Below are 144,179 nucleotides of genomic sequence, written 5' to 3' on the forward strand. Positions count from 1 at the left end.
TGAAAGACTCATTAATGGCCAGATACTAATGGAAACCTGTAAACAAATACATAACAAATAAAATACAATTAATCTACATATGTTTTCTTTGCATGGTCCCTGGCTCACAAAATAAAACTGCGCCCATCAAGCCAAACAACAACCATCTTCCTTATGTACTCCTGTGCAACAAATTGGGAAAGTGACCTAGCAGTGAGCAACACACATCATTATATGGAGGACATGATAATTGTCAATGTAGGGACAGGATGCACACCTCGTTCTCATGTTTTTCATAACTTATTCAGTTTATTCAAAGAATATCCCTACATTGATGATTCGTAACTGATGCCCTGCATCAGGATTGCACACGCCGGTAAAGAAGGATTAAGAGACAGAGTTTGTAAACAACGCATGAGTCCACACACGAGGAATAACATTGTGGTTCATTATAGACAGTGTTGAAAACGATCAAGAAATGACTTTTAAATAATCATGGAATGGAAGTTAAAACATTTATGTTAAGCACGCGGTTTCACATTGTGATTTATCATCGGATTACAGCAATGTGATTTGCATATGTCGGTTGAGCTCATTTGAATTGAATCATGGGTAATGTAGTTTTTAAACAGGAAATGCACCTCGATTAATTAAGCACAGTACGGGGATGTCGGCAAATTTAAATCAGTGGGCCAATGGGGTGTGTAGAAGCACAGGTTAAATAAGAGAGAGATTGTGGGACGTACAAAGGAGGCACTGGAAGTAGCAGCGAGAACGGAGGGTTTTTATCAGTATACGGCAGGTACGGACTAAATTGCTAGTCATTGTGTTGTGGAAGGGTAAAGATTGAGAGCATAATTTAGGCACGATTTAATGGGGTAAGAGTAAACGTGAAGGCGTTGAGTAGAATAATTAAGAGTGAGACGCATGTAAGAAACATATAACATAGAGGTTAATGTTACACATTTATCGTATCTTGGAAAGGAAGAGAAAAATTTGAGTGCAGATGGTGGGAAGGAGGTGAAAACACAAAGTTAAACATTGGTGGTACACTGTTAAAAAATGGGGAAGGTTGGAGGCTGCTACATAGGGGATATTGAGATTTCAGGTGCAGATGAGGGAACACAGACACTCAATGGGAAGTAGTGGCCCAATGTGAAAATTGTCGTTTTATAAGCATAATGCATTTTTTACAAATGAGATACCCGTTTTGGCACAATATAATGTTGTATTTTTACAATCGGCATAGATATAAGAGATTGCAAACCATAGCGAAGATAACAATTGGTGATTGTGTTTTTCTATAATTACTTACAGTGACCCCTGAAGAAGTGCAATGATGCACGAAATGCATTGTTTTTTTTCGAATGAACGCTGTCTGAAATTAATTATGCTTCAGTCATGTTCTTGCAAGAGGTCTGAACGGACACAGTTAGAACAGTAGAAGTTTGGGAAATGGCATGAACACTCCGTGTGTGGATTTGAACAAAAATTAGAGAAAAGCGATGAGAAATTATGAAATACAAGGAGTATATTGACTATTTTTGAATATCATGAATGAATACATTATTGCCACGATGGCATCATTAGCTGTGCGATAGTTTGGGAGTGAGAGGACGCCCCTCTTCAGTTTTGTCGGACATGATAATTGGCCATTTGAAAAAGACAAATTTATCTTAATTATTATAACAGCGATTGACTTGCATTCACTTTGGGCTTCATTTGTAGCACAATCCTAATAAAAGTAGCTGGAAAGCTAAAAAAAAAACTAGACTTCAGATGTGAAGTTTCAGAATTACTACATGAACAACTCAAAGACACATTTATGATCACATGATTATGTAAACCAATAAATAAACACATAACAAACATAATAGATAAAAAGAAAGAAATTCCAATAAGTCTGATTGTCACTGTGTAGTTATAGTTAGTATACCTAAATATATGACTTCCTTGGACATTAGCTCCATAGTATCTTTCGACCCATTTCATGAATCACCACAAAATGTTTCTGACCAATAGCATTTTCTCCTTTTTAAAATGATGTAGATTTTTGTGATGAATGGTTACGGGGGTGCAAAGATAAAAGGGGATCTTAAAACACGTTATGCCACCAATGCATTTTCAATAGACTATTTCATTTGACGTAGTGCGAAAGCGACTAAATGTATGTACATCAAATTTGGCAGGATTATACATTATGGTGCAGAGATGATGCTTTTTGGGTACAACAGCTAATTAGGGTAAGTTTTTTTAAAGTTATAAAGCATTTACACTTAGTGATGTCTGTCACAGCTGTACTTTCATGGAATTTCACAAATGTTTGTTAAACGACCACAGTACATGGTCAAAAACCTATTTAAAAATATATAAATCAAGTCAAGTCAGTCAAAAGATACTTTATTTCGGCCTAACAAGACCATAAAAGCATATATAAAACATTTTCAAATTCATTGCAATATAGAAATGTTTGTATACACATGAATATAAAAACAGCTGAAAAAAGTTAAAAAGATAAAAGATTAAAAAGTTTGGTAGGCAATAAGTATCTCATCATAAAAAACAAAGTCAAATGAATTAAGAGGTGGAGGTAAATAAAATGAGGTGTCCGGGGTCTTTGGAAAAGTACGGGGAATGGGCAGTTTAAGCTTGTACTTTCTTTAGAACTGCACGCCGAGCACACCACATTGAGGAAATATAACGGGACACAGAGTAAACAGTAAAAATATATAAATAAATGCCCCTACTCAATACTACTTTATTAAAGTGGTAATAGGTAGGAACCTACTGCTTACCTATATCTAAGACCTTAACACTGAACACAGCCAAAGCATAGTAAAAACAGAGAACAGTAAAAACAATATGGCTGCCTTATCATTCTCTAAAAACAGCCAACACCCAATTCTATATTGGCTTGTCATCGCCATGTACCACGGTATACTGCAAAGTTATCACGGTAGACCATGGCCTAAAATATTACTAAGGCCTAGCTGTATTTTTGGATTGTGGTATCCTTGCGTCACGCATCGTGTTGCATGAACAACGCAATACTTAAGTCTAATTTACAAAGAAAAGCAATTCCACATGTGTGGCCCTGCGTTGTTTGATCAATCTGGAGAAATACAAGGCAGCACAATTTGCTGTTTTCCATTACTTTGCACACCATAATCTACATTGCTGCTTAATTTCTTATAAATCCATATGCCGTTCCCTGTAGCCACTCCACTAAACACTATTCCACTCTACGCCATTCCACTCTACTCCCCTCCACTGTACAAGACTCCACTCAACTTCACTTCACTCTACGCTATTACATTGTACAAAATCCCACTGTACGCCACTGCATTCTACGCTCTTACACTGTACGCAACTCTACTCTACGCCACTCCACTGGACGCTACTCCACTATATGTTATTCCACTCTGTGCCATTCTACTGTTCGCTATTCCACTTAATGCTACTTCAGTCTACAACACTCCACTGTATGCCACTGCAGTGTATGCTACTCCACTCTACGCCACTCCAGTGTATGGAACTCCACTCTAGGCCACTTTTGTCTACACTATTTGATTGGAAGCAACTCTGATGTACTCCACTCCACTGTATGCTATTACACTGTACCCAATGCTACTGTTTACTACTACAGTATATACACCTCCATTATACACCACTCCTCTGTACTATACTCCACTATACACTATTACACTCTACACAACTCCACTGTACAAAACTTTCTCCTTGCCACTCCATTTTACGCTATTGCAGAGTATACAGCTCCACTCTACGCCAGTCCACTCTATGCTATTACACTGTATGCAACTCCACTCTAGACCTCTTTAGTGTACGCCACTCCACTTTATGCTACTTAAGGATATGCTATTCCACTCTACACCATTCCACTGTATGCCACTCCTCTCTATGCTATTCCACTGTATGCCACTCCACTGTATGCTACTCCACTCTAGCCCGGAGGAGGAAGGGCTGGGCCACCCCCCTAATCTTCACATCAGGATTCAAAGTAAGCGGAACTACCTTTTGTGACTTTGGACTAAAGGGGCATTATTTTCTCATGACTTTGGGGCTCATTCCTGGATAATTGATACACATAGTACAATCATCTGGTGGTAACCGACATTATATTAGTTATAACCTGGTTTAATTGTTTGAAAGTGCATTTATAACCATTTTGCATCAAGTGGGGTTGTGATACAAAACTATTATAAGCGCAACACCAAGCGGGGGTTATGGCTACTAAACGTAATGTAGTGGGCCACAAGGCAGGGGGAGGAGTGGTAGGAACATTGGATTCCTTTCTGATCAGGGCCAAATCCGTGCTCCAGCACGAGATACAGCTCACAGAAAAAAAGCTTTTGTTAGGAGTGTATGCAGAACAAAAAAGATCATCGATGGGGAACATCCGTCTGACCAAGTCACCTGTGGTCGCGGCACAATCTGCAAGTCTCTTAAACATAGACCCTTTAGAACACTCACAGGGGGACATGGTGGATATAACACAGAGCCAGGCTCCGGAATTGAGAAACAGGCTTAATCCTTGGCCGGGGGAGGGTAGCTCCTCTCCGGCTGTGCCAGCGCACGATGCTACACACGGTCCTACTGTGGTCACCACTAATTTGCACAATTTAGTCTGCCCTCTGTTCCAAACATCACCTGACACTAAATCCCACTCCCCCACTGACAAAGGGGGATTTTGTGACAATCAATCAACCAGGCCAAAGAGACCAACAAGGGATAGTATGGGTGCAGCAGGTGCTTTCGGGGAACCGTTGGCAAAGCGAACAAGGGGTGGTGTAGCTACGCGGGTTCAAAATAAGGACAAAGGGAAAAGTAAGCATCAGAAAGGAAAATCGCCCCGAATATCTGATCCTGGGGTGGTTCAACCTGTAAATTCTGATGCGACTGAGCGATGCGATATAGGGGGGTAGCCAGGCTTTTTGGGAGCATATGGAAACTCTAATATTAACCACCATTGCACCATTTTGGACCAAGCTAGGGGCTATTGAAGATAAAGTTCCCCGTTTGGCAAAAGCCTTTGAATCAAATGATAATACAAATTTATCGAAAGCCCCAGGGGAAGGCAGTGTCCCTATCACTCATTTGGGGAGCAAAGGAGCAGGGGGGATTTTGGACAAGCAAATGACTCATATGGATGCTGACAATCTGAATGGAACAAAACGTATCCCAAATCTATCAACCCAGGCTGGGAGTTTGCATTTAAGAGGGCAAACACCATTATCTGGTAATATTCAGCAAGAGCTGGTTCAGCGAACCTTGCCGCCCTTTATAGGTGTTCCAAACTAGCAAAGCCTAAGTGATGCGCTTGGGTCTTTGAATGTTCCCCCAACCGGCCAAGATAGTGGCCATAGCACAATAACCAATACTACAAACAATATATCGTTGAAACCCACCCAAGATATTATTGATCTACCACCACCAGCCAGCCCCCTTGTTGTAGTCCTGGCGGGCGTCCCTCCATTGAGATCGGACCAACCGGAATCCTGGACTCAGCTAAAAAACAAAACTGTGGACTGGTTGGCTAGACATAAAGGCTTTAGGCCTTCAATAGCGAACAACATTTTGATGGTCCATAGAGTGGCATGGCTTGGTAAATCACAAAAAAAGATAGGGGGGATTGTGTTATTGTTAACTTTCGAAGACCCGTAGTCACACAAACGATCCTTGAAGTCCAACATCACTTTTTCCCTGCCCCCTCTATTGTGGCTCTCCCGCTGGGCTACTTTTATAGGCCTCCTGTGAGGTCACAAAAGGAGTTCACCCCGTTTATTGCAGTCTCAAATAGATTTGAGGTCTTGTCCAATTTAGATGACCAGGGTTGACTGCAGGCAATGGATGTACTTATAGAGAAGCCACCAACAAAGAGGACCCTGGTAGAAAAGGAACCTTTAATCATAATGCCTGACCCCGGAGCGGTGGACTTATCCCAGATCGTATTTCCCAATTCTGTGGCCTCAGCTGACTTGGAAGAAAATCAAATGGGGCAGACTGTAACCGGGTCTGAAGTAAAGATTCTGTCATGGAATATAGCCGGTTTGCGGTCGAAAAGGGGGGACACGAAGTGGGAGGCTTTTCTGTCAGTGCATCACATTATCGCCCTACAGGAAACCTTGGACGTAAATGATTCCTACTATTTGGACGGGTATTGTTCTTTTAGAAAAAACGCAGAGCCATCAACAATGGGGAGACCTAGGGGGGACTTTTGTTATTGATCAGTCTTAAACTATTGTATAAGACTAAGCTGATAGTGACAAGCTCCCCAAATATTTTAGCCGTTAAACTTATAGGCGATAATCTACCAGGTTTACTGGTGGTACATTTTTATAATTCTTTTTCAAGAACAGATGACCTGGAGCACTTAAGATCTTTGACTACCTTCTTGGATAATTATAAGTCCAACGATGACACGCCCTATCATCTTTTAATCCTTGGTGATTTTAATATTCATGTTTGTCAATTGAATTGTATGCAAGGTATTGAAGATGAGTACGGCCCGCTAGGGGTAACACACTTCGAGCACACGAAGTATGGGGCTTATCTAGAGAATCTTTTATCTGCTCGCAATTTATTATGCCCTGCACAATCAGAAACTTTGTCCACGGTTCCAACCTATATTGGGCAAGGATACCAAAGTACCATTGACTATATTCTAGTCTCATGTTCTTTGATGGACCTAATAGGTACATTTTGCGTAACGCAGCATGCTCTGAGTGATCATAACCCCCTTATTTTGGCTATTAATATTCAGGCCCTTGCAAATACGAAACCTTTGGCACTTATCTCTAACTCTAACATAGCTATCAAAGACCAGGGTCGAAGGCTAAGGTGGGAGTCAATATCCCCGGTCAACTTCCTTGATAACTTATATAGAAGCCAATCCGAGGACTTTAGTCTATGTTCAAACTCGGATTTCGACCCAACGACAATTTTAGGTGCCTTTGATCGCATAACAAAACAGGTTGCGGCCAATTTGACACTTCGTTGTAAACCAAGGCCCAAGAAACATAAAAACTGGTTTGACCAAGCATGTACTAGCGCACATACTGCACTCCTGGGGGCGTTGAAAGGGCCCACAAGGGATGTCAATATGGTCACACAGGCTAGAAGAGCTTATAAAATTGCAACTAAAACAAGAAAGATTCAGTTAAAAGAAATAGCTTGGGATGAGCTTAGCCAAGCGAGTGTCCTGTCCAGTAGCACCCGATTCTGGGGAGTGGTCAAAAGCCCATTGTTTAATGAGACAGCCAATTCTGATAAAGACTGTCTTATCCCTCCCGATAGATGGGTCGAACACTTTAGTGGTCTATATACTGATGTTAGCCAGCCGTTGCTTACTTCTCAAGGGGAAACTACCCATGCCCCAAATGTTTTATGTACAGAGAAGGAAGTGACTGAGGTGATTGTGTCTACATCAAAGGGAAAAGCACCAGGCCCAGACCGGGTACCGGCTGATCTCTATAGGGCAGATCCCATTGTATGGGCCAGGATTCTAACTCTTGTTTTTAATGCAGCGTCCATGGTCGGCTTTCCCATGTCTTGGGCTAAAGCAGTAATAATCCCAATATTTAAAAAGGGCTCAAGAGAGGACCCGGCCTGTTATAGGCCAATCTCACTCTTGGACTATGCAGCCAAGATTATGGGGAAAGCGTGCTTGCCCGCTTAACAGACTGGTTGGATAAAAATTGCACCATCTTGGATTTGCAGTATGGGTTTAGGCAGGGAAAGGGCACGACAGGCCAATGCCTTAATTTACATTTAGTCATAGGGAAGTACACGGTCGCTAAGCAGGGGGACATCCATTTCGCTTTTATGGATTTGTCCACTGCTTTCGACCTTGTAAATAGGCAAAAACTTTGGGCTTCCCTTCATAGTATTGGACTGGAACCGGCTTTGATATCCTTCCACGCAGCCATCCAACTGTGGCTGCGGTTCGTTATAATGAGAACGGCAGCCTAACAGAAGCATGGCCAGTTAAGCGAGGGGTGCGACAGGGGAGCATTCTCACTCCCCTGTTGTTGTACGCTCTACATTAACAAACTGGGTGATGCTTTAATCTCCTCCTGTAAGGATGTCCTGCGAGTTGGGCCAAAAATGATCCCTGCATTATTGTACGCAGATGATGCGGTTTTGGTGGCAAGGACGTCACAAGGGTTACAATCTCTTTTAGATTGTTTTATCGATTTTATGGACTCTCTAGATTTAATAACAAATCTTAAAAAGTCCCATTCCATGTCAATCGGTAAGGGAAGGGCCAAAAAGGCTAAATTTTATTGCAAGGGCCTAGAACTTACGAAAGTCCCGGCCTTCCCATACCTAAGTGTCCTTTTTGACGAAAGAAGATCATGGGTTACGCAGCGTGCGAACAAAAAGAACACCCTAGCTCGGGCGAACGGGGCATTACTAGGGTTCGAAAGACGGTTAGGTTCTAAACCACTCCCGGCCCTCATGAAGATTTATAATGCTAAGTGTATCACAATGGTGACATACGAGAGTGATGTATGGGGTTATATAGAGACCAACGACATTCAGATAGCAGAAAATGATTTTTTTCGTACGCTGCTATCGCTTCCAGCTTCTACCCCAACTTTTAATTTTCACCAGGACCTAGGTGCTGGTTTTTTTTCAGATCAGATCGCGGTTGCCCCACTGCTATGTTGGTTAAGAATCTGGGCACAGCCGTCTCCTAATCTGAATCAATTGATTATTCAGGATTGTGTGTCTCTAGAAAAGGCCTTGACATCCCGTGGATCCGTTACATTAAGACGCAAATGGACTCACTGGGTTGTTCTGACTTATTTCTGAATCCTAGAGCTCTCGGCAAGATGGCCATTAGAGCCATGAAGTCCCAGTTCCTGAATAGATCGATGTCAATAAGGGAGGAAGGGGAACTGGCATAACTCTGAGTTAGGATTTTTGTTATGTTGAGTTCAGGCAGAGAGATACAGCCATACCTGACTTACATAAACAAACCCCATCACCTGTTTGTGTTAATAAGGTTTAAGCATAATATGCTCCCATGGCTATTGTCGTTTCCAAAAGGCTTCTCCAAGGAGGGGACTTTGGGCCCCTGTCCCTGCGACAACTTCTCAGAGCAGAACACTCTTCATATGGTATTTTTCTTTGATTTTTATGTACCATTACGCAGGAAATTTATTTTACCATTGTTAAGGGGGTGTAACTTTGAGCAAGTCAGGCCAGCGTTAGCCTATTTGCAAATGCTTGGTTCCACAGTTGTGTGTTTTTGGGTAGCCAGCTATATTTCAGGGGCCATTAGGATAAGGAACAAACTTAACTTTTAGCGCCGTCTCTCTTCTCCTTTTTCAGCATTTTATGTAATATTTAATTTTTAATGAAGGATTTTGCTATGTGACAAACTTTTTTTAACATATTTATTTGAACTCCAGGGGCATTTTTTGATGGTAGGACGTTGATGTAATTGACTTATGAATTGTATCCAATGTTCGTTTTATTTACAATGTGTTACAGGTAGTATGTAACTTGATTTGTGCTTTGATGGTTTTAAATTTTAACCGAATAAAGTAAACTTTGACTTTGAAGTAAGCAATAGGTTTTGCAGTAATTGGAGGAAAAACGAACATTTGGATACTGCTGTTGAATTTGAGGATTGTGTCTCTAATGTCAATTAGTGCCTAACGCAACCAGAAAATTGGGAGAATCGATGAGATCAATTAAATGTTTTCTCAATGCTGTTTTCATTTCCATAGCCAGAGGTTCTCGATATAACTTCTCAGCGGTGGGGGCTGTGATTACGCTCACGTTTTCTTCCCCATCCTTGACTTGAGTTGAGAAGGCGTGTTCTTTTCCATATGGACTATGGTGGAAGCTCTGAGGTGCAAATTAATCAATTAAAGCCAATATGGATAAAGAACATGAAACAGTAGCTATGGTCATGTTAAGAAAATGTGATCAGTTCACTGCAGACTTCAGAATTCACACAATCTGGTTATGCATTCTAAGACTGAGTGGAAATGTTTTCACCAGTTTAGGACATTGATAAATCAAACGGCCTGTTTTGTCAAAAAAACACAGACATTGAGCAGCACATTTGCATTGTTCCTTTAACTCCACACTCAATTATTTTCACAGTCCCCTTGCACTGTGACTATTGCAAATATTTACCTAAGCCTCTATTTTTAGGTTGAGCTTAGTGGCAGCGTGCATGCAGTGCTCGCTCTGCGAGGCATGCTGTAATAGAGTATGCAGTTGAAGCTCCGCCCACTCTGCACCCATGTTTGTCATTGGCTTGTGTCTTTGTCCTTCGGAAATGCTGGCTTCTGATTCATTATGAGGCTTGTTAGTCCCTCCTTGGTACCGCCTTGTCTCCATTTGTTACCGCCCATAAGGATGGGATCTTTTACTTGGCTCGTTACATCGTCTGCTTCATGTAGTGAGTGAGCACTATTTTTAGGTCTCGGCCTGACGTAAGCAGTGCATGCGCTGCTCCTGTCATACAAGGCTTCTTGAAATCGATACGATTCTAGAAGCCGTGTCCCAGCTCCGCCTTCAGTTTTGATTTGTGCGTGTCGTTTGGCGTCACGAATTATGCCAAAGGCAGTGCAATGATTGCACCGCTGCTTGTTGCCACCCTGTCTCCTTTTATCCACGCCCAGCAGGATTGGATCTCTTACTGGCGGCGGGAGACAGTGTCTCCTAATTAGCCGCTATGCACTTTTTTGTTATCATTCACCTTTGGCAAAGGCAGCCGCATGTTTATTTTTGCATTGTGCTTTCACTTAAAGCGAAAGTGCGATGCAATTATAAACAAGCGACTGCATTTGGCAAAGCTGAGAGCTTGTTCTTCTATGCCGCCGGCGGTCTAACACATGACCGGTCGAAGGGACTTTTTGTCCCATTCGCCTTGAGACCAGACCACACTTTCCACTGGCTTGGCTGGTCTTGTGAGGCTCTTTTTGTTTCTTTTTTATGCTGCAGCTGTTGGAACGTTCTTTAATGGCAGACCTTGGGATTTAACTACATTTCCCAGTTGCCCGACTCTTTTTCATGCTGTGGTCGTTGGTACTACATCTCCCACACTATTTGGGATGATACCACATTTCCCAGCGTCCTTGGCGGCCTTCCGGTAATTCAAAAAATGTAAACAACGGCACCTGGTAGCTTCTTTCCATCTACCGGCCCGGACACCTGCCTCGGGAGGCAACGGTCTCCTACTCACGTGAGTACCCACGCTCCAGCTATCAGCTCGGGGCTCTCCTCTGCTTCATGCCACCCCCCAGTCCCAGTGTGTCCATCTCACTTTACTGAGACTTCCAGGGTCCGGCTTCCTGCTCAGGGCTCTCCTTCACCTCATGCCATAATTTCCAGTACTAGCTGCTCCATCTCATTTATTAAAGACGCTTTATTGTAACGTTCTAGTGGTTCACCCTGAGGGGCTGAGCACCGGAAGCACCTCCACACACTGTATCACTGTCTGGCCAAGCATGGCCAGAGAGCTATAAATAAATGGGCCGGGGTCGCTTGGGACTTCCGGTCCAGCAGAGAGCATGGCTGTGTGGTTGTACTTTATTTAATTTCCGAGTCTGCATAGTGCTATATCCCCGCTCCCGAAGCTTGCAGCGCTAGAAGTATCAAACCCTCACACTTATGACCGGCAGCATTCAAGCTCCGGGTCCCCTGGCCCACGCCACACTCAGGCTGGGTCTTTTTATTCATCTTCATTTTCAAGTCAGCACCGTGGCCCCGGGTCTCTTGGCCCTTGTCACCCATATTGGCGGTCAGACGCAGCACTTTAGCATCTCCTGCTGGGTGCATATTTTTTAACTGCTTTTCAGGAAGATTCAACGTGGACTCCCATGTTCTGCATTGAGTGGGCTTGCGGTTATACCCGTTTCTGGGCCCTCTCATTCCCTTTGCCTAAGATATTTACTAGTAATCACAGCCCATGTGGGTTGTTTCCCATTCCCCCTCCCATGGAGGCACGTTCTTCCCTTTAAAAATAAGTCTCGAAGGACACCACTACAGTACTGTTCTATCGGGCCCAGTCCTTCATTTTCTGGCAAATTATTAAACATCCAGTGCGTTACTTTTACGTCTCCGGTGCGTCACTTTTTGTGACGCACCAGTGGCGTAAACAATGTGCCTTGTTGCGCCATATTTACGAAGTGACGCATCTAGGTAGATGCGTCACTTTGTAAACCCCTGCGCCACATTATACCTGCGCCAGGTATAATGTATGCAAGGGGGGCATATTGAAGCAAGGAAGGGTCGTAGAACTGACGCAGTGACATCAATGAGATTTCACTGCGTAACTTTTAGGACGCCGTTGCATCAAAATCTTGCGCCTGCCTCACAGCAGGCGTAAGACTGACGCAGGCCCTTTCACATGGGGCTTGCCCCATGTGAAAGGACGCATTGCTGGAGTTGCGCCACTTTTGTAACACACTCCAGCAATGCGTCACTTTTACGCTTACAGATACGTCAGAAATACTGACGTATCTGTAACTCGTTGAGACATGATGCGTCATACATTAAATATGACGCATCAGGAATGTCGCAAGGAGTGCGCACTGAGAAGTGACGCATCGCTGCTTTCACGCAGCGATGCGTCACTTCTCATAAATGAGGCCCATAGATATGAATCTTCACTAACCCTTCTTGGGTGCTGGCAGGTTACCCCACCTTCTCTCCTTCCTCCCCTCCCCGCCTCCCCGGTTTGTACCACGGGGTCAAACGCTTGTCCATCAGCCCACCTTCCAACTGGCCTGAGATTACTGTTGTCATTACTGGCTGCTCCCTGAAATATTTACATATTTATTTCAAACAAACAACTGTTTTGTTTTTGTTTGCAGAAAGCATTTTGCTTATTCCTTATAAAGAAATAGCTCTTTAATTACTCAAAATGCTACCTTGCTAATGTTCACTTTTGTGAACTTTTACTTGACTTATCTGAAAGGAAAAATCACAAAAAGAAACAGCAGACTTGCCTTTTATTGCTTCTGAGACCGACTTTCATTCTTGAGAGCCAGAGTCTTGGATCTATTGGCGGTTTAACATCATGTAAGTTATGGTCTGGCTTTGTGCCTTAAAACAACACAAATGCAGTATGTAACCATGATAACAATCGAGACTGGCATGCTAATGTAGTGTCTCATATATTTCAAGTACGCCCCAAAATAATAGCAGCAAGTAGTACTCTGTTTTCCCACGCAACGTGTGTACACATCCTGGTGCCCCTTTGATAAAAAAAAGTGTGAGGCAGCCACATTCTTCAAAAGTGCTAAAGGTTGGGCAAAGGATGAAAGGAATCCTCCAGAGATTGTAAAATACCGAAATGAACGTTTTCTCTATATTTCACTTTTATCAGATTGCGGTTTTGAACTGCAGTCAGTATTACGCTTTATTTTTAGGTGTAAAAGGCGGAGTTTTTCTTTTTATATTGTAATTTTAATTGCATCATATAGTGCCTCCTACACCTGACGAGGCGTATCGTATATGTCACAAAGGAAGTGTGTGTAGGTAACATTTCAAAGATACAAATGAAACAATCCAATAAAAATAACATGCTACCTTCAAACACTATAACATTTTGGGTAAAAAACAGTTATACACATACTAATTTAAAGGTGCAAATGTATTAAATTATAATGTTCAACTACGCAGCATTTCACGCAAAATATCAAAATTGGGTGGTATAACCAGACAAGCGCTATCTTTTAGTTACAATCCAAACAGATTCACTGCTTATTAAACATCGTTCCACACAACCTGGAAAAATGATGGGGAGCAGCACCATGTCTTGCTGCTAAAACGTGAATATTAAAATGCCAATATATGAACGATTTCAACATTATTTACCACGTTCTTTGACATTTAGGAACATATATGTTAGCAACAGCAGGCATGGTTTCAAAGCTACTGCTGCAGGCTTTAAATCTGGTGAAGCAGTTTCCTGGCACCATTAACATATGTGAGCAGTTCGAAACCTACAATGCTATGAAAGGTAGTCTACAGGTGTACCTTTGTTTTGCTTGCAATCTCAGTAACACCATCCACATTGCCACCTAGTGCTACACATGCAGTAAAATGTGTAAATGTTAAGCACCCAGATTAATGTGCTGCATGGCAAAACACGTATAAAGTCCCAAAGGCGAGACTTATTGGCTCTGCCAATGCTTGTTGTTATTGAGACTGATGGGGACAATGGCGGCTGCTTTTCTTTTTTTGTATTTGCATGCTGAGCGCGGGCCCGCTTTAGGGACACTGCGCTCAGTGTAAATTTTATTTTTAAATGTTTGATGTTGAGCGAGGCACCCGCTTCAGAGACACCACGCTCATTCATATTTTTTTTTTTACTTTTACAATGCCAATAGGTCAAAAACTTGCAATTACAAGACCTATTGTATTCGTAAATGCATGGTTAATAAAGCGCCCAGGCGCGCAACACCCATTGGCCTCAAAGGGCTTCAGCACCCCCCGCCGTGTGTGGGAGCCCGGGATGAGACACTTACCGGTCCGTTTCACAGCCGCACCCGAGTACTTCACAGGTCGTTTTTTTTATGTTTGAAAGCTTTATTGAACAGTAAAAACGATAAACAACAATAGACATCAGTAAGGAAAGAAAATGTAAAACCAGAATCTAAAGTAATGTCATTGCTAATGTCTTAACTGAGAAACAAAAGCATTTTATGTGATTTTAAGGTAAGAGGAGAGGGGGAAGGAGGGGAAGAGAGAGTAATGTTATAACAGGATAATGTTACAATGAACAACGGCAAATAAAGCTATGAATAGAAATAATCGACAATACAAAGTATACAATATATATAAAAAACAATATAGGACAATTGCATCAACTTAGCAAAAAAATTGCAAAAATGTGTTAAAAGGAGAGAGTATAAGTCCTTCAAGGGGGTTTAAAGTTCTCTGCAGTGGTATGAAAGGGTTTCGTACGGGCTAATTGGTCTAGGTATGTGGTGAGTGGTAACCAATAAAGATCCACATTACGTTTTGGCTTTCAGGAAGAAGCAAAGGCAACCTCAAGCCTGTGAAAATAGCATAAGGAGTTCAACCAATTCTGTATTGAAATGTTTGTGAGTGATTTCCAATTCGAAGAAATGTGTTGGAATGCAAGGGCAAGCATAAGATCATAAAGACCATGTGAGTGTAGAGGAAGATCTAAAGACTCTGAAAGACTGCCCAGAAATAGATGAATCATTGAAAAAGGAATAGAAAGTGTCAAAATGCGAGAAAGATAAGACCAAACCCTTTTTCAAAAGACAGATACAGCAGGACAGAGGAACAATAGATGAAAGAGATCAGCAGTTAAATAGCCACAAGTCCAGCATTTAGAATCGGAGGAGGAAGTAAAATGGGATAGAGAAAGAGGAGAGAAATAAAGTCTGTGATATAGAAAAAATAAAGATTGAGTAAGAGAGGCAGAACAAGATATTTTCAAAGTTCTGGACCAGAGTGTGTCCCAAAGAGTAATAGACCAGGTACACTCCAAATCCTTCTCCGAAGAAAGTTCCACTTTAGTTTTGGTACGGTCCGGGGTGGAAGAGGAAAAGAATTTATAAATTAGAGAAGCTTTAGGAAGGGTAGAAAGAACAACAAGCAGAGGGGATTTGGGAGTTGGTGATGTCAAGGAAGGAAGAGAATAATAACGATCAAGAATTAGCTCCATAAGAATAGTAAATTTGTGTAGAAAAGAATGAGGACATCGAAACTGAAGTTGAAATTGGGGAAAAGATGGAGGTGAGGCACCATCGAAGAGATGATTGACCCATATGATACCTCTTAATCTCCAAGATGTCCAACAAATGGGTCTATTATTAAGAAGTATAAGAGAATTATACCAAATGGGAGTATTTAAAAATGATTCCCACGAGATGTTATGTGAAAAGATCAGAGGCTTGAGAAGAGAAGAAGTATATTTAAACAGAGGAAGCAGAGTATACTGAGATTTGGTAGAGAATCCCAGTATCTCCTCAAAGGAAAAGGGTAGTAATAAGTTCCGTTCAATATTAAGCCAAAGAGGAGAAAAGGGGGAGGGATCCGAAGAAAGCCAACGGGAAGCTTGTCGCAGAGTTAAGGACTTATGGTAGAGGTGAAAATCTGGAAAATTAACACCACCATTCGTTTTGGACTTGCGGAGAGCGACAAGAGTTATTCTAGCTTTTTTATTTTTTCAAAGGAATTTTGAAAGGGAGGCATCAATGTGTTTGAAATAGAGAACAGGAATATGAACAGATAACATGGAAAATATATAAATAAGAATAGGGGCAACCATCATTTTGATAGCATCAAGTCAACCCCACCAGGAAAGGAAAAAAGGATTCCAAGAGAAAAACAATAAGCATGGGTGAAATTTGCGAATTTGCGTTCCGCGAATTAGCGGATTTCCCAGCGAAATCGCATAAAAATCAGCGAATTTTCCTGCGAAATCGTGGATTTGTTTGCGATTTGCCCTGGAGTACTTTCTACTGGCTAATCCAGTAAGTGCTCCCTCATTGGGTAAATGTATAGTCCTTTTACTACACTGCAGCTGCGTAAAGGGCCAGAAGATGTGTCTCCAGTGACCATGTGTGCCTATAACACAGGCACAGGCACACATGGTCACTGGAGACACATCTTCTAGCCCTTTACGGAGCTACAGTGTAGTAAAAGCACTATGGGGCAGATTTAAAAACCGCTTGCGCCTCTTTTGCGCCGCAGTTGCGTCACTTTTGTGACGCAGCGGCAACACAAAAAATGCGCCATGCTGCTGGGTATTAACAACGTGACGCATCTGAGAGATGCGTCACGTTGTAAAGCCCTGCGCCATCAGGAGCCGTTCCGGCGCAGGGGAGGGCATTCCTGCGCAGGAACGCCTCCTAAAAGTGGCTGAGTGAAATCTACAAGATTTCACTCAGTCACTTTTAGGCCAATGCTGCGTCAAAACCCTGCGCGTGCTTGAAGCAGGCGTCAGGCTTGACGCAGCATTGGGGGGATAGGACCCCCCCAGAGCATTGCTGGAGGTGCGTCGCGCTTGCGACGCAGCTCCAGCAATGCGCTGCTTTTACGGCACAGATGTGTGACTCATCTGTGCCGTTTATGCCACATGGCGCGTCGCATTGTAAACGCCGCGGACCATGGGTGGCGGAGTTGCGGCGCACAATAACTGGCGTATCCCTGGGGATGCGCTAGTTATTGTAAATCTGCACCTATACATTTAGCCAACGAGGGAGCACTTACTGATTAGACAGTAGAAAGTACTCCAGTTGAGTAGAGGTATTGCACAAAACGGTGGCATCTTCGTGGACAAACACGCAAGGTGGGATTCATTCTGCCCCCTGTTAGACTCGTTTTTTGTGCCTTTCTGCCATCTGTTAGACTAATTTCTCCCTTGTTTTTCTGCTCTTCTGCCCTTCGTTAGACTCGTTTTTTTGTGCCCTTCTGCCATCTGTTATTCCCTTGTTTTTCTGCCCTTCTGCCCTCTGTTAGACTCCTTTTTTGTGCCCTTCTGCCCTCTGTTAGACTCGTTTTTGTGCCTTTCTGCCCCCTGTTAGACTCGTTTTTTGTGCCCTTCTGCCCTCTATTAGACTCGTTTTTCCCTTGATTTTCTGCCCTTCTGTCCTCTGTTAGACTGGTTTTTTGTGCCCTTCTGCCCTCTGTTAGACTCGTTTTTCCCTTGTTTTTCTGCCTTTCTGCCCTTTGTTAGACTGCTTTTTGTGCCTTTGTGCATCACCACATCATCACTCAGCGCTACCCCAGCATCACTCAGCACCACCACATTATCACTCAGCACCACCAAAGCATCACTCAGCACCACCACAGCATCACTCAGCACCACCACAGCACCACTCAACACCACCACAGCATCACTCAGCACCACCACAACACCACTCAGCACCACCACAGCACCACTCAGCGCCACCACAGCATCACTCAGCGCCACCACAGCATCACTCAGCGCCACCACATTATCACTCAGCACCACCACAGCACCACTCAGCACCACCACAGCATCACTCAGCACCACCTCAGCATCACTCAGCACCACCACAGCACCACTCAGCACCACCACAGCACCACTCAGCGCCACCACAGCATCACTCAGCATCACCACAGCATCACTCAGCACCAAACCAGTATCACTCAGCACCATCACAGCACCACTCAGCATCACCACAGCACCACTCAGCATCACTACAGCACCACTCAGCGCCACCTCAGCATCAATCTGCGCAACCATTCAACAACTGGTTCAAATATGTTCTCTCAATGTTTCAAGCTTTATTACAAACTAGCAGCCTGTCCCGACCTTGTCCGGGAGCATTCAGGCTTCTCCAACCCCCGCCTGCCCCGACATTGCCCAGCAGCCCATGCCCCCGGGCCCCCGCCCGCTCCGTTCTCTGTCTGCCCCGACCTCCGCCTGCCCCGACCCCCGCCTGGCCCGACATTGCCTTTCCTCTTGCTTTCATTTTTCCCGCCTGGCCCGGCCCCCGCCTGGAATGTTCCCGCCTGCCCCGACATTGGCTTTCCTTACCTGAGCCGCCGCTCTGCTCCTCACCACCTGCCCGCGAGCTTTACCTGAGCCGCCGCTCTGCTCCTCACCGCCTGTCTGCCGCCGCTCCTCCCCCGTGCCATGTCCGCCTCTCTGCTGCTCCCACCGCTGCTGGCCTCACGTCACCGCTCTTCCCCCGCATCACGTCCGCCGCTCCTCGGACGCCTCTCCTCCCCATGCTGATGTGAGCACGCACATCGCGGCCGGCGCTACTTTGGGGGGGACTACTTTTTAAGAAAAAATATAAATATTGTCAATACCGGTTAATTTTTACATTTATCTAGCCTATAACCATCTACACACCCTGCCAATTTCAACGGTGTATCGGGTGTGTAGATTGGCGCAGTGGTTCCAGAGTTTACCCGCCTCAAAGCCTGAAAGTTTCTCCTTTATTATAGTAGTATAGATGTCACAAAAAGATGTTAATATTTCACTTCTGTTCTTGGCTTTTCGTCACAATAAAATGCACTGAACATAATCTTCACAAAAGTTATTTACAAAAGTTTAAGCTATTGCCATCATAAATTAAAATCACTTTTATTTAAGTACTAATTATTCAAAAAAATTAAAAGCCATTGTAATTTGTAATATCAATACATCTAAGTCACGTAAATACAAAACATGTTGCATTACAAATGCTATAGGTGTCACATTTGCGAAAGTTATAACTATTGGCATTGTAAATGACAAAGCTATTAATTTAGCTATTTTCAAAACCAACACATAAATAAAAAAAATTGTTATTTACAAGACCAATAGCTCAAACTTTCCTAATGCGAGACCTATTGCATTGCAAATGCTTGTTTTTAAATCTGTCAGTGCTTCCAGTTGAGTTTTAATTTTCGTGACAGGCGCCTCATTGCCTACTTGTAACTATTCTCTGACCCTGCTTCAAGGGTCAGAGCAGGGTCAGAGAATAGTTGCAAGTAGGCAACGAGGCGCCAGGAAGCACTTACAGGCTTACAGCAGCAGGTGCCCAAGTTGAAGTTAATTTCTATGTAACCCTTTTGTAAAGGTTACAAAAAATTAGCTTCAACTTTTGCACCTGCTGCTGTAACCCTGTAAGTGCTTGGCTGAAAATTCGTCCTGCTGATTTGCGGATTTTACCGCGATTTTGCGAGATTCGCGGATCGCAGAAAATCCGCAACTTCCGCAAGCGGAACAAATTTTCAGCCCATGCTTAGAAAACAATTGATCAATTCGGGACAAAACTGCGACATAGTTAGTTTGATGGAAGATGGAATAGAAGTGGAGAACCAAATAACAAGATATTTAATCTTTGTGCTGTTCCATGCGAAGCCAGTTGTGGGAACATATGGGAAAGGCAAGTTTTGGTCAAAGGGAGAATTTCCGTTTTATCGGAGTTAATCTTATAGCCTGAGACACAGGAAAAAGCTTCAAATTCGGAAAGTAAAGGATGGACAGACGATTCTGGAATGGAAATAAATAAAAGAATATCATGCGCATATGCAGAAAGCTTTAATTGATCAGTACCCATAGGGGAAACCAAAAATGGATTTATTATTCCGAATGGAAGACAGAAACGGTTCAAGAGCTAGAATAAAAAGAAGCGGAGAAAGAGGGCAACCTTGACGCACACCTCTCTGAAGTTGAAAAGAAGAAGAAAGTTGACCATTCACAAGAACCGAAGCTCAGGGTGCAGAGTATAAAAGAGAAATGAATTTGGGACCAAAACCATGCCAACATAATGAAGCAAACAAAAAGGACCAGTCCACTCTATCAAAGGCCTTTTCCGTATCAACGGAAATAGCAGCTAAAGGAACTGAGAAAGAAGAGGAAATTATTTAAAACATTAAGAAAAAGCCGGGAATTATCGGAGGTGAGCCTACCTTTAACAAAACTGCACTGCTCTTTACCAATAAGATGAGGCATAAAGGGATCTAAACGTAGGGCAATTAATTTAGCAAATAGTTTAAAATATGCATTAACTAATGAGATTGGGCGGTCGTTTTTACAGAATGTGGGGTCACGGCCTTCTTTAGGAATCAGGCAGATGGTAGCATCTTGAAAGGAACCTTGAGCTTTGCTAGAGGAGGAAAATGATTGAAAAGTGACAGGAGTTGAGGTAGTAAGAGATCAGAAAAGTGCAAATAAAATTCAACAGGAAAACCATCAGGACCAGGTGTTTTACCTTTAGTAAGAGAAGAAAGAGCTGTAGAAAGTTCATGTAATGAAAGATACATTTCAAGATCGGGAAAATTGAGATGGGAAGTAGTAGGCCTGGGTAGTTTTTCAAAGTAGGACTGAATAAGAGAAGCAGTAGGAGGAGATTCTGGAGTGTACAACTGTTGGTAAAACAATTAGAATTGATCTAGTATATCTTTATCTTTATGTTAAAGGATATCGTCTGAAGAATAAATGGATTCTATACAAGTGCCTTCTTTACTAGATTTATGGTAGTTGCCCAAAAGTTTACCAGATTTGTTGCAACCACCATAATAGCGTGCACTACTTCGGAGAAGAATGGAAGATGCATTATCAGTAGTGAGTTTATTAAAATTAATTTTTGCTCGTAGAAGTTCCTGTGACATGCATTTATCGGAGGATGTATAAAATTGATGTTCCAATTGTTTTATATGTGCGAGAGAGAGTTTACGTTTCTGAAGAAACTGTCTCTTTTTTTTGGAAACAAAATCAATGATGAATCCCCTTGCAGTAGCTTTAAAAGAATCCCAGAGTATCTAAGAAGAGATGGTAGGATCAGAGTTAATTTGAAAGAACTCATTAGTAAAGGAACGAAAAGAGGAAGAAAAATTAGGGTCAGCGAGAAGAGAACATTTAAAACGCCAACAAGATGGTTTGGGGTGAGGTGGAAGTAAATCAAGAATCGTTACAATGGGAGCATGGTCAGAAATAACTAGAGGTTCAAGCGAGGAAGATAGTAAATTTTGAGATAAGGATTGAGAAAGATATAGTCTAGTCGAGAGAAAGAGGCGTGAGGAGGGGAAAAGAAAGAATAGTCCAAAGTATCTGGATGTAAGCGTCTCCAAGAATCAATAAGATGTGATTGTAAAATGGTATCTAAAAAATGTTTATGTGATTTGTGAGGAATAAAGCGAAAAGTGGATTTGCGGTCAAGAAATGGGTCCATAATCTGATTACAGTCACCACCTAAGAGGAATAAATCATTTTTATGTTGAATGCATTAAAGGCCAAAGAGAACAATCAGGTTGGGTGGGACCATAAACATTAAAAATGGTTAAAGGTATTGAATTAATTATTTAGCTAGGATCCATTGACCATCAGCATCCTTTTCTTCTGACAAAACTTTACATTTCAATCTTTTATTAAATAAAATGGCAACTCCATTTTTCTTGTTATTAGAAGGGGAAAATAAAACTGCACCAACCCAATTTATTTTTAATTTGCTGGATTCAAGTTCAGTAAGATGAGTTTCTTGTAGGAGGACTATATCAGGGGTGTATGAAGCTAAATGAGAGAGGACTCTCTGCCGTTTAATAGGATTAATAAAACCTTTTACATCCCAAGAAACAACTCTAAATATTAAATAAGGTAAGGTTGATAATATCAAAATATGCAAAACAATATGTATACATCACATAGCCGAGAAAAGGGAAAAATAGGAAAAGAAAAGAAAGGCAAGTAACAGTTTTAAAAAAAGGATAGGGTTGAAAGAGGGGGGAGAGAAAGAAGATTGCAAGGATATAGATGATGAAGAAAAAGAAGAGACAGTACATATCCAAGGGGACGACTGTAAAAAACACACCCGACTTCACAGGTCTTTAAAAGACCTTGTGCAAGTTAATGGGGCTTTGTTGTTGTTTCACCCCTTCTCAGAGCCCCTGCAGCTCGACTCTGCCTATTGCCTAAAGATTCAGCCCCGACATTTTTTCTTAGCCCCCCCCCCCTGAAATTTGACTCTAGTTGCGCCTCTGATAGCGCCCAAGTGCAAACTCTGGATAGCGCTGGATTGTGACGGGGTCAGATGCTTTTGTAATACCTGTCTTGAGTTTTCCTTTCTAATTCCGCTTTGACATGCACAGCGAGTTTCTATTGCCGCTGTAAACCTTGCCCTGGTGTTCACAGAATCGTCCCACGCCCCATTGCAGCTAGGACCCTCACAGTAGTTCTTTATCAAGCCCGCTGGAAATAGGGTAGTGGTCGGCCAAGTCATGCGGCAGGGTTGTCTACTTTATTTTTGAAGCTCTGCATACACAAATGGTTCATTTGTTCCACATCGACTCTGCTAGGCTGCGACAATGTAATGACCCTGCAAAATAGTGTTATAGTTGTAATTGTAATGCATAGCCTACTGTAAACCGAACCAGACCCACAGAATGTGTGCCTCACACTTCCTGAGAAAGGTTAAAAAGACCGGGTTTTGCTGTAAGTACCAGAGACTGCATTATGCAATTTCTTAAAAATATGTATTTCTCTCTCCGAGGAAAAGAATGCTACATTGTTAAGTGTTCTAAGGATGCTAATAGCTGTCCTTAGCCTCGGATCTGCATTAATGTTCACCTGGCAATATTTTCCAGCAATGCTCTCTGTACAGCAAAGAGCGTTCTCTGATCTTTCCGTAAGGAAGAAGAATGAGCTGACCTGGCAGCAAATAACATCGATGTGTTCAGTTCGGTTAAAGAAACACTACATCCGGAACAATATTGTGCGCACAGATGGAATCAAAGTAATCTATTGGGCACCAAAGACTGAAAAGAAAAGAAAAAATGTCATTACCACAGTGCACAGCTGTACGTTTATTTATACATAAAGGGAGCTTAATACTCATATTAAACAAATAAACGGGAGGGCAATTGCAATTTCACATTCTCCTCTTCAAAGCTGTTTGAAATTTCATCAATTAAAAATTGCACTACTTTTTTACGGAAATCATTCTTTCCTGCAAATGAATCGCAAGTATAGGTAAAGCCAATAAGTCTGACCTTGGTAGGAGTGCAGCATTTAGTAAATTTTTTGCACGCATATGCACAAAGCAACTGCAAAACATATACAAAATATTTTAAAAAGGCGTGGCCCAACAGCCCCAAGCACACCAAAGCTCGCACGGAAGTGCAACTCTGTTTCAGACTGCTCTGCACATGCGAAAGGGAACATGTTATCACTCACAGTGCATGAGAGCCAATGTCTGACATGGACTGCCCCACGCAACCTGCTGTGCCGGGCAGAAGCAAAATGTGAATGACAACTGAGCAGGCCAACGGATGAGGACTGACCCAAAGCCCATGTATGTATATTTGCATATATTGCAACTATTATTATTTAGAAAAACAAAAACCAGTAGGCAAGTGAGACAAACGCAATGAACTACAGACCAGACCTTAAAAACATTCAGCTTGAAATACAAAAACACAAAATGCCATTCAAGTTCCAGCTGCAGTTCACTGAAATGGCAAGTTCTTTTTAGGTTGAGCCTGGGCAGCACATGCGCCGCTCTGCGGCATGCTGTATTGGAGTATGGAATAGAAGCGTTGCCCTCTATCCGCCCATACTTGACATTGGCTTGTGTCATTTTCCTTCATAAATGGTGGCTTCTGGTTCGTTAATAGGCTTACTAGTCTCTCCTTAGTACCGCCTTGTCTTAATTTGTAACCTCCCATGAGGACTGGCCCTTTTACTTTGTTGTTAGACTGTACCTCTTTTTTAGTCAGTAAGCACTATATTCTTTAATGATTTTCTCCTACATGCTTTCCTGCAACATTCAGGGCACCATCTTTCACTTTCAGAGCAGCCAAGACAATGGGGGCCGCTTATTTGAATAGTCCTTGCATTTACGCAAGTTTGAGCTATTGGCATTGTAGAAGACAATGCCTTTTATTTATGTGTTAATTATCAAAACAGATACATAATAGGCATTGTCATTTACAATGGCAATAGCTTAAACTCTCGCAAATGCGAGAACTATTGCATTGCAAATGGTTGCTATTCAGATCTTCTCTGGGATGCTACCTGAAGAATTGGATCAATCAAAGCATTAGGAGTAGTAGGAAGATTAGCCACCATTTAAAGTGTGTGTGTGTTGGCTGCTTCATCAGTCCAAGCAGCTAGATGTGAGTTGATTTAAATTAGTAGCATAAGAAATGGATGTCCTTAGAAGATTAATGCAAGGTCAATAGACCTTTTTCAGGCACCTGAAGAGTCCAGCATCTACCAAATACTGCCCGGAATCCTTTAAGAAATGTATCCTAATCCTATGACTAGTAGCTGCGGATCAGTATTTAAAGAGTGACCCGCGTTAACACACCTTTGGATGAATAAGACAGTACAAAAACCTCCTTAGTGGAATAAGTATTATTCTGACCAGAGCAACACAACAAATATAAGGTTAATTAGTTATTAGTTAATGAGTTGAATACATTAGGGTATCCTGAGAAGTTACCATGGGGTACCAGAACTCACCTCAGCAGATAGGCACTCTCAGCTTTAGTCATTGGAGTGTTATAGGAAGAGGCAGGGGTGTTTTTAATCTCCGTGGTAGCCTTTAGCAGTTGATTTAATCAATCCAATTAGTACGCACTTTCATTTTGGTTTTATACTGTTGGATAAGGGGAGAAGAAAGAGAGAGAGAGAGAACATAAACACAAGAACTCTCCAATGCACTCTGGTACTAAAGGTATGTTTGGAGCAGGACAAGCTAACTGAATAACACCATGTATTTGATCCAATTCTTCTATTGAGAGATTTAGGGCCTATTTATATCTTGGCGGTATGTATACTCCGTCACAATGGTGATGGAATATCCATAATGCCAACACTGTGGACTGCCTGGCAGACCTTTGATTTAATCACAGCTGAGACTACTCCATCTCTGCCTTGATGAATCCCCTCCACAGAATCCCCTCCGACGAGCTGACGGAGTTAGGGCCTTTGGAGGATGACCTCTAATTCCACCCACCTAATTTAGATGAGTAGAATTAGAGATCATTTTTCACTCTCCGTCATGCCAGGAAAACCCTGAAGGTAAGGGGCTGTGAAAACTACAAAATGCCCCCTTCGTCATGCAAGAGTACTCCAATAGCGAGAGGAGCATTGTCTTTTTTAATTTCAAAAACAAAATCCTGCTTCAGAATTTTCTTTTTTAAAACAAAGAAAACAGTATGCCTATGATACTACCATGCTTGATGGAGCCATTTGTCAAACTGCAACAAGTTTTGACCAGAACCACTGTGACAGCTGTTCCTGGCAATGCTTTAAGAAATGACCTCCAAGATGACCCCCGGCTTAGCGGTCATTTAATATTTTGGATGATGGAGATGCAGTCAAGTCGACGGCGCTAATTACTCCGTCACCCTGACTGTTGTGCATCCCTTCACCAAATTATAAATTGATACCTGAGTATTAAAAGGTAAGTCTGAATAATGTTAAAAAATGTTTGCAATACAGCAATCTCCTTGTAATCTTACTTATTGGCTTATGTTCGGTAGAGTAGGGTCTCTGAAAGGAAAGTACAGGAAGACGCTTCAAAGATGTAGGTAACTGGTGAAGTTAGGAACTTTAAAGGAATTGGAGGAGACGTTGAGAGCTACCATAACTATCAGAATTTAACCCCATTGAACGGAAGGGAGATAAAGTAAAATGTGAGGGGGCACTAGGTTGGTGAGCAAACTCTGGTGAAAGCAGTCAAGCCACGCAAATCAAGGTGTTGCCAGGCATTGATCGATTTATGCCATTTCTGGCCTTTACTCTTTTTCTGCCTACATTGTCCTGGAAGAGCCAGATGATGCATCACGCGCCGCACTCCATTCCAGCACCCCAGCAGCTGCAAGCTGGTCAGTCAAAGACGATGCCCTGAAAACAAAATCCCAAAAGCAAAATTTGCTTTAGCGAATGAGTGCTGCTTCCTCCTGGAATATTTGACACTAACATTGCGCAACACAGTATTGTCTTTGAGGATATTTACTATGCAACATTTCACACAATCATTTTGCTTTTTCTTAAGTTTAGAAGAATCTGTGATCACACTGACCTTGAGAAATAAGAGATTTGTTTGCTGTGCCTTGGAAGTAGGAGGAGTGAGCTAGGGAGTGCAAAGAAAGGAAGTGGTTCTGCTGCACTGTTTGGGTACAGAGAGTTGGAGTGAACTGAAAGTACGTTTTAAATGAGTATTATTTTTTCTGAGGAACGTTTACAATCGGTATAATGCTAAAGATAATACAGCGTTGCTAATCTTTAGGGATAAGAGCAAATAAAAGGTGACTGTACATCTCTCAGCTTTAACGGTTAAGTTAAGTGAGTCATATGATGAAGTGTTAGAGGTCAGTTCATGTTGAAAAGCAGAATAAGGAAAATACGAGAAATTTGAATGAAAGGCGAAATTCATTTGTAAAATGGGTTGAAAGTGACATTGATTGCATAACTCACATTGAAATGTGCAAGTAAGTAACAAAATAGACAAAACAGGAAGTATATAAGTAGCAATATAGAAGGGCATTAAGGAATTCGGAGGAAATTACAATAAAATAATGGAAAAAAATAGTTCAAGACAACAAAAAAGTTGTTGTCTGTGCAGTATTGAGCCTAAAGTTGTGTTTGTGGAAGAATGTTCGGCGTTCCGAAGCGTGTCATAGGTGTGAAAAAAAGGGCATTTGGAAAGATAGTGTATGAAAAAAGGTAAAGATTATGAACAGATAAAGATCATGTAAGGAATTAGAGAACGATGACGATTACACTCAAGACAATAAACACATGTTGATAATGAGTAGTGAGAAAGCTGGTAAAGCTCTGTTTGAGATGTTGAAAGTAAAGACAGAGGAAGGGATGATAGTGATTGAAGAGAGTGGGCCTTATTTGGAGGTTGGCAGATGGAATATGCTGTCGCTTTGTGGTGGGTAGCCACCACCACGGTACACGAGCCATCAGCTCCAATGCACTTGTGCAGTGGTGGGCGGCCAATCGCATTGCCAAACACTATATAAGCTGTGTTCAAAATTAGTATTCCACGAGCTCCTGGAAACCATTCTTGTATAGGAACATTTAAAATAAGACAATGTGTAAAACCAAGTGTATATTGTGCACAGCCAGTGCTGGTTGTGGGATCATTGACTTAAAAGCTGGAGTTTAAAGGACACACCAAACAAGCAAGGAGAGATGTGATGGAAAACTGAGAAAGATGTTAGGCTGGCAAAAGAAAACTGGGTTAAGAACTCTACTAAACCCCATCAAAGAAGATCTGATACAGCAAGCCAGAGAAGTCTAAGAAGTAGAAGTGGGACAGCTCCTGCAAGAGTTCCTAAAGAGCTACTGTGTTTACTCAGCCATAGTCATAAAACCAAACTAGCGAAAGGAACATGCAAAGTATGCACCATACCAATTGCTTAGAGAAAGAAAGTTTCTAAACAATTAGAAAACAGTGCAAAGATTAATTATAGAACTTACAGTAGCGGCAAAACTATTTTCTCCTTTAGTCGTGGCCAGAAACACTTTGGCCAACAATTGTTGGACAGGTTGGGGCATGACCGCTCTTAAGAAACATTTATTTGTCGATATGTTTCAATGGACACATATAGGGCAACACTAGGAAGGGTCAAATGGTTTGGCATACTTGATTCAACATCTATTTATGAGATGAACTACATCCTTTCTTACTCTCATTTCTCATCACTCTCGCTCTTTATCGCTTTGGTGTTTCTGCTACCAAAGGATGGTGGTTGATCTGTTTTAGACTTCACTGTTTCAAAGAGGAAAGACAATGAATGTCTTTCAAGGGCACAATGGCTACTGTGTTTTTTAAGAGCAAAATATGTATGTGGGAATGGGAGGGAGGAGTACAATGGAATATTACAAAATCTGTCAGAAGTACTGGGTAACATGCAGTGACCTTGAGAACAGATACATGCAAAATAAGAGTTGAGTCATTACATTCCACAGGACAAATATTGATAGTAGAGGGTTCAGTTCCAAACCAACACGTTTAGTAAATGTTATTTGCCAAGTGCCCATACATAACAAGAAGGAGAAGCTAGTTTTATTTTTGGTTCAAATGGAATATCCTCAAAGCGTTCTTAAACGATTTGTAGACAAAACTGCAAGTATGAGGGAGTTGGTATGCAAAGGAGTGGCATCTAAGTCGACAGAATTGTCAAAACATTGTCACTGTATCAAAATGAGACAGCTTTTAAAACAGTTTGAATAGGATTTGATGTGAGGCGGATTGAAATTATAACTACTTGGGGAAGTGATTATCAGTTTAGAAATATGTTTATATAGACCGTGGGTCTTTCAACAACATAAAAACATATTACAATAAATATTTTTAAAACATACAATACAAATTTCAATGACACCTTGAAGGGGCAATTCCTGCCTCACTCCAGCAGCTTACAAATTTTCCATATATAAAAAGCACCTGTAATATTCTCAATGATGCAAATTCTGTCTAAAAATAGATCTTAAAACTAATGCTACAACCTAAAAAGTTTATTTGGAGCAATGCCCGTCTTTACCTCCGGGCTAATTTTTATCCAACTGTTTGTTTCGAGAAAGGAAGTTTTTATCGCCTTCATATATTTTGCCATAGCAATTGATATATCGAGGTTTGGCATGTCAGTAAGAAGTTTAATTGCTAACAGGCGTTCGGTTACACCATATTTTAGAAAGATGGGGCGTAAAAACAATTTCCGCTGAAGAAAGAATTTTTGACAGTGTGTTATGATATGTAAATTGTCACACTTTGTACCCAATCCACAGAAGCATTTGCCATCAGATTGTACCATTACTGCTTTTCTATTTACATGTGATTCACAATGATTGATGCCTATTCTCCATCTGAGCACTTTGGCTCTAAGGCCTGGGTTGGGTAATGTATGCAGGTAGGGGTACCAAATGTCATTCTCCCAGCTATTCATCATTTAATGAACTGATTCTTTCTTTCTCAGGTACATCAGATGTCTAGCCTGAAAACTTCATCCCCTACTGTTCTGAGCTCACTATTCGTAGCTTCTACCAAGAGTGACGACTGGTCGAATTTCACTTTTAGGTTTTTACAAACTGCAAACAATTTCATTCTGACCTCATTGGCCCATTTTAAGTCACTATGCAAGGCCTCGCCCTTGCACCATTGTGATACTTTTTTTTTGTTAATATTTTTATTGGCATTTCACAAAGAAAAACAAAACAACAACCATCACAGGCAATGACAGGTATAAATGACTTCTATAAAGTACTGAATATTATGCACGTTCTTGCGTAGGCAGCTGTTACAGCCACGTGGATTCTTCCGTGTAGCCTAACCGAAGACCCACCCAGAGGAATGTTAAGGCATGGCAACACACCGTGGTCTCAGTATAGCGTAACCGCAGTTATGCTTCTTACTGTGTGTCTTCCTGTGTGCATATCCATCCTCAGTTTGGAGTGTGCGGGGGCTAGCATTACCTATCGAGGCATCTGTCACCCGCCTAGCCTCCTCATTCAATTGAGTGTCAACCCCCTCAGCCTCAGATTCCTCTCATGTCTGTCTGCGCTCTAAAAAACAGGACCAAAAGTTTAGAGAGTTCTGTCTAGGTGCAACAGTAAGTCATCTCCCTGGACCACTGTGACAGTGTGGGGGGAGGACCCTTCATCCATCGTAGTGTTACACATCTCTTCGCTATTAAGAAATCCATATCGGGAGGAGGAGCTGCGCAGCAACCAAGATGGCCGCATAGGCTCCCGGCTCCGCCGACCCCCGCCTGCTGCTTGATGATCCTGCCAGATATCCTGATTTTACACCCAACCCCCGTGTGGATGAACTGTTGCTGAATCTGACGGTGCAGTCCCGAGAACTTTATTGCCCAGATTGACGGAGTTGTGTCGTGTTTAAGATCTCGGCCTAATCCAGCTTCTAAACCGGGGCCTCGAGTACCTGCCCAGCCGGGTTGCAGTTGAATAACATCGGCCGTGGGACTCAGATAGGGTCCGGTCTCTTACAGTGGAGGTTATCCTGTCCTGTTTTTGGTGGCGAGTGTCTGGTCTGTTTTATACTGATGGAGTGGTGATAGGCTTCGTCTGTGGCTGTGTGTGGGGGGGGGAGTCCCCGTCCCTGGCAACCCGGTAGCCACATCCTGGGTATGCTGGGCCGGGGCCCTCGCTCATGGTGGTTTACTGCTGACCGATAATGCACCTTCCGTTGCCGTCCGCTCCGCTCTTGCCTCCTCTCCCGGAGAGACCCGGCTCTCTGAGGAACCCGCCCATGGTTGGAACCGAGCGAATGGAGGCGGAACGGACGATCTGTGAGCCGTCCTTGAAGAACGTAATGGCCGCCATCGGGGCACTTCAATTGCATCTGGAGACCATTGTCCATAAAATGATCGCTGGTGACATCGAAACTGGGCGACGGAGTCAGGGCTCTGTTCTATTGCATGACTCTCAACTTACTGATTCTCCCACGATGCCCGTAGTAAAGGAGGATGGAGACCCCGTGTGCGATAAAGTTTTGACGCCATTGACCTGTTTGCAGAATACTTGCGGAATTGTTTCTCTGGGGGTATCGCTGCATTCACCATCGCAGCCGATTATTGTGGAGCTACCTGGTTCTTCACTCCTTGAGACTATGACCAGCAAAAACCGAAAGTCACTACTGCCCCTTCCCGCCCTCGTGGTTCTTTTACATCTACGGAGGAAAGGATATCTGGACTGCATGTCGGTGAGGGAGATCTTACTGGTGGCGGATGCTTGCAGAGACTCAACGTGTTCGATTGGTCTCATATTAATCTTAATCGAACTTCCTGCGAACTTTGACTCTCCTGGGGCGGTGATGGTGTTACCGGACAGAGCCCGCATGAAAGATCGGAGGGGTCAAGGATGAGACTGTTGGTCTGGGTCTGATTTCGGGGCTTTAGAGGACTAGGGACTCGCTAATGTAATGCGTGCGGGAGGTTGGGCGGTGTTCAACGTATCCCCTGTCTGGCTCTGTCTATAATATTTTTGAGTACTTCATGGTCTTCGGACAGGGGTTGTTCGTTTCAGGCGGGGGGAAAGGTGTCCGGGAGTCTGTATGACATTCTCCTCCTCCATTCTCCTTCTTTTACTTTGTGTAGTTTAGTTAGCCGGGGCGACCGGCACGCTGCTAGTTGGGGTTAGGCGAAAGCCACATGCAGGGGTGCAGGGTGGGGGATGGATCTTTAGTTTTGTTAGTTAGTTTAGTCTTTATGGTTTCTTTATCTCACACTTTCCTTTCGCTCTCTCTTTCATAATGTTGTGGTATTACCCTGATCTCGTATGTATTCCAGTATCTGGTGACCATACTTCTTTTTCTATCCAGGCGTCAATGGGTGGGCGGGGTCCGGGTGCGGGCGACTGCGTTGGGTTATAGATTGCTTTGTCGTACATCCTGTTTTGTGTTTGCTAGCGCAGGCGTCTTGGTTGTTCCCTTTAAATTGATCTGTGATTATTCTATTTTTGTACCTGCTCACTTTATCATAGTGTTTGAATGTATGGCACCAGATACATCTGTTTCTTTTTCCTTGCTCTTTAGATTGGGGGAGTTAAACATAAAATGAAACCTTTGTCTTATCCTGTAACGTGTTGTGAGTTCAATACAATGTTTATCCTGATTCGCTGCCGGACCTCAGGGTTGTCGGCTGAAGAGCTGTGTCATTTGATAATACAGTGGGTCTTATTTTTGTGTTGCGGCCGGCCCCTGCGGTTGTTGGCCCATGTGTGTAATTTTATTGAACTGTACAATAAAGGTTTTTAAAAAAAAAAAAAAATCGTGTTGTAGGTTCTGTTCAGGTATTTAAAGTGTATTAACCTGTGTCTACCGTTTAGAGAAATTCGTTTAGTGCTAGTACAGCAATACTGCCATACCTCCTCAGTCAGGTCATTTTGTAGGTCTGCTTGCCACGCCAGTCTCAGCTTAGCGTATTCTGCCGTTCTCTCTGCTAGAGCTATGGAATACAGTTTGGCTATTAGTCTAGTGGGGGACTTAGCCGTGACCACATAGTTAAAGGCTGTCACTGTCTGTGGCTCTTCCATTTTCACGCCTAAGAATGATCTCAGCGCATGTCTCACTCTGTGATACTGGAAACGCCCCAGTAACTGCCCACCATCCTCACCCGCTTCAACCTGGTCCCATGTGCGTGCAACACCGCCCACGAACATGTCGCCCATCTTATGTATATTCAGCGCTTTCAAAGCCAAAATCACTGATTTTCCTTGCATGGGGTCAGCCAGGAACACCACTCGATCGCAGCTGCTGGAGCATACAGTAGGCTGCACGCCTGCACATCCATCATATGGTGCCAAGCGTGTATGACCGCATTTAGGGAGTCAAGAAAGCCCGTTCGTCGGTCCCTGGGTTGTACCAACCGTGCTGGTAGCGGCGTTGGGTCTGCCACAATTTTCTCGATGCGTACATGGGGTATGTCCTTCGGGCCATGTATCAAGTGATATGCAGGCGCAGCCTGTGCAGCACGATAATATAACTCCAAGTCCGGAGCATTCAGGCCACCTTCGGCATATGGGCGAGTGAGTATAGACCACGCGACCCTCGGTTGCTTCCCGGCCCAAGCCAGTCGGACCATTAACCCATGTAACTATGTGAAGAAGTTAGTGGACAGAACCATGGGTATGTTGCAAAACAAATTAAAAAAACACATTAAAAACCACAAGAACCTCTTCCAAACATAAAATAACTATAGGTAATATATCCATTAATTATCACATACCATCATTGTCCCACACAACAAATGTTATTTAGAAAAACATAAGATTTTATTGTTTAAAGTCAGAACATAATAATTTCATAAAAGAACACTCCATATAAATATATATACAATGCATGTAGATCAAAGGAATCACATCCAGATAGCCCCAACCAAAATCATACATACTTTCAATCATCCACACCATCATACACCAAGAAGAGAAGAAGGGCACAATAAACAAGATAAAGGATTACAAAAAAAGAAACAAGAACAAAAATAACACAAGCAAAAACATGGCGCGGACGTGCGTTTCGGAAAGGACAAATGTCCACAGTTCCTTCATCAGGGCGCAAGGAAATTCATATAAGTTTCTTCACAGTGTAGAATCTTTTGAGTTTTCACAAAAACAATCTTGTAATTGGAGGCGAGATGCAACAATTCACAGGGGCTATATCTTGTGACTGGGAATAGCAAGTATAAATACAATCTGTGGGGACAATGAGAACGGTTATAAGGCAAGGTACTAATGAAAACACAAAATACTGCTGGAGAACCACCACCAATAGCCACGGAAGTCAAGGGTATAACGACCCAGTGTCAAGAAAAAAGTAATGATCAGTGAAAATAAGAAAGAAGAAAAATCGAGAATGGAAACAAAGTTCAAGTATATGACAGAAAAAGATACCCGTATAGATACATATAACCAACAAGAAGGGAAGATACCACGATGCAACAGGAAAAGATATAGAGCTCTACACACAACTCCAAACACGCTCTTAATATTGAAGCCTACCCAAAGAATAGGGGCGAAGGCGTGCCGCTCAGTTCAGTGTAGCCGGTCACTATCTGATTTCCAAAACGTGAAGCCGGTAAACAACAAGCACGAGATATAGATACTCCTTAAGGTACAATCCGGACTCTATCAGGACAAAGGATACCAGGCTATATTACTGTGAGCACGGAAGAAGGAATGATCCGGAAGTAGCTGAAAATACGCGATAACCTCAAGTGTAACTCAAGGCCCTATCCACACCCCACTGAGGAGACCAAATACTTAACCTCACTGGTATGCTCGGAGGCACACCAGGAATATCAATAATCTGAGGTATGAAAAGTAGAGGAGGATGGCGGGGCTGAAAAGTAAAAGGGAGAGGGTCTAAAAATCATTCCCTAGTAGTCAGTACTGTTCCGATAGTCACATCCATAAGGTGCACTCCCCCAGCATACCTACCAGAGAGTAACTGCAGGTATACGAAAAAATAATAAACGAAAATCCACAGAGGCTGGAGTAGCCTTTCAAGCACAGCGAATAATCCTAAAGCAGAAAGGGACACAGGATTCGGGGGCTGAAACGACAAAAGCGGTGGGAACACTTATTGGTGCATAAAAATAGTGAAGTCCATGCTCGAGACAGTGTCCCAACCAACCCAGGGTAGACTGGCCCTCCCCGTCCCCTTCGTGGAAAGAATATTACCTGTAGATGCCACTAGGTATCCCTGAAAGGAAGTCCGTAGAAGGTCCCGGCGCGGCAGCATGTCTCTCGCTGGTACATCGGAACCACATATGTGGGTGGTGTTCTTATAGGAGGCAGGGAGCCGCGAAAATTGCTGATAAAGAACACCTGGGATCCAATTAGGCATAAAAAAACGGACTGAACAAAAGGAGGAGCCCACGGGTACTGGGAAGGAGGTTAGTCCATTACACTCGCTCGCCAAAGGGTAATAAACATAAAGAGCGGACTGGCCGGAATAGTAACACAAGGCTCCAACAGAACGTGGAAAACGGACTAATCAGATGAAGGAACAGACGGGTACCAAAATAGAAGGTAGCCCAGTCCGCTCGTTCCCAATGGGGACTAAAAAAGGAAAATGAAAGGCGGACTAACCCGAATAATGACTTGAATATAATGAGGCAGACAAGGGGGGGACAGATCACTAACTACACATAAGTTCGGCAGAGCCGGACCGGAACAAGAGTATGGGGCAGTCTAGGGGGCAAAACCTCTATACGGGGTGGAAATAGGAAACAGCGAAGCTTATAATGGAAGAAATCAGGGGGAAGCGTCTGAATACGGGGAAGCATTCAAGTAAATGGGGTCCTATGTAAGTGAACGTTGACCAAAATGACCAATAACAAGATCCTACTGAGTCTAGGGAGACAGTTCAGAGACCCAGCCAGAAAAATAGAACATTTCTCAGCTTAAAATAACCCAGGGGGAGAGAGGGCTCACTAACAGAGTAGAAGGGGAACCTGGGCCTAGCCGGCTGGACTACAGTATAGCATTTTGCCAAGGTATAGATTCGTTGAGCCCTGTTACAGATGTCTGGAGGGTAAAAATCCAATATAACTCTCTTTTGGCCCTAAGGCCATTGATATTGTTGTCAGGTGGCTTGTGTACCTTCTCAAGGATTCTCCATTTAAGATCGCTAAGTGAGTTTTTATGTTCATGCCAATGTGTCACTAGTGGAGCTATGTTGCAAAACAAAAACAGAAAGCGTGGCAGCACCACCATCTTCATAAGTGCCACCCTTCCTAATAGTGACAGTGGCAGTCAATATCATCTTCTAATTTGGAGACTGCAGTTCCATAGTTTTCCCTCAATATCACCTCAGGGTCAGTGTGCAGTCGAATCCCCAGGTATCTGACTGCGACCGCGGTTCATTGAATGAGGTATTCCGGATCGAAGTGCTTCGTAGCCGGGGTAAGTGGGAACATGAGCGACTTATTACAGTTGACACGAATACCCAACAGTAATCCGAACAGGACCACTTCTCGTAAGACCGCTGGCAAATGTGTTTCTGGGTCTCTGACATATAATAAAGTGTCATCCGCGTATGTGAAGTCTATCAAGTTATATATGGGGAAACGTATGCCCCTGTGGCTATGGTATTCGCGCATAGCGCAAGCCAAGGGCTCTGCCACCAACGCATATAAAAGAGGCGAGAGGGGATATCCCTGTCTCGTGCCTCTCCCTATCTGTATTGTGTCAGTAACCAGCGCTCCAATGCGTACCCGGGCTATTGGGGAGGTGTACAGTGTAGCCAGGAGTTGTAAGAATAAATGTCCCACCCCCATTCGACGTAGCACATGTTGCAGAAAAGGCCACTCGACGGAGTCGAAGGCCTTCTCCATATCCAGGAATACAGACACAGCAGGAACGTCCGGGCGTGTATGTTGAAAGGCTGCAAAGACTGTTCTAAGATTGTATGTGAGGTTCCTTGCAGGAACGAATCCCGCCTGTTCCGGGGCCACCAACGTGGTTACCATGGAGCTAAGACGGTTGACGATCAATTTGGAGAAAATCTTCGCATCTACATTCAATAACGATAGAGGTCGATAGGATGCGCAATCACTCGGGTCCTTCCCCGGTTTGAAAATGGCGACCAGTATCGCCTCCCGCAGCATAGGTGGCATAGTGCCTGAGTGAGCAATGTCCTCAAATAGTGCAAGCAATCTGGGGAGCAATAGGTCCATGAAAGCCGTATAAAAGGCCACAGTGAGGCCGTCACTCCCAGGCGCTCCTCCAGACTTCATAGTTGACAGGACCAGTAGTATCTCTTCCCGTTCAATGGGGCGCAGTAGGAATCTTCGGTGTGTGTTCGAAAGCCCAGGCATCTCTATATGAGCAAGGTAATCCAGAATTCATTCCTCTGGTGCGGGACCCCGGGAGGCATACAAGGCAGAGTAATACTCCCAGAATCTATCTGCTACTTGTGCGTTTGTGAGCAGTTCCTCCGTGGTGCTGCATCTCATTTCGGGTATCTCTCCTCCGCCCCTACTTCTTTTTGCAAGTCTAGCCAGCACCACACCTGGACGTTCACTTTCGCCATACGATCTAGCGATCGCGTATTTCCCTAAATGTTTGACTTCTAAGTCTGCTTCCTCATTGTACTCATGCATTGTCTCTGACAGTTCACGGGTAAGAGCCTCACTTGAATTATGTAGTTGTCTACTTTTCAACTCCCTGAGTTTAGATTATAGAGTCTGTAGCCTGCCTCTGATTGATCGTAGAACCCCTGAGTGTTTGGACATGGTGACACTCCGGACGTATAGTTTAAATGCTTACCCAGACACTTTGTACCGATGTCACTGATTCCTCGTTGGCGTCAAAAAACGCCTCAATGGCCACCACCAGCTCCTCCTTAAAGGAAGTGTCTAGAAGCGAGTAGGGAGGAAATCGCCAGGCGAATGGTGGTATGCGTCTCGCCGGCGTCACCATTGATATCAAAACTGATGAGTGGTCAGAATATGTGCAAGGAAGTACCTTGCATCTTTGTATTGCTGAGGTTAAATACTGTGTGGCCAGCCAGTAATCTATCCATGTATGTGTATTAAATTGCGGTGAATAATGCGTATAGCCTCCCAGTGTCGGGTATCGATACCTCCAGACATCACGGAGGTCCATGCGTGCCATGTGTACCTCCAGGGCCCTGGCCGAGGCTGAGGGGCGCCTGTCGGGGCAGTCCGACCTGTCTATAGAGGGTGTTTGGTCATGTTAAAGTCTCCACCCCAAAGTATCTCCCCCCCTGAATATGTCGCTACCCTGGCCGTTATTTCTGAGTAAAATTCTGGGTGATCATAATTGGGCCCTTACAGGTTAACTATACAGAATTCTAGGCCTTTACCGCAACATCTAGTGATGGTGTATCGTCCGTCCCCATCAGTCACCAAAGGTGTCATTGTCAGACGTGTTTTCGGATTAACCCATATGAGGACTCCCCGTGCATGTGATGTGAACCCTGAAGCGTGGACATTACCCGAGAGACCCCTATATCGGAGTATGCGGCTGTCCGTGGGTAGGTGCATCTCCTGTAGGAGAGCTATATCCACCTCGTACCTGGCAAAATACTGTAGTACATTTCTAACTTTCCTGTGATTGTTAAGGCCTCTGATGTTCCAAGTTATCAATGTCAGTGTGTCTAAAACATTCTCCTTCCGGATCAGGTTAGGCGTCATAGCTTGTCGATTCGGTCTATTTGTGTAATCTGCACATGCTTTGTCTCGAAGTAATCTGTCACTCTCATGTGTGTAACCTTGCAACCAACAGTCTCAAAAAAAGAACATTCAGTGTTCAATTCCCCCCCAACCACATTCGCTTCTGCTCCACCCCCCCTCTGATGCACCCGCCCCTGCTCATCCCCAACTAGGCCGCAAACCTCCACCTTCCCCAACCAACCCACCCCAGTCTCCCTCCGCAGCACAGAAAAAACCCCAACATATAAGGGATAGCCAAAGACCGTGGAGCACACACGTGGGCAAAGGTAGCAAGCAGTAGTCAAGTTTTATGCAGACCTTATTCATATCGCCACCCCGCCTCCCCCGTCTCCATCTTCCAATATCATGTGTGTGATCTCAGCCCGTATATAACAGCTCTCGGCCCACCATAGTCTGCAGGAGGTCCCCAAGCACCGTGCTAAGTCTTGACATATCTATCCACATCATTTGTACCCTGATCGCAGATTCAAACCTCTGTAAGTCCTCTGGACGTGCGACGCATTAAACCCAGTAAGTTAATTATGTTGTCACTTCTTCCACTGGAGCTCAGCGTCCCGGTCTTATCTGTAAGGCGAAGTGTTATTCCTGCTCGGCCAGCGAGCCCCCTAGCACCTCGGACTCTCTGGTCCGGGAAAGCCTAGCTTCCTTTCGCCATTCCTTCATCGCTCGTCGCAGGGATGCAGGGTCTGTGAAGATTAAAGATTTCCCCTGCCGGTTAATCCTAAACTTCGCGGGGTATAGCATCGCATAGTCAGTTCCCATTTTGCGTAATTGTCTTTTCATTGGAGCAAATTGCCGTCTCGCCTCTTGCACCTTAGCGGTGAAGTCTGGGAACAGTGAAAGGGTTGAGCCCTTGTATTGTAGCTGCAGTTTATCCCTCGCCAACTGGAGCGCCGTGTCGCGGTCCCTATAGTTGAGCAAATTGGCTATTATGGGTCTCGGAGGAGCCCCAGGTTTAGGCCGCGGGCCCAGAGAGCGGTGGGCCCTCTCCACGACAAACATTGCGGAGAAGGCAGAGTCCCCAAGCAGAGTCCTAAGTAGCTTTTCCACGAATACCTCCATATTACCCGTCTGTGTGGTCTCCGGCAGGCCCGTAATGCGTAAATTGCAGCGCCGAGAGTGGGCCTCCAAGTCCTCCGTCTTATCCATAAGGGACTGCATAGCTCTGGACAGCTGTTTGTTATCTGTATCCAGGGTAGTCTGCGCCTCCTCCTCCTCCGTGATACGCCCCTCCGCCATATATATCCACTCAGCCTGCTTATCCATTCTTTCTGCCATGCGATCCATGCGGTAGGAAAGTGCGTTCATCTTGTTGCCCAGCGAAGCTATGCCGCCCTGGAGACCCTTTTCCATGGCAAGCAACAATCCTCGGATATCCTGTGAGGAAGCGTCGTCCACCGTGTCGCGCACATCTGCATCTCTCCCCGCCGTGGTGTCATTAGCTCTGGTGCCTTTCGGGTGAAAGGACAGCTTAGGTTGAGATCTGTCCGTACGCCCCATGGTTGCAGGACCCGGTGTATCACTGCAGTCGGGTAAAGCGAGCACGAGCCATGGTCTCAGCGGTATGGCGTTTTGCGGGCCAAATGTTGTTCTGAGGTCGTATATACTACACAGGGCTTCCGCGGTCAAATTGTAATAGTGCCAGATCTCTGTGTTCTTGGTTTCCCCCACCGCGGTCATGCACTCTTAGTTGCCAGGCAGGACACTAACAGGGCAACTCAGAGTCTCAGGAAAAAGTCTCACCCCAGCCGGCGGGGACCCGACCTCGATCCTTGCAGTCCCTCCCGGCTACTTCGTCAGCTCCTAGTGGCGCTTTCAGACCCGGGGATGCAGGGGGAGGTCAAAACCATCCCCGGGCACCCACACCGTCCATCCAAACCAGGTGCAGAGCGGTCAAGCTGCTGCGCAGAGTCTCCCTTCCGTAGCAGCCCCTCACCCGGCAAGACTCCAAGTATGAATGACGGCTCCCTGTGCTTAAGATGGCGGCCGCATCGTTCGCTCAGCATATGCCCTTCCCAACATCTTTCGCCATATACAGGGATTCAGTTTATGGCTCACGTAGCTCCCGGGAAAGCACTCCCCCGCCGCCAGAATAATCAATGGGCCTCAGCTCTGTGGTGCCAGCCAGGCGAGGGAGCAGTTATTTGTGCACCAGCTGGCCGAGTGTCTCTCTCCCTCCAGACGCACAGAAGGGCCCTCGAGTCACACACACAGGCAGAACGCACAGAGCGTTACACACCACTGGGGGCTCGGGACTGCCACAGGAGCTCTGTCTTAACTTCTATCAGGCGCTCACGTGTACCTCGTCACTCCCGTAGCTCGCGGCACGTTCACCCCCAGGCGTGTGTAGCAGCTCGCAGGGGGGGAGGGCACCCGTCACCGTTCTCCCGACACTGTCCTCATCAATCCCCGCTCACTCCTTCCAAGTCCTTTCTGCTCCGGCTGCTGTTACGGGACGCACAAATCACTTTAGCCAGCTCCGATGCCTTTCCTGATGACCAGGGCCGACCACCGTGCTCTCCGTAATTGAGGGCGCGGCTTGTAATTGCGGCTTCGGGCCTCAGGTCTCAGCTGTCGTTTCGGCTCTTTCTGAGCAAGCCGCCGGATCAGAACCACGCCAGATCGTGACTCAGGGTTCTCCGCACCTGGAATCTGCGGCGTATAAGGGCTTTTGATCAGCACACAGGCAGAATAGATGCAGGATAGGTCTCAAGACGGGGGAGCTCTCGGCTCAGGCAGCCATCTTGGTTGCGAGCTAGCTCCGCCCCCCCCACCATTGTGATACTTTCGTGACTCCTCAGATCCCAATCTCTTCCAAAATCTTAGAAGAGCCACTTGCACCTGTACGTTTCATGATGTCAAACCTAGTTCCAATCTGATTGCCTGGATCATAGATGAGCCTGGTTATGACATCAATGATTTTAGATATTTTCTTTCCTCAATGTCCCAACTTGTCTTCCCACTTAGGCACAAAACTTCAGCTCCGTACTGCACTTGTGGGGGTATCATTGCCTAATAAGGTTTCAATAAAGGTCTGTGGGAAATATCCCCATAAATACGGTTACATTTTCTTAACCCACACCTTGATGTACGGGCTTTCACATTCTGGGCCGCCAAATGCATGTCCCATTTTAGAGACTTTTCAAACCAGATGCCGAGATATATAAACTCGATCACTTTTTCCAATTTGGTAGTGCCCAGATACCAGTTAAAACTCTGGGCTTTTTCCTCAAAGCATAAGATTTTAGTTTTGTCCATATTTACAGTCAGACATTTAGCCACGCAGTATTCATTTATAACAGTTAACGTCCTTTGCAATCCCATCTCCGTCTGGTCAAAAGATTACCAGGTCATCGGCATACAACAGGCAGGAAACTTGTTTCCCATTCATTTTAAGATATTATCATTTAGTTGAGGTTTTGAGTCATGGTGGTGAGGGAGAGGAAACATCGATTTTTCACTTCAGGAATATCTGAGTACATTCCATAACTGAAAAGGAGGTCCTAGCCATTTTTTTATCCATAACAATATATTTTTTTTTTACTTCAAACAACACATTAAAGAACCTATGCTCTTCTGACCCCATAACTCTGCCCCATACAAGGCGGCTCCAATGGCCTGGGCTTAATATACTTGAATTATTGGATCCACCGGTCTATAGATGGAGTTCCTCCGTTTTTTTACTAGTACTGTGCTGACATGTTGGAGTGAGAGCTGGCTTTTTTCAATTTGTGGGACCCATGATTGTACATTGGTCAGCCTAACCCCCAAATAGTCAAATTGCTTCACCTCCTCTAATAGGGTGGAGCCCAGCTTTATGGCCCCTCTATAAGACGTATGTGGGTTAAAAGCCATTAATTTTGTTTTGGTGATACTGATTTCTAATCCAAATTCCTCGCAGGCTAGCCTAAACCAACCCACCAAAATGTGTAGCCCCTTAGTGGTTCTATAAATGAGTAACGTGTCGTCAGATCACCTCTCCATATCTGGTAGTGATTCGATTAATCCATTGATGTAAAGGGTGAACAGGGTAGGCACAATAACACATCCTTGGTGCACTCCTCTGTTCACCCTAATCCGGTCTGTCAACCCGCCCCACTCCCCCACCTAACTCGGTCATAGTTATCCTTATGGAGTCCCATGATTATTTGCAATAGGTTACTCAGAACCCCCATTTCTTTTATGGTTGCCCAAAGTTTTTCTCTGGGAACTAAGTCGAATGTGGCATGGAGGTCCACAAAAACAACATATATGTGTTCCGTTTTAATAGTCACATATTTCTATAGTATCATTAAAAAATTGAACAATTGATCTATGGTACTTGTGTTCTCTTTAAAACCTTCCTGTAGAGGTGATAGTATGTTCCTTTCCCTCATCCAATCAAGAAGTCTCTCCAGCAAATGCCTACAGAATATTTTCTGTGCTATATCAATTAGGCTAATCGGCCTATATTTCGCCGGATTATTTTTTATAAATATAGGCACCACCTCTGCACCTAGCCAAGAATCAGGTAGTTCTGCTCCTTTTAAGATGGCATTGAATCAGTAGTTTAAAATCATGCCCCAGATTTCAGGTTCCGAGAGGTATAAGTCACCCAGAAATCTATCAAGACCTGGTGCTTTGCCCCATTGGAGACTAGCAATTACTCCCTGAGTTTCTTCTCTAGTAAAACAAAAATGATCTACTACCAGTTGTACATCGGGGGAAGGACTGACTAGGGTCTCAATGGTCCCTGGGCTTGTATCTTTTGGCCCTGCATAAAATTGGCCAAAGTAAACTACCCAGGTCTGTGGCTGTATGTGGACCCTTTAGCTAGCAGATACCAGAATTCCTTAGTATTTTTGGCTTGAGCCGCAGCAAGAAGATCTCCCCAGAAACATTTGTGGCAATTCATTTTTGCCTTAGCTTGAGCTTTTTTGTAAGTTTTTCTTTTTGTGACCACTGTACTTCTTAAACTGGTTTAATTGGCCCGCATCAATTCTTGTCTGGCTGCCTTACAGGACTCATCATGCCACTCTCTCTTGTTGTTAACCATTTCCTTGCCCCTACCTTCCTTATAGAAGACATTTTTGATCTTGCCCAGTAAATTCATGAATATGTCCATCGTGTGTTGCACCTCTGAGCTGAGGGCACTCAGGTCTACCAGTGATTTGGCTACACTATAATAAATTTGCATAAGAGTGTCATCACTCCTCTGGATCATTGACCATTTAACTCTCTTTCTGTTGCTGCTTAAAACAATTGGATTTAGTGAGATTCCCTCATTGCGAGGCTGCAAGGACATAACTACGTCATTAATTTCTAAAGTGAGAGCATTGTGGTCACTGTCAAGTCTCTCAGTTACCCACATATCCTCAAGCTTACACCAGAAGAGTACATCAAGGAGAATATAGTCAATCCTTGTTTTACAATTGACTCTTTTGTACGTGTGGCTGGGCTCACGGTCAGAGATGGAATGTCTGTTGACAGCACTTAACCCATATTTGAGAGTAAGAGCTGAAATGCTGTCTTCACATTCTTGCCTGGCTTTACCTGTTTCAGGCATGGAATGCCCAATTCAATGTCCTTTTCTTCTGTGACATCCATAGTTACCTCTAGAGGCTCAAAGGCGACATTTAAGACCCCAGCAAGAACTAAGTAGTGAGCAGCCCCTTCCTTTTCCAAGAACTCCTCTAAGGCTTGTATTGTGGGGGAGTCATGGTACTGGAAGAGGAATTTATTGTTGATATTAACTAGAAGCACCGAACTAGCATTAGTAATACCTTTGATTTTTAGGGCTAGTAAATTACTGGATTTTATGTCATACATTTTAATCTTAACACCCTGATTAGTTTTACTTCAGATGATAAATCCTCCTGCAGGATGACCCTTCATGACAGAACTGCTTCAACCTTGTAGTTTGTAAACCCTACTTTAAATATGTTGTCGGTGGCCCATGTCTCCTGAAAAACGATGATGTCAAAACTATTAACAAACTTCCCCCATTCCTCGCACACAACCTTAGACCTAAGGCCTGCTGTGTTCAATGATAATAACCTTGGTTTCCTGGCTGGCTCTGTATGTAGGGGAGAATGCCTTTCCTCATCGCTAATCATGTTGTCATGCCAATTGAAACTGTTATCATTGGTACTAGGGACTGCCCCTCCACATCGCTATTCGTGCTGGCCCCAGCAGTGTGTGCGAAAGTGATAGCCTTCCTTCATCAAATTCGCCGAGACGCAATGAAGGGGCAGTCCCTGTGCATGTCAAATAAGGTTTGTGGTAGTCCCTGTCTTCCAGTTAAATATGTTATTATGGTTGTTATAAGTGTGTCTCCCAATCTTTGACTCAGTTACCAGGGTCTTGCTTGGTGGGGAGTGTTTAAACTGGATCAGCGATCCGTAAGGTGGTAAAGTGTGCAGGTCCAGATTATTCAGGCCATCCACTATGTCCTCACCGGCCAGATCCAATGTAATGTAATCAAGTTCCTTGTCTGTAGAGTGACATTTTGCAATTAATATATCTGATCTTATAAGTGAACGGCATTGCCTCACCTGTCTTATCCAATGGATTACTTTATTAATTAGTGCGCCATTAGATTCTCCTCATGCACATGCCAGTTTGGGTACATTTATCACAAAGACTCCATTTCTGGTCCCTCCAGGCGGTTCAAATGTGTTACAGTGACCAACCCCTCTGCCAATGCCTTGTGATCTCATCGTCAATGTACGGTCTTTCAACAGGTTGATAAAGACCTAGCACCCCTTTTGGGAATCATCTTGGAGTGGTGAACCATCACAGTTTTATCTCTCCTTTGTATCCCACCTTGATCACGAGGTCTACTCTGGGCCCACTGCCCGATACAGGGATTGGTGGGTGCTATAACCTTTTGGGCAACCTCCCCTGGTATATGGCAGAAAGGCACCTTGTTATTGAGTTGCTGCATGTGGGTATAATGAGTTTGTGGGGCATTCAGGGGAGCTGTGATCGTGGGATATGTAATAGTCCACTGGTAGCTAATCATACCGCCCTTGTCATCCCATTCTTTGCTCTGATGTTGAGAAATGTTACCCATTTCCGTCCCTCTACTAAAGCCTGGGCAATTCTTGCTTAGTTGATCTATAAGATACCCTACAGTCATTCTCAATGAGAGTATCTCTACAGTTAGCTGCCTAACAGTTGTTTTAAGGTTTCTAATTTCTCTGTAGAGACCACAAGTGTCCACATTTGGTTTAAGGTTGCCCTTCTTTCTCTTAGCTCCTGCCATAGAAGTTGTGAGGGCGGGTTTATTATAGCTGGTGCTCCTGCTTGTGGTGGCTTCAGTGTCAATAGAAAGGAGATCAAACCTATTCACGCATTCGATGTAGGTGACCACAATTTCCCCAGCATTAGGTTTAGTGGTGCCGGAGTCAGAAGTTGTAAAAATGGGATTAAGTTCCTGCTTCTTGGATTTATCTCTGGGTTTAGCTTAGCTAACGGCAGTACTATTGGGGGGTCGGGACGCAGGTCCAGGTGCAGGTGGAGTCTTCCACAGTGGTTTTTGTCACAGAAAAATGTTGTCCACTTTCTGGCCTGCTTTGGATTGCTTATTATGGCCGCTAAGTAGGTTTTCTACTTCTTCTATTAAAGTGTCTATCTCATTTACCACACAGTTTGCTTCTGCACTCAGAGCGGGCCTTTTAACTTGCTGAATGGCTCCTTTTTGGGCTGCCCTTGGCCTTTTGTTTGCCCATCCCGTGCTCAAGTGACCAAGTGACTCAATTAACAGCAAGGAGCAGCAAGCAAACCTTACAGAGGCGACTCATATCAGACAAACTAAATTCTTCCTTCTAGTTTTATGGACTGACTGTCCTGCTATAACTCTCCCAAGAAGAAGACAAGAATAGCAGTACCTCCAGTTGTGGTGGCGAAATGTCTTACTCACAGCGCCAATCGGGTTGGTCCACAAAAACAATAATCAAGGGAGGTGGCCCAGCCCAGCTGGGCGTGGAGGGGTCCACCCGTCACCTGAGCCGTGGGGGGTAAAGGCAGGGCTGTAAGCGCGTTCACCACGCCTCCCCCTCAGAAGCTGCAACTGTGGCAGACGGGTGCACCCTGGGACAAGGAGTCCCACCAGGGTGTTGAGGAGCAGAGAATGCTGTCAGAAACAGGATGTCCTACATAACTATTTATTTTTAAAAATACCACTTATTGATCAAATTTTGTCTTCCTCACAGCACCATCTGGTTGGTCCAGGAAAACAAAAACCAAGGAGGGAGACCCAGCCGAGCCTCCTCTGGGCGTGGATGAGCCCGCCCTCGGCCCGGGCTTTGGCCAGGTGCGTCCTGTGCTGCGTGGGCCGAGACAGAGCTATAAGCGCTTTCACCATGCCTCCCCCCTCAGCATCTGCAACTGTGGTGGACTGGTGCAGCCTAGGCAAGGAGTCCCACCTGGGTGTTGAGGAGCACAGGAGCTGTCCCTCACTGCAGGGTAGAGGCTGCTCTTTAAGTGCGTCTACCACACCTCCCTCCTCAGCAGCTGCAACTGTGGTGGACTGGTGCACCCTGGGACAAGGTGTCTCACCAGGGTGTTGAGGAGTAGAGAAAGCGGCCACAAACAGGATATGTCCCACATAACTATTTTAAGAGCGAGTGTGGGTTTGGAGGAACACACCTGTTTTATACCTATTTATTCACTCTATTTTATATCCTTATTGTTAGTGGTGCTACAGCGCTACACTTGCTGTCTAGCTAAGTGTCTAGTCAAAAGGATGCTTTTACAAGTTAAGTAACTTGAGTGTAATGTGCACTGTTCACTGGGTTATTAACAAACTCCAACTTGTTGTGCAAAGTAAACCTGATGAGCGTAATAATAATGATACTCAACACTATGCCATTTGTTCCAGATAAACTATTATTCAATTAATCTTTGACAATGACATAAAACATAACAGAAATGTAAGCTTAATTGAGCAATACACTGTTAACATTCATTATTTCATCAATATTATTGAACAATATACAGCACATAATGATTATTGTACAACAATTTCATGAATGCCCTAAGCATTTCGGGACGTAGCAGTACCTTTCTCAGGGGCCGACCTGAAAGGCGAAAATATAAATGTATATACCCAGTTACCACTTATTGTACAATTTTTGTCTTCCTCACAGCGCCATCTGGTTGGACCAGAAAAATAAAAACCAAGGGGGGTGGCCCCGTCGAGTCTTCACTGGGCTCCGACAGGTGTGGACGGGACCACCCTTGGCCAGGGTTTTGGCTGGCTGGCTGCAGGGGTAGACGCAGTGCTTATAGGGGCAGATTTATGTCGGACATGCGCCACGTTTACGCCGCTGTTGCGTGACGCAACGGCGCGGAAACGTGGCGCATCCCTGCGACCTATTTACAACGTGACACATCTAGGCTGATGCGTCACCTTGTAAAGCCCTGCGCCACATGGAACCTGCGTCAGGTTTCATGTGGGCGTTCTGTCGCAGGGTGGGCGTTCCCTCGTAGGAAAGCCCCGTAAAACTGACGCAGTGAAATCTACAAGATTTCACTGAGTCAGTTTTACGACGCTGCTGCGTCAAATCCTTACGCCCGCTTGAAGCAGACGTAAGGAGTGACGCACCACGTTATGTATGGGTGGCCTTGGTACATTGCAGGAGTTGCGTCGCACTTGCGACGCTACTCCAGCAATGCGCCGCCCGTACACCACAAGATGCGTCACTCATCTGCCCTTCCTTGCACCATGGTGCGCCGCATTGTAAATGCGGCGCATCTGTGGTGCCGCAAGGAGGGAATTGCGTGACGCATCAGTTCTGGCGCATCCCTGCTGATTTGCAGAGATGCGCCAGAACTCATAAATCTGCCCCTAAGTGTTTTTACCACGCCTCGCACCTCAGCAGCTGCAACTGTGGCAGACCGCTGCACTCTGGGACAAGGAATCCCACCAAATGTTGAAGAGCAGAGAATGCGGCAACAAGCAGGAGATGTCCTACATAACTATATATTTAAAAAAATACCACTTACTGTACAATGTTTTAAATATCTATTAAATAATAATACATGTTACGTACAGAATTAATGTTTTCTCTTTACAAAATACATGTATTTTTACATTTTAAAAAGTTTAGTGAAACACATATAACAAAATATATTTTTTAATTGTATATATAGTTTGAAACATTAGAGAACATGTATATATTATTTAAAATCAAAATAAGTTAATTTATTTTTGCATTACTTTCCATGAGGTTTTATTGGGGGTCCCTGCGTCTACTATGTTCTATGGAGAGTTGTTGCAATTCCAGTGGTTGGTCATGTGTGGTGCTCAACTTACTCCACGTGTGAACTGGAGTTCATGTTTGACGGCATTGGAGTCTTAGAAGTTTTAGAAGTGCAGTTTTTGAATAGCAATGGGCTTACTCTTGTGGACGGGTGTCCGACCTTTCCTAAAGCCTTTCATACCTCTCCGTACACCTCTCCTAACTCATTTCTAAACCCCTCCAATTTAGTAGTAAGTATTCTCCGTTTCCCAGCCACTCCCACGTCCCGCCCACATTTATCACTAAAATGTAGACTAAAATATGCTGAGATCTCGACAATCAAGGCAAAGGTCTTCATTGAGAAAGGATAGGAAAGGCGGAGGTGGAGGTCTCTGCATGTAGGGTTGTTAATATAGCATGTTGTAGTTGGATGAGAAGCACTACTGTAGTACTACTAAATGTACGGCAAAGCACAGTTTGTATATGTACGACAAAGCACAGTTTGCGAATAGGCCCCCCGAACATACAGCTAGATTCATCATAGTGCCGTTTTGCGAGTCCTTAATAGCGATTATTAAGGAATCGCTATTAAGGACTTGCAAAACGGGATTCATGTAGGAATCGCTAAATAAATTGCGATTCCTACACATTCCTTATTTGCGATTAGCAAATTGCTAATCGCAAATAAGGAATAACTCCCCATTAATTCCTATGGGCCTAAAGACTCATAGGAATGAATGGGGAGTTATTCCTTACTTGCGATTAGCAATTTGCTAATCGCAAATAAGGATGCAATTTCAAGGGTGCCAGGGGTGTCCAAAGGACACCCTGTAGCACCCTTGAAATGTAATCTACATTGGTGTTGCGCACAAACATGTCCAAAGGACATGTGTGTGTGTTACATGCAACTTAGAAAAATGCATTTAAATGCATTTTTCTAAGTTTTCGCTATTTACCACGAGGTTTGACCTCGCGGTAAATAGCGGCCCAAAATTGCGATTTCGCAATTTTAAAATGGTTCACGAATTTGATTTAAGGAATCTCAAATAGAGATTCCTTAAATGCAATTCCTCGCAAATATGCGAATTCTTTATTAGCGAATTTTTGCATTTGGGATGATGAATCCCAAATGCAAAAATGGCACTCGCAAAGGGCCAGATTCTCAGAATCGGGCCCTTTGCGAGCGCAGTTAAGCTTGATGAATCTGGCCGATAGGGATCCGTTTTGAATGAAATGATAATGTATGAGAGAAAGCTTGGTAGGAAACTCCATGGAAGAAGGACTACCAGTGACTAAGGGGGTAGAAGAGTTAAGTGCACACAGTTGGTGTACACATAGGAAGTGAGGAGGATAAAAGGGAACGTGGAAGGAACTACAGCAAAGGGATGATGAAAATAAGAGTTCAAGAACAAAAAGAGCAGTTGCTGATGTTAGAGTGAGCAACACTTTGCCTTAGCGAGAAACCATGGAAGGTGTGGTGGGTTAGTGAAGGAGAGAACTATGGCAATGACATTGAAGAGATTAAACGTGGTAAGGTGAGTGGGGGGAAAGTAGTAAAGTGCTGTATGCAGTGATAGAAGTAAGTGGCAAAGAGGTAAGAATGCAAAGGGAGTCAGGAAAATGGTTCACTTTAATGTTCAGTGAGGTGCATGAAATCATTTTGGAGGAAAACGTAAAGTTGCACAATAAATGTGTAAAACGAGGTCGATTAGATAGGGTGATCACCCAATAAAATGTGTGGAAGAAAATGCATGGACACTATTTTTCCTTTGAGAGCAGAGGCATAAATATATGTGCCTAAGCATTCTTTGTGGCATTATTGGATTTACTGCTGGACTGAACCCCCATTTTTCAGTATTGAATTAACACTGTGTAAAAACAATTAAATTAACTTTTCTTTATACAGTGTAGACGAGTATTTACTTTATCAGTTGTTTATGCTGCTATTGATTAGTTGCATCAATTTGCTGTGGTTTACACTCTCCTTTCAGTTAAATTAGACCACTTCTCTGACTAACTCAATATGTAATTCCTTTGGAAGCTATTGTTTACGTAGTCTGTTTTTGAAAGAGCATTATTACGTGTACTTTTCATTTTTTTAAAAAAAATATCTTTATTGGGTTTTTAATTTACAAAGCACCCCGCCCCCCCAAGTCAGAGAAGTTCAACAAAGAATACTTCACATATAAACACAGAGAAATTAGGAAATATGGATTCATAACTCATACATTAATGGCTAAATAAGTTAATCAAACAACCAAAACATTTCCCTTCTATTTGGGGAGATACAAGCAACATCTGAGTGATTATAGATTTAAAACAATTTACAACCATAACAAATTAAATTCTAGCAGTTTTTAAATCACGCTGGTTATGGCCTTATGTTACAGGGAATTACCTTGGGATTGGGACCACTCAATTAAGGGATTCCAGATTTTCAATCCCCTGGCCCTCCGTCTTCTACCTTTTCTTTTATATAAAGCCATTTCCAAGTTAAATATAGCTAACAGTCTAGAGAACCACTGTTGAAAAGATGGTGGGTTAGGGCCCAGCCAGGCGGAGGCAATACAGATTCTTAAGACCGCCATGACAATAAATACTAGTTCATGTGCGGGGGATGGTTCTGCGAGATTAGTTGCCCCAAGCAAAACCATTTCAGTAGAGAGGACTATTTCGGTTTTTAGGACATTAGTTAAAAACCGTTCAATGCTCAGTTTTAAGGAGGATAGGTTTGCACAGGAGGAAAATATGTGTACGCTATCCGCATTAGATAATGTACATCTAAAACAGCACGTACCCCTCCCACTCCCCCCCATTTAGCAATTCTATCAGGGGTATAGTACATAAAAAAGCAGGTTTTATAGAACTGTGTTTGCAGTTTGGTTGACATAAGGATGGTTTGGGATAGGGCATAGGGATAATTAAATTCTTCCGTGGTGATTACTAATTTTCCCTGCCACTTCTGTGCTGTTTTCTCAAGATTGTCCGGAAGGAGGGATAACAAGAGAGTATATCTCACCAATTGTGAATTTCTTTTATTTTTAAGGTTTCTGCTGTCAGTAATTACGTGTACTTTTCGAAGAAGACAGACACAGGCACAGTGTTTTTCCAGAATGACATGTTGTGTACAAGGATACAAGGGAGGAGTACGATCAGAGATTACTCAATGTGCTAAGAATATAGAGTGACACCGCACTGACCTTGAGAACAGGTAAATACACAATGTGAGTGATATTAATAAATTACCTAGGACATGTAATAATAGAAAGGGGTGTGAACTCAAGGAATGTTTAGTAAATGCTATTTGCGAAGTTTGCACGCATACCAACAAAGAGACTGTATATTATTCAAGCTTTCTTAACGGATTTGCAGAACGAGTCTGCAGGGATAAGTTAGTTGGTGTGTGAAGGAACTGCATGTAAGAGAACAGAAGACTGTGGCAAACAATTGAACAGTATCTCAGTGGAATAGATGCTGCTCTGGTTCTTAAATCTTGGACGTATGCAGAGTACAATTGAGCCTACAGATGAAAGCAAATAGGATTTAGGTACAGTTCTGAGTCAAGGTAGTGAAGCAGTAGAGATTGTGTGGGGCATATTCTCAAGGACTCATGGACGCGTTAGCGGCACTTTTCTGCTACTAATGCGGCAATATTTTTATCGTGATATTACCAAGCCGTAGATAACAGCCATTAGTGACAGTTTTTTGGCGAAAACGCCCATTAAAAAAATCACGACTTCTGTTGGCGACATTTATCGCTAATGACATGCAAGGGAGGCGTTCACATGCAAAATCTGCCGTTAACCCAACATCTCCATTTTCACAAGGGGATTCCTTAAGTCCAGAGGACCAAAAAAAATGGCTCTAACTGCAACTAGAGGCAGTTTTTTAAGACCAGAAAATATCTGGTCTTAAAGTGGAGATAACCATTGTGGCCTCATTTCAGCAGGTTTTGTTGCTGGACCACGATGCAAGCAATGTTGCTGCACTGCCCGGCTACAAAATTACATGCAGGACTGCACACCATCAATAAGATAGTGCACATTCCTGGGCCTCACTCATGAAAGTGCACTACAACAAGACAGCGTTGCAACACTTTTCACTACCCCCTTCTTGCGACACCACGGATGCGCTGTATTCACTGGACAGTGCGCCATGACGCAAGTAATGATAGATGCGTCTGGAATCCTGATGTATCTGTCTGTGCAAAAGTCACGCCTTGCTGCAGTCATGTCACAACAATGACGCAACTCCAGCAATGCATGGTGCCCACCTATCCCTATGGCACTGCGTCACCCTTACGCCTGGCATCATTAGGCGTAAGGTAGTGACACAGTGCCATCCATGAGGGGTGTCGGCGCAGTTGGATATCCATTGTTTGTGTTTGGGTGCTGCGGTGTCATTGTCTGTAAGTGTAGGGGTAGTGGTGGTGCTGAGGGAGTTGACGAGACATACTTAGGTGGCCTTGATCCATCTGCGATGTGTGTGATGATGGCGGTGGAATACGGTGGGCATGTTGAAGACATGATGTATACAATGATGGTACGTCCAGGAGAGTCCTGTGATGTAGCTGTAGTTGAATGTCCAGCTACCGGAGGAGACGTGCTTGACTGTGTGCCCTGCTGTGTTGCTTACTGTGGTGACTAGCTGCTTGACCCTGATGTTGTTGAGCTTCACCAGGAGGGAAAGCTCAACAACATCACTGGGGTTGTCCAGGTGGAACTTGAGTCCGCCAAGTAGGATGTTGACAGTGGATGGGAGAACCTGGTGAGCAATGAGGTCTACAATGGTATCGGAGAATGGGGGTCCATAGTCCGTGGGGTTTGCAGATGAGTGTGCCGCAGAGGATGGTTTTGGGGTTGGTCCGGATCTGGTATGAGGTGTTCCATGGTCACCCTTGGGTCATTAGAGTGCGTGGTCAGTCAGAGTGTGCTCTGGTAGTTGATGGCAATGCCTCCTGCTTGACAGTCGGGGTTTCCTTGAGGGTGATACTTCATCCGTCAGTGATGGCGATGGCAATGTCCGTTCCGGAGCAGAGTTTGTCCCTGGAAGTTGAAGTGGCATCCAGGGCTGATGGTGAGGAGGCTGCTAGTGTTGTAGCAGTGGAGTGTCCAAGAGGAAGGCTCCTTGGTGCTCAGTGCGGGCCAGGGGCAGACGGACGCAAACGGGCTAGCCTATGGGTTGCCTTTGGCATGGGAGAAGTCCAGTACAATGCAGGCAGTACATCATGAACTACGCAACTTTGACAACGCAGGTGCATTTCCATTGCTTTGAGTACAACCCATTGTGAGGTCTGAAATGGGGTAATTTTAAGTTTTAGGGTGTGTATGGATTTTGGTTGCTGGAGATGAAATTTGGGGTGTATTATGTGGTAAAATATGATAATTGAGGGGTGTTGTGGGGTAAATTATGAAAATTGGGGTGTATTTTGGGGTAAATTATGAAAATTGAGCTGTGTTTTGGGGGTAAATTATGAAAATTGGGGTGTGTTATGGGGCACATTATGAAAATTGGGGTGTGTTTTGGGGGCTCAAAAAAGTATTCCTGGGTTCACGTTTGGGTGTGGGGTGCAAAGGTTAGCTTTGGGTTGCACTCACTAAAGTAGGAATAGTGGTATTTATGTATCCGTTATGCAACACCTACTCTACAGTTGCAATGTGCCTAGTATTAGTATGCATTGGAATAGAATGCAACGTTATGGCATGTGTCGATTATACGTATGTGCCTTTGGCACATGAGTGGTACGCCCGCTGTGGATGGGCGCATGTCTGCAGCCATTTAGAAGTGCTGGGGGGTGGCTGGACAGCTGTGAGGTGGTAAATGCTGGAAAGATCACAGGGTGGGGCGTGGATGCAGGAATGTGTGCGTGAGTCGGTGTTGCAAAAATTTTTATGAGGAAAGTCTTACCTCAAAGCCAGGTTCCATGTCTTCGTAGCTCCTGCTCTCCTGAGTCTGCTTCCAGGAAAAGGAAGTTGGAAGCCCTGCTCATCCCTGCTCACCCTCCTGAGTCAATCACAACTCTGCGATGCAGCAGTGGGATTGGTAATTGCCAATGGGACAAGTCATGCAGCCAAGGGCCGGAGGGGTGGGCATGTTCTCCATGCATTGCAAACAAGGAAGTGCGCATGACTGCTTGGGGCGGCCTGAGTGGGCCGACCAAACAGTCATAGCACAATTGAGTGGGATTGCCAATTCGCCCATTCCCTGCTCCGTGTTTGGAGTAGTCCTACCCACCCTCCCTTCCCCTGAGGATACATAGCATGATTACATCAGTTAGCTATCATCATGTGATTATTGTTCCTCTCCTGCATCGATTGAGTCAGTGGGGAAACGCTCTTCCGCCATTGCTCTGGGGGTGTGTCATCTACTTGTGTTAGACCTGAGCGACTAGCCCCGGCCCTCCTGCGCTACGCATCCCACATTCTCCTTACTTGGACATTGACACTGTGGTGCAATCCACTGCACTCTCTCCAAATCTGTGACTCAGGAAGCAGAAGCCTCAGATATGTGTGATTTCACTGGGATGGGTACAGCAGTCGCCGCCTAGTCTGCGGTGAGACCTCCAGATGCAGTTGAAGCAGCAGGCCCCCCTTAGGCATGACGTTGCAGCACTCATGCCACACAAGTTTAGCGTAGTACAGGGGCCTCACCCACCACAGCGTACGGCCAGCCCACCATCATCCGGTCGTTGGTGCAAGGAGACGGCACACACCGTTGGTAATCTCATCCGTGCGCCCCGGTGTAGTGGTGGATCGTAGAATATGATGCAGACCTTACTACTTTGGTGCACAGGAGCGCCTCTACCATTGTTACACAATAAGTACTCCCCTAGTAGCTAGTCCAGGGGTGGCGGAAAACTACAAAGCTTGAGTTGATACTGGTAGAATGTCCCTATGTGAAGCTGGGATAGTGCATCACCGATGGGTGAGAAAGGAGACAACTCCTTTTGTTTTATATTCCCTCACACACCCTAGTGGTGTCATGCTTCATCATTGGGGCACCCTAACGATTAAAAGTCAGGATGGGCTCAACCATATCTCAAAGAGCTCTTAAAATATTTATGGGGCCGAGGCGGTTAAAAATGTAAAACTCCTCTGTCAGATTCGGGTTTCCCTTTATTCTTGGATCTGGCAGGGATATTAAAAAGTTAAAGGAATAGGGTCATGTGGGATATTATGGTCCTAAGACCCCTCTGCGGTCAGCCAGGGACAAAGGCAGTGTTGACCAGCTGACCACCTGTTGCTCCAACACAGTGCATGCAGTGCCATAGTTTTCCCGTATAACTTTTTCAGGATCCCGGTGGGCCCACACGCCTAAATATTTTACAGGTTCTGCTGAATATATAAGAGGAAACTCCAGAGTATGTGGGGAGGTATTGTCAGTCAGCGGCACACCACAGATTTGGTCCAGTTAATGCTTAGGCCCGAAAACAGTCAGAACTGGATATGTTCTTGTAATACTGGCATCAAGTAGGATTGTGGTTCCCTGATGAAAAGCAGCATATCATCCGCGTATAGTGATATGCTCACAGGACTGTGTACAAAATGCAATGCTGCCACTCTATGCCACTGCCTAATAACGCAAGCAAGAGGTTTCAGCATAAAGGCTAAAGAAGCAGAGAGAGGGGGCATCCCTGCCTGGTTCCTCTGCCTATCTGAATAGGGTCTGATGTGTTACCCTCCATGCGAATCTGTGCCATGGGGTCAGTGTATAGCAGCCGCACCCAATTACTAAATATGGGTGAAAACCCCATCCGCTGTAGTATATGGAATAAATAGCTCCACTCTATAGAATCAAAGGCTTTGGCCGTGTCAAGCATCAAAGCCGCGACCTGTAAGTCAGGATCAAGTACGTGAAACATTGAAAATATTGTTCACAAGTTATATGAGGTTGACCTATCTGGATTAAATCCATATTTGTCGGGAAGGACCAGGTTCGGCATCAACGGTTGCAGTCGAGTGTCCTGGATTTTTGCTAGGATTTTCGCATCGATACTGATAAGCGATATTGGCCAGTATGAGTCGCATCAGGAAGGCGGCTTGTCTTTTTTTAAGAGGGTGCTTAACAAGGCTTCCCTGAGTGTTGGCGGTAGTTTGCCTGACTCATAAGCTTCCTCATACATTTCTAATAAGCAGCGTTTCAATTTGTCAACAAATTCCTCATAGAATTCGCATGTAAGACCATCTGGGCCTGGTGCTTTCTTATTTGGGAGAGATCGAATCTCCTTGCGAATGTCAGTTGCGGTAATTGATTGACTCAGGTATTCTCTTTGTCCATCGGACAGCCATGCTAGGGCAACGTCCTGTAGGTAGTCGTCTAGTGCCTTGATGTCAGACCCTCCTTTTGAATTGTATAGTTCTGCATAGTTATTTCGGAACTGTGTGACAATATGTCGTGGGGTGTAGTGATCCCTTCCGATTTCATCAGTTATCTTAGTGATTGTTTGTCTCTCTTTTTGTGTTTTGATCTTAGTAGCCAAGTTGTGCCCAGGTCTGCCACCTTCTCCATATGCGTGAGCTACATGTCTCTGTGAAAGATATCGAATCTCTTCAGCAGCCAGCTCATTAGATCCAAGGATAGAATCTTTCATTTTTGCTAACGTCTGTGTACATGGTATTGTCTTGTAGTCACACTCAAGCCGAGCTAGGGTGTTTTCAGCTTTGGATAATTGCCCCCATATGCCCTCTAGTATTCAAGCTGATGAACCCATGCATTTACCCCTTATAGTGACCTTAAAGACATCCCAAAGAACTGCAGCACTGTCAACAGAGCCCTTATTTTGGTCAAAATTTTGTACTATGGCCTCCCATATTGTGGTATCGTATAATGGATCTAACAGTGCGTCAGAGCGAAAGTGTCATATGAACTGGTGGTGTGTAGTTTGTGGTATGTGCAACCTAAGCTTTATAGGGCTATGATCTGATAGCGTTTTAGGCAATACCTCAATTGTGGAAACCCAGGCATTCGCGCCCCCACTCATCAACCAGTAGTCCAGTCGTGACCAACTAGCAGGTACCATGGAAGTGTGTGTGCCCTCTAATTTCTCCGCGTAGCGAAGGCATCAAGCGTCTATTAAGCCCAGCTCAGCCAACCTCTCATTAACGAGCTGAGCTGCTTTGGGTGATTGCCCTCCTCGACTGCTCGACTTGTCCTTACTGGGGTCCAAATGTGTATTAAAGACACCTCTCCATAGCATTTCAGCATTAGGCCATTTCCGCAGTATAGATATTATAGTACCAAAAAGGCCTGGGTCGTCTGTGTTGGGACTGTACACATCAACAATGGTCAGTAGTGCACCAGCAAGTTTACCATGAGTGATATGCAACTTTTGATCACAGTGAAAGGAAGAGTTTTCTTTATTAGTGTAAGCACCCCTCTAGCGTATGTAGAATAAGGATGCCAATCTGTAACCAGCCCATTGTGCACAAATTCTGGTCTCGGAGTGTTTCCTCAAGTGTGTTTCCTGAATAAGGGCTATCTTTATATCATGTTGGTCTAAATACACTAACACCAGTCTTATTTCTGTGGGTGAATTCAGCCCACGGACATTCCACTTCAAGCAGGTGATTGTTTCACTATCTAGTAGTTGCATATATTTGAACTAGTCATCACGCATGTTGTAACTGAGGTTTGAGGCAAGTGAACAATAGGCAGTTTGATATATAAGTCGCAATTAGCCACATAAAACAACCCCCCCCTGTACCCACCTTCCCGATGCCACTCCCCACCCACTTAAACAACCCAACTTGCTAAAGCCATCCCAAACCCCCCTAAAGAACTTCCAAATGCAAAAACATGTCTGCAAGTAACTGTGGATATCACCCATGGGGGAACGCTGGAGCACTGTTAACATCCCAGATGCAAAGGGAGGCGGCCGAAACAACAATAATAAGTTTTCCCAACCCCATTACAATACAAATTAGAGAAATGCAATGGTTAATATTGGTTGAAACAGCAATTTGATATATTATCTGTATAGTGAAAGTCCATATCGCTATTCTGATCTGCAGATAACTGTACTATATTGCATCTGTTACGCCCAACTGACCGTTCAGAAGAAAAACAATCAGTTGCCTGGGAGCCAGAGTTGACTCCCCGCACAGCCCTTTTACCCATTTGCCGTGGAACTTTGAGGTCCGCAGTGTTCGTCATCTGCCGTGCTGGGGGACTCCCGATCCCTGGGATTGAGCGTTTTAGCATAATCCATTGCAGATTTTGGACTGGTAAAAAGTTTTGATTTTCCTTCCACTTCAATGCGCCGCCACGCCGGGTAAAGCGTGGCATTGGGAATATTTTCCGCCATGAGGAGTTTCTTAACAGACAGGTACTCTTTCCGTGCTGCTTGGACTATTGCCCGGAAATCCGGATAAAATGCCAGATTGTTTCCTTTATGATTTATGGTGCCTTTTTCCCTTGCCATGCAAAGGATGGTGTCCGAGTCCCTGTAATTTAACAGGCGTGCAAGTATAGGATGTTGAGGAGCACCCAGGGAGGACGAGCAGCCAGAGAACAGTGCACCCGTTCCACGATCGGTACCTGTGATATAATGTTCTGTACCAAAGATCTCATGAAGTAGCGCTTCTATATATGTCTCCAGACGACCGATTCTGGTAGACCAGTTATCCTTAGGTTATTGAGTCTGGATCTGGCCTCTAGGTCCTCCTTTTTTGCCTGTATAACAGCAAGCACTTTTTCCATGTCAAGTGTCTGAGCAGCAGTTTGCTGTAATCCGTCCTCCGCATCCAATATGCGCGACTCCGCTTTACTCAGACATGCAGCATGTTTATCCAGCTTCGTGGACATGTGGTCCATCCTGAGGTTCAACCTAACTATTTTTCCATCGATGGACTGCAGGCTGGTCTGCATGGCTAGGAATGTTTTTTCAATGGAGGTTAAACTTTCACTGGGAGTCTTCAGCTCCAAGTTAGAAGTGGCTCTTTGCTGTGATTTGCTAGATTTACGTGTCTCAAACGTGAGGCACGATTAACTGCATTCAGTTTTCCCCATGCTTGCTCTGCCTAGCACGCCTGCTATATATGATAATCACGCACACAACAGGATAGCGTCGTCTTACCCGGTATCAAAACTTTTCACACTCAGCCTGAAAACTCAGCCTTAGTGTCTCGATGAAGGTCATGTAGGAAGGAGACTATGTCCCTGTCCACCCCTAGAGAAAGAAGGATCTGCCACAGTTTACCTCTGTTCATGTAATCAAATGTGGAAGACAGGTCCATAAAGGCCAAAAAGATGGTACCAGAGCGGACTACCGTGTACTTATTCAGATCATAAAGAGGTTTAGAAATTGGTGAATCGTGGAGCGGCCAGAGCGGAAACCGTATTGGCCATCCAACAGAATGTTACTGTCAAGAGCCTAAGATGATAACCTGCCCAGATGCTCCATCCAACTACTTTGTTGACCATGGAGTCCAGCAGGGATATAGGCCTGTAGCAATAAGTGCTATCCCTGTTACCTTTTTTAAAAACCGGGACGATTATGGAGGTAGCCGAAGAGGCAGGAGGGCCAGACCTCGTGGTTAATTACGGAGGTTAGCAAGGGTACCCAGAACTCCACATCAGACAGATAGAGTTCAGGAGGAAATCCGTCAGGTCCCAGGGCCTTATTGCGTGTCATGCCAGTAATTCCTTGTCTCACTTCTTCCTCCTTTACAGATAGGGTTTTCAGTTCCCCCGTCAGGTAGTGAAAACTGAGCCGAAGCACCCTTGAACATGCCCTCAAAATGGCTGACCCAGTCATTCTCTGTAATGTGTGCGTCTAGGACACTTGCAGCCTCTACTCCCAAAAAAGGACTGTTAATAATGCTCCTAAACTTGGCACTACACTTAATGGTTGTGGCTTCCATGAGCTTAACACATGCTATCTCCACCAGGGCCTCTTTATGTTTACTGAGGACTATCTTATATTTCTTCCTTCAAATTTTAACTAGGGCGCTGTTCCTGGAGGTGGCATGCAATGCTATTCTAGGCCTCCTAGCAGCAAGCGAGCATTCTGGGTTAATCCATCTAGGTACCCTTTTCTGTTAGACTTTGGGTGTAGGAACCATTAATAGCTTAGCGACAGAATGAGAAATAGATTCAAAGGCACGGATGATGATCTCGCCCGGCTTGGCCTTTGCGTCCCAACAAATCTGAATCTTGTTCTGGCACTTCAGCAAAAGGAACTCAAGCAGGGACCTGGAATAATTGACACCTATTTGAGCGTTCTGCCCCAATCAGTGGGCCGAAGTATTCCTCCTCCACTACTCCTCCTTATTAAACTTAATATAGGCAAGTTAGCTTTAATACACAGCAGGTCATGATCGCTGTTATTAGTGGCTGTGAGTGGAAAGTCGGAAATCAAGTAAAAAAGAGGGATGGAAACTAAAATAAAATCGATGAAGGAGGGTTCACGACCTATCCCTTTAAAGGTAGGAATTAAATTCCTACTATCTGGGTCCAATTTGTCCGTAGCCGATAGCAGGCCCAGATCACAAACTAGAGAGTTTAGTTTGTCCCACTGCAGCTATGTTCAGAGTGTGCATCAGCAGTGTGAGGGCAGGGTAGAGCCCCCGGTACCCCTAAAACCCTGCCGCCTTGGGTCCCTACAAGGATGAACTTTAAAATCCCCTAACAGAATGATGTTGCAAGTGTTATGGGGGGAGGCATTAAAATTTGTTAGGAAATTGTATAAACGAGTAACGTTACACACCTCGGGGAGAGCAGATGTAGCATTATAAAAGTTCAAAAGCAGTAATCTTAATGACCCAAGAGAAAGCAGCAAGGCCTGCATGCATGGGTTATCAGTGTTCAAGTCCATAATGTAGCCCCCATCCTGAGTGACACAAAGGCTGCAAGGCCCCTCTTGGGTCGACCAGCCCTCAAAGGGGTTGCAGGTATATTAAACAAATTGTAGCCTTCCAAGAAATTGGAGTTGTCGATGGTCCATCCATGTCCATGCCCTTGAATTTACGAACAGAGACCGGTATTATTCGGTTCCGAAACTTGCTTAAAACCCACCAATTTCCCGCCTAATGGTGTCTTTTCTCAGCCCCATTCCTCTGAGTTATGAACGAGCGCTGGGATGCCCGAGGGTAACCATGCGCTATATAAGATTCCAAATAAAAATATTAATAATAATCCATGTCTCCTGCAGGCAAATAATGTCACACTTTTGGATAAAGCACTGCCATCCCAGATCTGTAAACTTGTTAGCCAGGCCAGCTATAATCCAGGAGAAGAGATTACAAGAATTAGTGTCCTGGTCATGACTGCTAGAAATTTGTTGTGCCAGCTTTTGCATGGAATCATGTTGTAAAGAAGGGGCCTTAGGGGTCATAAATGCTGCCCCATCGAGTCAATCGCAGTTGTCGGGGAGCCCCAGCGGTGCAAAAATTTGTTGAAAAATGGTACCGGCGAAGACACATGAGGACACTCGACAAGAGCTGGACTCACTGGTTATGTTATGTTATGTTATGTTATTTATTCTTTTGTATAGCGCATGGCTACTCAAAAAGAGTGTCCCGGCGCTTTTTGGAAAAGAAAGGCTGCAACACAATAACATAACACCATTAAAAAAGAAGGAGAAAGGCAGAACGAGCAAATACACAAAAGAAACGGGCTACTGGGTAAACAGCCAGGTTTTAAGGCCTTTTCTAAAGGCAAGTAGACTAGTAGCTCCCCGCAAAGTGAGTGGCAGAGAATTCCACAGCTGTGGCGCCAGTAGTCCAAAAGAGCGGCCTCCCAGGCGAGCTCTCTTCACACGTGGGACAGCCGCCAAGAGCAGGGATTCCGACCTCAGAGAGCGCGTCGGATGATAGAAGGCCAGTCTCTTTTGAAGGTACTTTGCTCCCACAGCGTGGAGGGCCTTATAGGCCAGAATCAGAGCCTTAAAGGCAATCCGCTTCCGGATTGGGAGCCAATGCAGGGTTTTCAACAGGCCCGAAGCACTGGCCCGTCTATTTAAACCAAAAATTGCTCTCGCGGCAGCGTTCTGCACCACTTGGAGCCGCTGCAGCAGATACTCTGGCAGGCCCAGGTAAAGAATGTTAGAATAATCTAACCTGGACCCGATGAGAGCTTGCACTGTCAGTTTCCTATGCTCCTCCGATAGCAGGGGCAAGAACCTCCGCAGCATCCTAAGGATGCCGAAACAAGTGCCCGACACCCCAAGGATCTGGGATTTCATCGTTAATCCCTTATCCATCTTGACCCCCAGGTTCTTGGCAATTTGGGAGGAGCAAGACGGAGGAAACATATTAATGGGCCACCAGGTCTGCCAATCTGGCTCTGTGTCACACCCAAAGAAGAGTACCTCGGATTTGTCGGAATTGCACTTGAGGCTGTTCAGTTGGAACCATTGGAAAACAGCCCCAAGGCAATCCCGGATACTCTCCCCGTCAAAGTCTTCTCCTCTCTTACACGAGAAGAGGAGCTGGGTGTCGTCGGCATAGGATACGATCTGGGCCCCATACGACTCCGCCAGCGCCGCCAACGGGGTCATGAAGATGTTAAAAAGTGTCGGGCTCAGAATCGAGCCCTGTGGGACCCTAGAATATGGAGCTGTGGGTAAAGTGTATAGAAGTAGTCCTAGGAGAGGGACTTGATAGAGGTTACCGGACCCTTGCTATAACAACGACTGGCTGCATGACGAATTCTCTTGGCCAGGTGTGGCCAGTTAAAGTTGATGATTACGCAATAGCTGCAGCTGCTCTTCTTCGATACTCCTATCCAGGCCACCCTCCGGACCATAATGATGTGCCTCTCCACTCTGAAGCCCAAGGGTGTGTTGTTGTTAAGCCAGTGAAGGACTTTGTTCTTTAACTGATAAAAATCCTCAGTAACGCCCAGCTTTAACACTGGCACATTACCCAGGACCATGACGTATGCAGTTGCTTCGGGTGGTGGATGGATGATATTTGGTTCCTTGGGCTATCGACCGGCCCGCCGATAGCAAGAATCGAGGCTTTGCCAATTAAGAACCTCATACTGGAGGTCAAGTCACTCCGGTGGCAGGCCTTCAACCTGAGGGGATCCTGGAGTCATGCCTTCGCCTGCGTTCTGTCTGTAGAAGATCGAGGTGAGCCAGTGCGGGGAGGGGAATTGACTGGGGGATGATACTCCCGGGATGCGTAGTGCTGGACTTGTGGGCTTCTCCTATGGCAGTTACTGAGGGGAGAGGACTTGGGCCATATGTGTGTTACTGGGTAGTGCAACTAACTCACTGGTGCTGGCCGTAGAGTTGGAGGTCTTGATAAATTGAGACAAGATGGAGAATTGCCTCTTGATGGAGGACAAACAGTGCTTGATATGTTCTAATTTAGAGTCCAAACCGTCTAGAAGGGAACCCACACAAGCTTCCAGCATGGCTGCCAGTTCGTCTTTCGAGGCAGGAACTACTCCCTGTGTGATGGGGGTTGAAGTCTCCACTCTGAGGCATTTCACCTTGGCCCCTGGAGTAGAACACTTGCGCTTAGCCCCAGATCCAATCCCCCTTTGGGGAGCCCCTCCTGAACGTCTGCTTGAGATACTTGGTTTTGGGCTGGTACCCGACGACCTGACATGGGCACAGAAATTGACTGTGCCCTGCTGGTCCACCCCTCGGCGACAAGAAGTTTGATTCTCCTAATGTCACTTGATCTTCGATCTTGGTGGTCGGGGGAAAGAGGAAGAGGAAGGGACTGCCAACTCCACCAACTCCTGGGTGCACTGTGAACCACTTGCGGGGGCAAAGACGGGGGACACGGTTGTTTTGCTGGTGAGTGTGAGAGCTGACGAGCCACCAGTTCAATTCCCTTTTCGAGGACCCCTGCCTCTTAGTGTAGGAAGCAGTCCATAGTCATAGTGGCTGGGGCTGCGTGGATTACAACAGCTGTCTTGCGTTGACCCATGACTCTGAGCTATATAGGACGTATGGTTGTGAAACAGAACAGTGCCACACGAATTATACAATTCCCTAAGAATAATGTCCTTGGCTTGGCCTTAGTTGAGGGTAAACACCCTCGATGAAAGTTCAATCGAAGAAAAGGTGTTCCAGAAGTAGGAGAATTAAGTCCAGATGCGGAAAATGCGCCCAGAAGTTCCTAGTAAAAAGGGTGAGCATTGGGGACATCTTAGACCTCCTGCCCCTTCCCCCACGGACCCCCATGGCTGCCCAGGAGCCACGCTGGTGAAAGCGATGGTGGTGCCCCCATAGGGTTTACCTTATAGTGGTGCAGTCTGTTAACTCAAGTCCAGATGGAGACAGGTCAGGGCACGTCAGAGACCTTGCTTTCCTGTTCACTGTTCTCCCTGTACAGCAGCCCCAAGGGTGAAGTATGACATGAAGGGGCCCAGAAAGCAGATCCAAGAGGGTGGCCCAGCCCAGCCTCCTCTGGGCTCTGGCGGGTGCGGAAGGGTCCGCACTTGGCCCTGGCATTTCCCTGTGAGCTTCACGCACAGCGGGTTCCTGTGCCGAATTCCAATGCCCCCTGGTGCGAAAAGAAGGGCACTGCCATCAGCGGCCAATTCCCAGTGGAGGCTGGTGGCTGGAGTCCTCACCCGGCTCTGCTGAGAGGAGTCCCGCACAGCGGGGCTCCTGTGCTGATTTTCAACGCCTCCTGCAAGGCTGTGAGTGGCCACATCCTAGTGGAGCCTGGGGGCTAGAGTACTCACCAGGCTCTGCTGAGAGGAGTCCCATGATGCGGGGCTCCAGTGCTAATTTTCAATGCCTCCTGGTGTGAAAAGAAGTGTGCTGCCATGAGCAGCTGATTCCCGGCGGTGCCTGGGGGCTGTAGTCCTCACCCGGCTCTGCTGAGAGGAGTCCCGTGCAGCGGAGCTCCTGTGCTGATTTTTAACACCTCCTGGTGCGAAAAGAATTGCATGGCTATGAGCGCCCAGTTCCCGGAGGAGCATGGGGGCTGGAGTCCTCACCCCACTCTGCTGAGAGGAGTTATTGTCATTTAGTTTTGTCCTGTCCTGTTCGGCTGTGATATTAACTTTTCCTCCCTTATTAAGAAAGTCAAAGGGGCATATTCTCAAGAACGCGTGATAACCATCGCAAAAGTAACTTAACGGAACTGCCAACATCGCAGTCTATCACGGGAAAATTATGCTATGTTAACGAAGCATTCTCAACATGGCGGTACCATGCAATAGCCTCCAGATAACGCGTCAACTGACCGCATTAAATTCAACGCAACGCCGCAAAAAAGAGAAATGCAAATTCTAAAAATCTTGCGATGAGGCCAATCGCGGTACAAAAAGCACCGAAAACCAGCGACCAGCCTGCAAATTCCACGTGTCTGGCGGGAAAATGCACCATAAAAGCAGAGTAAATAAACGGTGAGATGACAACGTGTGAGCACAACCCACAGCTGTGACGCAGAACAAATGACCATTTTCCAAATCAGATAGGCATTTCCCCACAAACAGCCACAATGTACTTTGTGGCGCATTATGTATGTAACCTGCACCAATGCGGAAACAAACATGGAATACACTGTGAAACTGCATCTCTCCCTCACATTGCAGAGGGAGAAACAACTCCCCCTGCACACCGACATGCCATGTCCATGACCAAACAAGAATGAAAGCATGGACTAATGTAGGGGCAGTGACTCCCTCTTACGTACATGTCGCCCATGTCATGGGACCCGAGTCACAGGGTGCATCCCTGCATCATGGTGGCAAAGGAATCCCTGTTGTCACTTGTGGGCCACAAATGACAGCCAAAATGGAATGAATTGGGACACATGTGAAACGCTGAATAGTGGGATACCGTAACAACTGTGAAACACAGAACTGCCAGTTCGAATATGTGACACCATAAACAGCCTCACTGCACAGAGGTGACACACCCACCATCCATTAACAAATTCCTCAATTGACAGCACAGCATGTCGCACCCACACTTGTCTGAGTGAAGTGCCTGTACAGATGAGGGACGTGCATGTAGGGAATGTGTATAGGAATGCTTTTATTAGCACATGCTGTGTCTGTGGTCAGTCAACGTACTGTGCCATTACGGCTAAGGACCCACACAATGTGACATCAACCAGAGACAAAATTGACAATGATGTAGTCCCTACGGGCTATTCCTGCTGTGGCTGCAGTGGGGTGTGGTCCACCTTCCTCATCATCATCCTCTTCCGGTCATGGGGCTTTGCTGCGTACACATATGTTGTGTAACACACAACATACAACGATCATCTTGCACACAAGGTCTGGGCTGTACAGGAGCTTACCACCTGTGACGTCCTGGCACCTGAAATGTGACTTCAACATGCCAAATGTGGGCCAAGTTGTACTGCCACTGGGCCTGTGTGTTCGGGGCTCGGAGGGGTGTCATCATCCAAGCGCAGTGTGCATATCCTTGGTCACCTCTGACAGGGCAGAGACATGAGTCAAGACTACGCACTGCATGATGTGTTGGCAGGCTCACTGGTTCATTGGTATGTGATATGTGTGACTTAGTGATTCCTGTATGACATGTACTGCATGTATCAAATGAGCAGCATCACTGTGTATTACGTAGCCTCACTGCTCCGAGCACATACACTAGTGTGCGTAGCGCGATTTCCTCACATGCACCCCTACGGCACACCATTGACATGCCTGTCTGCGTATGTCCACAAGCCTGACTGCAACACAGTGATGATGCTGCACAGAATGTTGCCGGCCACGTGTGTTTAGGCCCATTGAAAGGACAGGGCTGACACAGATGTAGAGCACCTGCCTGGCTGAACTCAACATGCAGTTGAAGGTACATCTTTAGCTCATGCTGCGCTAATAGCAACACACACAACAGTTGGCATGTGTGATCCCTGACCCCGAGCTTTCCCCTCCCCCATGTACCCCTTCGACCGACCATGCACACCGGGGGCATGCCACATAGCAACATTGGCAATTGCGTGATGAGTGGCGTAGCCACTACAACAGAGACACACACATCAGCACATCCTTGGCAAGGTCCACACTGAACCACACCCAGATCCACGTGTGGAGGAGCCACACCCCTATGCAGTACTTTCATATGCCTGTACACCCCGCTTACGCTCGCATGGAGATACGACACGCTTACATGTCCCAGGTCTACATCACTGCCTGCGGTGACATGGCTGCGCACACTGTACACAGCACAATGTAATGTGGAATGGCCCCTTTTATTGCCAGGGTCACATCTCCAGTGATGCCTGCGCTGGATGGGTGTTGGGTAGTGTAAGCCACCACTCAGGGATTGGTTCGAACTGGCAAAAACCTCAACAGTGAGCAGACAATCAGCAGTACAAGGTACAGACATAATGGGTCCCTGACTTGAGAAGCACAGAGTTTGTGGCCCCGGATGCACAGCGGCCAGCTCAGGCACACCGCCACGGAATGGTGACTTGCGGTGCACTGAGGTAGGGCCACGCGAGCTGAGCGTGTACTCGTGTATTTCCAAGGGGAATGTGGCGGAGGGTTGCGGGGGACAGTGGAAGGTATCCTTCCACGGCATGCTGCAAATGGCAGAAGCAAGCTGGAACAGGCAAATGGGGGAGTTGAATGCTACAGACTCCACTTTTTTCCCTTGTCAGTATCCGCTACATGTAGAGGAAGACAGCTTCCAGCCCATGGGCTCAGACGCCACCGATGTACAGACAGAGATTGCCCATGAATTTCAGGGCACACACTCAAGGGCAACAAAGCTGGAAGGGGATGCAGTCTGCGATGAGGCCTGTACAATGACATGGACTCTGCCATGTGGAGAGCAAGACTCCGTTAAAATTGTGTGACCTACTCCACTGCAGTGTGTGCTGGAGCCAGCGGTCAGTAGGGGCCTACAGCCACGTGTGGTAGGCATGCGCTGCACACAGTCAGTGGCACCAGTTCAGCTGTTGGTAGTGTCCCATCACCTCCGTAAAGGTGAGCCTTTTCTCCTCCAGACTGAAGCAAGTCTTCCTCTTACTCCTCTCCTTGCGTACTGTGACATGTACACTGCCATGAAGAAATCAAGACTCAGTTCCAAAAGTACGACCTAGTTGGCCGCATTGTCGGCCGGAGGCTGCGGTCAGAGGCTTAACCTCTGTCCAGCCATCTCCTCCTGGATCTCTCCCACACGGCGTTGGAATGGCATGTGGATTCGATTTGTGGCTGACGGAGGTAGTAGCACCAGAGCTGAGTGGGTGTGTAGCCTGCGACAATGCCGTGTCCTGCCTGTGACAGACTGCATTGGATTGTTGTGAGGTCTGCAGGACCACAGTGTAGGCCGAAGGCCGCAGTCAGCAAGGGCTCACAGACACGTTTGGTGGGAGTCCTATGCACAGCCTTGGTGGCACCACATTGAAGTTATTTAGTGACATAACCTGAGCCTTAAATATTGTACTCTGCCATGGTGTAATCAACACTCTATTCTAAATGTGTGTCCTACTTGTCCGTTGTGTATGCTGGTGGGGTACGCCAACGAGAATAGAGTTCAGTGAGCCTGTGTCGCGGAGGCCGTGATGGTCTGAGGAGGGTGACAAGGTCGTGGGCCTTGGGCGTGGAGCTTGCACCGGCACGTGGTGTGCCCTCTTAGACACACGCCGGTGTTGGCAGTTGGGCTTTGAAGCCTGGGTACGCAGGGGTGGGCAACACTGGTTCGGAGACCAGCGGACCAGGGTGAGGGTGCAACAGGTCCAAAGGCAATACTGCTCACAGCGACGGCGTCGGCCTCGTGGAGGGGTGAGAGGCACCACCCTGGCAGAGACGTTGGACATTCCGGAAGAGGACCACGCCCAGAGTTACATGCCTTTTATTCACACCCCTATGCTGGCCTGGCGTTCGCCGGGCCAGCCCAGTCCACTCACACTTATTGGGGGGACGTGACAAGCTACATTTCCTTGATCTCCCCCACTGGCTGGGTTGAAATGGTTGCATCCACTGTCCACTACACTCCAAACACCAGCGGTGTATGTCCACATTGATATGTGTGTGGTCTGCATACTGCAGTCTGACCAGCACATCCACCCCACACTTGGCATTGTGTACATGCTTATTCATGGGTCACTTGCCTCCTTCACACACGCCTGGTTCCCAACTCTCCCCACAATCTGCTATTGTGTGGCTCAGGTGCCATGCTGTTGATGGCTTATGTACATGGCTGGCCCAGGTTCTCACAGTAAGTTGTGCTGTCGTGTCTGGTAGGTGGCGGGCCTGGGGTGGTGGAGGTCTGTGTTGGGGCCCTGTTGGGACTTTAAGCTGCATGATCAGTAGCTCCATGGCATCTGTTGTTCTTCAGGTGTGGCTCGGGCTGGGCTCCCTTTTCTGGTGCCGGCTGCTGTCCGACTTGACACCAGGTCAGAGCAGGTGTTAATTTCCTGCTGCTAACGTGCCTTATTGCATGCTTTGTAGTGGTATCGCTGATCTGGCTGGTCGTTGAGAATGTTGCAGAGTGGTGTTGTTGCTTCTTTATTGCTTGGGAATGCATACTCTGCATCTCATTAGCGATAGTTGCAGGGGTCATCTGTGGTGATGTTTTTGGCAGCTACTATCGCAGGTAAACCTGAGATATGGGTTGTTTGCACCAGCTTGTGAATAGGTTATTGATTTTATTGCAACTTTGGCTGTGATAAAGTGCCAAATAATGCACCCATCGTTCCTTGACAATATGCCCCAAAGGGTTCTGCTGAAAGAATCTTTTGTCAGTCCTTCAGTCTCACCCTAGGGCTTGCTCTCTTACTCATCCCTTCTTTTGAAATGTTTAACTGTTGTGACCAATGTTGTCCTTTTCTGCAACCTCCTGTTCTAATGTCGTTTATTTCTTGTACCCTTGTAACTACCTTTCTGTAAAGCACTCTGATAACCCCTGTGGGCTTGTCCGCGCTATATTAAATTCTTTAAATAAATAAAAAAAATGTATAGATCTGGGCATCATCGCATGTACCTGGTAAGAATCCCTGAACAACTGATGACCCTCAAAGTATTTATACAATGAGGGAGTGATAAGGAGGCTGAGGGAGACTTGATGCTGTGCAACCTTGGAGGGGTGAGGGGTCACCCACACAAAGGGAGGTTTGTGTGAAAAGAAGAGTAGAGGGAGGATGAATGTAAGTCTGGAGAGAAAGGGTAGCGTGAGGGAGCAGTCATTGCGGCTGAATATTAAGGTGAGGTTATGTTTGCATACTACCTTGAAACTGCCAATTTAACAAGGCTAATCCAGGCTTAGTCAAATTACTCCTTCATCTCTACTAAACTGGTAATCTTAGTTTGAACGCATGTATTATGCCACCATAAGCATGTTGACTGTGTACACAATAGAAATTTAAGTAGTAAAAGAACAGAGCTGTTTGAAATAAACCATGGTGCTACCAAAATCAATCATCCCACGTCAATTGACCCAGAAACATTGCTCTACAATCTCTATCATAGCATATTACCAGTTTAGGTAATCTAGCTACTGCCAAACTAAGAAAACTCAAGGTAGGCCTCAAAGCCACTAACAAGTTTCTGATGGGCAACTTGGGGACCTGAAACACAACAACCAAAAGCTGGAAGGAAAATGGCATATGAAACACACCAAAGAGGCCTAAATCCCCCGCAATAGACACTGGAAAAGTTACCATAAAGCTTTCAAGAAAGCCATAAAGGCCTACTATAAAACCTTATTCATTTGGCACCCAATCACATGTAGAAAATATCCTGGTCCCAATTACAAGTGTTGAGCTAAATTACAACCTCTGTAAAAATAAGTTTTGCACAGGGATCAAGATTACGAGTTGTGTGATAATTATGACACCCTCGCAATTATCCCCTAATAAATTGCTGGAAGTCAGAACTACAATAATTTAAAGGGGGAAACAGCACATAAAAAGGAAAGCATGTGGAATTTGGTGAGTTAAATAATGATTCTGCATGTTATGCATCATTTGCAAGTTAAAAAGTTGGAAAGCAAGGTATTTACCACACGTGGTAAATACCTCTGGGGTAAATACATTTACCACATGAGGTAAATACCTCACCAATTCAGCTGAACTGGTTGAGGGCCTCAATGTCTACAAGAAACTATCCAACACGGATACTCTAAAACATGAACTCTACTCATCCCAGCAATATTGATAAGACCCCCTTGGGCTCTCTAAGGCTAAAACCAATAAAATATACAAATCTATCATCAACGTCATCCTTAGAGACCACCGCATGGGTCTCTAAAGGACCCATATTCTGCGGCCCTCTGCAAATTATCTTTCCCCTCAATCATGGAAGCCACATCTCAATTGATCAACACATCTTGTCACTCTGGCAGAGTTCCTGACCCTTTGATATCCATCATTATATTTAGATTTTTTTTATAACACTTTGGCTAATTCAGAAATCCAGGTCAGTTACAAACCAATTTTTGAACTCCTGTTCATCAACAAAATTCCTGCAGATGAACCATCGCCTCTATGACTAGGAGTCAGGACGCTGCTGTCGAAGCATACATTTCTAAATGTACAATGGAGACGTACAAAGCCATATCAATTAGATAATTGGCCAGAAGAATCCAATTTAGCAGATACCATCTGTACCACTGGATGATTAAGAACTTTCTCTACAGAATGCCACAAAAACATGTCCCTGTTTATGTTCTTCATTTGCTGTCAGTTTTAGGGACATTATTTGTGATACTGGTGGTCTTGTCAGTGGCATTTATGGTTGTATTGCTGCTATTGACAATGGAACTGGTATTGGTGTAGGTTAAAAAGATGGTGGTATTGATGGTGGCGCTACCAATGGTGGTGAGATTGGTATTACTAGCAGTAGAGGAATTGGTGTTGGTGATATTAGTGGTAATATTGATAAAGGAGGTCTGATATTTCTGGTGGTATTGGTGGAATTAGTGGTGGTATTGATAAAGGAGGTCTAATATTGCTGGTGGTATTGATGGAATTAGTGGCCCTGGTATTAGTGGTGGTATGCTGGAGGTAGTGTGGCATTGGTGGTGCCATTGGTGGTATTGATGTTATGGTTGTGGCGCTGTTGGCGGTATTGCAAATTGTATTGGTACTGGCAGTGGTACTGAAATTGAAATTGAAATTGAAATTGAAATATTTATAAAGCGCACATGCACCACGCGGTTTCTTGGCGCTATTGGTACTGGCAGTGGTACTGGTGTTGGTAATATTTAATTTGCGTGTTTATATAGCGCTAGAATCACTCCCGGGGGAGTATCTCTGCGCTTCGACCGCTGCGAAACCCTTCCTGGCTTCCCTGAGAGATGGTCCTTTAATGGGTATCTCCAGGGTGAGACCAGGCATCCCCGGCGGTCTGGTGGGGCCGTTAGTGAAGATGAGGCAAGCTAATGCCCAGAGTTGCCGAGTGTGATCGCTGATCAGAGTGGGCACCGAGGCGAGAGAATTATCGAGTCCGCTGACCCTGGTCCAGAAACCTGCCGCGCTGGGAATCGAACCCTGGTCCCGGGCCGTCCTCTGCTCTCGGGTCTGCCGCCTCTAACCAGTGAGCCACACTACCTCACATATTGTGATGATATTGGTGTTGTGATATTGATGCTGTGGTGCTGTGATTGTATTGGTGTTAGTATGTTTCTGTTGGTATTGGTAGGGGTATAATAATGGGATGATAGTATTGTGGTGGTGATATAGTTGTTCTCCTCATGGTGGTAATATAGTGGGGGTTGTGGGATCTTTAAAGGGGATGCTAATTGTGATGGTATTCTGGTATTGGTAATGGTGGTATGGGGGTTGGACTATTACTGCTGGTAATATAGTATTAGTGCTGGTAGTATTCATGTTGGGGTGGCGGTGTTGATAGCAGTGGTGATATGGTACTGGTGGACATAGCAGTTGTGGTATTTGCTATTTTCAGCTGTATTGATGGTTTTGGTGGTGCTATTGGTTGTGGTACTGGTGTAGATGCAATTGGTAATGGTACTGGTGATGTTGCTATTGGCAGTGGTGTGATTAGTAGTATTGTTAGTGGCTTTGGTGCTGTTGATGGGGATATTAGTGGTGGTACTGGTGGAACTGATCTGGAAAGTTGCCATTATTGGTGGTAGTATTGAGGTGGAGGTGGTGTGGTAATATATTGGTGTGGTGGTAGCAATGGCTGTGTATTAATGGTAGTTAGAGTTATGGTGAGGCTAGTGGCATTCCCACAGGTGCTTTTAGAGGTATTGGTGGCGGTGGAGGGGTTGGAGGGGTTGGAGGTGGTGGCAGTGGTGGTACTGGTGGGGAAATTGGCAGTGAGATATTAGTTTTAGCACAGTAAATGGATTAGTACATACTGCTGAATGGGTCACTACAACAATGGAAGAGCAGTGATAGAGTGCTTGGTGAAAGTGTAAGGATACAAACTGGGAAATTGAAGGTGTGAAAGACAACTGTGCAGGTAGATACAAGACTGCATGCATACTGAATAGGTGTTTGAAGCAGTCCATACCCTAAGGCCTACTTCGCTGCATGAGTACTTGGGTAAAGACTTGGGGCCAGATGTATAAAGCTCAAATGGGTTCGCAAACACCGAAATTCGCAGAATTTCTGCGTTTGCAAACTCATTTGAGCAAAATGGTATGTATGTAGCAAATTTCAGTGCAAAATAAGGAATCGCAAATTTGCAAATCCTTATTTTGCGATTGCATTTAAGGAATCGCAAAATTTGCGATTCCTTAAATGCAATGTATGATGCAAAAAAATTGCTAATTGTCCCTAAGGAATCGCAAATTACCACCAACTTCAAGTTGGTGGTAATTTGCGAATTTCTTGAAAAATGCCCATTTTTGCATTTTACAAAGGGCCATGTGATGCACATACATGCCCTTAGGGCATGTATGTGCACCACATGTGCACCACATGTGCACCCATGCTTATTTCAGGGGTGCAACAGGGTGTCCTTTGGACACCCCTGCACCCTTGAAATTATTCTCAATTTGTGATTCGCAAATTGCGAATCGCAAATTGAGACTAATTTCACATTCATTCCTATGGGCCTCCTGGCTCATAGAAATGAATGGGAAATTATTCCTTAATTGGGATTAGCAATTTGCTAATAGCAATTAAGGATTTTTAAGAAATCGCTAAAAAATAGCGAATTTCTACATACATACCATTTGCAATTCTCAAATAGCGATTCCTTAAAAATCGCTATTTGAGAATCGCAAAAGTGTATCTTGATACATCTGGCCCTGAATGATTACAGTTCTGCAAGGACAGTGCCTGACTGAATTTTGAAGTGCTTCAGTTTTAGTACAGTGAAAGGTTTAGAACAAACTGCTGAATGGGTCACTACAACAGTGCAACAGCAGTGACAGCCTGCTTGGTGGAAGTGGAAGGATACAGACTAGGGAATTGAAGGTTTAAAAGACAAGTGTGCAGGTAGATAGAAGACTACAAGCATAGTGCATAGGTCTTTAAAGCAGTTCATGCCCTAAGGCCTACTTCGCTGCATGAGTACTTGGCTAAAGACTGAATGATTACAGTTCTGCAAGGACAGTGCCTGACTGAATGTATAAGTGCTTGAGTTTTAGTGCAGTGAATAGATTACAAAAACTGCTGAATAGCTCAATATACCAGTGCAACAGCAGTGACAGACTGCTTGGTGGAAGTGTAAGGATGCAGACTAGGCAATTGAAGGTGTAAAAGACAAGTGTGCAGGTAGATAGAAGACTACAAGCATAGTGCATAGCGCTTTGAAGCAGTTTATGCCCTAAGGTCTACTTCGCTGCATGAGTACTTGGGTAAAGACTGATTGATTACAGTTCTGCAAGGACAGTGCTTGACTGAATTTATAAGCTCTTGAGTTTTAGTGCAATGAATGAATCAGAACAAACTACTGAATGGGTCACTACAACAGTGCAACAGCAGTGACATACTGCTGGTGCAAGTTTTATTATGTCGCACCATGCTTGCTGTCCCAAACGAGTACTTTTTTGTTGGGTCTCCCTTGGAGAGAGTTGTCTCGCAGATCTTGCAGGTTACTTTGGGTGCATTAACCTTCTTTTCACCCTCAGGGAAGGTAACAAATTTCCAAATGAAAGCTTCTTTTCTTTTCTTCTGAGGCTCTTCAGGAATAAATTCTTCTTCAGAAGAGTATTTGGAAGAGGACTCCACAGGTGTAGCCATGGTGAACTTTCCCTCTAAATTGACAAGATCCACAGAAGAGATGCTTCTCCTGAGAAAGTCAAAGTAGAATGATTAAAATGGGAGGGGTCTTTCATCAGTTAGAATAGGAAGTATTATGAACCAATCAAATCTGTTCTTTGAAAGTCACATGTCTTTGCGTACGCTTACGGTGCGATTACGGTGCTCTTACGATGCGAGTACGTACGACGTACCGCAGCGATTTGCGTAATTGCTTTTAAAAGTAATATACGCTTATTAAAAGTTTTAAAAAACTATTTTCATGATTATCCCAGATAATGTCTTCCCTTTAGTATGTAAATAAAATACATATATGTTTTAAACAATTAAAAACTTTCGCGCCGTACACGTACAGGGTGCCATACATGACGTCACACGGAAGCATTGATGTGACGCGTAACGTCAAAGCGTATTCGTAGCGTATGTGCGGGTACGCGCAGAGGACGATTAGCAGTACAAAGTATGGTGCGATCACCGTACACGTACGGTACGATTATCAAAATAAAAAAATGAAAAAGGAATTATATAGAATTTAATTTTGATACATAAAAAAAATTTAATGGAAAAAACATTTTGTTTTGTTATTATTTTACATGAAGAGTATAAAATATAACTTAAAAAATAAAATAAATAAAAATATTTATAATACAAATGTCGGAAATTAGTATAATAAGTAGGAAATATAATAATTAATACATTTAAAAATTATCATTTACAATAACCTTTGAAATTCACTGAAAAAACCATAGGTTTTATACACGATATAGTTGGGAATTAGCATTTTAAAAACCTTACAAATTCACTGAACAAAATATAGGTTTTACACATGTTATAGTTAGCTGGACATTTCACTCATACAAAACCATTGAAATTCTCCCGTTATAGTTAGTTCAGCTAACTATAACTCGCGCACCTGCAATGCACTGCTGATGACGTCACATATTACATCACTCATGACATGGTCAGTGACATTACTCAAGACATCACTGATGACATCTCAAATGACATCACTGATGACATCATCCTTGTGAAAGAGTGGCAGACCTCCTCTCAACGTAATATAACCTTTGATACACACATTCAAAAATTGAAACTAAAATTTTCAAAACGATGGAGATACCAATACCAGTCACAACAACCTATTCAATATTTCCAACATCTACACACATCCACTCATTCACCAACAGTTCTATATAGTCCATCATACATGTACTTACTCATCATATGTACTCATACACCTATACATCCTGTTACACACCGATACTCATCCATAGATTTACTCACACACATACTAACAAATGCAAATAAACTATCCAACATCCATTTACTTGCATATACAGCTATACACACATCACAACACTTACTTCTACAGAAACGTACACATTCTTACTCTCTTAAACAATCACTTATAGAAACACATACTTATTTATACAGGAACTCTTCCAATCTCTCACTCTCACATATACTCACTTATATACATCAATACTCACATATACTAGATTAAAACATATGTAGTTACTTATAAAGATACTATTGAGACAGTCATTCACTCACTAACACACCCATACACACACTCATCCACCCATACAGTCCTGCACACATGCTGTCTTCAAAACACATACAAACAGTGAGTCAGTCATTCATGCATCTGTGCGTAAGTAATACCCCCACCAAACCATACAGACACTCATTCTGATGCTCAAAAAACCAACTAATAACCCATATCGACACTCATGTAGCTACTCACCAACCCATGCAGCCACTTATACACAAAGTGAGACACTGATACAGATGTTAACATATTTAAACATTACTTGCTAATACATGTATTCACTAAGATGCACTTAATAAGTCAGTTATACAATCAATTTTACAAAAAAACATCCATTTAGACAGTTTTTACCCATGTATTCTTTCATCGACATTTAGATATACATATATAAAAAATATTTATTTTTCAAAAAGACACACATTCACTGGATGATGTCATCAGTGATGTCATTTGAGATGTCATCAGTGATGTCATGAGTTATGTCACTGACCAGGTCATGAGTGATGTAATATGTGACGTCATCAGCAGTGCATTGCGGGCACGCGAGTTATAGTTAGCTGAACTAACTATAACGGGGGAATTTCAATGGTTTTGTATGAGTGAAATGTCCAGCTAACTATAACATGTGTGAAACCTATGGTTTTTTCAGTGAATGTCTAAGATTTTTTGAATGCTAATTCCTAACTATAACATGTGTAAAACCTATGTTTTTTTCAGTGAATATATATATGTATATATATTTAAAAATGATACTGACTGCCCTCCCTGCATGGCCAATTACTCCAGGTACAGCGAAGTACCAACTCATATTTGTTTTTTATATGGATTAAGCTATTATGTTGGTGGTTCATTAATTGCCACTTTTTGTAATTGTTAGAACATATTGTAGTTCCTATATTCCCAATAGGCTCTATGCATTGGAATAATATATACTAAAGATTTGACGTAGGACTGAGGTCAACTAGGTCTCTATCGAATATACTAAACTTAATTGTGTGTGTGCCAGCTAACTCAGAGGTCACTAGAAACTTTCTCGAATACACAAGAAGGGATTTGTTTCTGACAACTGCATAAACAGAAAAACTTTGTTTCCCAAGAATAAGAACATATCTCTCAGAGTCGCGGAAATAATAGATAAGTATTTCACTCTGTCAATCGTGCATGCTTTGTTTCTACAGAGTTGCAGAGAAATAGTGAGACTGGCTTTTTCAATAACAAGGGTTTATTGAATAGTCTTCTTTCTCATGCAAGATAAATGAACTCCTACAATCGTTATGCAGACTGCAAAGTATAATGCGTACAGTGTAAACAGTAATATTTAATAATACCGTAGGAGCATTGTATGGTTTCTAAGCCATATAAAAATACATACATAAATAACACTGACTAAAATACTCAACTGGTGCTTCTAAAATACGCCTACCCAATGTATCTAACCTAAGTCTAGTACGAGGGAAGAAGTATTGTGTAGCATAGGTTTAGTTTTACCAAATATCTACCAAAGGTTTCTCTAGGTTCTAATCAGCTCCATACCTTGGTTAGAATGAAGAAGGTCTGGTATCTCTGTCTCTGGACTCTATTTCCCAACACCCCGCAAAGGGAGCAGGAAACACTGGAGCTGGATTCTTGGCAGAAGAAAGGCAGCTTCCTGATCAGTGCGTCAGCTGGAGAGTCAGCTTCCTTCGGCACTTGCTGGAGCGAGCTGCGTCGGGCAAGTAGGTCTTCGAACTGCTCCGAAGTACTGGATCTTGCTAGAGCAAGTGAACGTATATTTATACCTTGAAGGTGTTAAGGAATGCCATAGTTTGACGTAAAGTCGGGCATATGAACGTCAGGAAAGAATCCCCAGGGAATAATTGTTCTTTGTAAAGTAACTGAGTTCTTGGACAAATCAATATTCAAGCAAGGGGAAGTTCCCTAACTGCTTAAGCTGGTTTTCCAAAGAAATCGTTGTGACGTTTTGTATGGGTAGAAATAGCCATGCCTGTTGTTCGGTAGAATGGGCTATGCCTAAATAAGGGATTGATTTCTATGCCTATATAAGGGCAATGTGAATTGTACCTATATAAGGGCATGAATCTGGAAAATTCACTTGGAGCTTAAAACGCCACACAACACCCACCAAGTTCTAAACACATGAAACATATCTGAACATGATGTGTTAAAAACCCACCCAAAATACATAAAAATGCATTGGTATTGGTTGTACACGAAAAGCATTTGTGCTGTACGCATTTAAAGCAATGTTTCATTCAAAGCATATAGTTTAATATTTGAAAATGCTATCCGAATAAATCATGAAAAATACATTTATGAAATGGCTCTTAATTGCAGAAGAAAAAGTTGAGACCATTCTATGGCAGATTATATAAACTGTTTGAGTGTGGACAAGGTCAAATATTGTCTCTTGGAAGTTTTTCAAAGAATTCTAGCTCTCTATGAATAGTTCTACTTTAAGCAGATTACTTTGTGCCAAAAAATGGAAAAACAAAAGTTTGATCGTAGAAAAAATAGAGTTCCAAAGTTAGAAACTTTGTTTTAAAAAAATGAAGGTCGAACTCAGAGGCTCTCAGAACAGTGTGTGCCAAATTAAAAGTCAGTGTCATTGTTTGGAGAAAACATCAAATCTTCTAAGTCTGTAAAGAATTTGTCTACCATTGTAGGTGAAAGTTGGATTACCTCGTTAAGAAGATTATTCGCACATAGATGTGAAGCATCGCCGTCGGCGTTGGTCACATTAGCAATGTTCGAATTAGATGGTACCTGTGTGCTGCTTTCCTCTCGTACCTCACCGTCAGCATTTTGCGTCTGTGAGATCTCAATGAATGCCGTCATCAGAATTGGCAGCCGCTGGGGACAACACAGTGCATGAGCCATCACTGGTCCAAGCAAAGTATCAACATCCATTGGCATGACTGATGGGAATGTCAGACAGATGTCTAGCACACATTCTGCTCCACATAGCAGGCATCATAGAGCAGGTAAGATGCAATCTTGCCAGATTGGTCTGAATGACATAAACCATGTGGTATTCAATTCTCTTAAATGAGTTAATCCCAAAATTTGGTCTATGCGCTCACGACACTTCATCGCCAGTAGAGTATTCTCCACAGTAAACTGGGTATCGCTGGTGACTTGGCTTGCCATATCGAAGCAGTAGGAGCAAAAATAGTATCCTTGCAGCGAGTCCCAAAATGAGAGGCAGTCCGCCAAACACAGAGTGCACGAAGTTTGGAAATATGCCTAGGACTACTTCAAGAGGTGCTAACGGTCCAGAAAAAAATCGTAATAAATGCATGTACAATACCACTCGTATCAGACATGTTTACAATATGACCTAACATTTCTGAGAAATGTACAGGGCAATTTGTAGTTAATAGGGTGTGTATCTCTGCAGAAGTCCTTGCGACTTGCAGATCATAGGTCTCTTTGGCCGAGGTCAATGGCACAGTTTTCTGTAAAAGAATGGCTTTCATTCTGCTTAAAGTATCAATTCGTATAGAAGAGATGTTCAGTGTAGGCCATAAAGGCGACTTCCGGTCTATCTTGGTTTCTGAAAACAATACTTGCATACAGGAAGTGACCCTGGCTGACACAGTTATGAGCTAGGCTAAACCTGGCAACATGCCACAGCAGCTGTGATCATTCAACATAATGTAACTTCCATTAGAAAGTTGCCTAGAAACTGGATCAATCACTGCAGCTGGTGAACCTTGCAGGTGGCAGGATAAATTGTTAGAGGAACCATTGCAGGCCCCATGTAAACTACTACCCTGACAAAGGAGAGAGCCGCTTAGTGCGTTTTCACAATTTCTACCACTAAGAAACACTTCTTTCCCCCCACTCTAACATTTGTGTGTGTATTGTAATTCCCAGGATGTCTTGATGTATTCCTTACCCAACCTTTCATATATGCCTGCTGGTATATGTTTTAAGCAACACTGAAAATGGAAAATTGTAACAGGCAGATTGATTGTACCGTGTATTATCCATTTAATGGCTGTTTTTTCAGCGACTGTAAATGGCAATCTTTCCAGTTTTTCAATACTCCGCACGGTATAGTCTGCTCCCCTCTGTGCCAGTTTGATCTGTTTATCAGTGAGATTGTATTCTGAAAACAGTGACGTAGTGTTGATTAAACGCCAAGGCACATAGCCTGAACGAAGGTTTTGTAACGTCCAGCCTAATAGCATTATAGAACGTAATTGTGACTGACGATGTTACAACATGACCAAGTCCTGTTCCATTATGTCTATGGCAGAGGATACTATGCTGTCCAAAGAATATATCCTGGACGACAGAGTTGTTAACCCATTGTCAACGACAGAGAGAGTTTTCTCTAAATTAATATTATAAATTTCTTGTATTCGCTCTGCAGTCTCTGCTTGTGTAATCTTCCATGCTTCGTTATAATCAACATAGATACCGGCATATATAAAACATTTATGGCGCGGTTTAGTAGGTCCTTGTAAGAAGTCCCTCAGATCAGCGCCATCTTTAAGTAAAGATAAGTGTTGTTTTACTTCCTTTAGTGTAGACCTGTACAGCCATTCAAGGCGCAGTTTCCCTACACTGTATGTTGTTACTATTCCTGAATGCTGTCTCTGAACATATCTTGGATCTGGCCTAGTGAATGTGAACCCTTGTGTATTATTCAGGAATCTATCTTGACAGTTGTTTGTGTCTGTGGGCCAGATTAACCATTCTTTCCAATCTGGATCTCTTCTGTTGTGATGCAAAAATAGTATGTATGTCGACCACCCCCTCTGAAGTGTTATTAATATCAGGTGTAGGTGTAGGTATGAACGGTTTGTTTAACTCCTTGATCTTGGCTAACCCAAGACAAGATGTCTTTGCTCTGGGATGATGCAGGCTCTAAAAAAAGCTTCCAAGCCCTGCACCTGCCAGTATTTTGTGCCACAGACAGTGTTTGTCTCAATGTTGTCTTTCCAAATGTCGAAACCTAATTTGCTTGATATTTGTTAACATACTTTTCATTCCTGTACTATTGACATTTTTAAAGTAAAATGATTCTGGATTTGAAACATTAAAACCTGAAAAGTATGGAAATTTGCCATAAAATGTTTTTGAGCTACCCTTTGGTGGCGTAGGACAATGTTCCCATTGGTTATATTTCAATAAAGTTCTAGGATTCGCAGATTTGTGCAAGAAATTATTACCACAGTGATTATAACAATACATTTGTTCCTAATCTGATGAACCTTCTAAGTATTCATGATTTGTAAATACAGCAGACATTTCTAAGTCTGATATCATAATATTAACAGTCTCGAAGTCCCAACCATCAGAAAAGGTACTAGATGAAACAGTCATTCAAGGAAATCTTGAAGTGGTATGGAATCTTCAACAGCTCTGCCGGACCGAAAATTTCATAATTAGTTCTGTCCCAAGCTATACCACCAGGTATAGGAACGGCTGTGATGTTCACTGATGACAAGCCTCTTTGTTCATGATGAGATGATTTGTGTGGCTTGAGGAGTAAGTTGATGTTCTTATTTGCTGTGTCCTTTTTAACATATCTTCCATTTATCAGCATTCCCAAAGTTATTACAAGAGTCAACCAAAGTGGAAGAAAAAGCACACCCAACACAATCCAAAGTTCAATCCATGGTGAAACCAGATAATTATTTTCCAGGTGATGAAAAAGTTCTGTTGCTTGTTCTTTCAAAGTTCTTTTTACTGGTATTGTCTCAGGTTCGCTGGCATCCTCGGAAAACATTTCAAAGTTAATGAAATAGCCAGAGGCTGTTCTGTCAATTGTAGGGATTGCTTCAGGATTTGTTGAAATCGCTTGAACCACTTGCTCATTTGTATAGTCAGATGCCATTTTATTGTACACAGGCTTTTCTTGATGAACTGTTATTTGAGTCTCAAGAGGTACAAGTTACATGGCTTTGTTGCATAATCCTTCTTTTCGTACTGCAGATTCTTCAAAGGTGATGAGTCTCTCAGTTTGAACCTCTTGGATAGTAGCCCGATTCGGGCATCTGCTACAACTTTGGAGTCCACTTGGCCTACTGCTTATGATCAGCCAAATGACATGGTTTGACCAGGTCGATGGACACAAACCTGTTCTCCTTTTAACCAGCAAGGGGAGGCAGTAATACTGTTCTTGATCCATGGATGGCTAGGACAGGTACGGGTTGTCTGTAAGAAGGCCCAAATTCCTTCTTGTCCGCAATCTTTTCTCTGACAAGATCCCCAATCTTTGGAATCCAGACAGGCCTTGCTGGGACGTATGGTTTTTCTTTAGTGGTCGTTGGCTTCAGGAACATGTTACTTTGGCTTTTTCTTATTTCATTTAAGTCCTGCAAAACAGCCAAAAGGTCTTTGATATCAAAGGGTTTTTGTTCTACCACTGAAGTTTGACAATCGAGATCTGAAATTATCATTCTGGTCCCAAGGAGGATTTCATATGGAGTGATTCCCCCTAGAGAATTTATTGGCAGATTGTTAAGACTACGTTGGACACTTATTAGATGTTTGACCCACCCATAACCCGAGCCTAATACCCTAGTTGTTATAGATCAATCAATCAATCAATCAATCACCAAAATTTGTATAGCGCGCTACTCACCCGTGAGGGTCTCAAGGCGCTGAAGGGGGAGGTCGCTACTGTTAGAACAGCCAGGTCTTGAGTTGTTTCCTGAAGGAGAGGTGGTCCTGGGTCAGCCGTAGGTGAGTGGGGAGGGAGTTCCATGTCTTGGCTGCCAGGTAGGAGAAGGATCTTCCTCCGACGGTGGATTTCCGAACTCGTGGGACGGAGGTGAGGGCGAGGTTGGCAGATCGGAGCTGGCGGGCGGGTGTGTAGAATGTGAGGCGGCTGTTGAGGTACTTTGGGCCCATGTCATGGAGAGCCTTGTGTGCATGGGTGAGGAGTCTGTACGTGATCCTCTTGTCGACAGAGGGGACCCGGTGATGTAGGCAGAGATGTGGCTCGGGCGAGGGACATCCAGGATGAGTCGTGCTGAGGCGTTCTGAATGCGCTGGAGTCTTTTCTGGAGTTTGGCTGTGGTTCCATCGTAGAGGGTGTTCCCGTAGTCCAGACGGCTGGTGACGAAGGCCTGTGTGACCGTCTTCCTGGTTTCGGTGGGGATCCATCGGAAGATCTTTCGGAGCATGCGCAGGGTGTTGAAACAGGATGATGGGACGGCGTTCACTTGCTTGGTCATAATGAGGGAGGAGTACAGGATGAAGCCCAGATTGCGTGCGTGGTCCGTTGGTTTGGGTGTGCTGTCCAGGGCAGGGGGCCACCAGGAGTCGTCCCAGGCGGAGGGAGATGGTCTGAGGATGAGGACTTCCGTCTTGTCTGAGTTCAGTTTCAGACGGCTGATCTTCATCCATTCTGCGACGTCTCTCATTCCTTCCTGGACGTTGGCTTTACCAGTGGCGGGGTCGTTGGTGAGGTAGAGGATCAGCTGGGTGTTGTCGGCGTAGGAGATGATGTTGAGGTTGTGTTGGAGGGCGATGGCTGCGAGAGGGCTCATGTAGATGTTGAAGAGGGTGGGGCTGAGTGAGGATCCTTGCGGGATGCCGCAGATGACTTCGGTGGCCGCGGATCGGAACGGGGGGAGGCGGACTCTCTGGGTTCTTCCGGCGAGGAACGAGATGATCCACTCCAGTGCCGCTCCTTGGATTCCAGTGTTGCTGAGGCGTTGTATCAGGGTGCGGTGGCATACGGTGTGGAAGGCTGCTGAGAGGTCCAGGAGTATGAGGGCAGCCGTTTCCCCGTTGTCGAGCAGGGACCTGATGTCGTCGGTGGCTGCGATGAGGGCGGTCTGGGTGCTGTGGTTTGCTCAGAAGCCGGACTGTGAGGGGTCGAGGGATCCGTTGGTCTCGAGGAAGGCGGAGAGTTGTCTGACGGTCTTCTCAATGACTTTGGCTGGAAAGGGGAGGAGCGAGATGGGGCGGAAGTTCTTGAGGTTCGTGGGGTCCGCAGTGGGTTTCTTCAGGAGGGCGCTCAGCTCAGCATATTTCCAACTCTCCGGGAAGGTGGCGGATTCGAAGGAGCTGTTGATGATGTGCCGGAGCTGGGGTGCGATGACGGAGTCGGCTTTGTTAAAAATGTGGTGTGGGCAGGGGTCGGTTGCTGAAAAGCTCCTTGCTGTTGTGGGTGTTGTTGTTGTCAAGTCCGCTTCCCTCTCCAAGGTATCGGTAGACAGGAGAAGAGGTCGCGGTAGACGGAACCACGAAAGAAACACAGCACTACAATATCGGCCGCCCCGGGGACTACAACTCCCGTGAGCCCGGGCGCCGTGCATGCGCGATCCTTCGTGACGCATAAAAACAATGGCGGCGCAGAGGAACCCCATCGGAAACTGACGAACATCGGAGGAAGAACGCCGTGGAGGTAAGGGGCTCAATCCTTCCTTGTCCCAAGTGTTTGCCGCTTTCGGAATCGTAGGGAGAGTTCCGCGCAGCACGTCAGCACTTGGTTCAGCCTGGGGGATGTTTGGATTCGCGTAAGGCTCAAGCAGGTACCATGTCACTAACGCGCTAATTCACCTGCCGTGATTCACGCTTTGGACACTGCAGAGCGGAGGCTCTATTCCGCGGTGCACCTCAGGACACTACATCCTCGGAGGAGGGTGTGACTTGCTTGCCTATTCAGTACTTGCCCTTTCCACAACAAACAAGCATTGCTAGGAAACGAACTCACACAGACTAAGGGGTTTAACCCTCTATTATCTTGAACATTAGACGGTCTTTGGTGCATTTAACCAAGACTTCCTGTACCTCACGTTGGAGGGTGCTGGGACTAGCATCACTGCTGAGGACGGTTCTTGAGCAAAGAAGCTGTTGTACGAGGGGTCGGGTGGCATTGTCGGCCACCTCTTAGCACAGTGCCCTCCGTTGGGGAGTGTCAGGACGACACTCCTGCGGAGGGCGGTACCGATACAGATACATTGTACATGAGTGGTGTGAACTCAGTAACCAGGTTTACATTGTGTAGCTCTGTGAGAATTGATAAACAGAACTCAATCCATCCTAGACGGTGTCTGTGATCTTTCTGTTAAAGCCATATTAGTAGCACTGCGTCACCATCCAATCCTGAGGGACATAAGGTTTACAGTTGTCCTGTCGTTCTCTGAATGCTGTCTTCTTGGTGGTGCGGATCAGCTGGTGGTGTTTGCGGGTGGCGTTCTTGAGGGTGCTCATGTGTTCTGCTGTTTGGTCGTGGTGCCAGGCTTTCTCCAGGGTGCAGCAGGTTTTCTTGGAGTTTTTGAGGTTGTTGTTAACCACAAGGTTTTCCTGCTGCCGGGTCGGCTGGGAGGGTTCTTCAGTGGTGCGAATTCCTCGGCACAGTCGGTGAGCCACTGTGTGAGGTTGTGGGCTGCTTCGTCGGAATCCGTCGTGTTGGTTGGCGGGTTCTGGCTGAGGGAGTTGGTGAGCTGGTCGGCGGTGATCTTGCTCCAGCTTCTGCGCGGGAAGCTGTTGTGGGTGGTGGTGGGTCGTGGTTCTCCTGAAGTTGAAGTGGACGCAGCTGTGGTCTGTCCAGTGTAGTTCGGTGGCGTGGCTGAAGGAGATGTGCTTGCTGGAGGCTAAGGCGGGTCGAGCGTGTGGCCGGCGTAGTTGGTTGGGGTGTTCACCAGTTGCTTGAGTCCGAGGTTGTCCAGCAGGGCGGCGGTGTTGCAGTCCCTGTTGTTCTCCAGGTGGAAGTTGAGGTCCCCTAGGAGGATGTAGTCTGTGGAGGTGAGGGTGTGTGGGCTGACTAAGTCTGCAATGGCTTCGCTGAATTGTGTGCGCGGTCCCGGGGGTCTGTAGATGAGGGTGCCTCTGATGGTGGTCTTGGGGTCTGTGTGGATCTGGAAGTGAACTTGTTCGGCGGCGGTGAAGGGGTCGACGGACTTGATCATGATGCGGATGGTGTTTCTCTGGATGATGGTGATGCCTCCTCCGGTTTGGTTGACGCGGTCCCTCCGGGGGATCTTGTAGCCCTTCGGGATGGCTATGGCGATGTCGGGGGCTGAGGAGGCGTTCATCCAGGTTTCCGTGAGGAAGGCGACGTCTGGTGATGTTGTGTCCGGGAGGTTCCTAAGTTCCACGGCGTGCCTGTGGACAGAGTGGGTGTTGAGCAGGATGCACTTGAGGTGGTTGTTGCTGGCGCTCGGCTTGGCGGGTACCGGGCCGGTCCTGAGGCAGGTGAATTGGCAGGCTTGGCAGGTGAAGGGTCCGTGAGTGCGCCTCGGGGTGGCTTGGTAGCAGGCGGTGCTTCGGACGGCGTTGAGTGCGTGGAGGGTGGCGGTGTCGTAAGTTCTTCGGGGGCACTCGCTTCGTCGTGGACCAGGGGTCCTGGTGCTGGGCACGGTCCAGACGTGGACAGGCGTAGACGGGCTTGCCTTTGGCACGCCGTCGGCGCACAATCGGTGCACCCGCTGCGCATACGTGCGGGCTCCATTTAAGGCCAAGTGGGAGGGAGGAGCAGCTGGGAGGTGGGAGCGGGGCTGCCAATGGGGACACAGAAAGAAAAGGGGGCGGGCCGCGTGGGAGCAGCGGCGGGAAGCAGGGAGCGGAGGGGGTCACACCAGGGGAACAATAACGGCAAAATCGCAAAGCCTACTGCCAAAAAAGAAACACTACAGTGAAATACAAAACGAAATACAGCACTACAGTGAAATCCAAAACGAAATGCAACACTACAGTGAAATCCAAAACGAAATACAAATGAAAGGCACAGATGAGGGCAACAGCGGGAGGAAGAACGAGCAGCAGCGAGGGGGCACCGAGGTCAGGGACGGACCTGAGGCGCTGGGGCAGAGACGCGCCTACAGCTGGTGGGCCGTGCGGCGTGGGGGTGTCCTGAGGTCAGGTTGCTTTAAGTCCTGTTTTTTTCTTTCCACTACTGAATTTCCCTCAGGATGGAATGGACTAGAGTACCGTAATGCAATGCCCAATTTGGCCATGGCCTCCTTGTAAGCCCGAGAGCTAAACGCAGGACCCTGGCCAGAATGTAGCGTGCCGACTGCGTCAGCCGAGCGCTGAGGCCACATCCAAATTGACCTTGAGCATAAATCCACTGCAACCAAGATATATTTTTTGTTATCATCCCTCTGTAAGGGACCGCAGTGATCCAGGTAAACGCAAGCTAATGGTTTGACTGAAATTAAGAGGGGCGTCTGCGCAGGACTTTTCACTGTAGAACTTTCATCTTTTGGCAGATTTCGCATTCCAAAACATAGTTTCTGCTTTGTTTCCTCATATATGGCCACCAGTATCGCTGTTTTAATATTGACACTGTGGCGGAAACACCTGCGTGTGCAGAGGCGAGCCCTTCATGTGCTGCTAAAGTTAGTCCATGTTTGGAATTACTCTATCCCCCACTCCAGGGATTCAAGCAAAAGGAACATTATTTGCATCAGTTATATATAAGTATTTGAGTGGAAAGCCTTTTGGTAATGTTTTACCACTGTCTTTGCTTGTAGCATTGACAGCTTGCATTATTTCGCTGTCTATTTTAGTTTTTGAATGAGTGATTGCAGCTACGGAAACCGTTTCCACAGCTGCCTTCGCTGCTTCATCAGCCAATGAAGACTGTTTCCAGTCGCTTGCATCTTGGCACGCCCACTTTGCATGTCATTAGTGATAAATTTCTCTGACATGCAAAGGTGGGCCAAGATGGTCGCTATCTCCTACTAGCTGTCGCTAACTGGTGTCAGCGACAGCTAGGTAATAGGGAGATAATTTTATCTCCGCTTTCTTGGATTTTAAAGCCAAAACCCCCTTGATAATATGCCCCTAAGTTCTTCCAAAATTCAGGAAACCTAGAATCAACTAAGTTTTTCGGCGTTTTTGGAGGTTGGAGCAGCGCACATTTCTCTAGAAAGTTTGCTGCCAGGCTTTTGCCTTCACTTGATAATTCATATCCTAGGAAAAGGACGTTCAAATGGGCAATTCATGATTTCTTAAAATTGAATTTGTACCCTTCAGAGGCAAAGCCCAATATTATGGTGTTCACCCTGTTCAAGTGCCTATCCAAGTCATAGTCTATTAGATAGATGTCATCGACCTATGATAATGCCTCATCATCATAGGTTTGTATTAACTCTGTTACCCTGGCTGAAAATAACCCTGGACTATTCTTGAATCTCTGTGGGAGACGACAGAATTGACGCTGTGTCCCCATAATTGAGAAAGCGGTCAAATACCTACTTTCATGTGCAATGTTTTGACAGAAGAAACCGTTAGAAATATCTAATGTGGTTTTATATTTTTTTACGCACAATGTTATTCATTAGTGCTGTACTGTCTGCATTTTGTACTGCAAAGGTTTTGCAACAAGAGTTTAGATGTCTAAAAAACAATACTTGACGATATGTATTGTCTGGTTTGGAGACAGGAAACAAAGGATTGTTCATAGACGAGGTGCATGTTTCAATCACCCCTTGATATTCAAGTTGATCTAATATCTCCCTGACCTGTTTTTTAGCTTCTTGCTTAACTGGGTACTGCCTTTGTGCAGTTGGTTGATTTTTTAACTGGATTTTATGATGAGAAGAAACCTCATCCCATCCTACATGATGTTTATATAATGCAGGAGCCTGGGCTACTGCCCATTTCCTGGTATAGGTATATTTTAAATGAATTAGAATGTGGTTGGAGAAAGCTGGCGTAATGATGTCTCCGCCATATGGGCACTCCCTAACAAATTCAGGTGGCCAGTCTTGTTCAGCTAGAAGAATGTCATAAGCCTGAGAGAGCCTCTCCCAAAAGAGTAATCTTGTTTTTCTAGTTATGTGCCCCTCCATCCAGAGTGTTACTTCATAAAACTTATGTGGGACACTAACCCTGGTATCTGCAGTTTCAACATGGATGTACTCATTCAAGTCCACTGTCTCCAGATGATCCTTCAAGTTCTTGCGAGCTATGGTGCCTTCGGCTACGCTGTCCAAGATCGCTTGAGCCCATTCCCCGTTCTTAAGTTGTGCCCTCAAGATCCTCTGCATTTCTGATTTTTAGACCTGCTACCTTCTTTTTGGTGAAATGAGTTTTCTTATTTTTCGGAACATGTTGATTGTCTTTGGACTTCACGTGTTCTTCCTTTTGTTCTGACACTCCTCTTCTTTCGGGTTTCTGTGACGAAGTCTGAAAGGTACGAGAGGAACGTGTAACAGTATCTTGATATCTGTCAGGTTTTCTCAAATTATCCCTATTCCTGAGGTTATACCTCCTTTCAGAGGGCTCCTTTTGAGGAGACCTACCTCTGGATTGAGAATGCTTCTCTTTAGAAGTTTGTTTAGTGTTTTCCCACTTCTTTTTAGGAGGAGCAGGAGTGATTTAGTAAAAGACCTTCTCAGGACGTTCTGACAGTTGAGGTTTAACTGGTTTTCCACCCAAGCTGTCTCTTCCTAATTCTTCATAGGATTTTTCAATTATTCTGGCCAGTTCATGTGGTTGCTCAGTTATATCAAATTCTCTTAGCTTTTGGCGGATCGCCACAGATGCTGCTTCACCTTTAATATTAGCTAAGATTATTGTTGAGACCTGTTTTGAAATCTTTCAGTAATTTCATACCTAGATTTAGAGAAGGCTCTGCCCGTATTCATTTTGAATCTGTTTCAGGACATCTGGTATTACCGCCATAGTCCGAACACCATGTGTTTTGGTGTAGATAGCAGCACAGACTGTACCCCAAGTGTCTTAGTCCTCCAGATGTGGTGCGATCCCCATAGGTCAACAGATTGTTAGAATTCTGTGTTTCTCATGATGGGTAGTATCAGGAAATACTGCCTCGATTTGAGTAATTTTTTGAGCTATCCAGAATGGAATTTATTCCCGTTTTGCGGGTAATTTACCAACGACTGAGTGTAAAGTCTGTGGTGTAATTTTATTTGTGTTCCCCTGGTAAGGGGTGTGTTGTGGAATCCTTATTGCCGTTTGGACAGTAACGGTGCGCATGAAATGTTGAACCAATTGTCGATATATATTTATCTGCTCTCCTAGTTGAACTAATAGTTCCTCATTCAACATTTCTTCAATGGCAGGATGTGGTGTATAGCTGGCTAATACCAACCATGTTGCTCCTGGTCTACCTAGTGGACCGAGCCTGGTAATGTGATGTATATGTTTTAGGGCGCCTTTCAACCAGAGAGCATGCTCTTGGTATGTTAGTGGAATTTCAATATCCTCAAAAGGAATGTATTCCTCTGGTGGTTCATCTTCTTTGTAGAAGTGAAACACTTTTTCTCCTGGATTTGCTTCAGGGAAGACTATCCAAGAATAGAATACCTCTGTCTGGTGATATTCATGTGCCTCTATCACAAAAACGACCCTACCACCTCCTGCTGATAGGCCATGTCGTATGAATTTTGTGGTGATGGCTTTCCTTAAAGTTTCTGGGATGCTTATAGCATCATCGTCTGTTTCTGGGAAACCTATAAATTTTAAAGCTTGTATGGTATTGTCGCCTGTAGCTCCACTGGCCCTCGGGATTATCTTCGTCGGCCATTTTGTTGACTGAAAGTTTGCAAATCAAGCTTCAAGGAAACAAAGATAAGGTGCACAATATTTTGGAACACTGTATCCTTCAACGTTGAAAAACCAAAAACTAATACATAGGATTTTCGTCCCACTCCGCTATGGTGGATATTATCCTTTTACCCACTCCAGACGTCTATTGGAGTATTATGGAAAAAGAGATCTCTGAGAAAAGCACAACTGAGTTACTTTAGTATCTAGCGTTTAATCAGTGCCTTACCAAACGTTGGGCGCCATGTAATGTAGTTCCTATATTCCCAATATGCTCTGCACGTTGGAATAATATATCCTATAGATTTGACGTAGGACTGAGGTCAACTAGGTCTCTATCGAATATACTAAACTTAATTGCGTGTGTGCCAGCTAACTCAGAGGTCACTAGAAACTTTCTCGAATACACAAGAAGGGATTCGTTTCTGACAACTGCATAAACATGACAACTTTGTTTCCCAAGAATAAGATATATCTCTCAGTCGCGGAAACAATAGATAAGTATTTCACTCATTCAATCGTGCATGCTTCGTTTCTACAGAGTTTCAGAGAAATAGTGAGACGGGCGTTTTCAATAAAAAGGGTTTATTGAACAGTCTTCTTTCTCATGAAAGAGAAGTGAACTGCTACAATCATTATGCAGACTGCAAAGTATAATGCGTACAGTGTAAACAGTAATATGAAATAATACTGTAAGAGCATTGTATGGTTTCTAAGCCATATAAAAATACATACATAAATAACATTGACTAAAATACTCAACTAGTGCTTCTAAACTATGCCTACCCCAATGTACCTAACCTAAGTCTAGTACGAGGGAAGAATTAAGTATTGTGTAGCATAGGTTTAGTTTTTGCCAAGAATCTACCAAAGGTTTCTCTAGGTTCTAATCAGCTCCATACCTTGGTTAGAATGAAGGAGGTCTGGTATCTCTGTCTCGGGACTCGATTTCCCAACACCCCGCAAGGGGAGCTGGAAACACTGGGGCTGGAATCTCGGAAGGAGAAAGGCAGCTTCCTGATCAGTGAGTCAGCTGGAGAGTCGGCTTCCTTCTGCACTTGCTGTAGCGAGCTGCGTCGGGCAAATAGGTCTTCGAACTACTCCGAACCACTGTATCTTGCTAGAGTAAGTGAAGGTATATTTATACCTTGAAGGAGTTTAGGAATGCCATAGTTTGAAGTAAAGTCGGGCATATGAACGTCAGGAAAGAACCCCTATGGAATAGTTGCTCTTTGTAAAGTAACTGAGCTCTTGGACAAATCAATAATCAAGCAAGGGGAAGTTCCCTAACTGCTTAAGCTGGTTTTCCAAAAAATCTTTGTGACATTTGGTACAGGTGGAAGTAGCCATGCCTGTATTTGGGTAGCATGGGCTATGCCTAAATAAGGGATTAATTTCTATGCCTATATAAGGGCAATGTGAATTGTACCTATTTAAGGGCTTGAATCGGGAAAATTCACTTGGAGCTTAAAACGCAACACAATAATACCACAATATTTCTCATCACTCAAAATCTGTGGTGCCTCAACAGTGGAAACTAAGGAATTCTTTGGTGCTCATGGTTGAGGTCTGTGACTGCCATCTCCTTTTGCCAGATTAGGGACCAGGAACCTGGGAATGTACCTTTCTTGCATGGAAGAGCTGCCTTGCAATTACTTTGAAGGCAGGAGCTCACAGAGTGATGTAAAGACCCACTGGGCGTGATCATACACAATGGAAAGGCCACCTAGAAGAGTGTCTTTGGGAGTTGTGGAGGCAGAAAAGACTGGCAGGCTGCTATAACCCATCTACACCACCATGTAATGTAGTGAGATCTTATGACCCCGGTCCCTCTGCCGCATGCTCCAGAGAAAAGTGATTTACTTCCTAATCTACGCCAATGGATTGGGCACTGTAACCTTCTGTGTCTGACCTTGAGACTGCAGATAGATGACCAGAAGTGAACTTCAGAGACGCATTTACTGAAGAAGCACTTTTGAGGCTAACAGTAAGTGTTCCGGCTAGGTCCTAAAGAAATCCTCACTGCTGGGTCCTGGGGATTTTTCATTGTTAGGTTGCAGGTTCGAGTTTGGGTCCAAGAAAGATTCCAACCACTACTCTGTGACAAGTACAGTGGCCTCACTCTCATAGGGCTTGTATCTGCGCTGCCTTCCTTGCCAGGAGTGAGGCACGTGTTGGGTTGAGGCAGGCACTCACGTAAACGTGGCAAGGCACAGAGTCAGCATGCCCTTATTTCAGGACTGACAAGTCCAGACAGAACAGATTCCAGCACACTACAAGTAAGGGACAGTGCAAATAGAAACCTTACCGGGAAGACCACCACCGACATTAGGACCATAAATACTAGGGGGCATATTATCAAGACAGGCGATAAAATTATTGCGGCTTTAGCGGCAGAAAACTGCTGCTAAAACGGCGATAATGGGCTTGATAATATGCTCTAAGGAATTCCAATTGAAGCCCATCTTAGTTGTGAAGGACATCTAACCTGAACTTCAATTGGAATACCATCGAGCATATTATCAAGCCCATTATCGCCATTTTAGCAGCGGTTTTTTGCCGCTAAAGCAGCGATAATTTTATCGCCTGTCTTGATAATAAGCTCCCAGATACCCAGCCCAGCCCAGTCCAGGAGGACAGGGAGAGTTAACTCCAAATACGAAGAAAGTGGCCAGTGACTAAAAGTAAGATGTACTATAAGACTGGTTGCAAAATGATGGTAAATAGTGTACAAACTTTTTGCCACGAGTCTTTAATTTTCTTCTAAGTTGCATCACAACATCTTCCATGCATATTAATTAGGCAGGCCACAGTTTGTGGCTCCATGTGATTGGCTATAAACAAACTGTCAGCAGCCTGCAAGGGATAGAAGAACATCATTCCTGCATTTGCATTCCCAAACAGTTACCTTTTTTAAACAGCTTCTGTTTCTTAAAGTAGTCAGTGGTGCTTTAAAAACAAAATATTGCTTTCTAGAAAAACTGGAGGGGAGCAAGCAGTGACTGCCCACATGATTCCCAAAGGTGAAGGTGTTCCAAGCGGACTCCTTCACCTTCCCAAAGCAGTTACCACCTCTATTGAGGCAAATCATTCATAAACAGCCTGCAGAAACGTAGTGAGGAAGAAACACCCCTCTCATGCACCTTCCAAAATGCAATTCGGTATGGGTAGCTAATTCAATTTTGTGAGTCAGAAATGAATTTCTGACTTGCAAAATCGGTTTAGTACATTGTAATATTTTGCGTTCTCAAACCTTGCAACTTTTCTCCCAATCACCCTCGCAAGGCAACTGTCTTCTTAATCATTGATTGTGTCAGCATGACACGATGTACACAGAAATGTCAGGGACAGCCTCAGATCTCATTGGCTGGTCACTCCCACACAGGGATTGCCTCCACGTGTGAATTAGTGTGCCCTCCATTTTTTACATACACCATTAAGTTGTGTATTTGTTATTAAAACACTTTCCCTTTTTCAAGTAAAAGCACTGTCTGGCCAATCATTTATGAAATGCTTATGAAATGTTGTTACACACTTTACTGAGTCCTGAGTCTCTAACTCCACACCACCTTCTTGAGTAAACATTGAACTGCTCAACTTAACTACCCTGCAGGGCAATCACTGATGGGTGTGCTAGGTGCAAGTGTTGGGTTCAACAGTCAGGTAAAGCCTTGGCATACCATTGGTAAAAGGCTGTAATTGTAACAATTTGAGCTCAGGAACCCATATTGCAGAGTGCCAACTGAAGAAAGTCCCACAAAATGCAACATAGTGACTACAGGTGTAGTGCCTATGATGTTTTGATTTCCAATGTTGTGCACCTGATGCAGTGGCGGGGCACCTGTGGTGGTCCTGGTGGTGATGCTATGGGTGGTGGTGATATTAGTGGTGATATTACAATGGTGTTGGTTGCATTGGAAGTGGATGGTGGTGGTGTTATTGGTGGTTGGGGTATTGCTGGTGGTGGTTTTGGAGGTTTTGGAGGTACTGGTATTGGCGATGGTGGTATTGATAAACTGACTAATTGTTTTTTGTTTATCACATCAAGATAGCCTGACTCCAATTATACTGTCTGATTTGATAAGTAAATCTAATAAAATAATTTGATTCAGTTATAAAATAAAAAAAACATAAAAGCACATCAAAACACATGATATACAAAGCATGTTGCACATTAGACTTGCATAATAAAAACACAATAAAAGTTGTAAAAGCAAGTTGGACAATGTATAAATACAATTAATAAAATCCCAAAGTCTAAGATGGGAGCAGTGAGAGGGGCTAACCTAATGTTTTAGCCCTAATGGTCCATCTCCACTGGAGAAACTTGGCCACCGCACACATCACATATGCCCTTGTTTTAGTGCAAAGAAGCCTCAGCATTGGATGAGACTGCATACAGCCTAACATCCTACATACTGGAATAATCCAATTTTGCCTGGGTAGTCTGTAGCCAGTGGCAAAAGAAAATAAAGTGCAACAGGGATGGTGGATGTCGGTGGATGTCTTTACTAGTGGAGCTTTCGAGGTACCGAGTGGGGAGATCGTTGGGCTGCCTATTTGCCGCGCCTCCCGTGTATTGCCGTTTGGGCTCTTTGCTTCCATTGTCAGCAAACGATAGCCTGAGTCATGGACTTTTTAACTTTTGAGCACATTAGTGTACATCCCCTGCTACCTTACCTGCCTGTCCTGCCTGTCCGTCCTAATTCACCTGTACCCCTCCTCCACCTGTAGACTGTGCACCTACTGCGCCTACTGCGCCTACTGTGCTCCTCTGCTCCACCTTCACCTCTGCTCTACCGCCCGCTCCATCGGTTGTTTCACTCCTGCACTGTTCCGGCTCTAACCTGTAGGCACAGCATTAGGTTCAGGCACAGTACAATGCTCCTTTAGAGTGGTTGGATGTTAGATGTTAGAGGTTGCACTGATCCCCCCCGCCGCCGCCTTTGAGTCATCAACTCTTTAAAAGTCATTAAGCGACTGCTGAGTGGGGGGATCATAGTGCCCCAAAGACCTCCTGAAGACCTCCTGAAGACCCCCCGGAGACCTCCAGAAGACCTCCCGGGTATCAATAAGAGACTATAAGACATCCATTGAGCAGATGTAGGCTCCGGCAGCTTTAGATAGTTTCAAGACAGGTCCCTAATATAAATAGAGGCAATTAAACATCTGATATCCAGACATGTCTGTGAGAGAAAAGGGCAAACAGGCTAAGGCGGAGCAGGTAAAAGAGCTGCTGAAATCTGTCAATAAAACCCCGCCTGTGGTCAAAAGAAAAAACAGATGAAAGGTCCAGCAAATGAGCGCGCTGAGACAAAAGGACACAGAGATACAACTAGGAAAAAACAAATATAATGTTCTGAGAGAGCAGGACAAGGAGGATGGAGAGGTCAATGAAGATGATCGGGTGGAAGGTGAAGACGAAGGGGACGAAGACCCTGAAATCCAGTCCCTTCCTGACCAGTTGACTGTATCAAGCCCCACTGCCTCTGCCTCTGCCCCTGTCACTGCCTCTGACAAAAGCGCCGGAAAAGCTGAGAAGGGAGAGAGAGACGAGAAAGTTACGAAAGGTACGAAAGGTACGAAATAAACCATCTCATGGGACTGGGAACCAGCTAAAGCAGTACCCCCTTTTCACAAAACCCCTCCTCCAACAGGGCAAACAGGGGCAACAAGAGCAACAGGGGCAACTCTCGAGTACCCACATGCCGGGGGGGACCAACCAGGATGAGAAAAATGATATGTTGGCGCAAGAGGTTCTGAGCGCTGGAGGGGTGTCACATCGACAGGGGCTGGCCAGGACCAGGACCTTGAGGAAATAATATCTGTGGCTCCTATGATACCTATGACATCGGCTCTGAACAATAGCACAAGACTAAGCCCAAACCAGAGCCATAAGCACACTATGGAATCTCCAAATCAAGACCTAAGCCCACAGACATCTCAAGCATCTCAAGAGAATGGGTTATTTTCTCTTCCAAACACCACAAAAACAAATTCCATCTACATTTTGCTTGGAACCATCCTCCAGGAATAAAGAGATTTTAAACATTCCCAGACCAAGAAGATCTCACACCTGCACAATAGGCTCACGAAAATGGAAATATGCTTTAGGAGTCTTCCACTAAAGGTCACTGAAGCCGAAACAAGGATTTCATCCCTGGAGGATTCGCTATCAGCAATACAGAAAGACCTGGTGGTGGCCAATAGAGAAAGAGCCCAGCTAGTAGAAAAACTGCAGGACCTTGAAAATTATAACAGATCAGCTCTACGACTAGTAGGCATTCCAGAGGGACTGGAAGACAAAGATGTAGTCAAGGGGTCAGAAGCCCTCTTGAAAAATGCCATACCCGAGCTCCAAGGGGATTTGACAATTACAAGAGCACATAGAGTCCCGGCATATAAACCTTACAATATGAAATTTCCGCGTACGAACTTGCTTAATTTTTCTGATTTCAGGGTGAAGTAGAGAATCTTAAACACTGCATATTCTAAGAAATCATTCAACGCGGAAGGTGTAAACAACTTTCGAATCTTCTCAGACATGTTGACAGCCTCTGCCCACAGACGTAGAGACTTTGTTAAAATGATTGACTCTTTTAAAAGCAAGGGAGTCCAAGCCACGATAGTGCAGCAGTCAAAAGTTAAAGTAGTGGCCAAAGGAAAGTTTTTTATCTTTACAATTGTACACGAAGCCCAGACTTTTCTAGAAGACCTAGGAGTGTAGCTTATAGCTAATTCCACTCTGTTTCACATTTCTTAGTCTATTTTGGGGCATAGCCTATAGCTGATCCTTGTTTCTATTTGTGAGGCGGGCTAAGGACATGACAGGAAGCACACAAGGATGCAATGATATGGCATCCAAAAAGAAGAAACCAAAGAGAAGGACGGAAGTGGAACACGGGGAGGTTCCGTCGATTCTGGGGGGGGGGTTGGGGGAGTTGGGGTGGTGAAGGGAGGTGCCCCAGGGGAAAAAAGGAGAGTTCATATACTGAAGAATTGTTGGTTCTATTTTCAAGATTAGCTCAGATACGATATAGACAAGATTATTTGATCTTAACATGGCTTTAATACATATATTGCTTATTGGCTTAGTTTGCACAAAGAAGGGGCTTGCTGCTATCATGTATTTGTACTGTTTATTTGATTATTTTGCACAAAGTAAGGATTTGCTGCTATCTATTCTTGCTGCTATTACATCTGTACTCACAAAGTAAGGATTTGCTGCTATCTATTCTTGCTGCTATTACATCTGTACTAAGTATTTATTTTTTATGTACAAAGCGCTTTTTTTATACTTGCCTATTTGCACAAAAGAGAGGTTCTTTGGTATTTATTATATTACTGTACTGTACTGTTTACTTGCCTATTTTGCACTAAGTAAGGATTTGCTGCTACCTATATTTTCCAGTCTCTACATCTGCACTACTTGCCTATTTGCACAAAGAGAGGATCTTTTGATGTTTACTATTTTTTGTACTGTTAAATAACCTTTTTAGCATATGTACTTACCATATTTGCTTTTTAACAAGTTTTTTTAATCATGACCTTCTTAAAAATAAAGAAATAGCATGCTGAAGTTTATCTCTTTTAATGGAAATAGTCTAAACAATGTTCGGAAAAAAACGCTATTGAATGCTGGTTAAAAAACTTAAATCCTGATATTATCTATTTACAAGAGACCCATCATAGAGACCAGGCCGATGCAGATACATTATTCAAGAACTGGGCCAGCCATACGATATCCTCTTCAGCTGGGTTGACACAGAGAGGAGTATGTATACTGATAGGAAAACATTTAGGTTTTATCCTGGCAGGCACACCCACAGATACCAGAGGCAGATGGGCAGTTCCCATGGTAAATTACATATTGTAAATATAATCTTTGCTACATTATATGCTCCTATTTTAGACGATTTTCAGCCAATCCTACAGTTAAAAAACACTATAAACAGCCTTCCGGGGATAATAGTATGGGGAGGTGACTTCAATCTTTTGCAAAATACTATATTGGACTTGTCTAAAAAAGATTGCCGCCAGAATAAACCCCAATCTGTCTTGGCGATCCAAAGTTGCAAATTAGACCTTGATATCATGGATCATTGGCGAGTTAACAATCCACTCAAAAGAGAATATTCATGTTTCTTGCAAAGTATAATTCCGCCTCAAGATTGGATTTTTTTTAACCTCTCATGATTTAAATCTATGTAATTATGTCCATCTACCAAATGCTTTTTCAGACCATGCGGCAGTCTCCATGGAGGTAATTTTGGGACCATAAGACATAAGCACTATAAAACGAAGGTTTTTTAACAAAACTAACCTTTTAGATCCTCAATGGTGCACAAAAGAATTCATTGAGGAGTTCTTTACACACAATAGAGGTACAGCCCCCTTAAACACGATTTGGGATGCATTTAAGGCCCCTCTACAGGGGTTTATCACATCTAAAGGTATACCAAAACCTAAAGCAAGAAAAGAGGAGAAGAGCAGATTACAAACAGATCTTATAGAGGCAACCCAAGTACACTTCAGGGCTAGAACAATACATTCTAATAAAAAACTATCCGAGGCTAAGAGTAGGATGAGGGAGTTTTATTACGTCCTGGGCGAAACCCATTTTAATTGCTGCGCCCAGAGGATGTATGAGGATAGCGAGTATACAGGGAAGCTCCTGGCATGGCAAACAAAATAAAAACAGGCTTGCCACAGAATTGACCAATTAACTGACCCAATCACTAAAATACAAGCTTAGACCACAGCCTTAATTGGTGAATGGTTCCTGAAACACTATGAGGGAATCTATCAAACAACAGAAGAGACCTCAACTGATTCAATAGGGGAGTTTTTATCTCAACTTACAATTCCCAAATTAAACGCTGAAGAAAAGGAATGTCTCATCGAGGCATTCTCAGAGTCTGAGTTAGATGAGGTAATCGGCTCCCTCCCTAATGGAAAGGCCAATGGCGACGATGGTCTCCCAATTGAATTTTTAAAAAAATTTGAAGGAACTCTACGCAAAGAACTTTTAACTTTAGTAAATGATTTACTTCAAGAAGGATCCCCTCCGAATTCTTTCCCTCTGCTGTGGTAGTTAGTATTTTAAAAAAGGGAAAGGATAGTGAGAATATAAACTCGTACCGACCAATAAGTCTACTAAACACAGACTATAACATTTTTACTAAGCTTTTAGCAAATCGATTGAATAAAATAGTGGGAAGTCAGGTAAACACTGATTAGTGCGGTTTTATTGCTGGTAGGCAGCTTCACACAAATACAACGTTTGTACTGGAGGCACTAGATTTTTTTTAAACTAATAAAGTGAAGGCCCAAATTTGGTTCCTAGATGCTGAGAAAGCCTTCGATCTAGTGTCCTGGGACTGCCTATTTGCAATTTTGCAGTTTTAATTTCCCGAATGTTTTTATCTCTCTTTTAAAACAACTATATTTGAATTCCAGGGCACAGATCATCATGAACAATTCCAACGTCGGTACATGTAAGGTCACTAGAGGTACCGACAAGGCTGTCCATTATTGCCAATTTTATTCGCATTATTTATTGAACCTCTAGCGATCGCGATTAGAAATATACGAATTAATACAGTCCCGGTAGCTGGCATGACTAATATAAAATTATTCGCCGATGATATTGCCCTGTTTTTAGATTCTAACCCCTTAAGTCAAGCGAAAATTTTAAAAATATTCTCCGACTTTCAAAAACTAGGGGGCTATAAAATGAACATTAACAAGACTGAAATTATTTTATTAAACTGCACTGTAGACACTTTAATACCAGAATGTATGCAAACTTATAACCACACGCCGAAGAGATATCTGGGTATATTTATTTCGGACAATCTAGACTATTTGTTCTCACTTAACTATTTACCATTGCTAAGAAAGGTTGAGTCTCTTTTAGAACGCTGGAATCTACTACCCTTGTCTATAATGGGCCGAGAAGCACTGATTCGCATGTCGATCCTACCTCTTTAATGCAGCACCCGGTGTTATTCAGGCTTCCTTTTTCAAAACAATAGATTCCCTAATATCTTCATTTCTTTGGGCAAAAAAGTCTTTTAGACTTGCACTTAGCACTTTATATCTTCCATTTGCACAAGGAGGATTATCCCTCCCAAACATAAGGGAATACTAATCTGCATCTTTTGCACACCATAGTTCTAGGTTTTTCTTTTTAGACACGAACGAGGCAGACAATTTTTTTATGAAGAAAATGCTAACAGAGGTAAAGATTATCGATCCAATTAGAGCTACTAAAGATCCAAAAAAGATCTGCTACAAGTCCCTCCAATGGATTCTTAGACAGAAACCCTGTTTCTGAAATCCCATTCCATTCCTAGGATAAGTAACACAACTGATTTAAACAACCTCAACCTAGGTGAAGAGGAAAACATGGACAGGAAAATAATAAATTTATGGAAAGAAAACGGTTTTGAAAAAATAGACGACTTCCTGGCCGGTAACAGGTGGACGACATGAGATCAAATTGCTAGCCAGGTGAGCCATTCTCATTCCGTTCTGAAATGGTCATTTTTTATGTTGATTCCAATACTCAGAGAGCTGGATATAGGAAATCTCTACTTTAAGGAAAATATCTCCACAGCACTGAATAATAAATCTCAAAAAAAGATGAGTATCTGGATAAAAATACTAAAAGAGGACAAGAAACAGGAATCCTCGAGTAAGATCTTTGAGAGGTGGAAAAAAGGGAGGATATTGAAATCAATCAACATATTTGGGATAAAATAAACAAATTTAATAAAAAAAAATTTGCAGGCTAATTTTAAGCGCATGCAATTTAATAATAAATGGTTGATCTACAGAACCCCCTCTTATCTCCACAATATCTTTCCCCTAGTTGCCGATAAATGCTTTCGATGTGAGGAAAAAGTGACCTGGAAACATATTATCTGGGAATGTTCTAAAATTCAACCGCTATGGAGGGAAATAGAAAAATATCTCTCCTCTGAGCTTAAAACTCCTATAATATTCGATGATCTATTCCCGATTTTTGGCTGCTCAGCAACCAACACCAAATATGACGAATTTCTTTTCATAGCTTCTCTAATAGCTAAATCACTCATATTGCAGTGCTGGAAAACCAACCATGTACCGACCTTTCAGGCATGGAAGGCTAAATTAATACGAACACAGGGTAGAGATAGAAAATATGCGCTCAGATCAGGGGCGCTCCAAAAATATGAAAAGTTCTGGAGTGTTTTTGAACTGTAAAAGATACTTTCATAACCTCTAGTCTGCCTATATGCACTTTTGAAGCACTTTTTGCAATTTATAACCATGTTATGGACACTCGATTATTGATTATTTATGTATAACTATATGCCATATATTGTTCTGAAGTTTTCTACAAATGTATTCTGTAATGCTGATCTTGTTTTTATGAACTCTCAATAAAAATAATATTTAAAAAAAGCACACATCACATATGCCCTTGTTTTGGTGTGTAGAAGCCTCAGAATTGGATGAGACTGCATACAGCCTAACATCCTACATACTGGAATAATCCAATTTTGTCTGGGTAGTCTGTAGCCAGGGGCAAAAGAAAATAAAGTGCAATAGGGACTCTTCCGCCTGCGAGCATATCGGGCACACATTATTTCCAGCCTCATTGGTATACCACTTTAAAGTAAATGTTAAGAGAGGGAGAGTCCTGTATCTAAACTTTAAATACAGGTTTTTGGCCCCGGGGCTGTCAGATAGTCAAGGAATGGCTCAAATTCTGCGTAGAGTTTGGTGTCAAGAAAGACATCAATAAGGGAGCCATGGGTCACCTTTTGCATGTCTTTCCCCCACTTTCAGTTCCAGGAGGCATCCTTTAGAAGCTCCTAGGAAAGAATTGTCGGGTCCTTGGGCGAATAGTCAATCGGATTCAGATCGGTGAGCATGTCTTACACGTAACATAACCATTTATTTCTACACAATTTATCTAATGACACAACCTCTGTGAAAGCTTTGTAGTATCCAGAGAGGGCTGGGGTATACTTAAGTCTGTGCCAAAAGAGTAAAGGTCATAGCTGTGCCTTTGAGGCAAGCGGTTCGAGCCCCATGTCATATAGCACAGGTAATAAGGGGGTTCTTTTGGGAGATTTACTAAAGCTTTCAGAAAGTTTTTTTCTGCTATGGTTAGGTCTGAGGTGTCTGAACAGCCCCAGATCTCACCCCCATATAAATCACTAGACTTGGCCTTGGCCCTGTAAGCCTTTAGGGCAGGTGAGGTTTGCTTGAGCTTGGAGGCTTTATAAGGTCTGAGGACTGCAGCGGTAGATGGGTAAGATTTAGGGCACTTTTCTTCACCTGAGAGAGCCAAGCCATGTTCCGTCAATAACAATTGAGCTTGTGAAGGAAATGTGTGGGCTAATGCTCAATAACTTTGTTTTGGTCTGGTTGTTTCCAAGTCCTCTTTCCATACAGAGCTCCCCAAATCTGGTAAGCAGTGTTTGTAGTCCTCTTGGAGTTTTAGAAATTAAAAGAGCATTATCAGCGAATCGGAGGAGGGGGATCTTCCTACCCAACAACCTATGTGCGTCACTCATGAAATCTTCTAAATGGGAAACCATCCCTTTCAGATATAATGAAAACAGTGTGGAGGCGAGGATGCAACCCTGACGTACATCCTCAAAAATTCCTATCCGGTTCTCAAACTCACCCCTAGGGTCCTAGCGAACCTGCGCATAGGTGTCATTCTGCAAGCGTCTTATAATGACAAAAAGGTCCGCTGGTACCTCGATTTCTTGTAGGACCTCCCATATTTTGGAGCTGGGACCAGGTCAAATGCCGACTTCAGGTCAACAAAGACCAAGTGTAAATGGGATATCTCAATGAGGAGAGATGTGTCTTCTGCCCTTGTGACTTGGGTGCAACCATACGGATCTGAAAAGTGGGTGTACCAAGTATCTGGGTGAATTAAGTCTGCCAGTTGGGTTTCTGGGCTATGACCTTTGTTAGCTATCAGTTTCCAGATTTATCTAGAGACTTTGGTAGATGCTGCCTCGAATAAATTCCCCCAGAACAAAGCATTCCATTTGTCTTAGGCCTTGAACTGGACCGGTTTATATATTGTTCCTACAGGCTCTAATAGCTGAAGCATCCCTGTTCATCAGGGCCACCCATAGTTTTTTGGCCCTGCTGCAATCTGTATTATACCATGTATGAGATGGATTCAAGGGCCTACTCTGGTTGGTCTAATGGGATGTTACACATCCCTTATGGTACTGAATAATTGTTTGTGGGTCCCTAACCTGGCCAGTGAGCTACCCTCTATAGTGAAAAGATGATCAAGCTCATCAGTAGCTTGGAGCAGGGCCCTGTTAATTGTATCTCTGCAGTCGACAAGGGGGCCACTTTGTCACACTTTAACCTTCTCCCATTGTTTGCAGGTGCCAAATCTGCCGATTGGGAGATAGAGGTCTCCTCTTGCTCCGAAAAAAGACTAGTAATGGAACAATGCAGAGCATTATGGTTTCTATCTATTCTGGTGAGAACCCTCATATCCTGAACAGCGTGCCACAGGGGAAGGGAAATCAGGATAAAGTCTATCCTGCTGGTGGCAACGATGCAATTGAAGGTATGGGAGGCAATGCGATCAGATGGAGTACGACCGTTGTATGGCCTTAACCCAAATGTTAATGAAAAAAACTAACTGGTAGGCTACATCTGTAAAACATCTTACCGGGGCAACTTCCATATGGGATATGCCCCATGCCTCATCCTCAGATTCAGAGAGAGGTGAGCTACTGTTTTCAAGGGTTTCGCATGTAGTGTTGAAATCCCCTGCTATAATAAGGAGGTCATGCCCCATGTAACCATATCTATGGGAAGTAAGCTTATGACGGGTCTGTGGTTCTCCCCCCACCACAACTTCGATTATACACATTGCAAATTAAGTATGGCTGGAGGTTGGGCCAATGACCCTGAGTTCTAAATTATGATATCCAAACCCAGATTAATAGGCCACCTGATGGACGTCCTTTCACATTTTTGGATGCAGGCTTAAAGAAGATTACTAATCTGGATCTATGGATGGGGTCAATTCTCCAAGTTGCTTTGCAATAGACAGATATCGAATTGATTGATGAAAGATCCCCACTTGTGGTCGTTCAGCTTTAGTCTGACCCCAGCCATGTTCCAGGATAGCAAATTAAATGTCAACCCATTTTTAGGAGAAGTATCTATCGGAGTCATCCTAGGAAGTAAATTTCTGTCTGGTTTTCTTGCCTCATTCCCCCTGTGCTGGGCCTGATGCTACTTGGTCACCTTGAGCCACATGGCCCATTGTACTATTGGGGACTGAGGAAAGACTACTTTCCATCAGCCCACCATTGGAGTGTTCATGTTAGGAGTGCAATTAGGATTTTGTGGGATCTTCACCCAGAGGTGTAATTAGTTTGAATTGAATGCTGGCTCCAGGGTGAGGAGTTTACACAGCTCCAAACCAACCAATCCGTCCACCAAGGGTTTGGATTTGAGTGCGAGTTTGATGGAGTCAAGTGCCACATGGTTTGGGGAGTGATTAAAGTGTTTTGCATGTACTATATCAGAACATAGGATTAAATGGCAATTTCGCACTGACCTTATTTAGTGGAGACATTTATTGGTCAGTGAGTCCTCATCCTCACATATGCCTGGGGATGGCCTTGGGACCTTTTCCACGTATACAGCTCCCAGAGGATCGTGATGAATTAGAATCATATTATCTATGTGATGATTCTAAGCAGAATGCTGGTAGGGGGGCTCTTTATTTGTCAGCATAGTTCTATGTTTATGGGGGGCTTGCAGGGGAGAAATGGGACCGTATAGAGGAAAGCAAGGTCTAGTTGGGGCCACATCAGGGCATACATGTTGTGATTGGTCAAACCTTTATTGGTTTGAGGTTGACCCCACAATTCTGTCTTTGCACTTATTACGCTCAGAGATCAAGGCAGCATAGGAGGATGGTATATCCTGCACAGCAGGCGAGTTCAAAGATGCATGTTTTGAGGATTTTAGAAGCCCTACCTCAACTGACCGAGAAATCACTTGGGTTTTTAAGGAGATGATCTCTTCCTGGTGATCCCTCAGGAGGACCAAAAAACCGAACACACCTGTATTCCTGCACTCTAAAGGTACCTTGTTCTTAGACAATACAGCAGAACCATTAGGGGAAGGGCCACGGGGTGCCTTGTTGTTAACAATTGGGTGGAATACTAGAGGCAAGACCAGGACTCCCACCCCTAAGGCTGCCTCCTTTCCTCTAGAAAGCGCAGGGTACCGCAAGAGCAGCAAATCTGTTAGCACAAGCAAGTGGGGTGCACAATGGCCCTCTATCGTAAATAGGTGGAGCGAGTGGTATGGAGGGTGGGAAAGGGTTCCTGGACAAACTAGCTTGGGCCTCATCACCCTGAGACATAGAGCTAGCTGTCAGGGGTTTGGGCTTCTTCTTTTAATTAAATATTAGGGCAACTTTCTCACATACTGTTGGGCGGGTTCCCCAATGGGCGCCTCCTAAAAGGGACTCCACTTCCTTGATAACCTAGCGCATATCAGTAAAGGTGGGAGGCGATAAGAGGGGTTTTGGCAGGACTGGCGGTGAGGAATTTATGCCTGCTGGGAAATCTGCTGCCTTGCACTTGTCCATTCTTATAATTCTCACAGGAGCCCCAGAGACGTAGAATAAATCATTTGAGTAGGGACAAGATGACGCGGGTGGGACAAAAGAGGCCACTGGGAACACTAGCAAAGGTCAACCCCAGCGACACAATACCATGCGCTAAATTGTATACAGAAATGGAGCCTGCGAAATACAAATATAATTCTTTTAGCATACAGCATAAGGACAACCCTAATCAAAGTCTATTCTCATAGATGTGAATGTATGAACAAACAACACTCAATGAAAAGATCTAATTAGATCAGTGTTTGGATTGTGGGTTGAGTAAGACAGCAGTCAAAAACCTCACAGTTTCCAAAAAAGGGGCTAACTCTGAACAGATTTCAACGTGACAAACCCCAAAAGTTCCTTATAATCTCCATTGAGCAGAAGGCATCTAAAAAACAATGTATCCGTAGGACAGGCCTCAGTGAAAAGTAGCAATGCAGTCTTACCATGGATGGATTTGATAAATATTTTAGGTCACATTTGCACTTGAGTCATGACCAAAACAAAAACATTCAAAAAAATACCTGCTGGAGTATGAAAACAGAATAAAAGACAGCTCTCAGTATACAATGGATGTATGAGAGAAAGAAAGGTGGAATGGTGGTCGAAATAGCAAACAGCATGATGATGAGAGAGAAATACTAAACTGGGGTGATCTAAAGTGCGCTTGACAAAGTCTCAAACCAATGGCTAAAAGCGTGTCACCCAAATAATCTGATGGTTGGGGGGGGATTAACCCAATGCCCACTGTATATTGTAATCAATATGTGGTCCAGAATTCTGCGGTGGCGACTCGGCCTCAAAAGGTGATAAAGGTAATAACTTCCAGCCTATCTTCCTGTTAGATGAGAAAGAACTTAGCACACGATATAGAGTTTGGTGGGGAAGGTGCTCTGGTGCAAACTGAAGGAGCGCTAGCCTCCTTTAGAGCCGGGCAGACCTTCAGTATGTCAACAGCAGAGACTACTCCATCTCCCCTGCCGACATACACCTCAGATGGCCCTACAGAGTAATGGTTGTCAAAGGTTTCGCCACTTGTCTGGCTGCCCTATTTAGAGTGGGCAGACAAATGGCAAGTTTTCACTGTGCGCCTCCACTATGGGCCTCATTTGGGAGTTGTCAGGGGTCACAACTATGACCTCTAGTTTGCTCCTTGCTACTCCTGATGCTTCCTTTGTGACCCTTGGCCTCAGAGGGGGCAATATTTTTGTCTCCTCTGAGGCCAGGGTCACAAAGGAAGTGCCAGGAGCAGCAGGGTGCAAGGTAGAGGTCACAGCTGTGACCCCTGACTACCCCCAAATGATGACCATTATCTCCTCCATGTAAAAAACCTAGCGGTAAGGGACAGTGAAAACTGTAAAATGACCCATACAACATTGAAAGTTTGACTTGCGGCTCCACGATGTTGACGGAGCCGTCCATCAAACTTTCAATGCATTTACAGAAACTGCTACCTCAGCGGTTCCTGCAAATACAAGAGATGTCTGCTAGGCTGGCGAATGTCTCTAAATTCGTGAGCGGAGAACCCTCACCATGGCAAGAGTAAATTACTCTACCATGGTGAAGGTACATACTCCATCCACCAAAGCCTAAATCAGGCCCTTATTGCAGGTAACATATCCAAAATAGAATTGTAACCGTGCAGTAAAGATAATGCTTTACTATCTTCTTGTCACTCAGACATACAGTCCTGGTATTAGCACAAGTAAGCAACGCTTCTATTTATATTCTATAATCAAGGTAGGTGTTTACCATCTGGTCCCTTTGACAACCCACACCTGAGGGCACCAACTTAACCTGGCTTTTGCAAACCAGGCATCTGTCTCTGAAGTTTGTGTTTACAGCCTCTTAGATCATTTAACAATTTCTTTCAACTTAACAAGTCTAGGGATGTGTTGCAGGCTCTGCAGGTAATTCAACACCAGAAGTGTGTGGGCTGACATTTCCTTTATTGATTTGGAAGCCTGTCTCACAGGCACAACCTCCAATTTGCTTGGCAACTACTATTGTGTTCTCCACAAAATTATTTCCAAGTTTACTCCAATGCCACATGGCTGAAAATGTCATCAGCAGGTAGATCCACAGTAGGAGGTTTCAGATCAAGTAAATGCTAAAGATATACACACAAGGAAAGCTAAAAGGACTTGGAGGTGGATGTACTCTCTCAATTTTAGAGCTGCCTACAAAGGCCAACTCTCCCACTGTTAAAGATGCTTCCCCTCTGGCAAAGCAACCTACGTCTTTTAGTGCATTGCAAGCTTTCCAGTTCTTTAAGGAAACTTTTGTCTCCAACCAACTCTTTTGAAACTTCCAATGCTTTTACACTGATTGTAATAACTTCAAAAGGCATCTTTTGTTGTACTTTGATGGACATTTGTGAAACCATAAAGGCATCATGTGCATGGTCTGCCACATTGCAGAGGACCATGGGAGACACATAGACTCGATTCCTCTTGCTGCCTCAGATGACCATCTCTGAGTTCTGTAGAGACATATAGTTTGAAATGGGGCTTTCTGGATGACCCTTGTCTATTATCTATCCTGTAAGTGTTATCCCCAGCCATGGCCCTCTGCTACTCAGAGGAGCATCATCTGCTCATTATGTTCTATTCGTCCTCGCTGGCTGTAATCAGCCATTAATGATCCCATTACTTAAAAGGTGAGAACCTAGCTGAAAGACAGTGGAGAACTATACAGGATCAAAGGCAAATATGCAGGCAATCCATGATTGGAGGGATAGCTGGGTACTGAGAATAGAAGAGGTCTGTTGCTTTGTCATGATGTAGTGTTCTGTAAAGAGATGGTTCTTCAGCTATTGCCTAAATTGAAGAAGAGCTGGAACAGACCGGATGGACACAGGGACTTAGTTCCAGACCCTGGGTACCTAAATGGAGATAGCCTGTTGGTTTATGTTTTATTTTTTGCACTTCTTTGCCTCTAGTCTAATGGAGTCCTGGTGCATGTGCGCAGAGGCACCAGAGGTGATGAAATTGCCAGTCAGATAGCTGTATTGCCAGTTGTTATCTTTCTTCAGATGATTCATCCAGCTTTAAACATTGTACTGGCTTTCAAGGGGAGCCGGTTGAATGCCATCACGGTGGAGTTATGTGGCCATATTTGTTCAGGCTATCAATCAATCAGGACATTTGTTAAGCGTGCTACATACCCGTTAGGGTCTCAAGGAGCTGGGGGGGGGGGGGTGCTGCTATTGATCGAAGAGCCAGGTTTGAGAAGTCTTCTGAAAGCCAGTAGATCTTGGGTGTGCCGTAGATTGGTGGGGAGGGTGTTCCAGGTCTTGGCGGCGAGGTGGGAGAAGGATCTGCCTCTGCCGGTCGTTCTTTGGATGCAGGGGACTGTAGAAGCTGAGTCGTCTGTGGAGGTACGCTGGGCCGGCGTTGTGGAGGGCCTTGTGTGCGTGGATGAGGAGCTTGAAGGTTATCCTCTTGTTGACAGGGAGCCAGTGTAGGTCTCTCAGGTGGGGTGTGATGTGGCTGCGATGGGCGATGTTGAGGATCAGTCGTGCCGAGGCGTTCTGGATGCGTTGCAGCCGTCTCAGGAGCTTGGTTGATGTTCCTGCGTAGAGGGCGTTTCCGTAGTCCAGCCTGCTGGTGACAAGGGGCTGGGTGACTGTTTTTCTCGTTTCGGTGGGGATCCACTTGAAGATCCTGTGGAGCATTCGGAGGGTGTTGAAGCAGGATGAGGAGACGGCGTTGTCCTGCTTGGACATGGAGAGGGTGGAGTCAAGGATACCCCCAGGTTGCGTGCGTGGGCGGCCGTGCTGTTCCCAGTGATGTCGGCCACCAGGAGTCATCCCAGGCTGAAGGGGTGGAGCCGAGGATGAGGACCTCCGTCTGGACCGAGTTCAGCTTCAGTCCACTGTTCTTCATCCATTCTTCGACAGCCTTCATTCCTTCGTGGAGGTTGGTTTTGGCGGTGCAAGGGTCTCTGGTGAGGGAGATGATCAGCTGGGAGTCATCAGCGTAGGAGATGATGTTGAGGTCGTGCTGTCGGGCGACGTGGGTGAGGGGTGCCATGTAGATGTTGAACAGTGTTGGGCTTAGGGAAGAGCCCTGGGGTATGCCGCAGATGATCTCAGTGGCGGTGGAGCGGAAGGGTGGAAATCGGACGCTCTGAGTTCTGCTAGAGAGGAAGGACATGGTCCAGCCCAAGGACTTCTGTCGGATCCCGGCGCCATGTAGGCGTGTTCGTAGTGTGCGGTGGCAAGACAGGTCCAGGAGGATGAGAGCTGCTGTTTCTCGGTTGTCGAGCACAGTCCTGATGTTGTCGGTGGCGGCGATGAGGGCGGTTTTGGTGCTGTGGTTGCTGTGGAAACCCGACTGGGATGGGTCCAGGATGTTGTTGTCCTCGAGGTAGCGGGTCAGTTGTTTGTTGATGATTTTCTCGGTGATCTTCGCCGGGAACGGGAGCAGGGAGATGGGACTGAAGTTCTTGAGGTCCTTGGGGTGTGCCTTGGGCTTCTTGAGTAAGGCGTTAATCTCGGCATACTTCCAGCTCTCCGGGAAGGTTGCAGTCTTGAAGGAGATGTTGATAGCTTTCCGGAGATGGGGGGCGATGATTGTGCTTGCTTTGTTGAAGACGTGGTGTGGGCATGGGTCAGACGGGGATCCGGAATGGACCGAGTTCATGATCTTGATGGTGTCATTGTCGTTGATGTTGGACCAAGCGGTCAGGCGGCTGGTGGTCGCAGGGGTGGAGGTCTCGATGGTTGGCGGGGCGGTCATGGCATTGAAGCTGTTGTGGATGTCGGCAATATTGCGGTGGAAGAAGGTGGCCAGAGAGTCGCACAGGTACTGTGATGGGGGGATGTCGTTGGTGTTGGAGCTGGGGTTGGAGAGTTCCTTCACGATGCTGAAGAGCTCTTTGCAGTTGTGTGCGTTGTTATCCAGGTGGTCCTTGAAAGCGGTCCTCTTGGCGGTTCTGATGAGTTGATGGCGTCTGCGGGTGGCGTTCTTGAGGGCCGTGTAGTCATCTGATGATCGTTCGCGGAGCCAGTTCTTCTCCAATTTCTGGCATGTACGCTTGGAGGCCTGGAGGTCTTCCGTGAACCAGGTGGCTTTCTTGCTGGTGTGGCTGTTGGAGGATGTCCTGAGTGGAGCGAGAGTGTTGGCGCAGTCGTCGATCCACTGTCGGAGGTTGTGGGCGGTGGTGTTGGGTTTGGTGGGGTTGGCTGGTGGGCTCTGGGTGAGGGTGGTGGCTAGCTGCTCTTTGGTGACATTGCCTCAGCAGCTACAAGGCATCTGTTGGGTGTGGTGGTGTGCGGTGGGCTTTCTGAAAGTGAAATGGACGCAGCGGTGGACGGTCCAGTGGGGTTCGGTGGTGTGGTTGAAGTAGACATGGGGGCTTGCGGAGAAGATGGGGTCAAGCGTGTGACCAGTGGCGTGGGTGGGTGTTGTCACAAGCTGTCTGAGTCCGAGGTTGGCGAGGTTGTCGATCAGGGTGGCGGAGCTGACGTCATTGTTGTTCTCAAGGTGGAAGTTCAGGTCCCCGAGGAGTATGTAGTCTGTGGAGGCGAGGGTGTGAATGCTGATGAGGTCGGCGATGGAGTCGCTGAACTGTGGTCTGGGTCCAGTGGGTCTGTAGATGAGGGTTCCTCGGAGGGTGGTGTTGGGGTCAGTGTGGATCTGGAAGTGCAGGTGTTCGGCGGTGCGGAGGGTGTCGTCGGTGTTGGTCAAGACTCTGAGGGTGTTCTTGTGGACAATGGCATTTCCACCCCTATTCCTTGTAGCCTTCTGGGATGGCTATGGCGATGTCAGGTGCTGCGGCGGGGTTCAGCCAGGTCTCCATCAGGAAGGCGACGTCTGGGGCGGTTGAGTCGACGAGGTCCCAGAGTTCGACAGGCGTGTTTTCTGGGCGGAGCGAGTGTTGAGGAGGATGCATCTCAGGTAGTTGGGTTAATTGGTTTGCGGGTCGGATGCTGGTGAAGCTGCAGTTCCGGCAGGTGAAGGGCCCTTGAGTGCGCTTCGGGGTGGCCAGGTGGTAGCTGTGTTCTCGTCCTGGGTTGAGTGCATGGAGGGTGCTAGTGCCGTAGTGCAGTCGGGTGTCGTGGTGTCTTCGGGGTCCAGGGGTTCTGGCGCTGGGCGCGGTCCTGGTACAGACAGGCGCAGACGGGCATGCCTTAGGCGTACCTTCGGCGCCCCAGCGGCGCACCCGCTGCCCTCAGTCATGCAGCAGCCGCCATATAAGGGTCAAGTGGGAGGGAGGGGCAGCTGGGAGGCGGGGGTGGGGCGGCCAATGGGCGGGTGAGGGGGCGAGACGCAGGGAGGCACCGGCGGGGACGGCAATCGGGGTACAGAAGGAAAAAGGGGTCGTGAAGGATAAACAATTACAGGGGCAACAATGGACACAAGGCAACAGCAGACAATAAAACAGGAAGTAAAGACAGTAGTTTACCAGCAAAGGGGCACACAGGAAAAGTAATAGTGCTCAGGAGTCACAGGGGAGTGGCAAACTAGCGGCAGCAGCGGGTGGAGAGACACGGGCGCACCGGTGGTGCTTTGCGGCACAAGGAGCGACCTGTCCTGCGAGCAGGGTCTAGGGTCGCTCTCACTGCCGTGCAGCGGCCGGCATATAAGGGTCAAGTGGGAGGGAGGAGCAGCTGGGAGGCGGGAGCGGGGTGGCCAATGGGCGGGTGGGGCCACAGGGAGGCAATGGCGGGGACAGGTATCGGGGAACAGAAGGAAAAAGGGGTCGCAAAGGATAAACAATCACAGAGGCAACAGTGGACACAAGGTAACAGCAGACAATAAAACAGCAAGTAAAGACAGTAGTTTACCAGCAAAGGGGCACACGGGAAAAGTAATAGTGCACAGGAGTCACAGGGGAGCGGCGAACTAGCGGCAGCAGCGGGTGGAGAGAAACGGGTGCACTGGTGGTGCTGTGCGGCGTGAGGAGCGACCTGTCCTGCGAGCAGGGTCAATGGTTGAGTCGTGCTGTAGTATGCAAGATGCCCTTTAGAAAGAGGGCCAGTGTGGATCATAGACAACTGTAGATTATGGCATTGCCACTATCCATATGCAAGAGTATGAACAGCGGTTCTGAAGTCGCTTTTTGGGAGGAAAATATTAACTTTCTTCAGGTGGAAACGGGCCATCTTGTTTTTTTGGCAATGTGTTCAATGTGGGCGTGGTCGGTATCTGAGTGCATCTTAACAACTTGGCATCTTGTAAAACTTGAGGTCTGAATCTGTTGAAGTTTATCTCATGAGCCAGGTTTAGAGATTATGGTGAAACATTTCATTTATATCTGGTTAAATATCTGGAAGACTATTTATTTGTGAATAGGACACAAGCTGGATTACACTGTCACCAGAGTACAAATACCATCCTTTTGGCCTCCTTGGAAGAGTGCAGAAAGACTCACAACCAAATCCTGAAGTTGAGCTTTTTGTTGTGTTACTTTCAATATGGTCAACCATTTTATACTGGTGGGTTGTCACCATTTGGTGGGCGTTGTAGGCTGAGCTCTTCATTGGTTAAACTCTTTTTTAAGAGGACATACTACTTCTCCTCTGCTCAGTCATATGGTCTGTAATATTCGGAGTGTCTCAGGGTTGTGAATCCCATCAATCCCTTTCATTCTATGGATGATGTGTCATCTAAACACAATAGAAGATGGTTTAAATACACAAGAAGACTGGATGAAAATAGTGGCCAACCAATAAACAGAAGGTAATTTAGATCTGTAGATATTGTATGCACAGCAGATAGTTTCTGCAATGGGGGTTTAGAGATTAGGTAGGCTGTAAAATTAGACATGAGTTTATAAGCGTTGGCTAGAATTAATGGGAGAGTAAAGTGTCCAGTGCAAATGTCTCCCACTAGCGATTCGAGTGGCCATAAGACAGCAATAAGAAATTAGACATCTAATAAAGTATACTATTGGGTATAAAAGGATCAATTCTGCGAGTAAAATCTAGCAGTATTGGCTAAATTCATGAATGCACTGCAGTTATATGTATGGGATCCCTTGAAAACCTGCTTGAATTAGATGTATTTATACAAACAAATTAAGTTGTGTTTGTACAAATAAATAAAGCTGGTGTTATTATTCACGAAAATTTATGAGATCCTATGAGACCCTTTTCCAACTAGATGTACTCATATGAAACCAATAAAGTTGTATTTATACAAACAAACAAAGGTGTTGCTAAATCCCATGAAAAGCAGGGAGTTAGCTTCCAGGTTAGGTGTGGCAGATCAGCACAAGCAGTGCATGAGGGCCATGTGGTGTATAGGAACGAATGAGAGATCGCAAAACAGTATTTAAACGAGGACAATGCAGAGGTCTCCCATTCACATTTTCCAAAAGGACGAAGTAGGACAGCGAATCCATGAGGTAATAAGGTGAGAAAGGAATCCTATAAAATAGAAGGGATAGACATACAAACAGCCTATTTAAATGAATTTCCCTTTCCCACATTCATGGGTGTAATACAATGGGGTTGTTTCTTTATTTTCTAGAGCGACGTAAGCGCATTGACAGGTAAGGAGGTGTATGTATTAAGACCCCTCTACCTCGAACTTCATATGCAGATTTTTTTAACACAGAACTAGAAATCTGGGGTGCCGATTGAACTGTTCAAGAATATACAGCAGTGAGGAGGAGCTTAGCGTGCATCCAAGATGGTCGCGTGAGCACAGGGCTCCCCGGACCCTCGCCAGCCTTCGCCATCTATCCTGCAGTTATCCTGATTTCTTGGACGGATTCCTTGAGATGAACCTTGCCTGAGTTCATAACTCTTTTCAAATCTTAAATCGGACTTGGGCAACCGAAACTGTGTTGATCTGAACTTTTTGGGCCCACCGGGAGGCAAGCCGGGGACTGGGCGAATCGTGGATCCGGGACGGAATCGAACAACAACGGCAGTGGGGTCTCCTCAGTTGCCCCTTCATCACTTTTGGTTTCGGTTCTGGATCCTGATACGGTCTGATTGTGAGGCCGTATCCCTCGGCTCGGTGCCATTCCAGCCTCCAGCTAATGCAACCACTGCCCTGACTCTGCAGTCATGTGGATCGCTTTTGTACTTTTGTTTTGGCATTACGAGCCGACTTTTGGGGTCTATTGGTGCCCGGCCTAACTGCGGCCATTTTCACCAGGTCTTGCGGGCCCCTCTGGGGCGCATCTTCCAAAATGGCTGGTAAGGGTGACGCTGAGAAGCGGAAGATGAAGGCACCTCTTCGTGGGGGACTGGTCCAGACAAATGTTATCGATCGCTGCACTCAGCCCAAAGGATCCCCTGGCCTTTCCAGTCGTACCCCAGAGGATGCCAAAGAAGATCCCTCCGCCACTGTCGATCTGTCCCTACAGGACATCATGGACGCCATCTCTAATATGAAGGAGACCATCGGTCAGCAATACGAGGCACTGGCTCGTAAAATCGTCACGGTCGCCATCGATGTCACCCTGATCAGGGCCGACCTGTCCAAGACCAATGAGAAAGTGAAGTCATTGGATCTCAAGACTTCCAGCCTCACGACCGATGTATCGGAACTGCAGACGGAAGTTGGTAACTTGAAATCGGCCAATGATTTGATGTCCCTTCGGCTTGAGGAGTTTGAGAACAGGGAGCGACGCAACAACATTCGCGTCATAGGAGTGGCAGAAAATCCTGAGCCTCACTCGGTGGATCTCCTGGTCGAGGATCTTGTCCTGAAGCACCTTTCTCCCTCTGGACTCAGCAAGTTTTTCGCTGTGGAGCGTGCGCATCGAGTGCCGGGTGGGAAGCCCAAGCCGGGCGCTCCTCCGCGGCCCATTATTGCGAAACTCTTCCACTTCAGAGATCGGGACGCGATCCTACAGGCTTCGAGAGTACATGGCCCGGTAAACTTCGAGAACTCCTCTGTCAACTTCTTCCCGGACTTTGCCCAACAGGTCCAGAGACAACGAATGGCCTTCCAGGGGGTAAAACGACGGCTTCGGGACCTTGATATGAAGTACGCTATGCTCTTTCCTACTAGGTTTCGAGTGGAGTACGAGGAGCGGACTTTCTTTTTTGATTGGCCGGACAATGTGAATGACTGGCTGCACACCCTACCTGGCCGGGGTGATCGGACGGAGCACCCTGGCGGTGCCAAAGGTGGTGAGCCTACGCGGAAGTGACTTTTTCGGTCCCTGACCTCCGAACATTAGACCTTTCTCAGCTGGGTCCTGTTTCTTTTCTAATATGGTTCAGTGCGGTTCATGTCTGGTTTGCGGGTGGTGACGGGCCTCTTTCCTCTTCCGGGGTCTTTTTGTAGAGTGGGGTTTTTAGGGTGACAGGCACACTGCATGTTGAGGTGGCATTTTGGTCTATTGCAGGGGTGCAGGGAGGGGGGAGTTGTAACGGGTGTTGGTTGGGGGGTGGTTTGGGAGTGTGTTTTTTCCTTTCAAGGCAACAAAGTGATCTTTTTCTTGTTTCGGGTGTCCGGCTCTTTGTGGGGTTACCCATGCTTTACTTGTGGGGATGGGGGGTAGTGGGTTGAGGTTGGTATCATGGAACGTCAATGGATTGGGGGATCGTATCAAACGGGGTGTTGTGTTGCAATTTTTGCGTTGTTTGTCTCCTGATGTGGTACTCTTGCAGGAAACGCATTTGGTGGGAAATGTGGGTCATGCTTTAAACAGGTGGGGTTACCGACTGGTGGCGCACTCGGGGTTCACAACTGGTTCTAGAGGGGTTGGTATCCTGATTCGGTCTTCCCTCCCCATCGAGGTAGATAGTGTTACCCTTGATGATAGAGGGCGCTACGCCGCCATCACCGGTAGGTGGGAGGGTAAAACTCTTTCCTTGGTTACAGTATACATTCCCTAGGTCTCCAGACCTCTACTTACTCTGATGTTGGCCGGATGCTGCTGGGCCTCCCTGACAGTCTCCTTCTTATGGGTGGGGATTTTAATTCGGTGCTTTCAGGCGGGTTGGATCGCCACCCCCCCCCCCCCCCCCCCCCCAGGACGCTTCCCACTTCCCAATCTTGGCTTGGTGAGTTCATAGATACTTTTGGCCTGGTGGACTGCTGGAGGATAATGCATCCAACGCAATGTCAGTACACCTTCCATTCTGGGGCCCATGGGAGTCTATCCAGGCTCGATTATGTCCTCATGCCTGCAGTTCAGTCTTCCTATGTCAGGGAGATCAAACATTTGGCCCGAGGTATCTCTGACCACTCTCCTTTGTGGCTTAGCTTTGACACAGGGACACACGCTGCGGGCGGATTGCCCCTATCAATCCATGGTATCTGCGACCCCAAGACCCGTAATAGCCTGATAAAGTCCCTAGATTCTTACTTCTTGGAAAATGAGGGGTCTGTCTCGTCCTCTGTGTCCTTGTGGGAGGCATTCAAAACTGTCATTCGTGGTCCGGCCCTATCCCTAATAGCCGAGACCAAGAAGGCTAGAAATATGGAGGTTGAGAATCTGGAGGCATAAATACTTGAGTTAGAAGCCGACCTGGACTCAGGCGTCACCCGGGAGACACTTCACGCCCTTAGTTTGAAACAGTTTGATTATAAATCCCATGTTACAAATGCTGCCAAGACAATGTTCAGGGAGCAGCAGGGTAGACTGTATGATGTTGGTGATAAGGCGGGCAAATTGATCGCATGGCTTGATAGGAAGGAGAGATCGAATCGTGTGGTTCCCGAGATACTGACTTCGGATGGTGTGTGCGTGACTGACCCTGGCGAGATAGTGGAATATTTTGATGATTATTTTCGTGTGGTTTACTCCCCGGTGTCCGGCAGAGATGAAGATGACTCTCGTTTACTGCTGAGGGACAGTGCTTTGCCTTGTCTGTCTGAGGAGGACCGAGAGCACATGGAGGCTCCTTTGTCAGTTGATGAGATTGCTACCGCAATCCGTTACCTCTGTTCTGGTAAGGCCATGGGCCCTAATGACCTTCCTGTCGAACTGTATAAACTGCGCCCAGATAAAGTTGCGCCCTACCTTTGCGCGATGTTCAGGGAGTCGCGTGAGCTCGGTGCCCTCCCCTGTGATCAGAGTCCGGCAACTATAGTTGTGATTCCTAAGGAGGGCAAGCCTTGTGATCGCTGTGCTTCTTATCGGCCTATTTCCCTACTAAATGCCGAGCCTAAGATCCTTGCCAAGGTCCTTGCCAATCGCTTAATCTCTGTAATTTGTGACCTGATCCACCCGGATCAATCCGGATTCATCCCGCACCGAAACACTGCTCTCAAATTGCGGCGCCTACACGGTGTTCTCACTAGAGCGGAGTCTTTATCTGAGTCGGCCATCTTGGCTTCCTTGGACGCCACGATGGCCTTTGATACTATTGAATGGCCGTATCTCTGGGCCACCCTGGCTAAATTCGGTTTTGGTGCGGGCTTTATTAGTTGGGTTAAGCTTTTGTATGCGGATCCGTTAGCTCAGGTCGTCGTCAATGGTAGAGTGTCCCGGTCCTTTGCTCTCGGGAGGGGTATGCGACAGGGATGTCCGCTGTCCCCCTTGCTGTTTGCTCTTGCTCTCGAACCGCTTGCAGCCTGGCTCCGTTGGGAGCCTTCAATAAAGGGCATCTGGTGGTCTTCCGATTTTGAAGATCGTGTTTCGTTGTATGCCGACGATATCCTTCTGTACCTTACCTCCCCCCGTAAATCCCTTAACGTCCTGTTTGATGTTCTCACTTCTTTTGGCAAGAACTCTGGCCTGATTATCAACTGGTCCAAATCGTGTGTGTATGTCATCTCAGGCGGCCTCCCCCCCTTGCCGAGTAGGTTCCCCATTCAAATCTCGCAATCCGGCTTCAAGTACCTGGGAGTCTACATATCGTTGGATCCAGTTGCCCGCTACGAGCAAAATCTCCTCCCTCCGCTCCGACGACTGAAGGTGGACGTGGTGCGGTGACGTTAGCTGCCGTTGTCGCCACTTGGTCGAGCGGCACTCTTTAAAATAATGTCAATGCCTCGCTTTCCCTATGCACTTCAAAATTCTTTTGACGCTATTCCGGCGGCGTACTTTCGGGAGGTGGAGGGCTTGCAGAGGAGGCTCGTGTGGGACGGTCGTGCTCGCATTGCGCTTGCAAAACTTACTCTCCCCTGGTATGACGGGGGCATCGCGCTCCCGGACATCAGGAGGTATTATTGGGCTTCTCAGTTGTCCGCCATTAACCATGCTACATACGAACCCTGTCCGGCGCCTGCAGTCGAGATGGACAAACATCACTTGCCCGGCGGTAACTTCAATAGAGCACTCTACTCTCGGGCCGCGGGGAGGAACCTCACGGGACCCACCAAGGTTGCGGTACGCGTGTGGAAAGATGCGAATGCGGCTATGGGATGGAATGATCGATTGACGCAAGCGACCCCATTGTATGCATCGGAACGCTTGGGATGCCTCTGGACAACGAAAGGTTTCGAGAACTGGGACATGATTGGTATCAGCAGAGTGGGTGATCTTTGGGTGAAGGGAGCGGTGAAGACCTTTGCGACGCTTCAACATGAGTATGAGTTGGGAGACCGGGAATTCTTCAAGTATGTACAGGTTCGCCACGGCTTGCTGCCTGTCTTCACAGCTGGTGAATCTGTTCCTGAGTCATCCCCATTCGAGGACCGTATACTTGATGGTCATCTGCCCGATAGTACGATCTCCTTGATCTACAAGAAACTAATTAACAATCGGGCAGACCTTCTTGTGCGTCTCAGAGAGGTCTGGTCCGGGGACGGGTTGGAGTTGGATGACGAGGATTGGCAGGCCGCCGTATCCTCCCCCAAAGAGGTCGCCATTCCGGCCCGTCTCCGACTGGTTCAGCTCAAGATTCTCCACCGTGTATATGTTACAGGTCCTCGTCTGGTTGCGATGGGTTTTTCCCTGGATGGGCTGTGTAAGCGTGGATGTGGTATGAGTGCTACCTTCCTTCACATCCTCTGGGAGTGTCGGGAGGTGGCGGCGTATTGGCGGCGGGTGCATGCGCTCATGGAGAGTGTTACCGGGGTTGCTTTGCTGCATGAGGCCCGTAGATGTCTGTTGAATGTGCGGGAGCCGAATGATTATAACATTGCCCAGGCCCGGTGGGCGGCACTGGGGAACATGATTGCGAAAAGAGATATTGCGCAGTTGTGGGGTTCCCCGCAGCCTCCCACTGTGTCGGCATGGAAGGAGAATATGGACTGGTGTATGTTTAGAGAGAAGACGGTATATGTGGCTAGGGGCAAGCCTGGGGCGTGGAGGAAGATCTGGGGTCAGTGGAACGCCTACAGAGGGAACATTTGCACACCTCCCCTCGAAGACACTCTGGACATTCCATCCTCCCCCTGATCCAGTGATTCCTGTACCGGTTTATTCTCCCTTTTATTATTATGTGTCTGACTTCCCCACTGCCTCCCCCCCTTCCCGATTGTACTTTATGCCCTCCTGATCGGTTGTTTTATGCTGTGGGTCCCCCCCTCCGGAGCTTGACAATGTTTATATCATATTTCGCCTTGAGTTCTTTTTCTTTTGTTTTCTTCTTCCTTTTTTCTTTTTAAAAAATTAAAAATTTCTATATCCTGCCTACATCCTGTGTTGCCGAAAAGGTATCCTGTGTTACTCTAAGCCACAGTAGAGCGGTCACTGCTCTGTGAATTACATAGATTGCCTTATATGTCCTAGCGGCCGGCCCCTGTGGTTGTAGGCCCGTACTTGTAATGCTATTTTTGCACAATAAAGTTTAAAAAAAAAATGAATATACAGCAGTTGGGAAACGGCGATTATTCAAGTCCGTTTAAGAAGGTACAACAAAAAATACATAGCAGAAGAGGCACTGCAGTGCGTTTAGTTAAATTATATGCAGACATTCTCAGGTACAGCAATAGTAATATACAAAATACTCTCTATTTACTAGGGGGTCTAGTAATAGACCATCATTTGAGTCTGCAAAAGAAGTACAAGAATAAGTGCAAATATCAAGTCTCTTTCATTCAGGTGAGAATAAAGAGAACGCTCTTTGCAGGCATACAAATAAATTTAGTGATCTAGATAGGTATCTCTCAATTGAGTTTGATGATGAAGATATGTCAACAGCAATGTAGGCACATAGTGCCAGTAGTGGTCTCTATTCCCCAAGACTAGTGGGTTATTTGTAGGAGAGAGAGTGTAAAACCGAAGGTGTATTCATCTGTTACACAGCGGGCTATTGTGGAGTGTTTTTTGGACCCAGAAACTGTATACAAATGTGGGGTAGCTTTGGAAGTGCTTTAGTAAAAACTGCCTCCTTTCTTTCTCTTCTTGAAGGTTGCAAGCAGGAGTACTGTGATGCTTAGAAGGGATACGCTCTAAATATCCTTAAGAGATGTTGAAATGCAGTGTATATAATTGGATAAAGATATTTGATGTAAATGGCATGAGCATATCGTAGAAGAAGATTAAATTGAGTCGTAGTACATGTGAGCATATATAAAATGAATCATGGAATCATGAGTTGTGCTAGTAGAATGTCACTGTAAATGTAGTGCATAATAGAATCACTTTAAGGTTTTTAATATATATTTTTTATACTCGTTTATACAGGGTATAACAATCAAACATACCACAAACAAAAGTGAACGTAATGACTGTCTTGATAAAGATGGATAAATCAGATACCCATCGAAAGGCGTTGACGCATTTCAGTACATTATCCCGAGGACAAGTTGGATCTGTAGATACAAAATAGAATATATGTATCCAGGCTAATCTTGCTAAAATTATTCCTAGGGAACTGTTGAGCTAAAAGACAAAGTATACTGTCTATCATTGTTCTTTTCCCTATTGTCTAGGGTTCTTTGTGTTAAAAGTGTTATAAGATGTTATGTTATGTCCTGACCTGATGAATTTTATTGTTTTTAATTATGATGAACTAATGCATTGTGGCAAGTTTATCAATGTGCTGTATATGAATTAAGAAATCCACTATTGATAGGGTGTTCTTGCTGATTGAGTAAATCAAGGGACAATTTGTTTTTGGTTCTATACAGATGACATCCAGCTGTTCATAAAGCTGGACCAGAATTTTGACAACTCCATAAGTCAACTCAAAAGCTGTTGGAAGCTGTTCATGATTAGATTGCTCTTAACTTCTTAAAGCAGAATGGATGCAAAATAGAGGTTCTTACCTTCGGTAGTGGGACTTCAAATTACGGCACTGAGCTCTTGTCTAAGCATTTCAAGCCCATGCCTGACACTAACCGGTTCAGAACATGAATATTACTTTTAAATTTGGCCTCTCATTCAAACTAGAAAGATCCTACTATTCATCCCTGCTCTAAACAGGTTGGAGGTGATAGTGATATTCACTCTCTCCCTGCTGGACTTTGGCAGTGCTTTATGTGCCACAAAGACTAAAGTGAATAATAAACATAGTAGTGAGGTTGGTGCGGTGGCTTTGGAAATGTGATCATGTCTCCTAATAAGGATGACCCCCTTCACAGAGAGGATTCCCCTGTAGATTTTGTGTTTCATATATTGGGCATATTATCAATCTGGTCCCTCTTTCCTGTCTGAACTGTTGGTGGTAAATGCTCCTTCTAGACTTTTTCAGCCCTGTTTGTGGCCCTTACTTTAGATTCCTCTCTTCATGAGTGTGCGCTATGGGGGACGGCTATCCAGGTGTTGGGTCTAGTCTTCTGCAACGAGATCCTTCTGGCCCGTTTGCTCAATTCTTGCCCCAGTCGCTTCAGAAAAGACCTGATGGCACATATGTACAGTTGATTCACTGGCCCATGCTAAGCTACTCGCTCTGCTCTTCTTGGCTTTCCTCTAGTTTTTTTTGTTTGGATGCCTCGCCTTTGGTACCTGTGCACCAGGATAACATAAGTAGCAGACCATCAAGGCAACTAAGTTTCAGGTGGAGCAGTCCTCTGTAGTCAATCTTGGCCATGAGTTTGAGAACTGGAAGATTTACCCGGTGGATGCCAAGATTCTGTCTGTGATAGAGTGGGAGGTACCTACTACCCAGACTCAAGAGAGGGCCTATTTAGTACTCATTGGGTATTACAGACACTTAGGGCCTCATTTACTAGTTTTTGATGCAGGGCAGCTCAGCAAGTCACTCTGCTGTGCTACCCTGTATCAAAAGGAAAGGGCAGGAATGTGCCGTATTTAAGATACACAATGCATTTTGGTTCTTTCAGCAAGCGCACAATTTGGTGCCAAGTGTCAATACAGATACGCTTGCACCATGGAGTAAGGGTGTCTGCATTGTTGGCAGGATTGTTTTTATGCAGGAAGGTGCACCTTGCTGTACAAAAACAATCCATGGATACATTTTTCTTGTTGAATGCAGCACACGTGGAAAGAGGGAAAAACGAGGAGAAATGAAAAAATGTCTCCTTGTTATGCATACTCTGGGGAGGCTTAAGGTTTTGGTGCTGCCCCAGGTTTATGTGATTTTGTAAATCTGGGGCAGCGTCATAATACATGGGTGTGGCGTGGGAACACGTACGGCAACGCTCATGGAACGCCTCCATGACGAAGAGTAAGGCGACTTTGCCTTTCTCCCTATCTATGAGGCAATGCAAAGTCACGCAGGGTGTCTTTGCATTGCCTCATATATATGATTGAGAGGCCTTTGCCACTGGAGTATAAAAAATTGACGCTCTGGGGGTGCGGGCCTCTACTAAATACACCTCTTTGTGGCCAATTCTTAGATCTGGCATCCTTGGCGTGGTTTTCTCCTAACATTTTGTCTTCAATCTTCCTGTTGTGCAGACTTTGTTTTTGCTGGCTTTAGACTCTGCACACTTTACCACTACTACCCAGTGCTAAATTGCTTGTGCTCTCTACTTAAAACATGGAAAAATTGGCCTACATCCTAATGGCACATTTAATTTACCTGTAAGTAACATTGAACTGCCTGTATTCAGTGTCTGTACATTAAATGCTACTAGTGGGTGTGCAGCACTGATTGTAACACCCACTTAAGTACCCAGGCATGCCATTGCGGTCTGTGTGTGCAGTTTTAAACTGCCATTTCGAACTGGCCAAATAAACCCTTTGTCAGGCCGAAACCTTACTTCTTTTTTTTTTTTTTAATTTTTTGAAAACCTTTATTCGGAATCAGAACACACAGCTATTTAGCCTAACATCCCGGAGGCAAGGCAGCAAAAACAAAGGAGGGCAACAGTGTCCAACAATAGGAACATAATCAGCAAAGGTTAATTTTATTTTTTATAGAAAACAACAACTGGCGCCCGTGGGCGCGAAAGTGGCATTACGTAAAGCATGACGCTGTGTGCCGGTGAAGGGTAGGGAATAGGGCAGGAATACGGTCGAAAAAGGAGGAAGAGTTCAGGAGAGGACGGAGGGAGGTGGGGAAGGGCATCAGGAGGAATAAGCACTACGAAGTTCAGTTGACGTCACAGGTCAGGGGAACGCAGCCTCCTGTTGGTCAATTGGTTCAGGTGGTTGGCAAATATCCCCCCTATATTCATTCCATGCTCCCCAGATTTTCGTCCAGTTCTGCGGCCTCCCCCTAGCTACATAGACCGTCTTCTCCCGAACCATACACCAGTCCATATTGGCCTTCCACTGCACTAGTAGAGGGGCCGCAGTCGCACCCCACCGCTGAGCTATGTCCCTCTTCGCCACCATGTTCCCAAGGGTGACCCACCTAGTCTGAGCAACATTATGGTCTGACGGTTCCCAAACATTCAGGAGGCACCGACGGGCCTCCGCATGGGCGGCCACGCCAGTAACTTCCGCCATCACGCGGTGAATCCTCCTCCAATAGGAGGCGATCACCGGGCACTCCCAGAGGATATGTAGGAAGGTGGCAGGAGCCCCACACCCCCTGCGGCAAAGCCCATCAGAGGAGAAACCCATGTGCATCAGTCGGGGCCCAGTCACGTACACCCGGTGGAGGATCTTAAACTGCACAAGGCGGAGACGGGAAGAGATGGCAACCTCCTTAGGAGAGGAAACCGCACACTGCCAATCCTCGTCGTCCAGTTCAAGGCCATCCGCCACCCACCGCTCTCTCAGGCCAAGGAGGAGGTCTGTGCGTGCATTTATCAATTTCTTGTACGAGAGGGAGATCGCACTGTCTGGCACATGCCCGTCCAGGATCCTATCCTCCAGCGGGGAACTTTCAGGAATGGCGCCATCCGGCGGGGAGGCCGAGGTCAGCGCATGTCTCAACTGTGCATAGCGGAAGAACTCCGCCGCGCCCAGCTGATATTCAGCCTGTAACTGGGAGAAGGTCTTAATCACGCCCCTAGCAATCATATCCTCAACCCTGCTAATGCCAATGAGGTCCCACTTGTCAAAGCCCTTGGTGTGCCACAGTCTACCCAGGATGTCGGAATCAAAGAGGGGAGTGAACCTCGTGAGTCTGCCCTGCCATCCCTGCGCCTTGGTAACTGCTTTCCAGATACGAACCGCCGTTAGAGTGGGGCCCGTGAGTTTGCGGTCAAGGGACTTGGAGTATAGGGCACGGTAGTAATTACCGCCACCCATCAGCCATCTGTCCATGGCGTATCCAGGGTTCTCCACTGGGCCGTAGAATCCATGGTTCAGGGCAGCGAGCTGGGATGACCAATAGTACCGGCGCACGTCAGGGAGGGCTATGCCCCCATCATACCAGGGGAGCGTGAGTTTGTGGAGGGCCACACGAGGGCGGCCCTCCCAGAGGAGATTACGGAGAAGGCCGTCAACTTCACGAAAGTAGCGGGCAGGGACAGGGTCTTGCGAATTCTGTAGTGCATAGAGGAACCTGGGAAGAGCCATCATCTTAAAAAGGGCAGCGCGGCCTAGGAGGGAAAGCGGCAGGTGGCGCCAACTATCGACATCACGCCGCAGCCGCTGAAGTGGAGGGAGCAGATTGTTATCATACCTGAGCTTGGCATTACCGGATATGTATATACCCAGATATTTAAAGCCGCGCGAGGCGATCTGGATGCCGCAGCCCCCCGGGAGGCGCGGGGTATCCCCTTGAAGGACATAGAGGGAAGACTTGGCCCAGTTAATGACCAGGCCAGAGTATCGCCCAAACAGTCTGATGACATCACAGGCCACAATAAGGGAGCTACCCGGTGAAGACATGTACAGCAATATGTCATCCGCGTAGAGGGAGACCCTGTCCTCAAATCCAGGGGCCCATTCGATACCTCTCAAGTCGGGATGGGACCGTAACTGCGCCGCAAGGGGTTCAAGAGCCAGGGCAAACAACAAGGGGGACAGGGGGCAGCCCTGTCTGGTGCCACGGCGCAGGGGGAAGGATGCCGACAGGCGACCATTGACCGTCACATTGGCCATCGGGTCCGCATAGAGGAGTTTCACCCAGCCAATGAAGATCGGACCGAACCCAAGTTTAGCCAGAACCGCCCATAAGTAAGGCCATTCCAGTGAATCAAAGGCCATGGTAGCGTCCAGGGACGCCAACACCGCCGGGTCCTTAAGAGTGTGGGCCCGGGCCATAACCCCGTGGAGGCGACGCAGGTTCAGGGCAGTGTTGCGGTGCGGGATGAATCCCGATTGATCGGGGTGGACAAGGTCACTAATCACTCCAACCAACCGATTAGCCAGGAGTTTGGCCAGGATCTTAGGTTCCACGTTAAGGAGGGAGATGGGGCGGGAAACCTTACTTCTTAATACATATAAGTCACCCCTAGAGTAGGCCCTGAACTACCCAGAGGGCATGGTGGAGTGTATTTAAAAAGTAAAACATGCACTTTTTAGTTTTACATGTCCTTTTAATTAAAAACTATAAAGTCATTTTTCATTATATCTATAATGTAACGTTGGAGTTACCTTATTACATTTAATAAGCTGCATTGGAAACAGGTAGACATTGAGGGCCCGATGTAGGTGAAATAGATTTACCGATTTTCAATTACCGAATTTTACCGATTCGGTAATTAAAAATCGGTAAATCTATGGGGTGGACATGTAGGTATTCCAGATGTGCTGGAATACCGAATCGGATGATTTCGGTATTTACCGATTCGGTAAATACCGAATCGGTAATGCCCATTCATCCCTATGGGCTTTGAAGCCCATAGGAATGAATGGGCGTTACCGATTCGGTATTTACCGAATCAGTAAATAACGAATCCTGCAAGGGTGCAGGGGGTGTCACTTTGACACCCTCTACCACCCCAAGTACAGGCTTGTGTGCCATGTGGCACACATACATGCCCTAAGGGCATGTCTGTGAGCCACATGGCACAGGTGTACATGCACAGATGTGCATGTACACCTGAATTCGGTATTTTACCACCTAACTGTATTGGGTGGTAAAATACCGAATTCTGAAGGCCTGTAGCACTGTCAACAGTGCTACCTACATATCAAATTACAGATTCTGTATTTTTAACGATCTGTAATTTTACCGAATCGTTAAAATTGACAGAATCGGTAAATTTATTTTAAAATTACTGAATCTGTACGTTTTTCTAACCCCTACATACCAATGTCCAAATACCGGTCGGAAACGGCCGAAAATCGGTATTTTCGGCCGTTTTCGACTGGTATTTGAACACCTACATCTGGCCCCTAGTTTGGTGTCTAAAGAATTGTAGATAAAAGCCCTTTTCAATGGTAAAGTCGTATATATTTTTAATCTCAATTCTGAAAATGCCACTTTTAAAAATTTGACATTTTGTTCTCCTAACCATTTGGTGCCTGCAGCCTGATCATGGATCACATGATTATGTGTAGATTGCAGTCGATCTTTGTGTATTGCTCCCAGACAGTGAGACAAAGAGAAGATAGTTGTTGACAGGATGGGCCAATGTGAGATAATGAGGGAGAGGATCTGTCACCTACCAAAGTTTGACATCACAAAGGCACTGCTTGAGCACTCTCACAAAGGGTTTGTCACAAGTCTATTGTAACTCCAGATGTGCTGAGGTCAGGACAAGGAATAAGGGATGTCTGACACCTTTAGGCTTAGGGTGGGAGGAGTGGGTGGGAAACTCTAGAGGCATCCTCCACTTCAAAGAAGGCAGCACATTTAAAGTTGGGCCTCAGACCCCAACTCTTCAGTAAACTTCTGGACCTGCGTACTCTGCCATGAAGGACTACTGTCCTGCTGAAAGGACTGCCACTCTCCTGGATTGCTGCTCTGAAAGCCTGTTGCCCTGCTGTGCTGACCTGCTGCCTGCTGCCCTCTTTCCTGGATGAGAAGGATTGGACTTGCATCTGTTGAACCCAGGACCACAGAGTAACTCAACGGGCTAGTTGGATGGACCCCTGTCTGCAGGCTCAGAGACTGAAGGCTCCAAAAACCTTGAACTCAGCACCTAGACTCTGCTATCTATAAGTACTAACCTGCCTAGTGGTGCCACCTTAGTCCTGAGCCCTTGGAGTTGGCCTGAAGGTGCTCTGCCAGTCCATCTGTGCTTTCAGTTGAACCAATACATCTCCTCTGCTGTGTGGCGCAACCCCATGCAGAACCAACACATTGCTTCTTCTGTGTGGATTTTACAAATGCGTGTACTTCGCATCACCACCCACAGCCTCCCATGAACCTCTGCTGTGCGACACATGCTCAACACAGGCCTGCACATTGCAAGCCAGTTGTCAATACCTTCCTCAACAGCGATAATGTAGGACTCCTCATCGCAAGCCCTGCAGCTTCCTCTGAACCAGCCGGTGCGTGATGCATCTCGATGAAGGACTTTGTATCGTAAGCCCCTCATCGACGGTATCTTTGATGATGATGCAAGACCTAGTGTCACAGCTTTGTAGGCACTAGGAATTGCCACTGTGCACTGCATCTTCAAAATGGAACCCCGCAATGCTCCGCAACCAGTTTTTAAGGTAGTCTTGTTCAGCGGGCAAAACTGGGTCCCTGAAGGCGGCCTGTGCTCCATGGCAGGTGGCCTAAACGTTTAACTTTGTCCTGGTCTAGCGTGACCAGATATCCGCATTTGGAGCTTTGTGCTTTATGGTGCTACTTTCACTTACATCTTTACAAATATATATCTCCGGTTCTAGTTATTAGAATTTTGTCGTTTTGGTCTTGTTTTATTTATGAAAATATACTCTATTTTTTATTTTGTGTGGGGCTTTATTTTTCTTGTGCTGTGCCTTCACTTTGTTACTGTTTGAAGTGCTGCTAAAATACTTTGCACATTGCCTCTAAGTTAAGCCTGACTGCTCTGCCAAGCTACCAGTGGGTTGATTACAGGTTAATTTGAGGTTAGCTTGTGCCTCACCCTGACAGGCACAGTGGTTTCTGCCTGAGTAGTTTTTTACCCCCTAAACCAGTAACCCAATTTCTTACACCAGCAATGTAACTATATTTGCCGAACTATTTGCTTTGAACTCTAGGAAGCAGCCCAGAGGAACTGAAGACGGCAGTATGCACTGCACCAGTACTGAAAGCGCCTGACTAATGTACAGACGGATGTCTCTGATATAGGAGTTGTAATTGTTTTAGCTCAACTGGGTGACAAAGATAGAGAGCATTATTAGTAGGAGCTTACCATCCAGACAGCAGAACTGGGCGTCTATTGAGAAGGAGTGCTTTGCCATTGTGTAAGTTTCACCCACATTTGTTTGGCACTAAGTTTGTGGTGCAAACAAATCAAAAGCCACTGAAATAGTTGTTGGCTAAAAAGGGAGAAAATTTCAAGTTCTTGAGACAGTCTATTTCTTTGCTAGGGTTAGACTTTTTATTTTTTATTTTTTTTAGTCCTCAGATACTACTTAGGCTCAAGATATAAGCTGGGAGTGACCTGGGATGCAACAGTATTAATGGTAGCTTAGTCTCTTTTTAGTGCCTCCTTCAAACCATTTAGGTGGAAGGTTTTTATTTGGTGTAACCAACCTCCTCAATTGTTAAAGAATGTCTTAATCTTCGGACTGTTTTTAAAGTTATGGTATTATAACAGTGCTGTGCAATATGGCCACCTAACAAGGCCAAATCTACAAATCGTGATATATCATTTGATACCTGCAAGTAGTAGATCCCACTTTTTTTACCTTTTAGCAGAACCAGTTGCGCAGTCCAGCCTGCAGATAAGTTTAGTATAGGTCACCCACTCAGATATAGATGGTACATTGCGAGAGTCCCATTTCGTGCAAATTTCCCTTCGTGCAATTAATATAAAATTGAAAGGAGTTGATCTTGAACCCAGGACCACAGAGTAACTCAACGGGCTAGTTGGATGGACCCCTGACTGCAGGCTCAGAGACTGAAGGCTCCAAAAACCTTGAACTCAGCACCTAGACTCTGCTATCTATAAGTACTAACCTGCCTAGTGGTGCCACCTTAGTCCTGAGCCCTTGGAGTTGGCCTGAAGGTGCTCTGCCAGTCCATCTGTGCTTTCAGTTGAACCAATACATCTCCTCTGCTGTGTGGCGCAACCCCATGCAGAACCAACACATTGCTTCTTCTGTGTGGATTTTACAAATGCGTGTACTTCGCATCACCACCCACAGCCTCCCATGAACCTCTGCTGTGCGACACATGCTCAACACAGGCCTGCACATTGCAAGCCAGTTGTCAATACCTTCCTCAACAGCGATAATGTAGGACTCCTCATCGCAAGCCCTGCAGCTTCCTCTGAACCAGCCGGTGCGTGATGCATCTCGATGAAGGACTTTGTATCGTAAGCCCCTCATCGACGGTATCTTTGATGATGATGCAAGTCCTAGTGTCACAGCTTTGTAGGCACTAGGAATTGCCACTGTGCACTGCATCTTCAAAATGGAACCCCGCAATGCTCCGCAACCAGTTTTTAAGGTAGTCTTGTTCAGCGGGCAAAACTGGGTCCCTGAAGGCGGCCTGTGCTCCATGGCAGGTGGCCTAAACATTTAACTTTGTCCTGGTCTAGCGTGACCAGATATCCGCATTTGGAGCTTTGTGCTTTATGGTGCTACTTTCACTTACATCTTTACAAATATATATCTCCGGTTCTAGTTATTAGAATTTTGTCGTTTTGGTCTTGTTTTATTTATGAAAATATACTCTATTTTTTATTTTGTGTGGGGCTTTATTTTTCTTGTGCTGTGCCTTCACTTTGTTACTGTTTGAAGTGCTGCTAAAATACTTTGCACATTGCCTCTAAGTTAAGCCTGACTGCTCTGCCAAGCTACCAGTGGGTTGATTACAGGGTAATTTGAGGTTAGCTTGTGCCTCACCCTGACAGGCACAGTGGTTTCTGCCTGAGTAGTTTTTTACCCCCTAACCCAGTAACCCAATTTCTTACACCAGCAATGTAACTATATTTGCCGAACTATTTGCTTTGAACTCTAGGAAGCAGCCCAGAGGAACTGAAGACGGCAGTATGCACTGCACCAGTACTGAAAGCGCCTGACTAATGTACAGACGGATGTCTCTGATATAGGAGTTGTAATTGTTTTAGCTCAACTGGGTGACAAAGGTAGAGAGCATTATTAGTAGGAGCTTACCATCCAGACAGCAGAACTGGGCGTCTATTGAGAAGGAGTGCTTTGCCATTGTGTAAGTTTCACCCACATTTGTTTGGCACTAAGTTTGTGGTGCAAACAAATCAAAAGCCACTGAAATAGTTGTTGGCTATAAAGGGAGAAAATTTCAAGTTCTTGAGACAGTCTATTTCTTTGCTAGGGTTAGACTTTTTATTTTTTATTTTTTTTAGTCCTCAGATACTACTTAGGCTCAAGATATAAGCTGGGAGTGACCTGGGATGCAACAGTATTAATGGTAGCTTAGTCTCTTTTTAGTGCCTCCTTCAAACCATTTAGGTGGAAGGTTTTTATTTGGTGTAACCAACCTCCTCAATTGTTAAAGAATGTCTTAATCTTCGGACTGTTTTTAAAGTTATGGTATTATAACAGTGCTGTGCAATATGGCCACCTAACAAGGCCAAATCTACAAATCGTGATATATCATTTGATACCTGCAAGTAGTAGATCCCACTTTTTTTACCTTTTAGCAGAACCAGTTGCGCAGTCCAGCCTGCAGATAAGTTTAGTATAGGTCACCCACTCAGATATATATATGGTACATTGCGAGAGTCCCATTTCGTGCAAATTTCCCTTCGTGCAATTAATATAAAATTGAAAGGAGTTGATCTTGAACCCAGGACCACAGAGTAACTCAACGGGCTAGTTGGATGGACCCCTGACTGCAGGCTCAGAGACTGAAGGCTCCAAAAACCTTGAACTCAGCACTTAGACTCTGCTATCTATAAGTACTAACCTGCCTAGTGGTGCCACCTTAGTCCTGAGCCCTTGGAGTTGGCCTGAAGGTGCTCTGCCAGTCCATCTGTGCTTTCAGTTGAACCAATACATCTCCTCTGCTGTGTGGCGCAACCCCATGCAGAACCAACACATTGCTTCTTCTGTGTGGATTTTACAAATGCGTGTACTTCGCATCACCACCCACAGCCTCCCATGAACCTCTGCTGTGCGACACATGCTCAACACAGGCCTGCACATTGCAAGCCAGTTGTCAATACCTTCCTCAACAGCGATAATGTAGGACTCCTCATCGCAAGCCCTGCAGCTTCCTCTGAACCAGCCGGTGCGTGATGCATCTCGATGAAGGACTTTGTATCGTAAGCCCCTCATCGACGGTATCTTTGATGATGATGCAAGACCTAGTGTCACAGCTTTGTAGGCACTAGGAATTGCCACTGTGCACTGCATCTTCAAAATGGAACCCCGCAATGCTCCGCAACCAGTTTTTAAGGTAGTCTTGTTCAGCGGGCAAAACTGGGTCCCTGAAGGCGGCCTGTGCTCCATGGCAGGTGGCCTAAACGTTTAACTTTGTCCTGGTCTAGCGTGACCAGATATTCGCATTTGGAGCTTTGTGCTTTATGGTGCTACTTTCACTTACATCTTTACAAATATATATCTCCGGTTCTAGTTATTAGAATTTTGTCGTTTTGGTCTTGTTTTATTTATGAAAATATACTCTATTTTTTATTTTGTGTGGGGCTTTATTTTTCTTGTGCTGTGCCTTCACTTTGTTACTGTTTGAAGTGCTGCTAAAATACTTTGCACATTGCCTCTAAGTTAAGCCTGACTGCTCTGCCAAGCTACCAGTGGGTTGAGTACAGGTTAATTTGAGGTTAGCTTGTGCCTCACCCTGACAGGCACAGTGGTTTCTGCCTGAGTAGTTTTTTACCCCCTAAACCAGTAACCCAATTTCTTACACCAGCAATGTAACTATATTTGCCGAACTATTTGCTTTGAACTCTAGGAAGCAGCCCAGAGGAACTGAAGACGGCAGTATGCACTGCACCAGTACTGAAAGCGCCTGACTAATGTACAGACGGATGTCTCTGATATAGGAGTTGTAATTGTTTTAGCTCAACTGGGTGACAAAGGTAGAGAGCATTATTAGTAGGAGCTTACCATCCAGACAGCAGAACTGGGCGTCTATTGAGAAGGAGTGCTTTGCCATTGTGTAAGTTTCACCCACATTTGTTTGGCACTAAGTTTGTGGTGCAAACAAATCAAAAGCCACTGAAATAGTTGTTGGCTATAAAGGGAGAAAATTTCAAGTTCTTGAGACAGTCTATTTCTTTGCTAGGGTTAGACTTTTTATTTTTTATTTTTTTTAGTCCTCAGATACCACTTAGGCTCAAGATATAAGCTGGGAGTGACCTGGGATGCAACAGTATTAATGGTAGCTTAGTCTCTTTTTAGTGCCTCCTTCAAACCATTTAGGTGGAAGGTTTTTATTTGGTGTAACCAACCTCCTCAATTGTTAAAGAATGTCTTAATCTTCGGACTGTTTTTAAAGTTATGGTATTATAACAGTGCTGTGCAATATGGCCACCTAACAAGGCCAAACCTACAAATCGTGATATATCATTTGATACCTGCAAGTAGTAGATCCCACTTTTTTTACCTTTTAGCAGAACCAGTTGCGCAGTCCAGCCTGCAGATAAGTTTAGTATAGGTCACCCACTCAGATATAGATGGTACATTGCGAGAGTCCCATTTCGTGCAAATTTCCCTTCGTGCAATTAATATAAAATTGAAAGGAGTTGATCCTGAACTTTCCCCAATTTGTAATAGTTCCCACCACCAGTTAGAATCCCAAAAACAACCAGTTCAAGGGTTTCCTCTATCTTACCGCCAAACAGTGTCGGCAAAAATGTACCCACATCTTGCCAAAAGAGTTGGATTGCTGGACACTGCCATAGTAAATGAATGTCGTGTGCATTCTCTAGCTCACACTTAGGGAAAAGTCTCTTCTTGCTTCCACCCATCTTTGACAGCTTCCTCCTCGCCTCAGGGTTTTGAAAAAAAACTTCCGGAAGAAGACAACTTTTTCCTCTTTAAATTTGGCCACCCTAAATTTTTTAAGATTAAATTCAAGGTTTTATTAGCAGCCTGTAAACTATGGCTTCAAGTTAAATAGACTCTTGGAATCTCGTACTATAGTTGTTATGCTCCAATATGTAATTCACCTGGAACCCCTCAATGTCTCAGACACCCTAACAGTGCCGTTATCAACCGCAGGTCGGATAAGATGGGGCCGCTTTTTGATCAAGGCTCCTTGATATCATGGGGCTCCTTAGCAGAAGAGATAAAGAGGGACCAGAGATATGTGACAGAAGTGTCCAAATGGTACTGGATGTTGGTAGAAGTGGAGGACAGTCCTCCTACTTTGCCAGAAGAGATTTGGAAGATGGACCTGCCACAGCCAGGTAGCCTGAATCTATGGCAAGTATCTATGGCTACACTATGGGTTACGGTGCGATCTGCACCTCAGAGGAGGAATCATCTGTTTACCTTATACAGAGCGTATTGGTCCCCCAAACGTTAGCCTTTGTTGTGGAGCATAGAGCCGGATTGAGCCACAGGAATGCTAACTGACTTTGCTGCCAGTTTTATCGATCTGTTCACCCAGCCTCTACATTTTAGGAGTTGGCTCTGGGTGTTCTGATCTGAGAGGGGTGTCAGTTGTGACGGAAAAGTCCTCCGCATGGTAAAGACGTGTACCCCTGCCCTGAGTGCCCTATTGTACTCTTGTCTGAATCCCTAAAACTGATTTTTTTTGCCTCAGGCAAACATGGATCATTTGTGTGCACCATGACATAAACCTGTCTCACAGATTATGGTCTTGTTGAACTAGAAGGGGCATCCAAAGTGCTACCCTCATAGTGGTGGAAGACTACCATCTTCACCAGGAGTTAAGCAGCACAAGCTCAGCCGTGGCAGCATACTGTGTAGTGATCAGTAGGAGTGGATAAGTCCTTTGTAATGTGTGTCATTGAAGTGAGACCTACAAGCTTACTCACCTTTTTTAAAGTTCGACTGCTGCATGCCTACATCAGGTAGATGTGGAGTGCTACGTAGCACAGGAGTAGTGACTCTGCATTAATTATATGTGTACCTGGGAAATGTGAAATGATTGCACGTGGTGAGTGTATGTATGCCTGTGATGTATACATGACATGAACGAAGTAGTACTGTGCAGTGTGTATACAATTAAAGCATGTACTGGGTGTGTATGTGCTTGCATGAAGCACAATACATGAAGGGAGAAGTGTTGTGCAGTGCACACATGATGAGTGTGTGTACTGGCAGTGTGTGTATTTACAAATAGCACATCCTGGTTAATTCTGGAAAAGCTTCAGTACTGATCAGTGCACGCAGACTAAGGGCCTGATTAAGAGTTTGGCGGACAGGGTTACTCCATCGCTAACGTAATGGATATCCCATCTGCCAAATTACAATTCTATTATATCCAATGGAACTTGTAATATGGCGAACAGGATATCCATTACATTTGTGGCAGAGTATCCCATCTGCCAAACTCGTAATCAGGCCCTGAGTGTGTGTACTGAATGCATGTTCACATGCAATGGTGCAATGCATGGAGGTACGTGTGCTGGACAGTAAGTGTGCTGTGAATGTACACTAAATAAGAATGCCTGCAATGGTACGGATGTATGGTATGGAGGACCCTGGGGTCCATTTTTAGAAGCCCAGGCCTGCCGGGTGAAGACATTAGGAGGAGAGAAATCCCCTCAGACATGTATGTGAATTGCTGCTTTCCTGTAAGCTGGATGTGACACACACTGGAGGGAACAGGAAGAGACTCCCTTTGCACTTCAAAAGACTGCTCTCGGATTCAGTGAGAGATCCCAAAGAAGGAGACTGGACACATCTCAAAAAATGAGATGGGACTAAGAAGGTAATTTAAAAGAGTAGGGCTAGGGGTCTGGGGTGAACCTTTTGATGCACATTATGCTGTGGGACAATCACCTTCAGAGTCTTGGATGCTGTGACAGATATCTTTCACGAGGAAAGAAGAAAGAGAGATGTGTCCTCTTTAAAGGAAGCAAACCCCCAACATCAAACTTCAAAGACTCAGACACTAAATTACATTTGGTGGCTGGCAAAAGGGAGGGTGAGTCCCCAACTATTTGTCATCTGCCAAGCAGCCAGACAGGCTGAGTGAGAAGGAGAAGCTCTGCCAGACTGTTGGCAGTGTCCAGGACTAGGAGCAAAGGCCTGCTAGTCTCCCTGCTGGGTGAGTGGACATCACCTAGACCACTTTAGGTCACATGCCCCAGAGCCTTGAGCACCATCACCTGCCTGCTTGTCAAGATCAGTGCTCTGTGATGGAGAGAAGAGCGTTTGAGTGAGCAAGGTCCAGTGGGTCGCCATGCATTAGGATTCTTTGAGTAAGGTGTGAGGCTGAGCAGTGAACGGGCCATTCCCCAATAGTAGTATTGGCTCTGTGACCCTTGTATGCCAGGAGAGGACCATCTTGTTCTGAGCCATATCAGAAGCTTTGTACAGGAAGCACCAGGCTGCAGCACGAAGACCACATATGCCAGAGGGGGTCAGTGATTTTGGGACCAGGAGCAAAGGACTTGTGACTGCCAAAATCAGTGACCCCGTATGCCAGAAGGGCTTGCTGTAGTGAGAGAGATCGCATTAGGAGAGTCTGCATCCAAATCATGAGTACCGCAGCAACCTTGTATGCCAGGAGGGGCTACTGGAACCACTTGAGCCAAGGGTTCAAGTCGTCGCCTGAAATGTAGGAATGCTGCTGTGGCCAGTGGGTCAAAGCTGCATGCTGTGACCTGCACCTGAGGAATTCCCAGAGGACAACATAGCCTCATTGTTGCTCCGGTCAGGAACTGGATGATCATACCAGCACTCTCCCCACCTCTGCTTAGGGAAAGAGCAAATTACCTCCGATCACTAGAACTAACTGGCAGCGCTGCTTGACAGAGAGCGAGACTGAGCTGCCAGGGGCTGCCAAATACACCGTGAGCAGCCCAACTCTGCTGTAAAGGATCTGGACTCGAGTGCCCGAGGAGAGGGCACTCACTGCTTCACTGAACACTGCCACACCGCCGGAGTGTGTAAGACTGGAACTGGGCCTTTGGCGCCCGGGGGACTTGCAGCTAATGGTGCTCAGACACGATAGACACTTTTGACGATTAACTAAAGGTTCAATGGGAGAACTCTTGAGTACGACCTAACAGTTTGCGTTCCTGGGATGCAGCCACTGGAGAATAGGGAATAACCCCAAACACATTAAACAAAGGAGGGTGGGACAGGGATTGACCTGACAACTATTATAGCCCCACCTTTAGGGGAATTGTGTTATTGCATCTGAATGGCGTGTGTAGAGTTAGAAATAAAATTAAAATAAATATTATAAAAGCGAGTATTTGACTCAACATTGATGTACTGTTTGCACTTTGAGTTATGAGCCATGTTCACTGATCAGTATCTACATCCTCCCTGAGGGTGCATTGATTGCTCGAGCTTAGCTACCACTAAGAGTCAAGTGCAGAAGGGGTACTTGATCCAGTTGCTCAGCATCCATAGTAGGTCGGGCCCTGGGACATCAGGAGCAAAAAGGTGTCAACCACCACCAGAAGTCCAGCGTGCCCTGTGGCCGTCTGAAAGGCTCTCTGACATTTGGCAGCGGTGGGAGGCCTACTGTTTAGGAGCCAAAGATACAGAAGAGGCGTTGTCCATTTCAAATCTGCATCAGTGTTGCATTGGATCATTTTTTTTTTACTTTTTAGCCAGTGGTGTAGCAAGGAGAGGCAGTCCTCACTAGGCAGCTCGAGGTTTGGGGTAGCGGCCTCCCCCGACTCCCCCGTTCTTACCTGTGGCCGTTGCACTGGCAGCTGCCGCAGGAATCGTCAGCACCCCCCTGCTCTTTCATACGGCCACTGCAGGGCTACTAACGCAGGGGCTGTCATGGGAGGCCGAAGGTCTACCTACACCACTTTGCTAAGCACAAAGGCAACATGCATAGGCAATGGAGAACACAGGTTAGAGAATTGACCTCAGCACCGTGTCCATAGATCAGATGAACGATTTATGTAGGGACAGAAGGTAGAGGAGTCTCAGAAGTAGGGAAAGAGAGGTCCTTGCTAATTTAATTAGGACCAGTTTGAGATACTGGGTGAAAGGGAGGAGGCTGTAGATGAAGCCCTGGCGAGCTCTAACGGTGCTGGGAGAAATTCAATGATGGCCTCAAAAAAAGTGAAAAAATTGATAGAACACAATCTGAGGCCAAGACCTAATGCAGCAATCGCAATAAATGCAGCAAGCCCGGGTTATTTGGAAGAGAGAAGTGAGTGTATTGAAATGACACCGAAAGCTAAAAGGAAAGGAGCAAAAAGGCCTAAGGTGGTGGCCAAAACCCCGGGTAGCGCAGCGTCAAACTCAATAAAGGAGTTTATGGGGAAACATTTTAAAAGGGTGTTTACACCTGTAAAAGACAAAGATATTACAACAAGCAAAGTGGCATCCCTGAATGGAAGTCAAGAGAGGGAGGAGAACGCAGGTGCATCCCTACCCCTTGAGATACACGTGTCCAATTCCCTTAATTTGGCCAATCAGTTGCTACAGCTCTTATTAGAACATGGGGGCTTAACCGCACCACGGCTGTCATCATCACCTCGTATTCCTTTTTCCTATGATTTGGGGGGAGGATCCTTGGACAGCCCGATTCCACTGGACAGCCCAATCCCTAGGGTAGGGACGGAGAAAGGAACAGAAACCTCCCCGAGGAACAGGTCAAGCCAGAATAGGAGTAAAAACAAAAGCCCGCCTGAAGCCGGAAACACCAGTTTAAGACACTGTGACGAATTGGATAAAACACCTGAGCTAAACCTCGAATCAAATCGTGACCTTTCATCATTGTCAGCTACATCAATGTTAGACCTAATGTTAATATTACAAAGGAGTCTGCAAGGCCTCTTAGAGGTAACCTTGTCTAATAACTCTATTTTAAAAACAGAGAAAATGTATTTAGCTAACATAGAGGGGGAGCTGCGGGGGATTAAATCACATATGCCAAACATGATAAGACAGATCCCCGGCCCGGAGCCCCAAATTCAGGCACAGGGGGAAACAGTTAAACACCCAAAGGGAAATGAGCATATGTCAAGTAAGGCAGGTAAAATCCCTAACCCTGACCCGGCCCCGCGGGGAAGGACCAGCTTCAAACCGACAAACAATCCAATGAGGGCCACCAGATATACATCTCAAAGTGGCCAATGAGGATAATAAGAAGGGTAGAGCAGACAAGACGTGGGCAAATAAATAGAGAAGGAGGCGTAGGAAAAAAGCCAGTAAGGAAGGTGAGCTACACTCCGGAGGAAGAAGTAATGATGGAAGAGGAAGACAGTATGATAGGAAAGGAAATAAAGGGACCCAACCCCCAGATAAGCATCCCAAAAATGAATAATACAAAATGGCAGGGAAAAGGTGTATGCCCACATAACACACCCAAACCCCAGAAGAAACTGGTTGATAGGAAATCCACAGGTCAGCCGAAGGGGGGGGGGTTTGGGGGAGACAACAGGTAGGAAATTTAGAGGCCTGGGTCACACGGGAGGTGAGAGTAAAAAGACCGAATATCCAGTCAGAAAAGGACAATACGAATGAACCTTCTGTACCCATCAGGGCAAGGAAAGATGGAAACAACAATATGGGGTTATACCTCGAACAAATCCCGCAAAGGACAGGGGGAAAAAAGTTAGGTAAGATGCGGCCCTATAACAGGTCACAACTCCTGCAAGGTTTTTCCAAATGTCAGAAGTTGAAAGCGATAGGAACGAACGACATTAGGGTAGTGGGTTTCAGACAAAATAGAGAAGGAAAGGAGATTACTAGAATCACGCTGTACTCAAATCTGGTAAAAGATTTGATTGAGAAGGCAGCAAGTGAGCTACAAAAGGAAGATATTCGCCTACTAAATGAGAATGAAGTTTTAGTACAAGTAGAAGGAAAGGGATGGCAGGGAAACAATTTTCTAAAATGCCATGCAGGTTTAGGATAGAGACAGGTTAGGATATGTGATCAGGAGAAAGAGGAAGAAATGCCGCTAGGAAACATAAAAATAGTAGCAAATAACTCAGAGGTTGAGCATTGGTGGGGAAACTGGAGAAAGGAGTCCGGCCAGGCAGGACCCTCATCGAAACATTTTAAAGACCGGTGGGAGGAAGGATGGCTAGATGATATCGTATAGGGAAATGGTATGCCACATAGCATTAGACTAGCCTCCTGGAGTATAAATGGCCTAGGAAACGACCTGAAACAAAACAATATAAGGGAACTGGGGAAAAATACAGAAATCATGTGTATCCAGGAGACTTGGCTATGCGGCAAGACCCTGATTTTTGATGGTTTCTACCAGCTAAATCGACCTGCAAAGAAATGTAGATTTGGGCGATCTGCTGGTGGAATTATGACCCTGGTATCGACTAAGATCATGAAGAAAGTAACTGAAATAAATGTGAAGTGTAAATGGCTGTTGGCATGTAGAGTACGGTTATCAGGGGGTATAAAAATGGATACAATTTTGATGATAAATGTGTACATGCAATGGGCCACCACAGAGCAATATGCAGAGGAAATGGTTCTCTTCAAGGAGAATATGGATTATCTTTGTGAAAAATACTGCAGGGATATGATTATTTTGATGGGCGATTTTAATCACAAACTACACCCCAAGAATGTAGACTGCTGGTTTCAAGATATATTGGAGGCCTATGAAATACCACAAGCTACTTTCCCTGAATGTATATCTAGTGCTAAAAACATGCAGTTGGGGAACCTCTTGGGAAATAAAAACCTGTTTTGTTTAAATGGAAGATGCCAGTTAGACTGCCCAGCCAAAATAACATTTAAACTAGGCTCACAAATCTGCCCCATAGATTATGCCTTTATCACACTTGAGATTTTTCGATTAATCTTCGGATTTAAGATTTTGAATAGAGAAGGAAGTGATCATAATGTGGTAGCTTTGGAGATCGCCGATGTGCACTTTGAATCTGGCCCACAGGTAATGGAACAAGAGGTGGACTATCCCAGACGTTGCACAACTAGGCTCACGGAAGAATATGTCGCCAGATAAATAAAACTACAACAGAACCTAGACCTGAAGTAAGCAAGGGGTCAAAATCTTGAATGGTACGTAGGAAAAATTGAGGAGGTGGTCCAAACTCTTAGTAATGGACTAAAAAATATAAATAGTGGCAAAAACAAAAATAAAGCGAAAAGTATGAAGACAGAGAAACTCACCGGCTGGTTAACAAGGGAATGCCAGGAGAAAAAAAGAGAAGTTAGGAGAATGACCCGCCGTAATCAGCTAAAGAGAGACCAAGATAGTGTCTTTTTAGCCCTAGTGGGCCTAAAAAGAGAATATAACATGCTTATCAGAAGGGCAAAAAGGGAATTTAAAGAGGGATGCTGGCTAAAATTACTTGAGGCAATCGAAACTAAGAAATTACGCCAGTTCTGGAAGTTAGTTAACTCAGCAGCAGATCGCCATCCAGGGGCAATGAATTGCATAGTAGAAGAGGCAGCATGGGTGGATTATTTACAGGATTTGTATAGCCCAGGGAAAGACCGGGAAGAAAATCTGTACACAGACTGGAGCGGTCTGGTAGCAGATATAAAACTCAGTTTTTCTGCCCAAGAGGTTAAAAAGACGATAAAGGGTTTGAACCTCACAAGAGCGGCAGGCCCGGATAACCTCCCAGCTCAGATAATTAAAACTCATGTAGATTGGTGGGCGGAACTTTTTGCAAATATGTTTGAAGTCATCCTAGACACTGGAAAACTCTCCGATAATTGGAATGGGGCTATAATAAGGCCTATACATAAGAAAGGGGAGATGAACAACCCGAAAAACTATAGATTAATTAATCTAATGGACATCGGGGAGAAGATATTTGCTAAAATAGTGCTTGGCAAACTAAAGGACTGGGTAGAAGAGAACTCAATTATCCCGGTGCAACAGGGGGGTTTTAAAGAAGGGCACTCCACTGTGGATCACTGTTACGCTAACTGGGCCCTTGCCCGGAAGTCAATAGAACAAAAGCGGAACTTGTTTTGTTGTTTCGTCGACTTCCGGGCGGCCTTTGATTCGGTGGATCGGGGGAAACTATGGGAGTGCCTGATTAAATATGAAATCCCGGTTTGCGTACTTGAAATCCTGAAAGAATTGCATAGAGGGAACTGGGCCCAAGTCATTAAAGACACGCAAGGGGCATTGACGAGGAAAATAGAAATAGGGAATGGGCTGAGACAGGGCTGCGTCTTAGCCCCGCTCCTGTTTTCAATATTTTTAGCTGACCTGCCCGTAGCACTACAGGTTGAAAGGAGTGCTAGCCCTAGAATGAATAGTAGAAAGGTCTTATGCTTGCTGTACGCAGATGACCTTGTGATTACTGACCTGACAGAGCTCGGGCTACAAAGAAAATTAAACGCATTCAATGATTACTGTAAGGATAAATTGTTGATAGTAAATATGGAAAAAACAAAGATCATGTGCTTAGAATATAAATACCTTGGTCTTTGGTTTGAATCCTCTTTAAAATGGGACACACACTTGGAACACCAAAACGCTAAAGCATCTTCCTCCATTTGTGGCCTGAAAAAAATCAATAAAAATTATGGGGATATGTTACACAAACCCATGCTAAAAGCATATGAGGCCATGATTCCGCCCCAAGTACTGTATGGTGCAGAGGTGCTCCTTTTAAGCGGCAAGGGAGGTTGGGATCGGGAGGAAGGTAAGTAAGCATGGGCGAATTTTGCGAATCTGGCGTTCGCGAATTTGCGTATTTGCGAACTCGCAATCCGCAAAATCCACGAATTCTCGCGAATTTGCGGATTTTTTC

The sequence above is a fragment of the Lissotriton vulgaris genome, chromosome 12 (assembly GCF_964263255.1).
Source record: "Lissotriton vulgaris chromosome 12, aLisVul1.2, whole genome shotgun sequence".
In the NCBI taxonomy this organism is placed as follows: domain Eukaryota; kingdom Metazoa; phylum Chordata; class Amphibia; order Caudata; family Salamandridae; genus Lissotriton; species Lissotriton vulgaris.